This window comes from Polyodon spathula, chromosome 6, assembly GCF_017654505.1.
Source record: "Polyodon spathula isolate WHYD16114869_AA chromosome 6, ASM1765450v1, whole genome shotgun sequence".
NCBI classification, from domain to species: Eukaryota; Metazoa; Chordata; class Actinopteri; order Acipenseriformes; family Polyodontidae; genus Polyodon; species Polyodon spathula.
In genome coordinates this window covers 38766401-38910579 of record NC_054539.1, presented here as the reverse complement: position 1 = coordinate 38910579, position 144179 = coordinate 38766401, and the positions used below count along the sequence as shown (strand labels likewise).

Sequence of the window (144179 nt, the reverse complement as noted above, 5' to 3'; positions counted from 1 at the left end):
TTTATCCCGGTGTACAGTTGCAGTTTGCGTATTGATTTTGTTTACTGTGATGAGGCTGCTTCGGAGAATGAAGTTTTGCACAGTTGTGTTATCACCAGCTATCTAATGGCTAGGGTGAAGGTCTCAGCCAATCAGAATCTAGTATTTCTGCTAATTGTTTATACGCATTTAACCCTTTGTAGTCCTATGTCGGACCAGATCCGGCATTACAATGTTTCTTTTCCGGTCCGACGTCGGACCCTCTCCGACCATCAGAAAGACGTCAAGCAAAAGTGTCTAGTAGTTTTTTCCCCAGGAAAAGCAGAAAAAAACATGATACCTTTATTTAAGTCTGTCAAAATGGGATTGCAAGCTTTAATCCTCCTGCTTTACTTACACATTTTATTTATGTATTTAAACGTACTTAGAAACAGTACATAATGACAAAATATGAAGCACCTGTATTTCTTTCAATACATTTTAAAGTACTTCCTTTACACACATACTGCTAACTATTCTCAATTCTTTTTTAAATAGCCTGCAAAATAAATAAATTGTTTTGTACTATATAACCTGTAAGTATGGAATAAAACAGTATGGGTATGATGTTCTTTATGCATATTCCTTTTTTGTCATTATTTCATTTATAATTTAAGAGAACACATTTCAAAACCCTTATCATCTTTGCCTGAGGTAGCCTGTTTTTCTGGTGGCATAATAGCCTGTAACGTGTACATTTTAATGAACGTATTGAAATTATATACTGATAATTGAGGGTGGAACAGAGGACAGTATAGGGAGGGCACCACACTGGAAAGAAAGTATGTTATTAAAGTGACCTTGCTTGTTGACTGCTGATGTTTTTTAATTGCACCGGGTGCTAAGTACGCAAGGGCATGTTTAAAGTTGTTCTTGCTTTCGTTTTTGTGCTTTTGCCACATTCGTACATCATATGGTACTGGATTTCCCTGCTATATATATATATATATATATATATATATATATATATATATATATATATATGTGATGGAGTGTTCATTCCGGAGCAGAACTGGTCAGCTGTGAGGCCGTGGCTGTAAAGAATGCACACTCCATCTGGGTAAAGGTTGTGGTGATGGTTTCAAAGAAAACTAAGATAATAAAATGTGAAGACAACATAAACCACTGGGTAGTAAACTGTGAAATAATGTAATGTGTTTAAAAGTAAAATTATAGTTAATAAATTACACACAGATGTATGTATTAGGTTAAATCACAGACTTAGATTTATGTTATGTTTTTTTGAAAATAAGGTATTATGTTAGAAAGGATATGTGAAGGCTTAAGACCCTGGGGAGCATACTTATGTCAGGAGTGATAATCAGTTGGTCTTAATTGTTTAATTAGCTAGTTGTCTAGCAGTTAAAGCTGGTAAAGTTGAGATGGTAGAGGGAGGGGAGAACAAAGAGAAGAGACCAGACACTGAGGTAACAGAGGACTTTAAAACTGAATGGGAAGTTTGTTTCAGGGTAAGCAGAATTAGCCTGCCCCTGTTTAGTTTGGTGGGAAAAATAAGTGTTTAGTTTAGGACCCAAGAAAGGGTTAGGTTTTGTTTGTTTATTTGATTTTGTTTTTCTAAAATAAATCCAACCCACGGAGGGTAACGCAATACTGTTGTCATTGTTTGTTATTTAAACACATCTGGTAGTGTGTGGAGACTATACAATACAGTCATAGAGTGCAACCAGAAGCAAGAATTCGTCACAATATATATAATTTTATTTTTTGTAGTGAAAGTACACACTACGACTGTCAGTTAAGCCTCAAAATAGCAATTGATTAATTGGGCACACAAAATATAATCATTCTAGTAAATATCGGTGATTGTACCATATATTTGCAGTGCATTCCTCTTCTCATGGCGTTATCATTTTAATATCATTGCAGTTCAGTAAAAGCTTGTGCACAACAACTGAATGCGTTAGGTAATTATGCCTGGGTAGCTTCAAGAGAAAAATAAAAACAAAACACAACATTCGCAACAAGCCTAGCAAGTTTAACATACTACAAGAGTGTTACTAAAATATGAATTCCAAACGAAAAACTTTGTATTGGATACCTGCTAATAGCTGATCCTTACCAAAATTGCGTTTAACATCACTGACCATTTATTTATTTATTTTTAACGTTATTGAAAATTGTTAAGCATTCATTATATAACAGTTCATTTTTAAACTCCAAAGCAATGCAAGCTATATACAGTAAGTTTTTTTCAATGTGCACAATTTATTTACAGGCTGTTTGCCAGGAATACAAACCTGCCATCCTGTTCTGGATACAAGGTGGTGTTTTTTTTTTTTTGCACATTGAATACACAGAGGGGAGTACTTACAAAGAATTTTCAAAACTGATTTGCTGGGAGGATGGGACCAGCAAATCAGATGCTAGTTAACACAAGCAGGAAAACAGGAGCATGCCCACTGTTTGTCTGGTAGAAATATTGTACTAGCAAGGTAGGACGTTCGTAGCAGCAGCCCTAGTACACATCGATGATTTAACCATCTGTTCTGTTTCCAGCCACATTGATTATCAAAAATTAAAAAAATGTTAACGATACGATTATCATGAATATTCGTAATCACAATATATTGTACTATTGAAAAATCGTTTCATCCCTACTAACAAGCACAAACAAAAAACAAAGCATTCACAAATATAATTGCAGTTTTTACTGGGGTCTCTCGCGGTCCTTCTAGTCTCTTAAACAAAAATTAAGTGAAGGAATAGACTGTGATTCTCCATCCCCTTTTATGCTGTCACGCATGACCCCTTGGTAAACGTGTGCAGCTGTCTACAATCTGCAGCTGCTACGTTGTATCCCTTCTAGGTCAATACATTCTTGCAACAGAATCTTGTTTTCTTTCAGACTGACTGACTTCCCGACCCAGGGAAAGAACTGTCAGGCCAGCCCATCCGAATAACTCTATTTTCGCTGCTTAGCACCCTCACAGGTCGGGAGGGAGATTTACAACCAAGATTCATTGTATTTCTTTCACAGTCCATCATAATTATCTTTTTTTAAAAAGCTTGGTATTGCAACATTATTGATTACACTGCACATACATGGTGGATCAATCATACCACTGTCAGTAACATTCCATTGTCAACCAGCTTCTATTTTAAATGAACACACTATTGCTGTATATAAACACATTATTAATCAATCTGAATTTCTGATGATGTTGAAATTATATTAGAAACGCCTTTCACTTTTTGTGTGACATTTAGACTTTACTGCAATACTTAGCAATTTGCAAATCTGAGAACATGTCTACTACAGATTTGCTGAACTAGTCACAACATGTAAAGGATACATAAGTAACATTGTTGATCTTGGTTTTTCTTTTGGCAATGAAAGATTTAATTGATAAAATTATTAATTGAGTGCTGGTTTTCTGAACCTGGTTTTTTGTGATCTCTTGAAATTTGCATCTATATATATATATATATATATATATATATATATATATATATATATATATATATATATATATATATATATATATATATATATATATATATATATATATATATATATATGTATATATATATATATATATATATATATATATATATATATATATATATATATATATATATATATTTTATCGGGAGGTGAAGCCATTGTAGATTATTAAGTATGTGAGCTTGACTAGCACACTGAATGCATGCCTGCTAAAGGACTACCCTGGGTCCTAAACCTTATGATGTAGAAAAATGAAAGGTTTATTACTGTTAAACAAGGGGTGTAACAGTAGAGTTTTGAGCAAATAACAGGAGAAAATGTCCTGGAAGAAGTGTCCAAAAAATGGGAGAGTCCCAGCAAATAAGGGAGAGTTGATAGTTCTGCATTCATTGTGGTATAGACTTGAGTTCTGCATGTGCCTAAAACTGCTATTGTCTGTGGTCCCCAAACACCCGTAACCCCTGTCTTTAACCAAACACATCTTGCACATTTGGACTGTTAAGCACTTCTCCTCACAATCTCAAAAACTGCTTCTTTGATTACTTCATTCTGCATTTCCATTTATATAGTTTATGTTTTATGTGTGTTGCTGTTTGTAAAACCATACATTGTTAATTCTCCTTGATCTAAGTACTATCTAATTGATTTGGCTCAAATACACAGTGGGACTGTCTGGCCTTGTCTTATTCTGGTTTCAATATTATCTATCCAATAGGTATCAATTCATCTCAATTGGGGAGGAGAAATAAGCATTGACTGTGGTGTCCACAGGGCGCTATTCTAGTTCCCTTGCTACAGTATTTTCAATATATATATATGCTACCATTGGGTGACATTATCCAAAGACATGTAGTGAACTGCTATGCGGATGATACCCAGCTGTACCTGTCTTTAAAGTCGGGAAATACTTCTGCTGGGGTGTTACTTGCTGTTTGCTCGATGTCTCAGAATTTTTTAATGTTGAATTCATAACTGAGGTTATGCTTGTGGGCAATTGGAATCAACTAAATAATGTGGAACTGCATGAGTTTTACCCTAGCTCTCTCATCAAAACTTAATTTTGAAATGAAAAATTTGAGGATCATCTTTGATCCTGATCTATCATTTGAGACTATACTGAAGTATCCTTTTATCATTTGAGAAATATAGCCAAACTTAGAGTAATTATTTCCTCATCTGACACTGACAGAATAAAGCATTATTTCATCAAGAATTGATTGCTGTAATGTACTCCCCTCTGGTATCCCACAACGTGTGATGTCCCACCTACAGCTTGTTCAGAATTCCTCTGCTAGAATTTTGACTAAAACTAGGAAAGATTAACATATTACCCTAGTTCTAACTTCCTTACAGTGGCTCCCTGTACAACATAGAATTGATTTAAAGATTTTACTGTTAACCTATAAATTCTTGAATGGATTAGCACCTATTTGCAGGAGCTACTGACTGCGTATCTTTCAGATAGCACACTTAGATCACAGGAAGTGGGCTGCTGGTTATTCCTGGGGTCAATAAAATTCATACGGGAGGTAGGGCTTTTTCTTTGCCTTTGTTTATCAACGAAACTGGGACAGTTACAATATTTAAGTCGAGACTGAAAATATACTTTTATAAAATGGCATTTTTATCTTAGTGGGTTTTAATTAAGCTTGCTACATTTCAATTTTTTATTTTTTTTTGCCAAATTGATGACTGATAGTGGCATTTATTTTTTAAAGAACTTACCATTTTTTCAATCTTTATTTTTCAATTAAAGTAGAGAATGGGTGAAATTGACCTCTAGGCTTTAAAAAAAAAAACAGACTGTTTATGCCATTGCAAAACCCCTTTATTTTTCAACATACAACCAAACCATGGTCAACAGCACTCTAATAGAACAACATTCAAATTGAAATGACGTTTGATGGACTCAGATACTATGTTTCCATGACACCTCCCTCAGCTAGGCCATGCATTAAATAATGAGGGAAACCAGCACCAGGTTCTTGTTTTTCCTGCATTTTCACTAAGCAAGCTTCCATTTTTTGTTATGCACAGTGCTTTGTGATACTTCAGTATGAAAAGTGCTATATAAATGTAATAAATAAATAAAAAGCATAATTTCTCTCTAAGCTTGAAAATATAGCATTCTGATACATCTTCCACAAAGACAATCAAACATCTTGTTGTTTCAAAATGACTAAAACTGGTTAAATAAATGTTTTAAAGCTCTCTGGCACTTTCTAAATGATAATTAGTGCCATCAATTAATATAAGGTGACAGTTAGGTTAGTGAGCTGAAGTTTAACCAAGGATAATTCTCACAATGGGGTGAGAATTAGCCTAGGCTCAAATTCACAGGGGTGAAAGTTATCTGGGCGTTAGCATTAGGCTGTGCCCAGCCTTTGCTCCCACACTTTTTGGAAAACCCCCACCCCCCCACTGTAGCAGGGTTTGGCAAGTGGATTGTACATTATTAGATAAATTGAACAGTTGCCTACTTGGTATTACATGACTTTATGTAATCCCTTTGGTCTTTATTAGAAAAGACACCAAACGATGAGCCTTACCTTTGTCCGATTACATTTCTGATTTACATATGTTGTTGGAACAAAGCACATCCATGCAGCACGCTGATGTCAACATTTTTTATTAGGTGGATAACGTTTACAGACTAACTTCACTATAATGAACCCTTGTTATAACAAACCCCCCCTTTTTAACTTTTAATGAGAATTAGCCCTATTAGATGATCACTTTTACAAAATCTACCTGGATAAAACGATCTCAGTAGTGACTGACACTGAACTTTCTCCAGTGTGAATGTAGGCTAATTCGAAGATAAGGTTGATTCATAGATAACCTATAGTAGTTCAAATCACGTGTGATGTACACAACAATTGCCATCTTCACACAAACTGTAACCAAAAAATATGCAGGATATGTTTTTTCAAGCCACGTAATTACTGTATTCAACATGTAAATGTAATTTTTTTTTTAAATTTCTTTACTGTTTTCTTTTAAATATAGTTGTCTTGAAAGAACTACTGTATAAAGATGTATTAGATATTATAGGTAAAGATTACCCGTCTCTACCTAAAGATCCCAGGTCTCTCCACTACACTACCTACATATATATATATATATATATATATATATATATATATATATATATATATATATATATATATATATATATATATATATATAATAAGAAATGTATGAATATTAAATTTTCCCAAATCATTCTTGAAATAAATTGAATTTCACAGGGGGTTGGGGGTGTACAGCGACCCCAGAAACCTGAAAACACAATAAGATTGGTTCACTGAGCCCACGACAGTCTCTGCGGCGCAGCAGTCGTGTTGGAGGAATAGATTCTTGCGCTGAAGGACCTAGAGAAGGAGTGGCAGAAGAGGGAGCTGGAGATGGAGCCCAGTCTTAGTTAAAGCAAGAGCTGGAGCTGCTAAAGAATAGTGTGTGTGGCTGGGGGTCCCCTCTGACTCGCACGGTAAGAACACCTCCTCAGTGGAGGCCCGGATGGTGGCGGCCATAGAGGTTGGGGAAGTGACCCCCGGCTCCTCGCATGGGACAAACAATAGATCACATGCCCAGGCATGACATATACTGTATAAGGGGATGAAAAAACATACAAGACAAACAAAGGGGGTTACACATTTATAATGATTTTACAGGACCGAATAGGTGGGGATACTTTATTTATATTAATTCTTTAAACATATACGTGCCGCACGGTGGAGAGGAAAAACCCCTCCCCCTTCTTTGGGAGGAGGCGGACGACAACCTCTGGTGGACAGGGCAGATCAGGTAGCCCCCACTCTGGGCATGTTAACAATTTTTTGGTGAGTTGTAGCTATATTGGAAACAAAAGTGTGAATGCAGGATTGTACTGCTGAGGAGGACCAACACCTTAGGCTCTTGATAAGCTGCTGGTTAATATTGGCTTTTGCTGCTGAGGTGGCTGCTCCAATTCTGAAGGAGTGAGTGGTGTAAAACTGAGGAGAGAGGTCTGCTTTCGAGATGAGTGTGGCGAGGTGTGTTGAAAACCAATGTCTTGTAACTACTGCATGGGATGAGTTGATGAATAGAGGATCTGTCCTGAGGGAAGGCTTCTTGCTGTGGATGTATGTGGACATAGAGGTGTAGAGGCATAGTTGAGAATGAATCTTTGAGTGTTGAATGAATTGACCCTGACGGAGCTGATCTGTCTTAGATATGCGGAGCATGATTAGGAAATGGGAATCTGGAACTAAGGATATGTCGCTAGAAAGGATTCCTAGAGAATGAAAGCTGGAAAGAGATGGGACTGTACATTTGAGCATCTGAGGAAAGGGGTTAAAGCAGCTTTTTCGCAAGATGGGCATGAGAGAAAGAGAAATGGGAAGTCAGGATGTGGAAGTAGGAGTGGAACTCTTGGATATGCCGCGGAGTGGTAGGAGGACAGCTGGGAATGTAGAGGGCTTAAATGAAGAAGTTAAATGACACTGAAATTTATTGAGATTTATTGTTGCTAAAGAATGTGATGGATTTTCATGACCATTGGTGGCCCCAAATTTAGGGTATAGTTCCAGGAGAGCTGTAGCTTTAACCCTTAGCTATCCATTTATTCAGCGCTTGTCAGGCATGTGTGTCAGATCCAATTTATTTTCACATGCGCTGTTTATTTTACACATGCTGTTTAAAATATTTTTTTTCAGATTAAAACAGGTTTAAAAGGTACTGAATCAAAAAAGGACACTCAGTACTGTATCTCCAGCCAAGCCCCACCCCTTGTTCGCTGTATTTTTCACATAACTCTTTATAGACGTATATACTGATAAATCCTCTCCTGATCACTCGTTTTATCACCAAACTCCTCAATAATATGATCCAGGTCATTACTTTATTACTGTAACATCTCAAAAACCTCTGCAATTGTCTATGATATTCTTTGATTGCTGGATGTCTGTGTTATCTCTGTGGTGCAGGGGCTATGTGTATTGTTCAGCTCCAACCCTTTTTTCGGCTTCTCTCGGCTCCTATTGGTCTCACTTGGCCATTGAAAGGTTTTCTCTGCTTTTTCCAGAGAAAAAAATGACTAGAGACCTGTGCTTGATGTCTTTTTGATGATGTTGGACAGGGTCCGACATTGGACTGGAAAGGGAAAATCGCAAAGGGTTAAATCTTATCATAGTTAAAAATGCACCTAAGCCTTTCATCCATTCAATGGGGCATGCAAGTTATTCATATTCATCTCTTACTGGGTCCTCACTACAAGGATTAATAATAGCTCTCACACTTTTTACTACCATTCTTTTCCTGATCATACACACACCTGCATCTCTATCAGGGATCAATTACTTCAGGATTCCTCCTTCTATCAAGGGAGCAACTTTTATTACAAAAACTCAGTCCATAGGCTCACCACCTTTCCTGTGGGTTGAAATATAAGCATCATCACAACAACTTCTACATAACTTCATCTTTTTACTTAACTCCAAAAAATTTCTAGGATCACGCATACCACAGCACGCACAAGTTTCCACATTATAGGGTTGAAAAGACATATGTCCAATCAGTCCTTTGTCAACCCATAACATCAGCTTGCTTGAAGTCCAGTCTTTTTCTTCATCAGTTCCACCCAGCTCTGTGGTCTTCATCATTTCTTATTTGGCCTTTCTATGGTTAATGATTTGAAGAGTGCCGTGTTCTTCAATGCCTACAAGAACCCTTTCCTCTCCTGTTAACCCCCTAACTACACAAAAGTAAATCAATTTGAACTTTGGTTGTGCAGGGTACAGGTCTGTAATTTTAAAAATATTCTTATATTATTTTCCTTTATCATTTTAATTTATTATAGTATATATTTATTTATTATATATATATTTATATATACTATATAGATATAGATCATATATATATATCTATAATATATATATATCATCATTATATATATATATATATATATATAATTACTGCATGGCTTTAAATATATAAATTTATATAGAGTTAATATATATTTGTAATAAATCCTTTCACCCTAAATTGTAATCTCCTGTCGGAGATTATACGAATGAGTTGCTAAAGCCTGTGATCTCCCTTTCTCTTTATTGGCTGCCGCCCCTCTGGGTGGACTTAGTGAACGCTCCCTCTCTGCATCGACTGACTTGCTTCTTCACTGATTTAACTTATTTTTCTTCCTTTCTTTGGATCAATTGGTCCCATTAAAAAAGTTAACATCTCTTTTAAAAGCTCCCTTTCTTTTATTTGCGAAGTCCCGCATAAAAGATTAATTCTCAAACTGAACACAGTTGGGATTCAAGGAAACACATGTACATGGATTAGGGAGTGGTTAACATGTAGAAAACAGAAAGTACTGATTAGAGGAGAAACCTCAGAATGGAGAATGGACCTAAAGCTCAGGTATTAGGTCCTCTGCTATTCCTAATGATTTAGATTCTAGTATAGTAAGCAAACTTATTAACTTTGCAGACAACGCAAAAATAGGAGGAGTGTCAAACAGTTTTGCAGCAGCAAAGGTCACTCGAAATGATCTAGACAAGATTCAGAACTGGGCAGACACATGGAAAATGACATTTAAAAGAGAAAAATGTAAGGTACTATACGCAGGAAATAAAAAATGTGCATGTGAGGCGAGAGTGTATTAAATGGAATGTTCAGACAGTACTTTATGGGTACAGAAATAAAATAATTTATTTTTATTATCTATACACAACAAAATAATTAAATAACAAAAGAAAACAAAATGGTGTGAGGGAAGGAGTGCAGGGGTGAAATCCAAAACTGATCGTGATAACTCATCTTTAATCGTCTTCGTGGTAAACCATACATAAACAAAAAAAGACAAAAGAAATGTTAGTGTTTTTTTTTTTTTAAATCCCGCTGCACCAAACTAGTCTCTCCCTCCACCCGTTACTCCTCCTATTTTACTTTCGGACCAACCCTGAACACAGTAGTACGTTCCCTTTAGTATGTAATGTCCCGCCTCTGTAGTCAGTGGAACACCAATCCCCAACTGACAAGTGTCCTTATCCTTCACTTGACTCCAGTGGCTGGAATTTACATACTCGTACTTCCACCCCTCACCAAGGTGCCGCCCCTCAAAAGATGACTTTTGCCATGGTCACGAGATCTTGGTAAGGGAAGTCCCGAGTTGGTTTGATGCCATCTACTGTCGGGAGGCTGAATCACAGACCGAAATCCCTTTGACTCATCACAGTGCATTATAAATATCATATGGGAGATACTGAAATTGAAGAAGGAATCTATGAAAAAGACCTAGGAGTTTTTGTTGACTCAGAAATGTCTTCATCTAGACAATGGGGAAGCTATAAAAAAGCCCAACAAAATGCTCAGCTATATTCTGAAAAGTGTTGAATTTAAATCAAGGGAAGTAATGTTAAAACTGTACAATGCATTAGTAAGACCTCATCTTGAATATTGTGTTCAGTTCTGGTCACCTCGCTACAAAAAGGATATTGCTGCTCTAGAAAGACTGCAAAGAAGAGCGACCAGAATTATTCTGGGTTTAAAAGGCATGTCATATGCAGACAGACTAAAAGAGTTGAATCTATTCAGTCTTGAACAAAGAAGACTATACGATGTTCTAATTCAAGCATTCAAAATTCTGAAAGGTATTGACAGTCAACCTAAGAGACTTTTTCAACATGAAAAAAGAAACAAGGACCAGGGTTCACAAATGTAGATTAGATAAAGGGGCATCCAAAACAGAAACTAGGAGGCCCTTTTTTGCACAGAGAGTTGTGAAGGTCTGGAACTAGCTCCCTGTAATGATGTTGAAGCTGACACCCTGGGATCTTTCAAGAAGATGCTTGATGAGATTTTGGGATCAATAAGCTACTAGCAAGCAAACAAGCAAGATGGGCTGAATGGCCTCCTCTTGTTGTAAACTTTCTTATGTTATGTTGAAAATATATGGTAAGGTTATAAAGATATTATTGACATATTTAACATGTATATATATATATATATATATATATATATATATATATATATATATATATATATATATATATATATATATATATTCTAGGGCATATGGGCTGTTAGGTACACTCACAAGGTACAACATCAAGGTCATCACATTACCATTTTGATATTTTACCTAATTTAATTACTAAATTGTCTACCTATCCAGCACTTTTCACAAACACTGAGGCACTGTTACTAAAAATAAATAAGGATGGCCTGCCACTGTTCAAAAGAACAAATGTATAATTGTGGCCTATTCTAGGGATGCTCAATCAACCATTCGTGAAAGAACCATTTCCAATTGGGTTATTTTGTGGTTCAAGTAAACCAGGCTATGCTTCAGAGTTTCTATGAGATTTTGTATAAGAAATTGAATGTATTGAGATTGAAGGAATTACCGACAATGGGAAACATTATGAGGTCAAAATTTCATCTGTGATTTGTGACACAACTGCTCGTCCATATGACAAGAAAGTCAAATCTGGTTATCATAGCTGTGATAAATGTATACAGGAGGGTGTGTGGAATGGCAAGATGACATTCCCTGAGACTAATGCTCCACTAAGGAGATGTTGCCTTTGCAGAAATGAGAGACAAGGAATATCATCTTGGAACCTCACCACTGAGTGACCTTAACACAGGCATGGTCTCACAGTTTCCTTTAGATTACATGCATCTTGTGTGCCTTGGTGTTACTATAAGGCTAACACTGTTGTGGATTAAGGGACCTTTGCAGTGCAGATTAGATGGCACTGGTAATAATCAGCTATCGGTAGCATTACTCGATTTACGGGCTCGTATGCCAAAAGTATTCAGTCGAAAGCCTAGGTCACTTAATGAAGTAAAAATGGTGAATTCCATCAATTTTTATTGTACACTGAACTAGTAGTTTTGTGGTGAAGACTGTCTGATGTGTTTTACAATAATTTCTTACCTTTTTTGTTGGAATATTTCTGCTTGCAAACCCATCGTTCTCTCATGATTGTACAGACTATGCCCATGACATAATGGCACTCTTTGTCAAGAACATGGGTAACGCTTTAGTTTAGGGATTATAAGTGGTTATAAACAATAGCAAAAAAGAAAAAAAAAAACATGGCAAAAGTGTATAACTGTATTGCAAAAACAAAGAAACGCCATACAATTGGTGAGACAGACATACTGTATAAAGACAGATGGACAGGTGTAGAAAGACAAACAGATCTGAAAAGACATCTGTTATAAGCGATTCTAAACAATAGCAAAAAAAAACCAATGACAACAGTGTATAATAGTCTTATTTCTAATCATATTTTATAATTGTAAATAGCATAATTAATAACATGTTTAAAGATTGTTTAAAATCACTTATATTGGATCCCTAAACTAAAGTGTTACCAACATATGATGGTATACAATGTTTATGGCCTTGTACATTTGGTTGCAGCAGTGAACCAATTTCGTCCACTAACTTTTCCTTTTGTAAGTTTTCTCGGAAAGCTTAAAATGTTGATTAGAAACCGGAATTACCATTACAGCAAATTTTACGTTGATTATCCAAAATTGGCTCCATTTGTATGAAAAAAGAAGAAACTAAAATAGGAGTTGAGAAAACAAGATAACAAAGGACCACTTCCATTTGATTTTCCTTTGTCTGAGCAGTATGAAGAAGTTGTGTGCAAGGATTTCACAATCTGTTTATCTACAGGTGACAACTGCATTAAAATACAATAAAGCATTGTTTTTCTACAGAACATTATATACCATGAAGCAAAGACTTACATTATAAAAAATTTAATACCGTTGAATAATGAATTTCCTATGCTCTCAGCTCAGTGGCTCTTGAAATCTACAGTGTTTCAAATCTTAGGCTGCATTCACACTGGGTCTGTTTCAAATGGACTCGGTCTGGTTCGTTTCACTTGAAACAATATATCAATGTGCTTGCTGTTCACACTTCTCTGAAAGCAAAGGGACCGAGTTTGTTTGGATGTGAGCTGAAGTTTGTTTTTTTGGTCTTTTTCCATTTTTTTTTCAGGACTGAATTAGTTTGTGTTCACAATGTGTTTACAAGAGCACTGGGTTCATTTATATGGCCTGTTACAATATCCTGCACAGTAGCTTGCAAGATAACAGCTATTGAAGTATTGTTCCAATACTTTTTAAGTATTAAAAACTTTTTAATAGCTTACACATCGCTGTGGAAGAAAAGCAGGGGGGTGGGGAGAGCACTTCGATAATGTAATTAATATGTGTTGAATGACATGCGGTAGGAAAATAGTGCAGTATTCAGTTATGCAACACTGCACTCTTCTACTACCGTAGGCATTCATTTGAGAAAAGACTGAATATATTGGACTATTTTTGTGAGTTTTGCACAGTTGTTTGGATTTTTTTTATTTTTTTTTATTTAGTTGTCTCCAGTTTTTTTACCATGGTTTTCTCCTCAATTTATTGTGCCCAATTATTATCTGCTCACCGCTTGCAACCCCCCTGGCCGACTCGGGAAACAGAGGCTGGAGCACGTGTGCTCCGAAACGTGCTCCTGCCAAGCTGTCATTTTTTGCACTGCGAATCCACAGCAAGGCCACCAGACCTATAATGCTGAAGGACAACACAGATCTGGAGGCTCCACTGCAGAACCAAAAGGCGCCCTATTGGCCACAACAGTCGCTGATGCATGTTGAGCTGTGGATTCCCCTGCCGATCTGATCCCTTGCTCTCCTGGACGGTGCTCGGCCAATTGTGTGCCACCCCTTAGGAACTTCCGGTCACGGTCAGATGTGACATAGCCTGGACTTGAACCTGCGATCCCCAGGCTATGGGGCGCATCCTGCACTCCACTTGGAGTGCTTTTACTGGATGTTCCACTCGGGAGCAACCCTCCCCCCACTCTCTGGATTTTGGTGTCTGACCTAATTTATATCAGAGCTTTAGTTTCATGCACTGTCCATGTAATTAGGGTTACTAGATTTGCATGGTCCTACTACTTACCACAAAGTACCCCAAAGTAGCACCAAGTTCCCTCAAAGTTACTCCAAAGTACCACATACTACCACAAACAATCTTTAAATAGCATAAACAACAATGCATTTATATAATTTGAGCCAATGTACTTTATTGTGTTTCAGTGCAGTTCTTCACAAGTAACAGATCTTCTTGCACATATTTCTTCTCTCTTCTCGCCCTAACTTTTCTGCCTTGTATGACAGGAACCCAGTGCAAACCAGCCTTCTTGATGTGTCGGGACCGTTGGTGTGATCTATGTGTAAATGTCTTATCATTGATTCTACACCTTTTTTCCTGTATAAATAAAAATATATCAATAAATATACTATTACTATAAGTAATACAGATAATGCAACTTTAAATTCAGCAAAATATCCTTCGGATGAGACGGAAAACCGAGGTCCTGTTGTAAGTAACTACAACAGCATTTGTTGATGCATTGTTCACCCCCTAATATCCAGTTTCAGCGTAACCATATTAAGGAACATATCACATCACTATGTCCCGTTTATATACAGTCAACCCTGACCCCTTGGTTAACCAATTTCTACTTATTTTCAGAAAGGTTCTAAAAAAAGTGGCGGAACTTGGCTACAAAAAAAAGTGAAGGAAAGCTGTTCCGGTGCGTTCAGTCAAGACTCGTGCACTTTACAAAATCAGATGAAAGCTTTCAATACAATCAGGATAATACGTAGTCACTATTTACAAAATCTTGTTCATCTCGTTACTTGTTAAAAACTGTAACTTTACTGCTATACTACTTGCAAATGTTGTGAAATGGAAGGACAAACTTTGTGGCGTGAAAGCTAGGTCGTCTACATTGGAAGCACATCTTGGGTTCAAACAGGGATCGGCACCACCATGTTGCATGACAGACACTTGACAAAATTACCGGATGGGGGGCAATTAATCTGTATGTAAAGTGTATAGCTAACCTAATGCCATCAGAACACAATCAGATTTAAAGCACATTTTCCCCTATAAATAAAGGAGCTAAGCACACAAACATCAATGGAGATCAGCACACCTGTATTAGCTAGCTAATAACAACCACAATAATAATAATAATAATAATAATAATAATAATAATAATAATAATAATAATAATAATAATAATAATAAAAATTCAATTCACTAGCGTTTTCTAATGTACCTAGCCGTCACAGCTACATCGAAGTCCTTTGTGCTCGCTGTTGCAGTTGCAGTACATAGACAGACATCAACCCTACAGTTCAAGGTGATTCCTTGTGGTTGTTTTGATTGTGTTCTTGTGGCTGAACCCTCATTTGCAGTAACATGTGTCAGGGCTCAGCGTCAGTAAAAGAAGTGACAGCCTTGCAAGTTCACTGTATTCATCCTCACTTGACTTAAACAAAAGACATCACAATTTGGTAACATCACTGCCACAGCAGTCTGAGTTGAAAAGTGTCTTGACAGCCTCATCCTTGTAGTACAATGTATATTGCATGAGTCAATGTGCTTTGTAAATCTTGCAGCAAGTTTTTGAATTTCTGAGACTGGTGACTTTTGGTTGCAGGGCTCCAAGCAAAGCATACATTTCACCAGCTCTTTTTCAGGAAACCTGACCTTGAATGCCTGTTCCAGTTTCTTTGTATATTCAATGAACGCTGCTTTTGCCTGAGCAAGCTCCATTTCTGGCAAGTAGTGCTGCTCCTCCCACTCCACTCCCTCAGCATCTGTGACCTTGGCACTGGGGACAGACAGGTCGCTTGGAGATACCAAAGATTCCAGCGTAGTTTCCTCATTTGAAGGCTGTTTAATTGGCTTCAAAATGACCTTTCAGTACTTCTCCAGAGAGCAGTATGCGTTGTACAGATCAGAGTTCTCTTTCTACATGTGCCAAATTCATTGATGCGAGAAGTGGCAAAACCCAATTCAAGAAACTGAGATACAGAATGAAGTCAGGAGATTGTAGCTTCTCATGGATATTCTGGCAACTTGTTCTGTAATTTGGCAAACCATTCCCAAATTCCTCTCTCTCAAAGTACTGCACTAGAGAACCCTGCAGCAGCTCAAACCTCTCAATACAGGCAGCCAAACTTAACCAGCAAATTTTTTTGTAGTTAACCAGGTTTGAGTATTCCTCATCATTCAGCTCACAGATCTGTATAAACTGCTTTTTTTTCTTGCAGCCCTACTGAAATTTCTTCCATAAAGTCAGGTATGACTAATTCAGCGTCTTTAGCCATTAAGGCTTGTCGAAGGGTCATACAGTGCTGGACGAATAAATTGCCATAGTGATCTTTCTGTCGCCTTGAAACAATTTCAGGTTGGACTAGCATTAGAGGTGCCCCGTCTGATGTAAGTCCCACAATTTTCTCTACAGGGTACAAGGTCATTTTCCAAGCAACCAGTGATGGCTGGACTCAGAGTTTGGAATGAATTTCACCTGTGTCAACATTAATAAAACAAGATTAATTATTATTTGACTCTTGGCCAGGCTCTCGTCACACATTAAGTTTACAAACGGAGCATCCACTGCTGCTTTAACTGTTTCACTGTAAAAGTAGCCACCTAAATCCTCTGTGTTTCTTGCCACAGTTTTTGCACTGCAGTGCAGTCTTTGAAAAGGAGTAGAGTTTGGGTCGAGCTGGGTTGAACAATGTTTTTTTTTCTTCAAATCTAATGCCATATTTTTTCATTGGTAAGAAGAAAAAAGTGCACAATGTAAATGTAGCTAACGCTTTGTCTGATTCGATAAGTTCCGTAGGACCATATATATATATATATATATATATATATATATATATATATATATATATATATATATATATATATATATATATATATATATGGCAGGATTTGAACCCTAACTAGTCATACTTTCACTCCAACTACCTAACCTCTATGCTACACAGATTCACATCTTAACCTTTCAACAGACTAGGCTACTATTATCATTTGCCCTATCCAAACAGCATTACATTGCCTCAATATTGGTTGAACAATTTTGCTATTCCTGTAATGTGTTTTTGTTATTATCAGTAACGTGTTAGAACAGCTAATTGCTTCTGCATTTCACATTGTTTATCAATGACAGGCAGGCTCCTAGAACGAACAGGAGACGACCCGGTAGTAGTCGTCCACATCGGTACAAACAACATTGGAAGAGACAGACCAAAATCCCTGCAAAATAAATTCAGAGAGCTAGGAAGGAAATTAAAAGAGAAAACCAAAACTGTGGTATTTTCTGGTATACTACCCGCACCTTGCAAAGGACCATATGGACAGCTGGAAATAATTAATCAAAACGCATGGCTGAAGACGTGGTGCACACGGGAAGGCTTCACCTATCTTGATCATTGGACCACATTCTACAACGAGGACTATCTGTATAGACGGGATGGACTGCATTTAAATAACAAGGGAACTAGTCTACTCGGAGAAAAGATCCTCGAGCAGGTTCGGAAGCATTTAAACTAGAAAGGAAGGGGGGAGAAATCAACAAAAAAACAGAAGGGAGACCGCATCAAAACAAGAACAACAACTCAGGTAAGACAACCATTAAATGTATTTATCTAAATGCTAGAAGTATCAGAAACAAAATTCTAGAACTTGAAGCTACTGCACTAACAGGTAACTATGATGTGATAGGTGTTACAGAAACATGGTTATCTGAGAGTGATGGGGACGAATATAATATTTGTGGGTATACAATGTATAGAAAAGACAGGCAGGACAGAAGAGGAGGAGGGGTAGCGCTATACATAAGAAACAGTCTTGAAGCCCAGGTGTTAAACCTGGACAAAGAAAATAAAACCGAATCAATATGGGTCAGAATAACAGACAAAAATTCAAAAGGCATAATAATAGGAGCATGCTATAGACCGCCAGATTCAGACGGTGAGCACAATAATCTGTTATACAATGACATTAGAAATGTGTGTAGCAAAGGAGAAGCCATACTAATGGGGGATTTCAACTTCCCCCAAATAAAATGGGAAAACCCGGTGGGTAGCGCGAAGGATGAAATAGAAATGGTGGAAATGACAAATGACTGCTTCCTAACACAATTTGTGAAGGCACCCACTAGAGGGGAGGCATGCCTTGATTTAGTCTTTTCAAATAACGAAGATAGAATAACTAAAACAGAGGTCAGAGAACCACTGGCAAACTCAGACCACAACATGGTCTCATTTGAAGTGTTTTTTAAATCCCCAAAAGTAAAGACTAAAGTTAAGGTTTACAATTTTAGAAAAGCAAACTATGAAGGCATGAAACAGAGACTAACAGAAGTAGATTGGAGTAAAATAGAGAAAACACCCACAGAAGAAGGATGGTTGATCTTCAAAAATGTAGTACTAGAGGCGCAAAACAATTACATCCCTAAAGTAGACAAATCTAAATGTAAAACTAAATTGCCAAAATGGTTTAATAGATCAATTAAAAAAAATATTCAGCGAAAAAAGGCACTTTACAGAGCATTAAAAAAGGACCAAAAAGAAAGTACGCAGAAAGAGTACACGGAACTGCAAACGCAAGTCAAAAAGGAAGTTAGAAAGGCCAAGAGAGAAATAGAAATGAACATTGCTAAGGGAGCTAAAACCAATTCCAAAATGTTTTTCCAATATTACAACAGCAAGAGAACATTCAAAGAGGAGATTAAATGTTTAAGAGATACAAATGGCAAAATCGTAGAGGAAGAAAAAAAAATAGCAAATATGTTAAATGATTACTTTTCACAAGTTTTTACAAAGGAAGATACTGACAACATGCCCCACATGTCATCCAGTTCCTATCCAGTTTTAAATAACTTTAGCATAACTGAGGCAGAAGTGTTAAAGGGACTAGGAGCTCTTAAAATAAACAAATCCCCTGGGCCGGATGAGATCCTCCCAGTAGTACTCAAAGAAATGAAAGAAGTAATTTACAAACCGCTAACCAAGATCATGCAGCAGTCTCTTGACACAGGGGTGGTACCGACAGACTGGAAAATTGCAAACGTAATACCGATCCACAAAAAGGGAAACAAAACTGAACCAGGTAACTACAGACCAGTAAGCCTGACTTCTATTATATGCAAACTTATGGAAACTATAATAAGATCCAAAATGGAAAATTACCTATATGGTAACAGGGTACTGGGAGACAGTCAACATGGTTTTAGAAAAGGGAGATCGTGTCTAACTAACTTGCTTGATTTTTTTGAGGATGCAACATCGATAATGGATAATTGCAAAGCATATGACATGGTTTATTTAGATTTCCAGAAAGCTTTTGACAAAGTCCCGCACAAAAGATTAATTCTCAAACTGAACGCAGTTGGGATTCAAGGAAACACATGTACATGGATTAGGGAGTGGTTAACATGTAGAAAACAGAAAGTACTGATTAGAGGAAAAACCTCAGAATGAAGTGTGGTAACCAGCGGTGTACCACAGGGATCAGTATTAGGTCCTCTGCTATTCCTAATCTACATTAATGATTTAGATTCTGGTATAGTAAGCAAACTTGTTAAATTTGCAGACGACACAAAAGTAGGAGGAGTGGCAAACACTGTTGCAGCAGCAAAGGTCATTCAAAATGATCTAGACAAGATTCAGAACTGGGCAGACACATGGCAAATGACATTTAATAGAGAAAAGTGTAAGGTACTGCACGCAGGAAATAAAAATGTACATTATAAATATCATATGGGAGATATTGAAATTGGAGAAGGAATCTATGAAAAAGACCTAGGAGTTTTTGTTGACTCAGAAATGTCTTCATCTAGGCAATGTGGGGAAGCTATAAAAAAGGCTAACAAGATGCTCGGATACATTGTGAAAAGTGTTGAATTTAAATCAAGGGAAGTAATGTTAAAACTGTACAATGCACTTGTAAGACCTCATCTTGAATATTGTGTGCAGTTCTGGTCACCTCGCTATAAAAAAGATATTGCTGCTCTAGAAAGAGTGCAAAGAAGAGCGACCAGAATTATTCCGGGCTTAAAAGGCATGTCATATGCAGACAGGCTAAAAGAACATAAGAACATAAGAACATAAGAAAGTTTACAAACGAGAGGAGGCCATTCGGCCCATCTTGCTCGTTTGGTTGTTAGTAGCTTATTGATCCCAAAATCTCATCAAGCAGCTTCTTTTGCCCACATTGTGAAAACATTGTTGAAAAAAAAATGTTAATTTGTTTTTAGCACTTAAAATGGTCCAACTTAGCCTTACCAAAACTTAAATTTCCCCCCGAAAATGTAGGTACTTTGGGGTTTGTTACCTTGGGGCAACATTGAACCACTATAGAACAAATGACAGTAACACAGTTACTGTAAAAAGTAACACAGTTTTTTTTTTTGAAAATTTAACTTTTAAACTTCATGCATGACTGTGGAAGGGGTGTGGGTAATTCACTGACTAGGAGACATACAGGTGTACTTGAAAACACCACACAGGTGCCCAGTTTTATTTGCAAACAGTTATTTTTATATATAGCTTTTTCCGGCAGAGGGCACAGTTGACCGTGGGCTGCCTATCAACGATGATAGACAGCACCACGGAAATACCACAGCTGGTACGTGAACAGCAAGTGCACTCGCAGGTGCTCAAAGAAATAATAATGAAAACAGAAGGCGAAAAGAACAATGGAAAATAAAACAGTAATAAAACTACAAATAAAAGGTGCTGCACTCGGCAGCGTTATCCCGGTCGTCGCTACCCGCACGACCCGGATCACCGTCCTACTCTGTAGGCTAACTAGCCTGTTCTGTCACAATACGCCGGGGTCTGCCCAAGGGTTCCTCGCTCTCTCTGTCTCGCTATGAAACTCTTTGTTTCGTCTGATTCCCGGTCCTGGATCGGTGCTTCCGCACTCTCGTTGGTTCTAAGTGGGCAGACCTGAGGAAACAACGGAGCATTAATTTATAGGGCTAACAATCTCCCAAGATGCCCCTCTCAGCCATTCAGAGAGGGGGAAAGTCTACACACCCACTTTCCCACCTCCCCATGTCTCTGCCATGACTCACAGGCGGTTGTTGGACGACTGCCGCCCTCTTCCTGCAGCCCGTGAACACGCCAGCAGAGTCAGCACAGATCTCTCCCTGTTACAATGACATTTTCTACTTGGAACAAAATGATCATTTTGACTCAGATTTTAAAACAATCAATCATAATGCAACACAAACAAAAACTACACTTGTCCAGTGATCCTGCTCAAATGTGTTCTATCCAACTCACTGCTTGTGAAAGTTCTTCTCAGCAGTGAAACAGAGAAAAACACCACACTTCACACATTGTGCCTTGATGATTCCTTTGCAGTCTGGGTATTTACATCTACATATGGTTTCTACCCAAAAAGGCCAGCTGTCTGTGTTGTTCTGGCGATCAGGTGTCGGGGGCACTGGACCCACTCATCCTCTCTTCCTTTTCTCATCCATACTTGCCTCAACACAGTGGGATGGTCTTCCCTTCCGCTTTAGTTTGATTTTGCTCTGCTTGCAGAGACAGCTTTGCTACCTCAGTTTTAAACTCCAATGAACTGAGCTGCTCTTTCTTTTGGATGCCACAATCTCTGCATTCTCTCCGGTACAGGAGCCTGCACAACCATGAAATCCATCATGTGGAAGACAATGCGATGCTACCACTTCTTGGACCTTATCTTGGTTCTGTACAGTGCGATGAGTGAGTTCAGGAGGTCCACCCCACCCATGCTCTGGTTGTACAATTTGGCAATACTGGGGCATGTCACTTGAACAGCTTCCTTTCTCTTCTTGTCCCATCTCTCCACTGTAGAAGTTGGGTTGGCCGCTGCGTAGGTATTCAGGTAAACCAGATGACTGCCCTGAGGTACATACCATTGTGTTTTGTTTCTTTCTCTTCAAAGGTTCCCCTTCCTTTCTTCTTCATTTCCTTGTCATTCATGAAGGTGCATCCAGCCAGACGATTTTGTCTAACTGTCCCCATACTGTGGATCTTTTTTTTTTTTTTTTTTGTATAGCTACTTGCAGGTCAACACTACAGAAACAATTGCCAAGGAATATTTTGTAGGAGAGGTCGCCTGGGATGATTACAAAAATGATTACAAAAAGTTTAAACTGTAATCATTTAATACAAAGTTCCTCACTAGAGAACTGAGTGAATTTAAAAAGGGGACACTGCACAAGGCAAGACAAACACGACAGACTGTTTTAGTTTGTTAGCTTTGGTAAAGTTGGGTATTGTTTCAGCCAGCTGGGGGAATGGACAAAGCGGAGCAGGCTAACCTTTGATGTGTTCGCCAGCAGAGGGCGCACTTTGATGCTGAAAGGACAAGGAAAACCTGAATTAACACCAAGGACTGGGTGAATGTAATTGGAACCTAATACTTGCCTGTTGCTCATACCTGGACCTGCAGTAACAGTCTCTCAGGAGACTACAGACCAGGAATTACTTACTTTTAACCTGCAAAAGAGCAATACAACCATTACACCGCCAGTCCTAAAAGAATTATCAATAAGCTGATTACAACAATACTTACCTGTGGAAATCGAGCGATCATCTACTCTTGGGTACAGCCTTCAACCAGCTAGGATCCGTTGGAAAACCCAAACTGGACTTTGCCAAGTGTAGTAAAAATACTGGACTTTGTAGTATTGCTACCACAGTATTTCTGTTGCCATTTAAGTTTAAATTTTTACCAGCTTAGAGGTTAAGCCGGGCTTACACTGCACAATTTTTGCAATCGGGAGACACAGCGCCACTCACACTTACCAATTGAACTATGATTTCTCACTGTAGATCGGGGATTGCAAGCTACACACACTACATGAGATATCTCGTCGCGGACTGCGCCTATTTTCATTGCAGAATCGTAGACGTCATTCAGGAGAATCGTGGGCTAAGTGAGGAGGCGATCGCTGTTGTCTGTGCATTGTTCTGCACAGAAAAAAAGAAAATGTGGAGAAGATCCATTTGGACGCGCAATTGGCTTAATAGACGTGGCCTGTACAGGCTGATGATGCAACTCGAGTTGAAGAGCATCCAAAATAACAAAATCTAATCTGTTCAAAAAGTGCAACACTCGCTCATAGTACAAAATATTTAGATTAAAAGATTGGCATGGGAGATTGACCGTCAAGCGATCTTCATCAGAATACCAAATTCTGATGAATAATTTGAAGACTTGTAAACTAATAAATATTTTGTACTACGAGTGTTGCACTTTTGAACAGACTAGAATACAACTTTAATAGTAGGCTACTACAAGTTTGTTATAGGTTCAAATATGCAACAACATAATCTACATTACTCTATTTCTCACACACAGACGCAAACCATTCCTCCTCGTATTTTGAATAAATTAGCAATACAAGCATACAGTAGGGGTTTGAAAGGGATATCGAATACGAGTGACTGTAGAAATTGATTGCCAGGAGAGAGCACACTACCACAGACAATATCTGCTTCGGCGTTAACAAGTTATAACAATTATTTACTTACCAGGTACCTTGAATGAGTGATCATGATAGGATATGTCACTTACGTTGTAACGGAATGAAACAAAGAGCTTTAGCTGACTGCAAAAACCCCCCCCAAAAAACAGTGAGGGTCCTCAATTAACAAATTTAATACTGCACACACCAGTAAACTATATACAAGCGAATCACAAACAATTTAAGGAAAGCACATGAGTAGTAGAGAGAAAGGTAACAAAGAATTTTAAAGTCAGGGAATGAAATAGAGCTCTGGAACAGCTAATTGCTGATATGGTAAGAAAATCTATAAGTGCACAAATCCAAAATGCAAGAAAAACAAAGTCCAACAGGAAAAAAGAAAAAATGGAAAAAAAAAACAGAATGATCTCACCCGACTTTGTTTGTTTGTTGATGCTTATTCTATAGTTCAAGTGGCAGTAAAACAGCAACAAGTTGTCCAAGAGATGCTTCAAGGTAGTATAGCCATTATTTAAAGTCATTTTCTTGTAAATAAAATCCTGAAAGCAAACTGAAACCCATTCAGTACCTGCACACCACCCACACCTTGATACATAAAATGGAGGAAAACGGAACACAGCCTCGCTTCCTTTCCCCATCTACCTGTTTAACAAGGCCAAGGCTCATGGGAGTTCACCCTTCTTAAATGGGAATCTCTAACTAATAGATACAATGAATATGAAGCCCCCTGGCCAGGCATTTTAACCTAAAGGGAGTGTTTATTTAAACTCTTGTGTAGCTAGTGCCAAATAGTCAAAGAGGGGAGCAACCTTTCTTTTCAGACAAAATGGTAGATAAGTATGAGAGGGTCTACGATGCCCTGTTAACAGCTTCTGCGATCTCTTGACGCTCTTATGATGTCCCGACCAATTTATAACATCTCAGAAAACTTTAGTCCCCTAAAAAACAATTTGTGAAGTGTATGAGGGGCTACGGGCCAATTTCTTGACGAGTGCAGCCAGCAGCCAATAGGACAAGCTGAATAATGGAGAGACAAACAATACTGGACCAATCAACACTGACTGTCGCAGCAGGAGCGGGATATTTTATAATCGCACAGTTGCAATCTCACAAGAATGGATTAGAAGCTTGTATACAGTATAACGGTTATTGAAAACTTACCAAAAAAGAATATCTCAAATTTTCAGCAGCACCACATGCTAAAAGCAGCTTGTCACAAATGCCGCTAACTGGGGGTGCTGCTTTGTGGAGCAATACTACAAACACACGTACATTTGAAGGATACAATCATTTCTGTTAGAGCACAGATATAAATAATTATGCAAATATATCTCCAACCTAAAAACGGCCTCTATTTTGTATGTTACCACATTGCCACATTTGTAGTGCAACCTCAAGAAACGTTCTGCTATAACTAAACAATGCTATAACTGCTGGAATAGCCTTGGCAACTTCTTTGACCAAATAGGCAAAAAATATTACACAGTAGGAGGGGTTACACCATTTATTCAACATTTCAGATTATTACCATTTAACTGTTGTTTAGTTGTTTTATAAGCAAGGTTATAAAAAAAAAAATAGTGAAGCTGCAACTTAATAAAATGCAGCCCTTTGCAATAAATAAATAAATAAATAAATAATAAAGCCCTTTGGAAAGCACAGAAAGATATTCTTTTCACCCTTTACATTTTTGTTATCTTCATGCTTGGTCATCGGACAGCTGATTGCTTTAAGTCTAAACTTTTCTGTCTCTTAACAATAAGATGCAATTCATTGTACGCTAGTTACACTTGTACCCCAAATGTATTAAATTAGCATAGCTGGGAATTGGTGCTAGTGGTCTCCAGTATTATTGCTGCAGGATACAGACTGCACCAGGACTGAGCGATCACCTTGAGTTGAAGTACACTCTCTTAAACCTAATTTATAGAGCAAGATTTGTTTTCGAAGAACGAAAACATAAAAAAAAAAAAACTGTTGGTTCCATTAATTTGTTTCAAAAAGACAAATGCGGGGCTTATCATCATCTTGCTGCATGACTTGCATAACGCAGTTCCAGAAAGCTCCGGGTGGATTAACATCTACTGACAAATGTGTTGAACTTGCATGGGCTACCGGTATACTAGATCCTCAATAACAACAACAACAACAAAATATATAACCACATTCTACTGGCGAGAGTCTTGCACCGTCACTGCGGAATTTGGATTTATGTATTACTATTATTATTATTATTATTAGAATGCTATGTAGTGGGAAATGTGTCCAAGTAGGGTAGCATATTGTAGATTTACTACCAGTATTTAAAAAATTTACTGTACTAAACATTTTGATAGTATTATTTTTATATCATTAATCTAAAGTGCTGGTATTTTATCTAATTTGTAGACTACCAAAAGGATTAGAATTGCTGTAGCTACAGTTCTGCAGGAAAGCTGTGCAGTTTATTTTTGGGGGGTTTGTATTTGTTTAACGCTATGTCTGGATTTTTTGGTGGCCAGATATTTACAGTATAATCGTAAATCTCGAAAAACTACTCACTTCTATATCTTTTGTAGTCATTTTTGTATTACTTTAGTATAAATACATGTTAATTTGGATTCATATGTTGTTTTTTTCTGACTTTATGTGAACAAAAAGACACACATTTGCCCGTTTTCCCATTGGAAATAGTGATATTTTGAAATATCACTGTCCTGGTCACAAAAGCAAAGTTTGTGGGGAATAATAACCATTTTTTATATTTCTGAGGCATAAGCAATTAGGAAATAACACTTACTACCCAGGAACAAAAAATAAAATAAAAAATTGTTACATGGTGTTTTCAAATATTGCTGATGACATATAAAGCATTGAATGGCTTGGCACTAAGCTACATCTCCAATATGTTAAACCTGCGATCTGCTGAAGCTGGGCTCTTAAGAGTATCAAAAACTAGGTTCCCATATATGGGAGATAGGGCATTTCGCTGTTATGGAACCAAGTTATGGAATGCCCTTCGACAGACAATTAAGGATTAAAAAATGTTTTGGTATTTTTAAATCCTACTTAAAAATGCATCTTTTTAAATTGGCATATTGCTTTTATGAATTTGTATAGTATGTGTGATTATTTATGATTATGTTTTACTGTGTTTTTAGATTGTAAAACGCTTTGAGATGTGCTGCATGATTTACACAATATTATTATTATTATTATTATTATTATTATTATTATTATTATTATTATTATTATTATTATTATTATTATTATTATTATTATTAATCTCACGCAAGGCCAAATTGGAACTCAGACAGAAACTAAATATAACCTCTGTATTTGAATATTAATTAGGTTATTTTCATCTGGAAAGTGAATCTCTCTTCCTAAAAGAAAAATAGCTGGAAATCAAAATTACCTGAAAAGTATTCCAAAATAGCGTAAAAAAAAGGTGAGACTTTTATTTTTCTATGGAAACCCGGCCAATGTGCAGTAACAAAGGCATTACAAACCTGAATGAAGAAGCTGATTTAAAGTGATACAAGCAAATTTAAAATGTAAATCACTTGAATAAATACATGTAAGTGGGGAAAAATACTGTACAGGTAGACAACAGCCTCTACTTATCCCTGGATTATAATACACACAATATATTGTACTAAAATAAGCAATTTTAACCACTATTGGACAAGCAGTTCTCTAGACACAGGTATATGCAAAACTTTAATCAGCAGTACACCTACACACATATGTAAACATGTCTGCCCCGGGGGGGGGGGGGTAATATAATTTTTATTACAGTATACTGGAAATGCTATAATAAGAGGAAGTTTAATCGAGATCTGGAATATTCCTAGATGTTTATTTGCAACTGTATGTATGACAATCACTTCTTGTGAAATCCGAGGAAAAGCTTTTTTATTTATTTTCCCAATTGTTCTATATGAAATTAAGTCTCTTGGTATTAGAGTATGGCTGGCTGAATACAAATGGAAACACTATTACTAACACCTTCTTGCATTCAACCCTTTGCTAGGACAACTTTCGCTTTCTGTTGTACTCTGGGGAAAATAACAAACAAACCTCTCAGAAATGTGTTACCTGGCACCCACACTAACTAGTGCTGTAGGGTTCTTTTATTTTACATTGTGTTTTCTGTGATATCAACAAAAAAAGGTTGGTAAAATAAATGAAGAAATACAATATAATGAGTTAAATGTAGTTAATGTTTAACTGAAACAGCATGTTTTTGTACACTTTGACATGAAGACACACCCCTATTGTATGTAGCCACACCTGCCATTAAGTACACATGGCGGAAGGATTTTATGAGAGCTTTGGCTTCTTTTCACCATTATCCCTGAGTACAAGCCTGTATCTCCCACCTCCTAAATGGAGAAGTCAGGACAGCACTGAGAACTTTAGACATGATTAAAAACCAACAGGAAACCACATGATAGTCAGGAGTTAAAGTTTATAAACTGCCTTACGTACATAGGTTAGATTTTATGCTACTTATCTGCTGGACTCAAGAAACCACTTCAGTTCCTCATATGAAATAGCATGTGACTTCTACACCTAAAAAGCTTTTTGTTCTGGAAAAAGTTCACTGCTGTCGCTATATACAACTGTGGCTCGAGCTGTTTCTACAACAATGTGTGAGAGACTGGACAAAATCAGAAAAATCATAACTGTAGAGCCTGTTATGTTTTTGTTCATGACAGGAACCTTCCTATTCACACCGGCTTATCAGCAGCTGCTAATAGCAAAGGTAAGAAAATATCTACTTTTGAACTTTGAAAAGAAAAGAAAATAGCAGGTAAATGTTTATACAATTATTTTCTTCAAGCACAGAGTTTTAGATTTCAGGATTAACACTATCTCTGTACTGCATTGATATTTGGAATGTGATACATATACTGTGTTGTTATTATTATTAATAATAATTTGAATTAAGCATTTACATCTATATAAACTACAGGAGTTGTGAAGCATCGTATTTACAGTTTTGCATGACCCGTGTAAGATACCAAGACCGTATGTGCCACCGGTAGTTTAATAAACAAAGATCTTTACTGATTTCACCTAAGAACAGCTGTACAAACCAACTGAGAAAATCAGCAGATCAAAATGAAGTCCATATTTCTAATCATTTTATTTTTTGAGGTGAAATAGTTAATTTCTCAGTGTCTTCAAAGACATCTAGTCGAAACATTTGCTACCAATATCAGTACAATTAGAATTGTTTTTGTTTTAGAATTTATTTTCTGTCTGCTGACAGTTCTGGACCATTTAATTTCACACAACATTCAGATTTATTTTTATTTATTTATTTATTTCCTGGACTTACCACATTTGTTTCTCACCAGTAAGTTGTGAGAAAAAAACAAACAAAGCAGATAAATAAATAGTTCATAACATTAGTTATCAGTGTTTTTTTTTATTTTAAATATGTTTTTTTTTATTTTAAATAAACTTTTTTTGAAATAAATACGAAAACATTATATATATATATATATTATATAATATATATATTTTATACTATATATATAGTTATATTATTATATATTATATATAATGGATAAAGGGCAGAATGAATGACTGCAAGGGCGTTTTATAAAACCTATCGTGGATATATACAAGTACATGTATCTGTAAATCATAGATATTAAACAAGTGGGGGGTAAAACTCTACATTATGTACAGGGTTTACATTATTATTATTATTATTATTATTATTATTAGCATTATGTATGTGACAGGATGGCTTTGTGGTGGTGTAGCCAGACCAGGAAGCTGACAGAGACAAACAGGTACTGCGAGTAAAAGCACTGCTGTGTGTATTTCAAACAAAAACAAACTCTCAAACAGAACACCCAAAACGGTAGGTTATGAATGTAACTCTGGTTCCCTGAAAGAGAAGATGACCACCAACTTTATTTTTGGGATATGCCTGCAACAGGTCCGGTATTCACTCCGCATTTTATATCAGATCTGCCGATAGGCCCCTCTGGGTAATGACATCCTCGGTCACGCCTTCCGAAGGAACAAATAGTCACATCGTGTAGCTCACTTCCTCTTTCATGAGGACGACCCATGCAACCTCGTAGGTTGGTGGTCATCATTTCTTTCAGGAAACGTTCCCTTTCAAATCGAATACGACCACCAACAATACTTTTGGGAAAAATATACCAAAGCCCTCGCGAGGGAGCGTGAGCAGAGACAACAGACAAGGGACAACTATGTGCAGGTGACAGGACTGTCTTCACTAGTGCAGGGCTTCCCAACATGTGTGAGACATGGTTAGCCCACAGTGCTTGTTGTGTTTGGGGTGTAGCTGGAAGGTATTGAGCCACGCCTGAAGTGGGTGCATATGGAGTAATCTCAGCTGGAGGGATGATGAGGCTGCAGCCATTTGGCAGTGTGCCCCGCCCATGTGTCTGTGTAGCACGAGTGATTTAAAATATATAGTTGTGTTTAGGCATGGGGATTGCACAATCACTTCACGTGCAGATAAAGTATGTAATAGTATGTGAGCATGGGATTACACAAATTAGTTCACGTGCTGGGATTCAAGTGAATAATTAGCAATTGAATCCTGGCACAACCGTATATGTAGATGCACGTTTCACTCACTCAGGGTTGTGTGTTCGATGAGTGGAGAACGGGTGTGGGAGAAAGTAATTATAAAAGTAAGAGAAAAAGTGCTACTCATCCGAGAGGACTCACACAGTACTTGTTTAGTGTTTGTCCACTGTTTGTTTTGTTTGTCTATTTATTTTGGCCTCAAGTGCCGTGTTTTGTTTTGTTTAACCTTTTATTTTATTTGCAATAAACCAGCGTAAGCAAGCGCCTTCACCATTTCACTCACAGTGCTGTGTGTGTTTCTTCCTGGTATGATGTCACCACTACAAGTCATCTGTAACAGGCCATCCGACCCAGCAGCTTATGGCACAATACCAGGGGTAAGGTCGATCCATGTTAAAACAGGAATAGACAATTCTGTACAGCGGCCACTCTGTCGTCTGACAGGTAGGCTTGCATTGCAAGGGAGTCCAGCCCGCATCCCAATTAAACCATACTTCGCACCAGAACTAGTTGGCTCTTGGCATTGTTAAGGGTGAGATCCAGCCTTGACAGATACTCCGTCATGATCGCCGTGTGGACCACTGCTCCTTCCTGCCACTGGGAACAGATCACCCAGTCGTCCAGGTAGTTCAACACCCTGATCCCTTGCAGCAGCAAGAAAGCTAGGATGGCATCCACACACTTTGAGAACATACAAGAGGCTAAAGATAGGCCAAATGGCAGCATAGAAAACTTGAATACACTTCCCTGAAAGGCAAAACGGAGTTACTTCCTGAGTGCGGGACAAATAGTGATGTGAAAATACCCGTCCTTTAAGTCCACGGTGGTAAACCAGTCACACAGACAGACTGCAAAATGTGACGGTGAGTGACCATTTAGAACCTCCTCTTCCTCAAGAACCCGTTGAGATGTGGGCGAAGGCCACTGTCCTTCTTTGGCACCAGAAAATACCTTGAATAGAACCCCTCCTGTTGGGAGGTGGGTTCTACAAGGCAGATGGCTCATTTGAGAAGAAGTGTAGCTACTTCTTGTTTGTAACCGTGATCCCTCGAAAGGGAGGAGGACCCACGTGGAACCGGTGTGTATGGTGGCGAGCATCCAAGTGTCAAAGGTGCAATTGTGTCAATATTGCAGCTGATGTTGTGTAAAAGGACCACCTGAGTCAACGTGCGTGCCACGGGTGGACACCAGCGTCTCATTCTCATTGTGATGGTGGTCCACTATGAAAGGTGCTATATAAAATAAAGATTGAGATTGATTGATTCTATCCCACACTGCCGCATGGGAAGAGAGAATCGAGGCCATCTGCCGAGATGCCTCATGCTCTCGGTGGAAGTGTTGCAGTTTCTACTCCACCGCTGGCCCGAAGGTATGGCCAGGAGATATCGACGCGTCTAGCAAGGCCAATTTGTCTGCATCAGGGACCCTCGCTTGGGACAGCCAAAGCTGCCTGCGAACTACCACCAGGTTCCGGCCCAGGGCCTGTCCTTGAAAGCCAGAAATCTGGAGTAGCGTGCCTGATACTAGGCACAGCTCCGAAGCAAGCATAGCTGTTTTCTTTAACTTTTGTTTTACTTTCTTTATCGTTCTCCCTCACGTTCTTTCTTCTTCAGAACAACTCCCCCCCCCCCCACCAAACACAGAAAAACAGGGATCCGTTTCAAAAAAGCGATTTGCGACAATTCGGTTATAACAGTTTATTTATTAAATACAATCGATACCAAAAGTTTTGATTTATTCAGTATAATAATAGCTTGCAGACTATTAGCTTGCAAATTGCCTTGCTTTAAACCGGTGACAATGTTGTGCAGCGATTTAAACTTTGAGTCAATTGAAATTTGTTGCCCGATCCTATAAATTCACATCGCAAAGCAGAACACATTGCCTGATGAGACAGAAAAATTGTGTCGTTATTGATCGCAACGGGCAGTGTGTCCCGGGCTTTAATTAAAATAAAAAAAAATGCACGCAGTGATGACATCTGCATCCTCACAACCTCATCGCAATCACAGGACTTTTGTGAATCGGGCCCCTGGGCATTACGTGGTGCTTTCTATTGAATGATCTGCAAGTCGAGAGCGCTACATAACAGTAGCGAGTCAAGGTCAAAGCTGCCTCGCTGGAGGTTCAAAATGTGCCAGCCTGCATCATCAGTGCAGTGGCTGCAAATTGATTTTTTTGAAATATGGATTTGTATGACCAACACATGTGTATAAGTAATATTTTTGTTTTCATTTTAGCTTTTTAAAACATTCTGTAAATTGTAAATAATAATAATAATAATAATAATAATAATAATAATAATAATAATAATAATAATAATAATAACAAACCATGGCTCAACATTCTGTATCAGATATTTACTTTTGTGCATTATAAGCAGTATTCAAATCAATCCATTTACTCCTAAATAAAACAATAGTCTAAAGCTTTGGCTAGATTTACCTTTAGTTGTGGAAACAAAATGACCTCTTTTATAAATTTTTATATATTAGGTGCAAATCTGCATTGAAATACACATATAAAAAGTGGTGCCTGTGCAAATCCTACTGATGTTCATGCTTTCAGAATAGTTAGAGGCTCATTAGAGAACTTGTGCAGTGGAGCAATGTACTATGAACACAGCAGGTTAGTGAGTTTGGAGCAGTAATAGAAAATAATCCACACAGAAAATGGTTTTGTAAGTGGTTCAGTAAACTCCCACATTTCTGTTTTTTTTTTTTGTTCATTGGGCTATGTTTTTTTGAAGGAACAGTACTGAAAACTAAAGCATTATTCAAACCATAGCTTTTTGTTTCTTGAGCAAAATCTGCCAATTAGAAATTCACTGTTAGCTACATGGGGAAGAATACAAGTATAGTTATCAACCAGCATAAGAAGTGTTATATCCAAGTAAGACTCAAATCCAGGTACTGCATACATTCTCAACAACAATTTCCCACCTCCATTGCAATTATGTGCACATATTGTACTGACAACGGGGGGGGTGGGGGGGCACATTGCTTTCTTATCCTGTATAATCATCTGTCAAGCCCTCTAAAACAACATTACAAAGCAATATTTATTTTCCCAAAACCTTTACAAAAATCTTGAGCTATTGTAATGTCACATATTAATGGTTACTCTTTAAAAAGGGCAGCACCAACTATTGTAGAAAGTGCTGTTTTAAATCTATAGATGGACATATTTATGGAAATCGAGCAAAAAATGAAGAATCCAAAAAATGTACAATGGTAGCCATAACCATCTATTCACCTGTCGCGATACTGTCGCTGTGTGATAACAAAAATTCAGCTGCACTTCATTAGTGGCAGAAGACGGCCTAACATGCATTAAACAAAACAACAGGAAGTGCTGTGGACTTCATGTATTTTGTCAGAGCGCAGCTAAATTGCACATGAGTTATGCTCTGATGTTTCTTGATTGTTCACATCCAGCAATAATCAAAAGCAAACAGTTTATATAATCTTAAAATGGCACAGATCTTGCTATCACTGCTTCCACACCTGTGCTGTCTCGGGAGCAACGTAGATGAACACATGCTGTCCTCTGAAGCATGTGCTGTCAGCAGACTGCTTATTTACACACTGCAAACTAACGATGCAACAACCTCAGAGCTACAGTGTCGGAGGACAACGCAGCCCTGGGCAGCTTACAGGCAAGACTGCAAGCACCCGGCCAGACAACAGGGGTTGCTGGTGCGCAATGAGCTGAGGACACCCTGGCCAACCTAGCCTTCCCTCCCCCCGGGTGGTGCTTGGCCAGTTGAGCGCCACCCCCTAGGAACTCCCGGTCATGGTCAGCAATGACGTAGCCTGGATTCAAACTTGCAATCTCCAGGCTATATGGCACATCCGCGCAGAGCGCTTTTACTGGATGTGCCACTCAGGAGCCCCCTGGGGTGTGGAAAATTGAAGTCACACTGTATACGTTATCCATAACTTGTGTCCTATCAAAATACAGTCGGTCAGTGAGTATACCAGTGTGACATCACACCTTGGTGTATTGAATGTAGGCTGCATGAGCTACATAGATGCCAGAATAGAGGGAATTTTAAAATGTGGTGAATCACTGTGGTAACCTGTACTATGTAATTGCATCTATTAGAAAACTGACTCTCTTTTTTTTATTATTTAAGTAAAATAATATTTATTTTTAACTGGGTTAATTTGTTAATTTGTTGGGGTATTCAAATTTTTTCTGTTTGTCATTAAAATTTTACGAGAGTTGTAGTAACTATCTTCTGTTAACATTTTCCAAAATGAACAGGTGGAAAACCCTGTTTTTTATACAGAAGAGATATATAGCCATACGCTGAGGAAGGTCAATGAGGACCAAAACTTGTTTGTGTATGTTTGTCTGTTTGAAATAAAATAAAAAAGTTTAATTTGAACAGCTCGGGATGCTCTGCCACATAAGATATCAAATTTTCTTCTGTAACAGAATCCTGCAGGAAGTCCCACAGTTTATGGGGTTAATTTCCGTGAGATTTCCTGCAGGATTCCTGTACTATATTTTTCACAGAATGTAAAAATCTAAAATATTATTATATATCAGGAATTATTACATCTGCAATACTAGCAAAAGTTAAAGTTCTCATGATATTGCAAAAAAGCTTATGAAAAATGTATATAGTGGGGGGAGGATAAATGAAAATATAGTCCCGAGGGGAAGTCAGGATTACACTTCCCAAAATGCACGGGCCCTGGAATTAGAGTTGGAATTAATTACACCTGAATCTAATGTAATGAGGGACACTTGCCTGGTATTAAAGTTTACATGAGCTGTCTGTCTGCCTTTGTGTAAGAGACCTGTTGGAAGCCAGTGTGTCTGAAAAAAGAAAAGGTATGTAATACTTACAGTGCCTATAGAAAGTCTAAACCCCCTTTCAAAATGTTCACCTTTTGTTGCCTTATAGTCTGGAATTAAAATGCTTTAAAATATATATTTTTGTCATTTATCTACACATCCTACCCCATTAATTAAAAATAAAAACTGAAATAGCTTGGTTGGATAAGTGACCACTCCCCTTGTAATAGCAATCATAAATTAGCTCAGGTGTAACCAATCACCTTCAAAATCACACACCAAGTGAAGTGGCCTCCGCCTGTGTTAAATTATAGTGATTCACATGATTTCAGGATGAATTCAGCAGTTCCTGTTCCATGAGCACCAAAGCACTTTCAAAAGAACTGCGGGAGAACTTCAATCCCGTTTGAAGTAAACACTCAGGAGATTCTGTAGCCATGTGGCAAAAAGTTTTGTGGTCTGATGAAACTAAAATGGAACTTTTTAGCCTAAATGCAAAGCGTTATGTTTGGCATAAACCCAACACAGTGCATCACCCAAAGAACACCATCCCTACTGTGAAGCATGGTGGTGGTAGCATCATGTTATGGGGATGTTTCTCATCGGCAAGGACTGGGGCACTTGTCAGGTTAGAAGGGAAAATGAATGGAGCAAAGTACAAAGAAGTCCTTGAGGAAAACCTGCTGCCCTCTGCAAGATTGCTGTAACTGGGACGGAAGTTCACCTTTCACCATGACAACGACCCAAAGCACACAGCCAAAGCTACACTGGAGTGGCTAAGGAACAAAAAGAAAAATGTCCTTGAGGGCCCAGTTAGAACCCTGACCTAAATCCGATCGAAAATTTGTGGAATGGCTTGAAGATTGCTGTCCACCACCACTCCCCAAGGAACTTGACAGAGCTTGAACAGTTTTGTAAAGACAAATGGTCAAATATTGCCAAATCTAGGTGTGCGAAGTTGGTAGAGACCTATCCCAACAGACTCACAGCTGTAATTGCTGCCAAATGTGCTTCCACCGAGTATTAACTCAGGGAGGTGGAGACCTATACATTATGATTATTATGATCTTTCAGTTTTGTGTTTTTAATATATAATTTTTTTGTCAATAAAAACTTTTTTCGCCTTAACAGTGTGGAGTGTGGTGTGTAGATAAGTGGGAAAAAATCCTCATTTAAATGAAACTCTGAGGCACTGACACAACAAAATGTGAAAAAAGTTCAAGGGGGTGTAGACTTTCTATAGGCACTGTATATATTTTGGTTTTGAAGGCAATTCTCACTCTTGCGAGATAAAGATGCTCTTTGCGTCCAGACAACCTATCGAGAACGATCTATTATCAAGACAGCTAAATTTGGATTCTAGCTTAAATGTAGAATGATGATTGCCTTGTAAAACCCACATCAATTTGTATAAATCACATACAACAAACAATTACTATAGTGTTCATTAACTCAAAGCATGAATTGAAAGCAATAACACTTTTAATACATGCTACCTGAAACAAAACATTAATTTTACTTTAAGGTTGGCTTATTCAACAGTTCATAAGAAGATTAAAACACTACGGGGTAGATTTTCAAGGGTGACTACATTTTAGTCAAACATTCAAAGTTACACATCTCCTTAGATGACTACATTTTGGTCAAGATGTTCAAAAACTAAATATGGAATTTGTTTTTCATTTAGTAATGACTCTCTTAATTAAGACGACTTTTTGTTATTAGATAAATATCTCTCCTTTTCATTTATGATAAAAAAAAAAGCATCAGACCTTGCATTAGAACACGATTGAATTTTTAAAGTACAGTATTTTTTCGCCCATGCAAAAGGGACAGAGAAAATACATTTGGGTTATAGTGCAACTTAAATTGAATGAAAACTTTCTGGTATGCTGTACCCCATAGCAATACATAAATACTGCTTGATAATTTACTTAAAACTGCTCAGACTTTACTTGAGGACTTTTTCGTGTTTATTGACTGCATTATGAACATGGTACTGTTCTGATTTTTCCACGTTTATTTTGTTATAGCAACTTTAATTAAATTTTGGGTAAACTCCAAAAACTAATGTGATGAAGTGTTGAGAAAACACAGAAGATGCAAAATTGGGGAAGATTATTAACGTAAATTAACGTATAATCCCGTATGACAAGAATTCTACAGTTTTACTATAGAAATCTTATAGTAAAATGTAGTTAATTGGGACATACTATAGAGAAATACTATAGAATTCTACAGTAAATATTATTCAACACCACTTGACAAAGTAGTACAAACAGAAATACTATATAAATACTATAGGCTATTATAGGAAGACTATAGGGCACTATAGAAATCCTATATGATCTTATAGTAATACTATAGATTATGTAAGGGAGGAACTATACACACACAAACCTAATTCTTTTTCAGCAATCAATACATGATTCAGACTTGATATTTCTTTAAGATTAAGATAAATAATGTTCACAAACATTACAACCATTACAACACATCTGTCTTCCTCTTGTCAACTCTCATCGCTTTCCACTCTCAGTTTTCCACTGTGTTCTTGCATGTGACAGCAGCAGGCACATTTTTGTAGACGTGCTCTACACGCCATTGGAGCAGGTCTAAATTTAGACGCCTAAATGACTGTTTAGACAGAGTCTAAATGTTTGAAAATCACATGTAAATATGGTAATGAACTACAACCCGACTAGGCATCGATAAATGGGGCAGGGTGTCTAAGGACATGAACATGGGAATTTAGACGCTTTAGAAAATCGCTCTGACACTAGACCCCCAACCAAATGTCTAAAAAGCTGAGTTACACCCATCTAAACCCCTTAGACACCTTTGGAAATCTAGCCCTACGTGTTAATACTTAACAGGCTATTGGCTATCCTGCTGGCAGAGAAGTCCAAGTTATTCCACTGAAACAGCAATTCCTCCACCAATATGCACACTCTTCGTCCGGTTATGTCTGAGATATTCCGCCTCAAACTCTGGCACTGCTAGCTCTATAGATTGAGTATATTTCAATCTCTGTCAACTTCAAATATTCATCCAACTCTTTCTCCAGTGATCAGTCAGGGCTAAGTTAGAGATTTGGTTACAAGTACTTTTAAAATTTTAAACTTCTTACGCTGCAGACTCCCACACCAAGGCAAACACCAGATTAGTTATTTCGTATCAGAGTTTCTGAAAACGATATCTCTGTTCAAGCCAGTGTTGGCTGGGTCTTCGGATTGTTAAAGTTCAGAGACTCGTTTATGTGTCAACAGCCTTGGATTTCATGTCAGGAGCCCTGTTTAAAAATTGTGCTTATCTTTTTGTAACTCCTCTCTTCACCCCTGTGATTGGATAGTTTGTTTATTTTGGGCTGTGCCCGAGTCCATGTGGGGTGTTTCCCATTGGTTGCTCTCGTTCCGAGATGGCCCATTGTTCTCAATTGGTCTGCTGTTTCGCCGTGGCAGCTGGATTTATGAGGTGTCTTGTTCTCTCTCAGTAGTGTCAAGGCATTCAAAACCATCTGGTTTTACCTTTTAAAAGACACTGCCAGCGCCACAGGATTTATTCAGCGCTGGTGAAGATAAACCACTTGTCCAGTATTTAGTTTATTACTCTTTTTAAAAGCATTCTTTGTCAGGGGGAGAGATTATGACCAAGTTGACACAGAGAATGGCTTAGGACTCACTTCCCTGTATATTCTGTTTCTGCTAATTTCATACACAGAATGATAAAATGATACAACCTGATGCTACAGCACTGAAGGGCAGCAGCCTCGGGAGAAAAATAAAATAAAAGTAGATAAAAAAATTAAAACTGAAAAGAACGAAGTTGAACAATTTTTTTTGTTAAATATGCAAAAAGTATGTTAATGTAACATTATTCCACAGGCTTCTTTTGACTCTGTGAAGCACAATGATTTAATTATATAGGGAGATGCAAAACTTTTGGCCACAGCTGTGCTGCTAATTCACCTTGTTCTAATATTTCACCACTAATGTTAATTTTATAGTTTATTACAGATGATGTATCTACTGTTTGGAACAGCATACAAACATACAACCTTGTGGCCAGTGTTGAATGCACTACATATACATCTTGTACAACAAAATATGATTGTACCACATTAACAGTAATTATTTAAACAAGTCTAAAAGTGAAAGGAAAACATGAAATAATGAGAAATTGTACATAGAAATTGTGTCAAGAAAGCACAACTTTTATTGATTAATGATCATATTTTCAGTATTTAAAAAATCTCTGGACACATTTATTTCAATATTCTTACCTAAAATGACCTCTGTTTTCTCTGGATTAAGGACTGGTTTAGCAACTAATCCTTATTTGCATTTCCAGTCCTTTCAGAAAGGTCATGCGTGGCTTGTTTCCTGTCCAAATACAGCCACAGGTCTTTGACTGTTGCTGAGCAAGAATCGCTTCCTCTCCCACATGCTTGTGTTATTATAACAACTCCAGACATAGCCTGGTCAATCTAAATAGAAACAGTTCCACATTTCTCACAATTAGGCTTTAATTTAGCTAAAAGAATATTCTGCAGTACCTTATTCAGAAATGCTGTCAAAGTTATTGTGCACACTAAGGGTGGGCATACAAAGTTTAGATTTCAGGAGTTGGCTATTACTGAAAAACTGCATGAATCTTGCTAAGTGATCTAAATGTGTCATAACATAAAATGAGTGCTTTTAATCTTGACGTTTTCATTGATTGATTAATCACACCTGTTTGCTAGTGATATGAAATTGTGTTGAAAGTAATACAAAGTATTAACAAAATACTATTGTAGCTAGGCAATTGGTGGGGGAAAAAAAAAACTCTTCCAGACAGATGTTTGTGGAACACTGTTTACCGCAAATGTTTCATAATGCCAGCTATTGTATAATACACATATTTACAGTATAATCGTAAATCTCGAAAAACTACTCACTTCTAAATCTTTTGTAGTTGTTTTTGTATTACTTTAGTATAAATACATAAATTTGGATTCATATGTTGTTTTTTTCCGACTTTATGTGAACGAAAAGGCACACATTTGCCCGTTTTCCCATTGGAAATAGTGATAATAGTGAAATATCACTGTCCTGGTCACAAAAGCAAAGTTTGTGGGGAATAATAGCCATTTTCTATACTTTTGAGGCATAAGCAATTAGGAAATAACACTTATTACTCAGGAACAAAAACAAACAAAAAAATTGTTACATGGTGTAATTAATAAACGTGAGGAAGACAAAGATTAGTTTAAATGACTTTAAAATACAAAGAACTCTACCTGGGATTGTTATTAAAGAAGAGAACAACTAATAATTAAAGACTACATTAATGGACTGAATTGACCTACTGGGAATGGACAGTTTTACTGGAAGAAATTAGGTTTTATTAAAAAAAAAAAAAAAAAAAAAAGCCAAAAACGTGACACTGCTCTGCAAGACGTTACAGATTGTCAACACTGCATCAACTCTGCAAAAGAAATGGGGTATTCCCAATTAAACTAAAGAATAGAAAGATTTACAGATACTTCGGGAATTAAGTAAATGTTTATTTGCAGAAATGTTGATAGGGGTGTGTGTGTGACAAGTATGAGAGGTGCGTGCTGATGTTGCGTGGTGAGGGAAGTGCTCAGTGCGTTGTGGACTGGGTCCATGGCTGCAGCCCCTTGCTTTCACTCCTCCTCTGCAACAACAAACAAACACATAATACAGAAAACAATAAACACAGCTCCGGCCGTCAGTTTCACTTTTCAGCACAGGGCAGCGTACTGACGTAGCTGCTTCCCCTTTGTACCCATACACCCCTCCCTGCAAACAACCCGTCGCCATGGTTACTCCAATAGAGGGCAGTCCCACAGCTGCTTGCAATGGAGTCATTCCGCGTACTTCCAAATATGCACCCCACCTTCCAGTTTCCACCTACCATGAAGGTGGTCCATCTATGAGGCAGTCTTTACACGGCGCCCTTTTTTGTTGGGAGGGAGATTTACAATATCGATTCTTTCTCTATCACAGGGTGTAATGTAAAAGTGGGTGTGTTATATTTTATTTTCTTACAAAAGGGGCCAGTTTTAACATTTATGAGGTTTGCATGCAGGGCAATTTACACGTGAAATTACGATGCACATGCACGTTTGGGAGAATTACTAGTGTAAATCAGGTTTTGCCAAAGAGAGGGATAGGGTAAATAACACAGGAAAATCCACACCAAGTTTTGCATGGAAACCCACATCTCACGTGTTAATTGTGAATGAGCTTGTTTACCCTTAAGTGACATCACTATATAATGTGGATTGTAAGTCGGCAGAAAGTAAGTGGCTAATGGGCGGATTTATGATTAGCAGTGGTGTAGTTCACTTTAATGATAATATGGGTGGCTTTTTTATTAATGTTTTTTGCTGTGTCTGGCCTATCATGTTGTATATCTATGGTGGGTTTATAGTTCTGTATAAAACCACTTACCATGAACTGCGTTATGCCCTTGTTTTTTTTTTTTTGAACAAATGTGTTTTATTTATTTAAAGAGAAAAGAACAACATGGGACAATACATAACACAACATAATATAAAAACACAAACACAAACCACGCCCCCCCCCCCCCCCCCCCCCCCCCCCCCCCCCTTTCCTCTATGGATTTCATTCCAATGGAGCTTATAATAATGACCTGACAATGGTCGCAGCTGCACTCCATGCCTCCACAGTCCCCCCTCCCGGCACCATGAATTCGGGCAGTAGACAGTTCCATATGGATAATGTCAAGGAAAGTGAGGAGCCAATGTTGCCAAGGGAGGGAGTGGGGTGGCTCCCAGTGGAGTGCCAGTAATCAAATCCTCTTCTGCTGCCGTGAGAGATCGAGAGTACAGTCATCATTCAGGAGAAGGGCCCGAGGAGAACATGGAATATTCGTGTTAAGAAGAGTGGATAAGGATGAGGAAACTCGGGCCCAAAAGTGAGCCATATCTGGACACTCCCAAAACATATGTAAAAAAGTACCCATAGCACCCTGGTGGCAGAGCATGCACAAGGGGCTGGGGGTAAGTCGCATTTGAAAACGTCTGCAAGGAGTTAAATATACCCTGTGAAAAAAATTGAAATGAATCATTTGATGATTAGGGTTCCTGGAAGCCAGATTTATGTTGTCAGAGTGTTCCAGAAAATCTCGTCATCTCCAAAATTCAGATCTCTATTCCATACAGTAAAAAGTGCTAGAGGTTTATAAGAGGTCTTTAAAAGAAAGATGTAAATGGCTGAAGCCAACCCTTTTGTTTTGCCTTGTTTATCTAATAATTTGTGAAGTGGGTGTATAGGCAGCTGTGCTCCCCAGGGAACACCATAGGCACGCATTGCAGAACAGAGACGTAAATAGGAAAAGAAAGAAGATCCTGGCAAGTTATATTGAAATTGCAAATCATGGAACGCATAATTATGTATACCATTATTACTCCACTGTGAAAAAGAGAAAGGAGAATTGCCTGTGAGGAGTTTGTATTTATGGAAGATAGGTGAATGGGAATGCCATTTAGTTTGGGAACTTGTAAGCTTACCTACCAGATGCCACATAGCAATTAAATAAGAAATTATAGGGCCAAAGTGCAATTTACACTGTCTGAGGGGGACATTGGCGTAGATTAAATCTTGGAGTCTATAAGGGGAGATTATGTCTTCCTCAAGAGGACGCCAAGATACAGGAGTATCAGGAGCAAGCCAAACAGAGATTGGGCGTAGAATAAATGAGTAGAAATAAAATTTAAAATTTGGGAGAGTCAAACACCCCATGGATTTTTTGCTCTGCAAAGTGAAAAATTTGATGCGTGGTTGTTTCTGTTTCCATATAAATCTGGAGATTCTTGTATGCAGTCTATCCCAATACCCTGATGGGGGAGGTAAAGGAATCGTTGAGCTATAAAAATGAATGCGAGTAAGAACGTTCCTTTTTTATGATGGAAATTACGAGCCTGAAGAGAATTAGGAAAGTGCATCCACCTGTTCAAATCTGTGTTCACCTGCTTAAAGACTTTATTAAAGTTATTTCCTGTGGTAAATGTAAAGAAGGATAAATCTCAACATCCAGATATTTGAAGTGTTTAACCAGTGGCACTATCGAGGGTATGTTGGTTCTTGTCATTGCAGAATTTAAGGGTAGCAATGCAGATTTAGACCAGTTAACTTTGTATCCCGACATTGCACTGAAATCATCGTAAATAGTCAGCAGATGAGGTAGGGATTGGGAAACATTGTCTACGTATAATAATATATCATCTGCATACAGCGATATGTGATGTTGGGTATTATTGACAGAAATATTGGTAGAGTCAGTCGATTGACGAACTGCCTGAGCTAGAGGTTCAAGAGATAGGGCAAACAACAAGGGCGAGAGTGGACAACCCTGACGAGTGTCCCTAGAGATAACAAATTGGGGAGAACACGATTGGCCTGTCAAGACCATTGCAGAGGGATTGGCATATAAAAGCTTAACCATATCAATAAACCTGGAACCCAAACCCATATAGTCCAGAACTAAACACAAATAAATCCCATTCGGGTCTTTCAAATGCCTTCTCAGCGTCTAATGAGAGAACTGCACATACGGAAGCAATGTCAGCAGCAGCATGTATAATATATAGGAGACGGCAGATGTTATCAGACGCAAGGCGAGTTTTAATAACGTTATGCCCTTGTTATTGTATTAAATACGTTTGAGAATGTTTGAGAATACCCTTGCTGTAAAAACTACACAAAGTTAAACACGTTAATAAATATAGTTGGTAAACTGGATGTCATTAGCTAGCTTGATAGCCCACAACAGCGCAACAACATCCAACAAGTTGCTGATGCCCTCTCAGAACTGACCAAATAAAATTCCAAATGAATGTATTTATTGTGTTTTATTTGTTTGCATCATTAATATTTAACACAACAGTAAATCTAACACAACTTAAAAGAAAGGAGAGAATCTCTGACAGCACAAGCCTCCTTACATCGCTGCTGTCCAATTGAAACTGGTGTCTGAGGTAACCTTCACAGTTGCCGTCCGGAAATAATAATCGGGACTGGGCTTGTAACGGGTAACACTGGTAACCTTCCCCATCTGTCTCACAGGCAGCCACTGATTCCTGAACACCACATTTTGTTATTGACAAGAATTTGTGCAGGATACAGCAGGCAGTGGCAATTCTGGGGACAAACTAATGCTGCACTTCAGTCCGTTTCATCACTATCTGCCACCTCCCTTACAAGTGCCCACTACCTGTATTTGCTCAGGCATGGTGTTGACTGCTTCCTCAGCAGAGTGAAAAGCCCGGTTTACTCGAGTAAAATAAATTGAGCAAATGGAAACCAAAAAAAGCATTTTACACAAGACATTTTTCTAGAGCAAATGTCTCCAGCTAAAAAAAAAAAACATGCATGGAAACTCTACCATTGCTGACAGCAACTAATAACGAAACAGAAAAGAAAATGTGTTTGTTACATGAGTCTTATTAAAGATTATATATATATATATATATATATATATATATATATATATATATATATATATATATATATATATATACACACACAACAGACTGATCAAGAATGAAGTATCCTATTAAGTAGAATTCACTGAATGTATATTAATTTATTTCATATTTACTCAACAGTTATTCTCTTGCATATTGAACGTACTGACCTGAGAATATAACAGTTCTAACAGTTAATGTATTGCTTTCACATGTAATTGACCATTCTTGCTTATAGCCATTAATGAATGCTGTTTTGATAGTAGTCTTTTTTCCCACTTTTGTACCGTCTTATTTACAAACATTTGATAACATTTATAAAAGATATACCAATGTTGTGTGATTTATTGTGCAATTGTTTCCTCACGATCTTGAGTTTGTTAGTGAGAAATTTGTGACCAAGATTGCTAACTGAATTAAATCATTGACTGTTTATCTAAACACCAATACTCCCTACAGTCATGTGTAGCACTATACAGCTTTGAAAAAACAAAAAAAGTCCTATGAATCTGTAAATCAAATTTAAGTCCAGTTCCTATAGATTTTTCACCATGTCAGTCAGAGGCTAATGAAATACTTGAATTAAGTCAAAGGCGTCCTGAAACAAATCTCTGGAGTATTCAGTATAAAACATGGAGCCAGATATACAAAAGTACATTATAAAAAAGCTTGGATAAATTAAGTGCTGTGATTGGCTTAACAAGATCACATGACCATGCAGTAAGACTTGTTCTGGCACACAGCTATGACATCATAGACCAACTTACTTACCTGATATATTAATATTACATCACCTTAATAGTAACAATTATTTTAATTAACAATTAAGTGTTTCTGTAGGTAAAAAATAAGCTAGTTTACATGTGTGATTATTTCACATGACTCCACAATACACGTGAAACTTGTCAGGGAAAGCTTATGAAAATGTCCCCAAAAACGGTCTCAGTATTTTACCAAGAAAGACTCCATTTTTTGTGAGATTCTAGGAAAAGCTTGTGAAATCTATGCCCACTTACACATGTAAACATGAGTTTCTTGTCCTTTCCTAAAGCTGCTATCAAAGTCACATGGGAATATGTACGTTACCACAGTCGAAACATTGCAGCAGGGAATTTAATGTTTTTGTTTGCAGTATTTCCTTTATCAGATGGATGTTGCAATAACCCCTTTTTTCTCAGTCTTCCCTATAACTTTGCATAACGCTGATCATACACGGATCTAAATGTGTTTATAAAGTATCATACAGATTGTATTTACCAAGTTTTTGTTTCAAACTATTACTAAAAATGTTTGGTAAACTACATCCCGGGCTTGTGAATTCAGGTGGTTACAGCTACTGTACAGTACTTCAGAATACACCAGGGACGTTGTAAGTGGGGGTGCAGCCGCACCCCCACATGCTGAGGTAGGGTGCACCGGCAACTTTTCTCGTTACCTTTATTTTATGTTTTCGGTAAGAACTCAGAAGAGACATTCAATAGTTAAGGTATATTAAAGTAAGCTAATGTAGCAATCTCGGGCTCATCACACACAGGCGGAGGGCAGGTGCAAACCCGAGACCTCTCACACTAAAGCATAACACCAATACCGCTGTACAAAAGAGCCGGCTTATGCCTTCGTATGTGATCACCTCAGCTACCAGCCCTGCTGCTGCCTTTCCCCGTGCACGCTACTCTTACATCTGTTTTAATAGATTTATAACTGTGTGTCACAAAGACGGCCGAGTGAGTGACGTCAGAACCAGGAAGGAATAAAATACACAAAGACAGAACAGATGAATGTGAAATGATGAGACGCTTGCTTGCGCCGGTTTATCGTAAATAAAAAGGTTTAAACAAACACGAAAAACACAGGACATAGCACATTCGCCAAAATAAAAAAACAAACAAAAACGGACTAACACTTTACAAATGGTGAGCAGATCGACAAACAAACACGGCGAGTTAAATAAACAAGTATTGTGCTGGTCCCACCAGCACGCAATAGCAATTGAAATTATAACTCTCCTGCTCTCTCACCCTTTCTCCACTCACCGAACACCCAATCCCGACTTAGTAAAATGTGCATCTATATATACTGTTGTGCTGGGATTCAATTACCAATTGATTATTCACTTGAATCCCAGCACGTGAATTAATTAAGTGCAACCTCGTGCTCACATATTAACTACTTTATATGCACGTGAAGTGATGTACAATCCCGTGCCTAAATACAACTATACATTTTTTAAACACACGTGAAACACAGACCCGTTTATATCCCGTGTACCAATGACTATACACCAACATTTAACACACCACACGCAACATATAACAGAAAAATACACACATGGGCGGGCAGTCTGTTACAGTGTGTTTCTCGCCAGGCATGACAAACTGACATTTTCATTTTTAGCTTTCATTAGAAAATAGTTTTTCCATGGCCATTGTTGACTGTTACATTTTGAGTTGAATATTGTGTAACTGACCGCAATGTAATGGGGGCGTTCCAAAATGTAAAAAAGAAATGCAAGACGTTGATAAAGGAGGGAGGGGGTGAAACTACTAAAAGATAAAACAATTCAAATGAAAACAAAATCGAAACAAGTCGATTTACAACGATATTGACTTCAATCTTTCTTTCAATCTAAAGAATTACTCACAGATACAAGGAACACGACTAGCTTGACTACTAATATGTTTACTGCTCTCAATCCCTGGATTGCAATTTAAATAGCGCTCCTTTTAAAGCAAACACGGAAGATAGACTAATTAATACTTCAAGTCGTTTCTTTGTTAATTCTACGTGTTGCTATTTCTTAAGTATTTTATGAAATCAGCCGTGTGTAATGTAGTGACTACATCTTCCTCATAGTGAGAGGAAAGCCACCAGTTTTCATTAAGGAATGTAGAGCGACAAAATATCTGAGCTTGATTTAATCTAGCCCATGGTTAAATGATGCTAACTACAGCTTTAAAAGGCAGATAGAGAGAACATAAATAAATATAAATCTACCAATCCTATATTAATAAGTAACAGTTGCTACCAAATGCCAAGCAGTCGTGCACTGCCTTTAAAATTGTAACTTTTGTTTCTCAATGGGTCTACACAACAAATGTACAAAAGGAGAAACTTTCCCGATTAGCGGGTGTTTGGAACATGTTTTCAAGTCTGATCTGTGTAAGTTGGAGACCAGCACAATTTATAATGTGTGAATAGACCTATTAAACTTGTCAGATTTAAGGAAAGCATTTTAGTGCTGAAGATTAATATATTTTATTTGTATTTATTTTAAAAAGACATCTAAGGACAGTACTTCTGATTTCCAATGTAGTTAATACGTTGTCTTATTGTCTTATAGACTTTGTGCCGCTGTTTCTTATGAAACTCACTTGGTCTGTGCATATTTTGATGGTGAAAAGCACACAAAATGACGATTTTGTATATATTTAAATATTGCCCGAAGGTGCCTCCCCCTTTCATTTTCAGCAATACACTTGCAAATAGCTTTCCAAACAACTGTCAAAACATCTTTATTGTAAAGTACTACTAAGTACTATGCTTAAATGTGTATAACTATACTCCAATGCAATTTCTCCTAGTTACTTATGTCTGAGCAAAACCCGTGTCCATCCTCCACTTAGGTCCTTTGGAACAATGAAGATGCTTGGGTGTTAACATCCATAAGGGAAGAGGATATGATGAGGCAGCTTAATACAATGCACAACACAAACATTGTTTAACCCATTCTCAAAATAAAATGTGTGGAATTTTGGCGACTTATTTCTTGGGAATCAACAGGACTGTTGTGTTTTGAATGCCACAAGTTTAAAATAAATGTTGTATTCTGTATGGCTGTAAGAATATGTAGCCAGTGCTTCTGGTGACTGGTTTTCCTGCGGATATAAATAAGGGTTCCCACGCTTGCAGCAGCACCTTGGCTATGAAAGTAAGTTCTGTTATGGATAAAATAAAGTTGCATCACTAATTAAAAAAAACATATCTCTGGACTGTTGTTTTTAGTCAAATATCATTATCAAGATATAACAAATACGATTGAATATTCCAATTGTTTATTAAGCAGAAGCAAGCACAGCGCAAATGAGGATGCTTTATTTGATATAAAGAAATACAAAACAAACAAAAATGTGATACAAAATAAAAATACACCGTTGTGTTACAAAAATAAAGATAGCCGTGCATCTTAATAGCAGGACCCTCTTCATATCGCTGTTGTGCAATTCTTGTTGGAGGCTGAGGTAGCTGTTCCTTTGCTTACCTGAGCAACTCCTTAACAGCACACACACAGATGATATGTGAAAAGCGGTGTGGGCGACAACATTAAAACATAGTATTAAAAAAGCAGACACTATCCATCAGCAAATCAGATCTTTATAACCATTTACGTCAAACATTATAGCATGTAGATTCTTTCCCGTGAAGCTTTTCTCTGCTCATGTAAACAGTATTTTGGGGACTTTCATGGTTAACAGAATGAGAATCTAAGTGGGCCTTCAGCTTGGCTAATTTAAATCTGAGCCCCCCTCCCCCTCTCACTCATTTGCATAGCGTTTGGGGAAAAGTAGGCATTCCAAAGGGAAATGAGAGGCTTTCCATGTAAACACAAAAAGGCACCATATCCACGTTTATTTCATGAGAAACAGATGTCTCGAGAAAAGCAAACACTCATGTAATGTGGCCTAATGTCAACATACAACTGAAACAGCATTTAAATTACCCAACAATCTGTTTTTACCATCTCTATCACTATAAATTAAAGAAAAAATTGGCAAATAAACTGTGTATTTAGTCAGAGAAAAGAACTAAGTAAACTCTGAGGTAAGCAGTAGCTATAAAACTTTTCAAAAGCCATCTGAGAAAATACCACATAAGTCTCTCAGCATGTTATATATACAATTAAACTAACTAATGTCTGATAAACCTCACTAGTGAGTATGCAATGTTTAAATTAGATACAACAGATACATCTCACCACTACCCTCCAATTTCAGAAACATATTTAAAACAAAATTAAAATCTCTCCTGCTCTCTTCTAGGCACAACTGTTGGGATTTTAAACAAGGTCGGGTTCGGCATAGGATACTATTGTGCTCGTCGACACGGAAGTCGTTAATGGGAAATTATGCCAGTTACTGGCCATCGATGTGAAAACAGCCTACGAAATTAACGGTCAACTTCTCTTGAAGACCACAAAACCTGGATAGGCTAATTTCCTACACAAAAAATATAATAAAATAAACCACTTGGAAGCTCCTCCCTGGATGTCAAGTGCCAGTGCAGTGTTTGGCTGTTCAGTGAATCCTCTCTCAGATGTGGGAAATCAGTTACTTTAAACGGGAATTTTCAGTGTAATGTTTATTGCAAATAAAGTACAAAATATATTTATTCAGGGACTATTTTCTTTTCTCTGTGGAAGGATACATAATACATTTTTATTTTTTTTCTTAAAAAAGCTAGTTTGTGTAATTATTTTCAAGAAAAAATGTAGCCATTTTATAAGCGAAATAACCCACTCCAGGTTAAGACAATATTTATCGCACTTCCTGGGCCTCGTGCCTCACAACGCACCCAGGGCATGCGGTAAGAATTGTCACACACCCTGAGTGAGTTATTTCTTACTTATGAAACTGCGTGGTTTGAGGGACATTCTAGAAGGGGCAGATTAATCTCTGCTGGACCTCCAGTTGCCGCCTCATTATAGAATCTTAACACCGCACTACAATTCTATAAATATATTTTAACAAACAATTAAATTAGGCATTCACTTTATCTCTACCTCTAATGATGTCCTGTATACCTGTTTAACATGTCTGCACTACTTACCATCATTTCATGGTTTTCCAAAAAGTTTAGAAATAAAACAGAATTGAAATTGTTAATCACCTTCAGTCAGGCTCAATTAAAACACAGCAACCCTGGGAAAATTGACACAAAGATTGAAAGTAAATGGTAACATTTCTGTTCTTTGTCGCAACCAGAGTTTCTCTAGCACAGCATTAGCAACGAAACAAACAGTATGATGATGTCATCCTGTTTAAAATAACTTCTTTCTTAGCTGCATTGAGGCATATTCACACATTGAAAAAATAAAACAAAACAGTCAAATAACATTATAAAACTATATTTTTTATTTCAAACGTTGCATAAAAGCATTAAGACAACTCCAGTACTGAAATGCGAGATAATGAGCTGTTGAAAATAAATTGCAAACATTTTGACTGTTTTAATTTTTTGAAAAAAATAAAAGTATAAAGCCTAGTATACCCAAGAGAACATGTTTCTTCTATTTTTTTTTTTTCAGGAAATATTTACTAGCAACTATTTTTTATATTTAAAAAATATATTTTAACTAAATATAACTTATAGTCTGTCTGCATTTATATCAATAAAATTATATATTTTAGCAGCTGTCCTAAATTACCATCTAGCATGTTGTGATCAATTAATCTTGCCTAAATGACCAAGACTAATGGATACATTTTCAAATCCATTTCAAATCATCACTCGAAGAAGAAACAGGCTCCCTTGCGCTATATGCTGTGCTTTTATGCACTAATACAAAATGTTTCCCATGCTTACTGGAAATCATTAAATAGCTAGAGGTGAGGCTCCTGTTTTCTCCATCAAGCCATTTTTTCTTGCAGTTACATTCTCATTATGAGGCGGAACACATATTGCAGAGCAGTCTCATATTGATGGATCCACACTACAGGGTTATAATGAGGGAACACTGAACTAATTTCAGCAGGCTTCAAATCTTATCTCACAACTGGCACAAGGCAAGTCCACAACAACAGTTCCAGGATTTTAAGGTAATTTTATTTACAGTAATTCGTTACAGTTTTGAAAGTTAGAACGCTATGCTAATTGTTTAATTTCCTCTTAGCAATCCGCTGAGTATGTAACCAACACCACAGTAGGGAATGGAATCATTTGAACTGTAGGCGGTGCAATGTGGGATGTTTTCTGTTTCCCTTGTTGCAAAGCAATGGTTGGACTTTTTTCTTCTTCTTAGACTAACCTGTATTTTAGAAACATGTTAAATAAATAAATAAATTGAAAAAAAAAACTTGAATTTTAAGATTGAAGAATGTTCTAAACTATACAGTTAGTTCTCATTTGTCGTTGCACCACTAGTTTAGGAACTTTCAGACTCTTATTTGCTTTAGATGTGAAAATGAACTAAAATAAATTAGGAATAAATATTAATTGATTAATTAATAAATACTGTAAAGACTGTTATTTAATCTACTGGTGCTGTTCCATTGTGCTACCCAGTCAAGTCCATCTGTCATCCCGGTCAGTGATGTGTTATTTATGTAGTTTTCCTGCATCCAGATATAAAATTAGGATGTTACTCTAATTGATCACTTTACAAATACATCAATCTGCAGCATGCTTTGTTTCATAAGGGGCAAACAATTGGCATGCAATCCACTTTTAGGATACAGGAGGTTTTATTGGCGTATCAAGTAAAGGCACTCTGCGTGGAGTGTGGGATGCGCCCTATAGCCTGGAGATCACTGGTTCGAGTCCAGGTTATGCCAATGCCGATTGTGGCCAGGAGTTCCCAGGGGAAGGGCTGGGGAGGACTCAGGTCGACAGGGTAATCCATGGTTCACCATGCATCAGCAACTCTTGTGCACGATAGGGCGCCTGCGAGTCTGCTGGAGAAGCCATTAAGATCTGTAATGTTCTCTAGTACTATGGGTCTGGTGGCTTCGCTGTAGACCTGCAGCGCAAAAACAGACAGCTTGGCAGGACACGTTTTGGAGGACACGTGTGCCTACCACCATTTCCCGAGTCGGCGTGAGAGTTGCAGCAGTGAACTGGGATATAATAATTGGGCATTCCAAATTAGGGAGAAAACTGGGGTAAAAATCATTGCAGACAACTAAATAAAAAAATAAATAAAAAAAATAGAAAAAAAAGTCTGTATGGTTGGTAAAAATATATATAAATATAAAATTTTAGTTTTCAAAAATAACTCCAACCAGTAGTTCTTTAAAAATACACCAATGTGTTTGGCCCCTGCAGCACCCCTGTATATTTGCAAAGTAGTCGTACTGTATATACTTAGCATATATGTAGTCCCCTCCAATTTGGGGGACTTGTAAATTGTTCTGTTTTGAAAATGTTTAATAACTGCATTTAGTTTTTACATTGTTGCCTGACTACAAAAAGGTCCTACACTGTAATGCAGCCTGTTACAGAAAGAACTACAATTCCCCTTGTGTCACTTACTATTGGATTTCCCAGGACTAGGAATACAGATATGCATCTGTTAGTCACAGATATCTTAAAAAAAGGTAGGGGTGTGCATCAGAAAACCAGTCAGTATCTGGTGTGACCACCATTTGCCTCATGCAGTGCGACACATCTCCTTCGCATAGAGTTGATCAGGCTGTTGATTGTGGCCTGTGGAATGCTGTCCCACTCCTCTTCAATGGCTGTGTGAAGTTGCTGGATATTGGTGGGAACTGGAACACACTGTCGTACACGTTGATCCAGAGCATCCCAAACATGCTCAATGGATGACATGTCTGGTGAGTATGCAGGCCATGGAAGAACTGGGACATTTTCAGCTTCCAGGAATTGTGTACAGATCCTTGTGACATGGGGCCGTGCATTATCATGCTGAAACATGAGGTGATGGCGGCGGATGAATGGCACGACAATGGGCCTCAGGATCTCGTCACAGTATAACTGTGTATTCAAATTGCCATCGATAAAATGCAATTGTGTTCATTGTCCGTAGCTTATGCCTGCCCATACCATAATCCCACCGCCACCATGGGGCACTCTGTTCACAACGTTGACATCAGCATAACACTTGCCCACAAGACACCATACACTCTGTCTGCCATCTGTCTGGTACAGTTGAAATCGGGATTCATCCATGAAGAGCACACTTCTCCAGCGTGCCAGTGGCCATCTAATGTGAGCATTTGTCCACTGAAGTTAGTTACGATGCCGAACTGCAGTCAGGTCAAGACCCTGGTAAGGACGACGAGCACGCAGATGAGCTTCCCTGAGACGGTTTCTGACAGTTTGTGCAGAAATTCTTCGGTTTTGCAAACCCACAGTTTCATCAGCTGTCTGAATGGCTGGTCTCAGACTATCCTGCAGGTGAAGAATCCAGATGTGGAGGTCGTGGGCTGGCCTGGTTACACGTGGTCTGCGGTTGTGAGGCCGGTTGGACGTACTGGTAGAGAAATGAACATTCAATTATCTGGCAACATTCAATTATCTGGTGGACATTCTTGCAGTCAGCATGCCAATTGCACGATCCTTCAAAACTTGAGACATCTGTGGCATTGTGTTGTGTGACAAAAATGGGCATTTTAGAGTGGCCTTTTATTGTCCCCAGCACAAGGTGCACCTCTGTAATGATCATACTGTTTAATCAGCTTCTTGATATGCCACACCTGTCAGGTGGATGGATTATCTTGGCAAAGGAGAAATGTCCACTAAAAGGGATGTAAACAAATTTGTGCACAAAATTTGAGAGAAATAAGCTTTTTGTGCGTATGGAAAATTTCTTGGATCTTTTAGTTCAGCTCATGAAACATGGGACCAACACTTTCCATGTTGCGTTTATATTTTGGTTCAGTGTATATTACTGTGTTATTATACGTTGAAACAAATTTCTATGTGTTCAATTCGAGTGTGCTATCAACAAATTATAATTAAATATAGTGTTTATTTTTTTAATTTGAATTATTCGAGTGAGATCATTGCCCTGTGTGTGCATTGTATGTAGCCACCTAGTGGTAGTGCAGGTGACATGTAGCATATGTACTAAAATATATTTAACTTCATTCAAAGTATGCTTAGTTTATATTTATGACTCAATCCTGAATTATCATTATTATTGCACTGCTGGGTTTCAGAAAATTAGTTTTCCTTGAAAGCATTTCTGGGCATCCTGGTAGGTGTTCACAGTCTTTCCAGGTGGAGGCATCGCGCTATTATGAACCATTGAAGATCAAACCAAATAGGAGAAATAACTTGGTGGACCACAACACCTGCTACCACTAATTCAGGAAATGTCTTTTGGTATCCCCGGTATATTCAGTGTTTGTGCTGAAGATAGGTACATATTCAATTGGATAGCTCAGGTGAGGGTTACATATATAAAAACCTCAGCTAAGATGTTGAGTGGTATTCTGGTAAAGTCACTGCATCTCAAGATATTCGTCCTGGTTAAATATTGTATTCAATTCGAGAGCTATATTTATATCAGTGTAATCAGTCAAAACTGCTATATAGAGAACACAAAGCAAATCTGCTTAACTTACCTAATTTATTATCATTGATAAAAGTCTACGAAATCAATGATAAATTATGGAAAATCACCTTTGAAAAGAGCCACAACTTCAATGACGGGGCAAGTAGCATTCAAAATGGCCCTTCCTTTCAGGAGTCTCATATATTATAGTTGACAATCTTTTAAATAGCATGGTGAGGTGTACAATCCCACACAAATATTAACTGTGTTTTATGTATGATTGTGTCTGTGTATGATAGGACCCCGTTGTAAATGAGGCCTCAGCCTCAATGGGATAATTTCCTCTATCAATACATAAATTTAAAAAAATCGGAACTAGCTAGCTTTTGATTTTATGACTCACCAGCACTCCAGCTGATAGGGTTACCGAATGAGTCACTGGGAACCCCATGTGATTTTCAAGAGTAAGTGCAGTAGGTTCAGATTTTAATTCATATATTCTTTTACTGTCCCTTTCACTTTTTATGATCATTACATCATTCAGAGTGGTTCTTGTTATAATTCTTCAAATATTTTTTGTTTCTACTTTTGGATGTAGTCTTTGTCAGGGTACTTTTATCTGGTTTCAGGAGCTTGCATAGATGCATGTAATGCCTGCATAAATACATATCATGTAGACTTGATATTTAGTGCCAGTGCTGACTCTTACTCTTATTATAAAGACACTTGAGCTGATCTTTATGTTAAATATGCGTATGTCAGGTAGCTGGAACTGAGCTTATCACAATAACACAAACTTATAAAAAACACATCAATTGAACAATTGCAATACAACACTCAGGCCCATATTTATAAAAGGATTGTGCATGCTTTACGAATGTAAAATGGGCGCTGAGGGTTCTGAATTTTTGGGTGGGATTTATAAAACACATGCAATGGGAAAAACGCACAATTAATATGTGATTTGGGGGGGCAATGTCTCTGTGCGCTTTAGCTCTTGATGCATATGTAATTCTGGGGCATTTCCGAACGAAACCGCTAAGATTGGGAGGGGATTTTGCAAATGAGGTCTATTAAATATTCAGTCTAATTTATTAAAGCTGCCAGTAATTGCGGGCCTCGTATTTGTGTGATTATTTTAAGAACTCTGAAAAGCAGGTGTTAACTTGCCGCAGTCAGACAATAAACTGTATAAAAGGCAAGGCGATGTGGGAGGCTTGTCTGCAGTAAGGAGACATCGTTTTCAAGGAAAAAGAAACATTTAATAACATTTTGCAAAGAGATAATTTTTAAATCCTTCCTGCTTTCGTCGGGCCAGCCATATACTCCTCACTGAGGCTTCCCTCGTTGTTGGGTTGAGACGTAAACGGGCTGCGGGGGCCTTCACCTTTGATGTAGGTCGCTCAATCTATATACTGTGTGCTCTCCCCCATCTGTCCTGTAATATTTAACAGTTTTTGATATTTTTAAAACTGTTTTTATTACTGTGTGTGTAAGTCAATCGTCCGCCATGGCTTCGGCCCTGCCCCTCTGTTGTACGCTACGTACAGCTCAGGTGTGTGACCACGTGGTCAGGGTAGGCATTGTGTACAGTTATTCAGGTCTTTTTTAATACCGCGGTGCGTAAGACTCTGCCCGTGCTACTTCGGTACCTCAGTGCGCATGGTGTTCATTGACTGACATGGTGTTCATCACCCGCTGTGGCTTCGGCCCACACTGTGCACGGTGTGCGCAGTGCGCACTGTCTTTATTGTTGCACGGTACTCCGGGTACAAGGTGCACGTAGTACTGGGTGCTCTTAAACTCGGTGACACATGACTCTCGGTGCCCATGGTGCTCGGTGCATGCAGCGCACATGGTGTTTACAGCGCACAGTGGTTTTCAACCCGGCGCTATGACGGGCAGGGCTGGCTTCCATGCCTGCGAGGCCTGTGGGACCAATATTTAACAGGAGGACAGGCGCAGCATGTGTATGCGGTGCCTAGGCCCCGATTATGCCGGCTCAGCCCTAAAAGGCGCCTATGACATCTGCGGGGCTTTTCAGACCCGCGTGCTCGCGAGCCACCTGGAGAGAGTCGCACAAGGTCATTCTTTGTCCCCCGCAGCAGGCCCCTCCCACTCACGCCTCCTGATGCCGTCACAGAGTCCCTCCAGGAAATCCCCTGTGCTTAGGCATCTGTTTCAACCCGCAGCCGCTCCCCATCGCCTTCGGCTAGATGGGTGAAAAACTCTCGGCAGGGGCGGAATATCAGTCGGATCATGGAGCTTTTGAAGAGGCAGGCCCCACCGGCTTCGGCCGTGGACCCCCGTGTGGCGTCCCCACAACCCCCTGAGCCAGTCACAGTCTCTGTGCCACCCCCTGACCCCTTCGGGGGAGTACAGGGCGAGCGGATCGACCGGGCTCTCTGCTCAGACGAGGACACGTGTTCTATCGCGGCCCTGTGGGAGGAATTCACTTTCCCTCCATATATGGAGGTTGAGGCGGAGCCTGAATTCCACAGTGATATGGCCTCTAGTTCCAAGGCTGCCTCAGTTACTAGCGCATCGTCACTGGCAGTGTCTGTGCCTGTGCTTATGGGGCGTGCAGCAGCGTACCTGCAGGTCCCCTGGACAGCACAGACAGACCCACGCCATTCCGTCTTTCGACCGCATGACTTGGCTCCCCGAGCTCAACCCTTCTCAGTGTTCCCTGATTTCATGGAAGAGGTGCGTTCCTCTTGGAACCACCCTGCTACAGCGCTGGCACAATTGAGACATGGTTCTCCTCTGGCCTCGCTGGAAGGGGCAAAGAAGCTGAGCCTGGCCAGGTTGCACCCTGAGGACCCCACCATTGCATCCTTGATTAAGGCTCCGCTGGTGGGAGGTATGCCCAAGGACCCTATGTGCCCAAACCGGCAGTGCAGGATTATGGAGACGCACGTCCACAGAGCCCAAAGTATCTGCCTAGCGAACACGTCCAGGATGTTCACTGCATACCTGAGCTACCAGAGCTGGTGGCCACGGAACTGCAACTTCTGTCGCAGATATTATTCCAGATCTCCAGCCTGCAGGGTGAGACCCTGGGCCGGAGCCTGGCGGGTCTAGTGGTCGCGCACAGACAGCTGTGGCTGTCGCAGGCACGGGTGCTTGATGCTGATAAGGCCACACTGTTGGACGCACCCATATCACCAGGCCACACCTTTGGCCCAGCAGTGGAGGAGATCCTACAGCAAAGCCTTAGGGAACGTGAGGCGTTGAGGTAGGTAGCCACATTGCTCCCTTGCCCCTGCTCCGGCGAGGGTCAGGTCGAGCCGTTCCCACAGCCCTGCCAGGTGACCTTAGGCACCGCCTACAGGCCTCATCTCAGGCGAGAGGCAGGACCCTCCCTCAGCATGGTTGGCGTGGCCGTAGCCAGCCCATGCAGCATCAACCAAGAAGGCGGTTCCAGGGTTTCCGCCCTAGACAACCGCCACCGCTAGCCATGCCCCAGGCTCTGTCGCCCCAACAGGGCCCTTGAAGGCTGGCAGCCTCAGACCCAATTCACGGCACAACAGCTGCACTACTGGCATGCTTGCACTTCCGACGTGTGGGTGCTCGCAACTGTACAATATGGTTACGTGCTTAAGTTTCGTTTGGGACCCCCTCCTTTTTGCGGCATCATGACTACATTCATGACGGACCTGCTTCAGGCCTTGGTGCTCCAGACCAAAGTGGCAGCCTTGCTGGGCAAGCACACCGTTCATCTCGTAGATCATATCTCTCACTGAGATACTTTCTGGTACCAAAGCAGGACGGTGGCTTTTGCCCCATCCTGGACTAAAACAGAAGAGTTTCCACATGCTGACTCATCATCACATACTCCAGTCTGTCCGGCCGGGCAACTATTTCACCACAGTGGACTTATAGGACGTGTATTTTCACATTCCTGTTCGTACACAGCACAGGAAATATCTCTGCTTCACCTTTCAGGGCAGCGTGTATGACTTTTCCGTACCGCCATTCGGCCTCTCCCTAGTGCGTGTACTATCCTGTTCGTAGACGCTATCCTCGCCCCCTTGCTGCAAGTAGTCAGAATGATGAATTACCTCAACGACTGGTTGATCTGTTCCCAGTCACGGGAGGGAGCGGTGGTCCACACAGGCTAATGACGGAGCATCTAGTGAGGATTCCCTCTCACCTGCGTCAAGGTGTTCGAATGGGGGCGGTTTACACCCACAGGGTAGTGACGACGGACGAAAGCAGAGGAGTCAGCGGACCATGGTTGGGCCGCCGTACATCCCTGCATATCAACATGTTGGAGCTGCAAGTGGTGTTCCTTGCTCTCCAGCACTTCCTACCTGTGGTGCGGAACAGACATGTGCTGATACACACAGACAATACATCAGGGGTGGCATATGTCAACCACCAGGGTGGCCTTCCGTCCCCTGGGTTGCATCGGCTAGCCTTCAGGCTGCTGATTTGGGCTCAACAGAACCTCTTGTCCCTTCGGGCGATGCATGTTCCAGGCATGGAGAATCGGGCAGCAGACCTCCTCTCAAGAGAGGGCCCACAGCCATCGGAGTGGCGGCTCCACCCTCAGTTGGTGGAACACATTTGGGAAAGTTTCGGGAAGGCGCAGGCCAATCTCTTCGCTTCAGAAGAGACGACACACTACCCCCTATGGTACTCCCTCCACCACTGCGGCGGTCCACTCGGCGGAGACGCTCTAGCCCGCGTATGGCCCAAAGCACTCCTTTTCGTGGGGATCTTCTCAGTCAGACAAGAGGCACGGTTTGGCACCCGGAGCCGGGCAGGCTCCAGCTATGGATCTGGCCCCTGAAAGGGACCGCTGGTCAGCTTTAGGTCTGTCGGATGCTGTCGTGGGTACGCTGCACAAATGGTCATGATCCATTCTTCTGTCCCATGCCTGCCATCTTGCAGTTTCTGCAAGATCTGGTTGAGGCTGGTAGATCACCTTCCACACTGAAGGTTTACCTAGTGGCTACTTCTGCTTGCCATGCCTCCGTTGACTCAATGTCCCGTTTGAGCCTGTATACTCCATTAAGTTGAAGCACCTGTCCATTAAGACAGCCTTCCTCTTGGCTATCACCTCCACAAAGCGGGTTAGTGAGCTGCAGGCGCTGTCTATGCATAGCTCCTTTATACGTATTTGAGATGATGGTAGCAGAGTGTCACTGCGTGCAAACACTGTTTTTCTCCCCCAGGTGGTTACAGCCTTCCACGGAAATCAGTCCGTGGAACTAGAGTCCTTTCATCCTCCACCATTTGCGATGGAAGAGGATCAGAAGTTGAACCTTCTCTGCCCAGTTCAAACAATGAGATGTTATGTAGGTAGGACAAGAGTGCTGCGTCAGTCTGACCAGCTCTTCATCTGATGGAACACGGACCCTGGGACAACCCCTCTCCAAGCAGCGGCTGTCACATTGGATTACGGACACAGTCTTGACTGTGTATGATAGTTCTGGCTTACCCCCACCTGGGCGGATAGCCGCACATTCCACGAGAGGTGTGGCTACATCATGGGCCATCTTCTGAGGTGCCTTCAAAAATGCCTGAAATTTGTGATGCAGCTAGCTGGGCTATCCTGCATATCTTTGCCAGGTTCTATCGCCTGAATGTGGTAGATCCCTCATTGCCCTTTGCGGGCACTAGGGTCCACGAGGTTGCACGCTCACGCCACTGATCTTGGTCAGGCAGGACTTAGTGTCCCTCATATGCTGCCATTCTCTCTTCCCTCACAATGGCTCTGCTACACGTTTCCCATAACTATGTTTGGTGGCCATCTTAGAATTGAAAAGGAACGTTAGTTTACCTACCGTAAACCTGGTTCCCTAAAAGCGAAGATGGCCACCAACAGCGAGGTCGCTTCGGTCGACTTCACGGTTTCGTCGCGAAAGAGAATGATTCTCCCCTGCCTGTATGCTGTACAATGATGGAAGGATTATCCACCTGTTTGACTGCCATGGGTGTAAGTAAATAAAACTTATTGTTTCTGAAGTTTGAAAAGTCTATATGCCTGGAATTATTCTATATGAAATAAGAAGTTGAACTAATATGAGAAGCATAGTAACTGGATGATGCATCGTAAAGTAGAAGCAACCTACTACAAACTCTGAAGTGATACATTTGTTTATTAAGAAGCCACCACACATTCCATATTTTATTAATTTGTCCTGGTGATGTATTTCGAGTTTGTAACACATCTTCATGTGTTACAAGTACTGCTTGTACTAAAATCTCCAATTCCATATTGGTAAATTTCAGTTTTCGCTTCTGAGCATCCTCATCACCATGGCTAGTACTAGGCTGAGGTCTTTGTGAGCCATTAATTTTCTTTTGGAATGTGTAGCCAACACATGCAGGGTTGACCCAAACCCGCTATTTATTGTGAGAGGTGTGTAATTCTCCCCAGCTAAATGCAGTGAGTGGTATTTAAATTGCTTGATTGCGGAGTCGTCTGCTTTATCTAATTAGTCTTATAAAATAGGTCGTTATTTTGACGAAGAGTGCGGTCGTACTGAATACGCGCATTATGTAGCTTTTTGCGGTCAGTTGTCCTCCATTATAAATTTGGGTCTCAGGGTTATTGTAAACATCACCGTTGAAATAACTTACAATTTTACAATTCAGTTTAAACCTTTTCCAGTTTTCCAAACCCTAAATTGTTTAGCAGGATTTAGCTGCAAGAGTCTACAGTGAGTCAGATAAATGTATTAAAAAGATAAGGAATGGGTTAATTAAAGTACAGTTTTGAATCACAGAATGGGTTGCATTATACATCTATGGAGGTTGAAATCAAGTTTCAGAAAATAATGATATGCCTTTGTGTTCCTTCTAGCTTTTTTGATTACTCCAAGGGCTACATTTCACTCACAAATAAAACATTTTGGTAGTTAAAAATGTAAAATAACTTTTCAGCTGTTTTCTCCTCTCTTGCTGGATTACTTAAAAGACTATGTGTTAATTAACATTACCATATTTTTGCTCATGAATTTAAACAACCCCCACCCCACTTGACCCCTTTCACTCCTTGTACAAATGCCTCCCAGTGGGCAGACACTCTCAAAATCAAACCAGAAGCTCTAATTAGTTAATACAAAATAACAAGGTTCGGATTTAAATAAAACAAACAATATGCATGAGCAGCACAAATAATCTGCTTTGGTGGGGGGGGAAACTTGGGAGGGAGGAAGGAAGGAAACATCTTTTTTTTTAAGATTCTAGACTTCATTATGGTTATAACACAGTAGGGTCGTGGCTCCCATTTGCTTCATAAAGCCATTACAGTAGTCCTTTTATACTCGTTATACTGTATACTGTATAAGGCGGAACACAAATAGCACAGTCTTGTAACTATGGCTTCCCACTATAGCATTATAAAGGGTAAGCACTGTATTATTACATAATCATATAGTAACAGCATAATTAATTTAAACAAACTCATTTAATGTATTTTGAATTTTTATTTCATGTCAGTTCAACAATTAATTTCCAAAAGTGTCCCATGTAAGCAGTGTGGGTTTGTTATATAGGGTATGGCTTACCTAGCACCTAGCACACACAGGGCCTCATTTACAAAAGGGCATTAAACATTATGGTGCATCATAATTGCAATTAGTGTGCACGTTCATGATTTCAGTATTTACTGTTGCAATTTTATTTATTATTGTACAAATAGTGGGCATGTTATGGTGCACACTGATTTATTAGTGCGTATGGAGACCAGGCTTTAACCACTGATAGGTGCACTGTTTAAATCTGTTTTTCTGGTCTGAAAACTAGTCATGTGCAGTTCAATTCTATTTACTGACTTGATTCGTTTGATTCATTCAGTTAATGAATCAATTCAACAGATTTGTTTGTTTGATTCACTAACATAAAATAAATATATTTCATATACATCAGCATATGAAATTAAGTAGTAATAGTTGATTTCTTACATTCCTATTTATACAGGATTATACAGAGATGATTGCATATATAATAATAATATGTGTTATTTATTCTGCCAGTTGCAATTAAGTATGTAAAGATCTGTGCCTGTCGCAGTAGCAAGTGAGACTTCTACGGTTCTGATACATTTCTAACTACCATGTATTCATATCTTCTGTGTCATTAAAACTGTTAACTACTCGTGTGTGTATAATACAACTGCATGCCCTGCTAAAGGTCATGGGGAATTATATTAAATTTCTCACATAGAGGACAGGTTTACAGGACGTGAAAACAGGCTTCTACCAGGTTGCTGGCTTCCCCAATGTGATAGATGCTATTGACTGTACTCACATAGCACTGTCACCCTGATCCATTGACAGTGCCGTAAAGGAAGAGAATTGAGGTTATGTGTCAGTAAGAAAAACAAGCCATTACACAAAATGACTTTTATTGTATATGTATTAAATGACAAAAGAAAAATGTATTTATTTATTTATTTTTTACATCAGACCAGGAGTACATGTTAAAATTATAAGGAAAGCAGTGCAGTTTCACTTTACATTGCCTTTGGCTGTCCCCTGCTGAGTGCTCTGTCTGTTGATCGCTCATTTTTGGTCAATGTAAGCCACCTCCATCTTGTACAATAAGTTACTGACCAAAAGATACACCTGGACTGCTGGGGCTTTTTATATGAAGGTGGTCTAGTGTAGTCTAGGACATTATCATGCACATTTAATTATTGTAAATTTAGTGGGCTCTGGCATGAAAATGAACAAATATTGTTCATATAAATTAATGCGTTCTCTGTTAGTAAATGGGGTGGTACACATGTTAGGCTTGCTACTTTACATGCGCGCTAACTCTAAATTTAGTACCCTTTAGGAATTTAGGCCCCTAGAATGCTAGACTTTGGTACTGCTGCAGAACATGTTATTCCCACCCTCCTGAGCCAATGATTTGTCAAGATCCAAACTGAACCCGCCTCTGGGATCCGTACCAAATAGCTATTGGTTAGAAAGCTGAGTAGTAAACTTTAAGTCTTCCATTCATTGTAACTGCAATGCTATAATAATACAGGTGACTTAGTGAATCATAGCACAGTAAGAAAACAAACAAACAAAATGCTACTCAACAGCTTTGAAATTGTGCGTTGTTGAATTTGCGGTCTCATGGCTGTCAATCTCAGCCTTTCGTTTTCTGTGTTTTTCTGGTGATAAATGTCGTTCTATTATTGACTTTCGAGTGTGGTCCAAAGATAAATTGAAAGTAGTGCAAAATAAATGATACCCATTGGTGTACAGATAACCAGGTGGATATTGTTGCGGGCGTTCGCTAAATTAAATGCTTTTTGATGGCGATGTCTTTTACTCCATATTTATGTCTCTCGATTTTAGTTTGAACATTTAAATTTATTACATTACCATTTATACTCACCCTAATTAGCTTTTATTTTTCTAATTAGTCAAAGCATATTGTGTTGATTTCTTAGTTGTGAATTCAATTACTATAACTGGAGTAGCTGCAGGGACATTTAGAAGAAAAACAGGTAGAATAAAACTCAGGACCTTATGTACGATGTCTGAACATGTTTCCATGCAAAAAAAAAAATCAATTGTACAGTTTTTTAGAGTGAGAACACAATTTACCCACCCCTTAAAGTCATACAATGTTTTAGACGCACACTTCCTATAGCATCTGGAATGTGCATGGCATGTGTGTGCTGCATCACATAAATAATGACTGTGGAGAGAGTTATAAGAAAAACACACACCACTAACGTGTAAAGGTAGTAAAAGTAAGGTATAGTTTATTGTAATAATAGAATACAAACAGAGTAGCTAGCACTGATCTCAGTAGGATGCACACCTGAGCTCAGGACACTGGGTTGAGTCACCCTTTATACATAAAAGAGTTTCACCCCTCAAGCACAAGGCATGCACAACATTTGAAATACAAACGTATGTTATTATTAAGTCAATAATATGCAGATAAGAAGCAGATAATATACCGCGAGAATAGAAGACAGGATGGCATGACTCCAGTTGTTTTCGTCCTTGCATGATATGTTTTCACCGGTGTTATGGGTTCCTGTGAGATTCTGTGCAGTTCTTTCTCTGCTTATCCCATGCCCCTGACAGTAAGCTCAGAATAGACATTGTCAAAACTGCACTCACCCCTGACACACAAGAATAAGAAAAGGCAGAAATGGATACCTATAGAATAATCTTAGAGTGACGACTTTCTAAGCTGCATACGTCTGGCTGCATGCTGTAAAGTTGAGTATTTGTGTCCTCATCATTGAACACAATGATTTAATGTTTTTACCCTTCTTTTATTTAGCAAAGGTTTAAGAAAATCATTTTCTAGACTAGGCTGGCATCTCTATTAATTTTACTTCAGAAGGTTGCTTGTACATATTTTATTTAAATCTGGGAATTCTTTATAGTCTTTATAGTTTTGTTGTAGGTTTTTGTTTTTAATAATTCCATTTATTATAAAACAGTCCTTCTGAGAGTTGTTAGAGTTCCTATGTTAATAGCTCACTAGTTTGTCTTATTTTGTGGCTTAACCCAGAGCTATTCGCTCAAGACAATAATTTTTCAGTTTAATACTAACACTTCATTAAATATCAAACTCAGCATGCAAATACGACAAAGGCTCTTTATGCGCATAATTACCAATTCTGGAGACAACCGAGTCTGCAGTCATCATTCCTCTGGTCTAGCAAAAGACATCTACAAGCATTTTAATATCCAACCTTTATTTCCATCATTCTTCAACAATTCCATCTTTTGTAACTTTTCTCCCTTACAGCTTTGGTACCCTCTTCGTCCTTCTAAGAATTCTACACAGAACTTAGGGAAATGAACATACAAAACAGATTTTTTTTTTTTTTTTAAACACACACTTTATTCTTCTAACACCTAGTTTTTCATAATAGAAGCTCAGAGTGGTTATGGATGATACCGGTTTCAAATTTTAACAGACTTGGTTAAAAAAAAAATTAAAAAGTGTTTTAAACATTGAGTATTGTAAGCTGTTAAATAAAAGCCTTCTGATCATGTTATAAGGGATGGAGAGAATATGTTGTAATATTATCATCTTTCTTTTTGCAGGTTTGTAATGAGCTATATCATGGTGAAAATATCTGCGGACATCTTGAAAACCACACCAAAGAAAACCAGGCAATTCAGAGCAAAACCTCCTACATATTGCTGGTATATGTAGCTGTCCTGAGCCTTGTATCAATACCACCAGCCATCCTCTTTGGCTCATGGTCAGATCAGGCTGGCCGCAAGTTGGGGATGATTCTGCCCAGTGTCTGTTCTGCAGTCAGTGGTGGATTTCTAATTGCTGCAGCTGAAGTAGAACAGATACATGTTTACTGGACTATTTTCACTGCCCTGCTAGTAGGGATCTCTGGAGGCCATGTTACAGTATTCCTGAGTGTTTTTAGTTACTTGGCTGATGTTACCAATGCTGAAAACCGAACTCTACGGATGGCTATTTTAGAGTCAATGGTTTTCATTGGAGGAACTGTTGGTTTTCTCCTGAGTGGCACTTTGATCCAGTATTTTAGTTTCACTCCTGTGTTTGGGACCTTCTGTTTATGCCATGTGCTGTCAGTGCTTTATGTGCTGCTTTGGCTTTGGAATCCAGATTCTTCCCAAAGGGTAGGAATCCTTAATGTAGTAACAAGCCATAGAAGCGATGATGAACCTAAACTCTCAATATTTATGTATGCAAAGCTGTCAATCAAGTCTGTTTTGAAGAAAAGGGCTGGCAAAAATAGACTAAAGCTTCAACTTCTCATCCTCTGTACATTCTTGATGAATATTTGCAATACTGGTGAGTCACCATTTAATGATGTCTTATCAAATCTTCAAGGTAATGCAATGTTTCTGTACTAAGGGGTAATGTAGCACAATGTTTACACAAGAGCAGTTACATAAGAACATAAGGCTCATTCCTTGTTTGCACACCATTCACCACTATTAGGTGGATCTAATTTAATCGGACAGAGTAGTTTTTAAAATCTTCCCAGTGTTTTAGATCCCACTATATCAACTGGTAGGCTATGCCATGTATTTATAACTCCATGTATAAAAAACTGTTTCCTAGCATCCGTTCTAAATGTACTTTTACTCAGATTGCATTTATGCCATTTACAGAGGTTTCAATCAAAGACAGAATGGTGCCAGAAAGGTAAAATATTTGATTAGTACAATAATTGCATTAACCAATACACACTGGTAATGCATGGGAGTCATTCAAGACACTGATGAAGGCATTTGATGAAACTTCATAAACAGTTTTACTTCAATATGTATTATTTATGTATGGGTGAAAGATGTGCCATAATACTATATCAGTGCTACTATATAATGTGAAACACACAATACTTCAAAATCAGTTCTGCTAAGGGTTCAGTATGTTTTTTTAGGGCAACAGTAACTCACTTCACTGTCTTTCAGTTGTCATTATAACACCCCTTCAAGTCCCAATACATAATTCCGTAGTAGGTCTAACAAAATAATTTCATAAATCTTCCCTGTGGTTCACTTCAATTTGTTATATAGTGCAGCAGCATAGCAAAACAATTGTGCATTTAATGAAAAAACACCAAATTTGGTTCATATGTAGACCAATATATTAGGAAAAGAATTAGATATGGAGGCACTTGAAATTAAACCTGTGTGCACATGCGCAGCGATTTAAAAATGTTTGCATATTTTAACTTACACATTTGTACGTGAAAAAGACATTGCATTATTATTATTATTATTATTATTATTATGAAAAACTACATAAAAAAATGATTCTTTGTATAAAGATGATTCTAAGAATGTCATTTTTATTCACCCAAGTTACACTAATGGTACAAACATCTTGATATATTTATGTACTGAACCCTTATAATCACTTAATCAGCAACATTGCTTGACACCACACTGAGCTTTAAAGGAGTGTCAGTTGCTGTTCCTAGAACATTCTCCTTCACATAAGCAGAGAGCTGTGCATTGGAGGGCAGCCTTCTTGCACTTGCATAGTGTGCAGCATCCTTTCTTGCAGCCACACGAGACCTGCTCATAGCAGGTTTTGGAGACTTCAAGGAGTGTTGTCCAGTGCGGCTCATACAGTCCATCCTCATTCTTGGTCCATCCCCAGCTATTCAGAGAAGGAAGCACAGGCCATGGGAGCAGAACCCCAGACCTGACCACTCTGGTAGGCTACCCTCTTGTCGTGCTGCTCCAGAGCAGCTAGCATTGGTGGAATTCATTCCAAAGAGTTATTGTTTGAAAATAGCTTCTTTCTGGCTTTGTCCACATTGGTGCAGGTGCTTGTTCTGTCATATATTATGATGATGAACCTCTCAATGACTTGCATGTAGCTTTCTTCAGGGATACCAGTGGGTGTGCATGCCAGTTCCAGCAGCGCATCAGTGAGCTCTGGCAATGAATTCCAGGTGGCCCAGGCTGTTTTCTTGTCATGGCCAGCAAAGACTGACACTGTGTCGACACCCCGTCAGTGCATGGAACATCAGAAGAGCATATGACTTCTCTGGTCCCAGTCAGGCAGCTAGCTCATGGGCTAACAAGTAATAGAAACTCTTCCCTTTTCCAAAGGCTAGCCATAGTTCATCGTCAGCTGGTAGTGTCTGTGCTCCCATAACAACCAAACATCACAAACACCACAACATCAGTGTCAAACGTGCATACAAGTATGTTGTGATGGCCATGCTGTGTGGCATATACTAGTTGCAGTAGCATGCGGGTGTCTGCTTCTTCATGCCTGCATGAAGCGAGTGAGTCTAGATCCTGTTGTGGTGGTGTAGAGCACCTGCTCCCCATCGGTGACTACCAGTTCCTTCTCTTCATGGAATGACTGAATGAGTACCATGGAGAGGAAGCTGAAAGTTTACTCTTGTTGCAGTCAATGTGCAGGAAGTTGTGTCAGTATCCTGGTATGGCAGCAGACGCATCCACACGTCTGCACACTCCCTGTCTGCATTTTGCCCTGGCTGTGCCTTTCAAACAGTTAGCTACGTAGCTGTCCCACACCAAGTCTAGGCGTGATGCATTTCTTATTTGAGCTGAGCTGTATGGGATGAACACTTGCTGCGCATGCTCATCAAATGTCTTGGCAGTACCGGGCTTCAGCATCCGAATGTTGGCAGCATCATCAAGGACTACATTGGTTGCACTAGGTGCCTCAGACAGGGTCTCCGAAAGTTCTTCCAGGCATATTAGCAGGTAACTCTTGTTCCCCAAGCAGAGTCTTCCTGCCTCAGAGAGTGCTGGGGGACATTCCTGATTCTCGTGTCGGAAGAATTCATCCAGGTTTCCATCTTGCGTCTGACACCCAATGTGCAACCTCGAGAAGAGCTGCAGATCACTTCACGGAGGTCAGCTGTTGCTTGACTTTGTTCACAGCTTTTGGTGTGGAGTCGATTAGCTTACTTGTTTCTATGAGGCATTGAACTGGTCTCGACCAATCTTCTGCACATTTCAAACCGTCTCCACTGCAGCAGGGTCTGCAATTTCCTTGGTATCAAGGACAAGTAAGTCCTCGCTCTCCTCTTCAAAGGGGTTTCCAAGCTCTTCAATCACAGCCATGAGTGAGTGAACATCTTTGTCGAAAGATGTCTGTACACTCACTGTTTGGTCATGGAGACGCGTGTCTTATTGTTTGTCCTGATGCTCCTGTGCATCCTTGAATTCTTTAAACACTCTGGCAACCTCTGGCCCAGAAACCATCCACCGACAAAGTGTGCTGGAGTTGTCTGTGAGACCAACCACCCCTCCATCATCCTTGATGCAGGCTTTGTTCTGCTCATGTGCTTGATCAATGGGGTTGGCTGAAAACACACGCTTAGTCTTCTGCGCTGTGAAGTGGCCAAGACTGAATTCCTTGGCAATGACTGGCTGTTTCTGGCACAACTCAGCCATATCTCTCAGATGCACAGGGATCCACCAAGCATAGTTGGTGTGGTCCAGTGCAAAGAACCAAGGGACGAGTTCTGTCAGGGCATCCAGGTACATGGCAAAATTGGCCTCTTGCCGGGAATGCACATACACCAGAATGCACAGTTCCGGTGCCATCTCAGTTGCCCAGTACTGGAAATGGGGGCACTTCTTTTCTCTTTCATCACACCAAGCATCAAAACCTAGAGATGCCTGTCCATCTTCTGAGTTAGATTGTAGTGATCATGGGCACAGTGCTGTAGGATGTGTAAGGTGGCACCTGTGAGCTAGTGTGCTCATCTTGTATGTGCGATGTGGGTTGCTCGGAGAACGGATTCTGCTGTTCCGGCCATGGCAGTATATGCTTGTACAAGTGCTTGTACCCAGCCCCTTCCTTGTAGCCAGTCATCTGTACTCTTCAAAACCGCCATCTCAATGTGCAGCCCCCCCTAACATTTTCACAAATTGATCTTCTCCATACTTGTCAGACCACCTCCATTGGATTTGCAATAGCAAATAGTGGCTGATCAAATGTCGAGACTGGTGTCTGTCCTGTGTTCAGATGCTTAACAGCATTCTTGACAACATCCATTGAGTGCCTGATCATTGCCACTGTTATGGGCACTGTCCTGGAACAGGGGAAGCAGGGCAGTTCGTGTAATGGTTTGATATCCTGATTGCTGATAACTTGCATGGTATGCAGCCCAAGATGTGTTCTCACTGCTCTTCTCAGTTGTATCCTCAAGAACATGTCTTGCGTTCTCTAGCCACCCGTACTCCTCCTCTGTGTGCTTCTTAAAGCAATCCCTGCCCAGGCATGTCACATGTGCTGCTGGAACTGGTGACCCTTTGATAAAGGATGCTACCGGAGGTACATCAGTGTAGAAGTGTGGTAAATGGCCAACTGCCTTCGCACCTGCATCACTGCCAAGGACAACAATGCCACTATCCATTCCCTCATCTGCAAAAGTGGTATGCTGCAGCAGGGAGATGCGAGTCCCATGGAAAGATTCCTTTGCTGTACTGGCGCTGGAGTTATGGTCAATATTGTCCACAGCAGCCGTTGTGAATACATTGCCACGAATAATGGGTGGACAAACCACCTGACCCATCTGAAAGAATGTTTCCAATGTCACTGCATTTAAGCTATCTTTAAATGAAAGTTTGGTAGACTATGCTAGCTCAATTATCTCTATGTGGCAGAGCAGAGCTCTGCCCTTCATAGATTGGCAGGGATGGGGTTAAATTCCCCTACCTGCCTGGCTTTATTGTGTTCAGGTGGCTGGGGTTGATTGGAGTAATTAACGATCAATCAGCACCCAGCCACCTGACATAAAAGGTTCAGCTTCCCATTAGGGAGAGGAGGGAGTTGAGGAAGCAAGCTGACAGTTGTGCTTGTTGTTTTTTGGTTTGCTGTTTTGTGTTTTTGAATTGTTCTGATCCAGTGAAGGCATCGTCTAGCCTGTAAGTCTTATTTTGTGTCTTTCTATTTGTGCTTAAATACCTTTGTTTTGGCCCTTGTACCCTTTTATTTTATGCTTATTTATAATAAAAGTATTATTTTTTTGAACTGCAGTCTGTCTCTGGGCCTATATCCAGTCACCAGCCTGTCACACTGGTGTCAGCAGTGGGATATATCACCTCCAGGAGGCTCAGAGCAGTATTGCAGGGTTTTTTTGGTTTTTTCTGGGGAACTTTCAGCACAATTGTTTAAAATAAATAAATAAATAAATAATGGGAAAGAAAAGCAGGCAGCGGCAAAGGCAGACAGAGATGCAGCAGCTGAAGAAATGTAAGCTGCTGCAACAGCCACCACTGGAGGACCCGGCTAGCCTCTTCCCCTGGTGTTCCTGGTGTTCCTGGTACGGGAAGGAGGACCACTGCTGGAGGTCCTGCACAGAAGTGCCACCGGCAGACTGGTGTGACCATTGTGAGAAGGATGGCCACAACTGGGCAGGATGCCCCTACAATCAGGCCCAGGAAGAGGAGCAGTTTTCACACCGGGAATCAGAGGTTGCCCTCATGGTCCTTAATTACCTGGCGGTAGACATGAGAGAGGCCCCAGTCATTCAAACAGAGAGGGTGGAGCTGCCATCCCGAGAGCCAGAGAGCGATGAGCCGCCGTCCTGAGAGCCAGAGAGGGAGGAACCGCCGTCCCGAGAGCCAGAGAGGGAGGAGCCGCCATCCCAAGAGCCAGAGAGGGAGGAGCTGCCACTCCCAGAGCCCAGAGGGGGGGAGCCGCTGCTCCCAGAGCCCAGAGGGGAGGATCTGCCGCTCCCAGAGCCCAGAGGGGATGAGCCACCACTCCCAGAGCCCGGAGGGGAGAAGCCATCATTTTCAGAGCCTGGAGGGGAGGAGCTATAGACCAGGGAGCCAGAAAGGGAGAAGGCTGACGCTCCACAGCAGCCTCTACAAGTGCTGCTGAGAGAAGCCCAGCGGATGCACATGCGATCGTTACTGCAGGTACGAGCCCTGCCTCAAAGGCCACTAGAATGGCCACAGCCCCCACCGCTGGTGGTGGAGGGGCTGCAGGCATTGCCGCTGGAGGAGCTGGAACTGCCGCTACCGGAGTGGCCACAGTCCTCATCTGCTTATCCCAAGGGTCCGCTGGTCCCACCTGCTGTTCCAGAGGGAGGCGAGCCGCCATTCCCGCCTCTGCCACCAGAGGGAGCCGGGCCGCCATTCCCGCCTCCACCGCTGGAGGGTCCAGTGCCACTGGAGGGTCCGACACCACTGAAAGGTCCAACGCTGCTAGGGGGACCCACACTGTCCAAGGAGGCCATGCCCACACTGTCCAGGGGTGCTGCCTGCCCACCAGTGTTGCATCTGCTGGAGGGTCTAGGTCTGCTGACAGCATCGCTTTACTTCTTTGGAGATCTGGGGCCCGCTCAACCAAAGAAGGCTTGGGGGCTCCGACATCAACCCTGCCCACCACCGGCCACCGAAACAGTCCACCCAAGGGACATAATGGAACTCTTGGGGGGAGATCTTGGTTTTAAAAGGGGGGAGGGGAGTTGGTCTATTGCGGCCTGCGTACTTTGTACGTGGGGGGAGGTGTGTGGCAGAGCAGAGTTCTGTCCTTCATAGATTGGCAGGGATGGGGTTAAATTCCCCTACCTGCCTGGGCTTATTGTGTTCCGGTGGCTGGGGTTGATTGGGGTAATTAATGATCAATCAGCACCCAGCCACCTGACATAAAAGCTTCCCATTAGGGAGAGAAGGGAGTTGAGGAAGCAAGCTGACGGTTGTGCTTGCTGTTTTTTTGGTTTGCTGTTTTGTGTTTTTGATTTTTTCTGATCCAGTGAAGGCATCGTCCAGCCTGGAAACGTTTATTTTTTTAAGTATTGTTTTGTGTCTTTCTATTTGTGCTTAAATACCTTTGTTTTGGCCCTTGTGCCCTTTTATTTTGTGCTTATTTATAATAAAAGTATTATTTTTTTGAACTACAATCTGTCTCTGGGTCTCTATCCACTCACCAGCCTGTCACACTCTAATATCTTTAAATTAATTTTAGATACCTTAAAAACTGCTCAGGATATTTGTCAATGAGCTTTTGGCATGATGCTTTAATGATTTTTGACCATTCTTTAACACAAAATTGTTCCAGTTCATTCAAATTCTGAGGGCTTCTCTTGTGCACAGCTGTCTTCAACTCATACCAAAGATTCTCAATCGGATTCAGATCAGGACTTTGACTAGGCCATTCCAGAACCTTGATTTTATTCTTCTTTAATCATTCTGAAGTAGATTTTGATGTGTGCTTTAGATCACTGTTGTGTTGGAACACCCAGTTGCGCTTTAAACCAAATTTTGTAGCAGAAGGTTTCAGATGATTGGCCAATATCTTTTGGTATTCTATGGAGTCCATTTTACCATGCATTGGAACTAAATGTCCTGTGCCCCATAGAAGGCTATTACCACCTCCATGCTTGACTGTAGGTATGGTGTTTTTTTCTTTGTACCCCTCACCAGTCTTTCTCCAAATGTAACGACTATCAGCATGACCAAATAACAAGATTTTTGTTTCACCACTCCACAAACCTTTTGACCAGAACTCATATCCATCATTCAGATTTGCAAACTTTAAGCAAGTGCACTTGTGATGTTTTGCTAAGAGTATCTTTTTCCTTGCAATATTTGACCTGTGGTTGAAAAAAAAAATCCAGTCTCACTTGCAACCAATTCACTTTGAATATCTTTAGCAGTCAATCCTGGATTGTTATTAACTTTCCTTACAATTCTACTGTTCTTGGTGAAACCTTCTTTCTTCCAGACCGAGGGAGTGTTGTGACATGACCATGAGCATTGTACTTCTTGATAATAGAAACAAAACTTCTTGTATCCTTTTCCAGCTTTATGACAATAAATTATTTTCTGCCTAAGGTCAGATAGCTTTTTACTTTTTTACCATATTGACTTATTGGTAATGACAGCAATCACCCTATGCCTAACCATTATATACTCTCTAAGATTGTTCACCTACAATCCAGCATTTTCTAAACTTTTCTAGAATTAGGTTCTGCATTATCACATTGAAATTTCTAGCACCTTGTAGACTATACTATCACAGCATCATCCCTGCAGTTATAGGGGCAATTGATGGTACTCTTATTCCCATAACAACCCTGTGGATAGATGAGCCTCTCTACATCTGCAGAAAAGGCTACTCACCAATAAATGTGCACGTTATCTGCAACCATGAGGGTATCATCACGGACATTGTGGCAAAGTGGCCGGGTGGTACCCACGATGCCTTCATGTGGTCCAATTCCGCGATATCCCAGGCAGCACAGAATAGGCAATTTGGCAATGGCTGGTTAGTGGGGGATAGTGGATACCTATTATGGCTGTATCTCCTCACCCCTATTCTGCATCTCACTAATGCTGCTGAGGAAAGATTCAGCAACGCACATTGCCTCACTAGATGCATCATTGAAGTTAGTTGCTGTTTCTTCCCATTTTTTCATTTTAATTTGATTTGTTATTGTTGTTTTCAGCTTGCTTAACAACATGTCTTTGTTGGCCTCCATTTCAATGACAAGTGTTTCCACCTCAAAAATATTGAATATATGTTTTCTTTTTTTGGTGTCCATCTCCGTCCTTAAATGTAACGTATTGTTTTTCGCTTATTCTTTGTTTCGTTTATTAGGGTAATTTATAGGCATTGTTCAATTCTTACATTAATGGGGTGAGAATAAATCAATTGACTGTAGTTGTCACAAACACACATTTATAAGATGAGCAAATTAAATTTCAATCTACTGGATTACTGCAAAAGATTTGACACAAAAATTGAGATGGTCAAGAAATTCATGATCGAACAATTCAATTATCCCTTAACAAGATGAATGTCCATGGGTGAAAGCCAAGATGCAAACCTTTGTTAAAAACAATGCACAAAAGAAAACAATCAGTTTTCCACTGGATACTTGAAGAAGCCCAATGATTTCTTCAACTAAATTCTATGGTCAGACAAATTCAAAAGCAACAATATGTTTGGAGGAAAAGAGGAAAAGAATTTAAAGAAAAGTTCATTAAGTCCAGTGGGAGGAGGTTGTGTGACGGTATGGGCTTGTTTTTCTTCCTCAGGTACTGACGACCTTTGTATTGTAGAAGGACCAATGAATGCTGCAAAATATAAATACATTTTGCACTGTCATTTGTTACCCAGTGCTGTAATTTGTTACTCCAGCCTGATAATGACCCAAAGCATTCTGCAAAGCCTACAAAATGAATTTCTGGAAAAAAGGAAGATTACAGTTATGGATTAGCCATCTCATTCCCCACACTTGAATCCCTTTGAGATTTTGTGTATTGACTTGAAGGCTACTGCTGCAAAAAGCAAACCAAAGTCGATTGCAGAACTCAAAGCTATGTGTGTTGAAGAATGGGAAAATATATCTCCGGAAGATATATATATATATATATATGTGTGTGTGTGTGTGTGTGTGTGTGTGTGTGTGTGTGTGTGTGTGTGTGTGTGTGTGTGTGTGTGTGTGTGTATATATGTTTGTTATTAGAGGTGCAAGCCAATATAAGGCAATTTATATCATTTATGTATGCTGTTGGCAAAGGCTTATAGCTTGATTGTAGACCTTGTAGAGACGTCTTGATTGCACACTCATCACATAACTTTTACATGACTACTACAAATTACTTTGCATCATCTTTCTTAATTAAATGATTACTCAATTAGTAGACTCAATTACACAAGCTTAAAAAAAGTTGTATACATAAATAGCAATGTATCTATTACAAAATACAATAAACTTCCAATACAAGAAATAGTCACTCTAAGCAAATTGAATTAAAAACATTGATTATAAAGCAAAGTATGCTTATCTAATCATATCAATGAAAAACACACAATCAAGACACTCCATTTATCTTTTTTTATAAACAACCAGGTCACTTCAATAAAGAAACTTCGATCGCCACTAAACCTCAAAGCATATTTTCCTGTCTAACAGCAATGAAGTCAGTTTGTCTGAAAACTTGATTTCTATAAAAAAAAGCACTACTTATATTGTTTTCACTGAAGAGACCTTGGCAACTATCAATTCACATATTAAACTTTCTTACAAATATGGGTAGATGTCTAAGGTTTCATTTCTTCAGTGGAAACAATATAATATAGAAATCAATGTAGAAATCAAGTTTTCAGACAAACTGACTTATCTGCTGTTAGACAGGAAAATATGCTTTGAGGTTTAGCGGCGATCGAAGTTTCTTTCTTGAAGTGACCTGGTTGTTTTAAAAAAAAGGTAAATGGAGTATTTTGATTTTGTATTTTGTTTTTCATTTATATGATTAGATAAGCATACTTTGCTTTTTAATTCAATTTGCATGAGTGACTATTTCTTGTATTGGAAGTTTATTGTATTTTGTAATAGATGCACTGGTATTTATGTATAAAACTTTCTTTAAGCTTGTGTAATTGAATCTACTAATTGAATAATAATGTAATTAATAGAGATGATGCATATAAATGTTTTTTTTTTTTCTAAATAGCAAACACTATCCACCTGACGAAGACATGCGTGTGTATATACACCCCCTTGAACTTTTTTCACATTTTGTTGTGTCAGTGCCTCAGAGTTTCATACATTTAAAAGAAAGTTTTTTTTCCACTTATCTACACACCATACTCCACACTGTTAAGGGGGAAAAAAGGTTTTATTGAGAAAATTATTAAATTCTTATTTATTAAATTCTATATTAAAAATACCAAACTGAAAGTGCTTAATTGGCTAAGTCTCCACTCCCCCCCTGAGTTAACACTTGGTGGAAGCACCTTTCGCAGTAATTATAGCTGTGAGTCTGTTGGGATAGGACTAACTTTACACACCTAGATTTAGCAATATTTGACCATTATCCTTTTCAAAACTGTTAAAGCTGTCAAGTTCCTTGGGGAGCATTACTGGACAGCAATCTTCAAGTCATGCCACAAATTTTTGATTGAATTTAGGTCGGGGCTCTGACTGGGCCACTCAAGGACATTTACCTTTTTCTAGAATATTTTTTTTACTTGGAAATTGTGGGGTAGGATGTGTCGATAAATGAAAAAAAACAAACAAACAAAAAAACTATTTTAATGCATTTTAATTCCAGGCTATAAAGCAACAAAAGGTGAAACTTTTAAAAGGGAGTGTAGACTTTCTATAGGCACTATGTGTGTGTGTGTGTGTGTGTGTGTGTGTATATATATATATATATATATATATATATATATATATATATATATATATATATATATATATATATATATATATATATTAAATGTATAATTTTATTTAGACTTTTGTTCCGAAATTAAATTAATGACATTATATTTTTATAGTTTAGTACAGTATGGTGGTATGATGTCTACTTTTTTGAGATTTTATAGTTACTGTTTAACTACAGGCAGTTCTTACTACTGAATTATCTATCAGTCAGATGGTTGTTACCACTACAACTACTTACACTATATGCTATGTATTAACATCCTATATTATCGGAATTTGCTATTACATGCTATTAAATCTTTTATGGGTCCCTGAGTGAATTACCTGGTAATGGCATGACCTTTTGGTGTCCAGAATTAAATATAAAGTCAGGATTCAGGGTGAGTTCAAACAGACACCTGCAGCTTGCTGACATCCACTGTTGAATTCCTGTGTGTAAAGAGGCAGCTGACTTGCCAGTAGGATCAGATGATGACCCCTCACCTTCAGTTCTCTACAGCTGCTGTAGGAAGTTGCTGCTGTGAAGGAATATAATTGGAAATTCTAAACTGGGGGAAAAAAACTTAATACTATTAAAAATGATCATTCTTTATTTCACATTTCTTACAACTAAAGGCTAATGTTGTTTATTCTTTTCTAGGGGAACAAACTGTCGTACTCCTGTTTCTGATGTATCCACCAAGGAATTTTACCAGTGTGCTATTCAGTGCATTCACCGCAACAAAAATGTTACTCTCGGTAAGTGTAAAATGTAAATCTAGAGAACTGCTTGTCACCCCTACATTTCACACACAATATGAGTGGATGGCATCATTTCAAATATTACCAATTGCAAGCTTTTCTATAGCTACAGTGATTCCTTCATCAGTCCAGCTGAGACATTTACCTAAAGTTGCCGAGTATCACAAGCAGGAGATTATGGAACTGGTAAAACAGCCTGGCTACTTGTCAGTGGTCACTGATGAGTCAACTGAAGCCCAAGATCAGTTTGGGTTACACATTGTATTTATTTTGCAAGACCTAAATGGTGAACATCTGAACATGCATCTAATTAAAACACTGTTTCACAAGCTATTGTAGTGCTTGAATAACTTTGATGCTGATTTTGATGATGTCACTATATTTATCTCTATAAATAATACTAATCTGTACACATAATTTATAAAACAGTTCCGTGCACATTCAACAAAATATGATACTTTATCAGTGACACTGCCGTGGATTTTCAAGAAAAGGCCTTAATTATAATACAGCAACATGTCAGCTGAAGTCTTAAAATAGTTGTTGGTTAAACCCATCAAAAGTCATTATTAAGTTGTTTAACTTTCAGAAAGTGTGCTTAAGGGTGAAGGGGTTTAAGATGCTCATGTTCTAAGCTATAAAACAATATTCACTTATGCATGTTAAGTAATGGTTAATACTGATAATGACAACTATTTCAACCTGAAAAACTGTTTTCTTTTACTTAAGTGTTAAAACTGATGCATTACCACTGGATAGACTTTTACAAAGTCCATCCTTTTATTGATTAATTACAAAACAAAACAAAGAACTCTCTACTGAGATTTAGGTTTGCTCTAAACTATTAATATCCTTATATGTTAATCATAAACTCCAAAATAGGTGTAATACCCTGACCTTACATACATACACCCATATGTTAATACATTATTCATTTATAATATCTCGCTCTCCTTGGCACTATTTGGCAACAACTAATTTGTTATTTTTCTCCATACACTGACGGCTATATCCGGCTCACAGACTACCCTGTAATGACTGTAGATTACTCAAACATTTTGTACATCCCTGTTTGGTACCTGTCTACAGCATGAAGCATAAAGATAAATAGTTAGGCTGCATTTTGTTGACTGGAACTGTATATTAAGAATTGGAATTGACAATTAACAGAAGGTTAAAATGTTCAATTTGTATTAAATAATTCCTATAAAATTTCGATTTTTTTGATGAGTAGTTGAAGGTGCATATTCTAATAGTATTTCAGGATTACAATTACAGGAAAATGTAATGTTAAATAAAGTGTGCTTTTTATAGGGTTTATGTTTGGTTGGACTATTCCCATTACTGCTTAGATTTGTGGGAGAGATGACCCTCGCTAAAGTGAGTGCAGTGATGAGGGCAGCCTCTTTCATTCTATTGGCCTTCTCAACAAACACATGGATGGTGTTCCTAGGTAAGCTAATTCATTTATTTTATTACTGGGTATTATTCGGTATCTTGAAGTATATATATATATATATATATATATATATATATATATATATATATATATATATATATATATAAACAGTTTACTATATTGTAAAAAGATTGAACCTAAAAAATACTGGAATTTAGATTAGATTATTAATTGTAGGTACTGAAATTGTAAGTCACAACATTGTGTGAATATATTACCATAAAACCAAAATGTAGAATGTTTTAAAAAAAAGTACTCAAGCTTAAGATAAACATATTTTAATCTCTTTAGTTTTTGCATCCACCTGTCTGATTTACCTCACCTTCACCTTCTTACCTGTGTGTGTGTGTGTGTCTATATATATATATATATATATATATATATCCCTGAATGCTTACAGAGCACATTCCACTGTCCAACTTCAATGTCACTTATGATCATTCAAATAGTTATTGTTTGTCCTTGGGATGGTGAATGACACCATGGATGGCATTAGCAGTTTCCAAAACAGAACAGGGCCGCTGTTTAAATCATAACAATAGAACCCTAGGATAGACACGGTACATGAATTTAATAACTTTAAAAAACATACTGTAAATCAAATGTATGACTATTACAATCAACTATTTTCTTGTTTCAGAATAATAGTCCAATTGGTTATGTATTCCACTTTAATATTACTAACTACATTTATATGTAAGACCATATTATATAGTCGGACTTGTAGTCACTTTCCATTTTCAGGATACAGATACAGAATATATGATGAAAAGTATTCAAATTTACTCCATAACCCTAAGAGAAATGTTTAGTACATGTGCAAATGATTGATTCGCTTAATGTAGTTAACAAGGACAAATGTTTAATGAGATTCAGAGGCTGAATGTTTGTTGAGCCCTAGGACTCTTCTGGGTCAGTCACATATTCAGACCATATTTGTTAAGAGGTATATTTCATCTAGTATCTTACATTAAATTATGCAGCTCTATAGGATTGTGTACCCACAGGTATAGTTATATTGTATTTGATTATCTCAGTGAGATTGTCTTGTCAAAATATACACTATAATAAATAATTAAAAACATGACTTTATTGGGCGTCTTTTTGCCCTTAGATTAATGATTCGTTCAGTGATTTATAAATAGTGGCCTATTCTGATTTGAAAAAAAAAGGACTGAAATAAAAACTTCTGTGTGCACACACTAGTATGTATGGTAGCCTGATGAGAAGATAGAAAAAAAAAATAGCATGTGTTATATTGAGATTCTGAAATCATTTATTTTGTGATTTCAACATATCGTATGACATTTCTATTTCTTTTTTTTTTTTCATTTTCCTGAATGAGAAGCCGTAAGTATGTTAGTGAAAACACAACAAATAACCCAATAACAGTTCTCAGGCTTCCAAAGTGAAAAGATATAATTTTTAGTGTTAGCACAATCTTGGACTCCAATTTTTAGCCTGTTCAGTTCTTAACTTTTGATTTGGTCTGTTGGTTTTGGCTACTGTACCATTTTATTTGACAAAGCGTTTTTCGTTTGTTCAGACTTGTATTTTCTGTTTATTGATTAAACAGCGCAACAGCGCAATTCACGTTTCACCTGGCAGTACTGAGTGCTTCTTCCGGGTCTGACGTCACCACAAACGCCATCGTGTTACAAGGCTAAATGGTTTTAAGTCACTGGTAAGGATGGCTTTGTGGTGATGTCAGACCAGGAAGAGACAGGACACAGTACTTTGAGTGAAGCACTGCTGTGCAGATTTATTTATAATAAACTAATTGTGAACTAACTGTGCATTACCAGTGCCCAAATAAAAATATACCTTTTAACTCACCCGTGCTACATAACCCAAACCAGGGTGCGATTTGATTGGGGTGGGATGGATTTCCAAGGCTCTGCTTTTTTTTTATCCCTGGCTCTGCACTTTCAGTTGTCATATATTTATTCCCTCCGATAAAAGATTTTGAATTAACAATGATTTCTTCTGGAAATTTTAAAAACAATTCAAATGATAAATGTATGCTGCATCATTTTTACACAAACTGACTTAGCAGTTCAGACCTTAAGATCGGTAGCACATTGTATTAACATGATTTAAAAACAAAAACAAAAAAAAGCAATGGAGTCTAGGATCATAAAGTTCGGCTGCATAAAGTGGATCAGGCTTGGATTCCACAGACCCGTCATTGTCATCCAACAGTAGTGCGTAAGTATGTTAGTGAAAACACAATAAATAACCCAATAACAGTTCTCAGGCTTCCAAAGTGAAAAGATATAATTTTTAGTGTTAGCACAATCTTGGACTCCAATTTTTAGCCTGTTCAGTTCTTAACTTTTGATTTGGACCATTTAGTGTTGTTGAAAAGTGATCTGAAAAGTTTTTTGCTGGTCAGGCTTTTAAATGAGACTAGGGGCAGTGCCATTGTCCTCATTACCAGCTGTTGTGATACTCAGGCAAAGTATAAAAATACTGTGATAAAATGCTTGAATTATAATACATAGTACACAGAAGGTAGAAACAGTAAATTATAATCTTATTGCTTAATGAAAAAAAAAACAGAAAGATAATTTTCATTCACCATAGAAAAAATAAGTAATTGGAACAGAATAAGATAGTTTTCATTGTACTTAAAAATAATACTGATGAAAAATATAAGCCTGCTATGAAATTCATTTTTTTCATGCCATTTGTCATTTTCAGTTGCTGTGGTGGGAGCGGCTTCAGGTTTCACTCAGGCAGTGGTTCGTTCTATGTCGTCAAGGATTGTTGAGCCCAACGAACAAGGTAATGAATCATAATAACAAAAGGATTCCCATCTCATTCCCAGCAAATGTGTTTGAATGAGATAAGAGGATTCATATCATGCTTCTTATAGCTGTTAGCATAGAGAAAGCCTTTTTTTTTCCACTGTCCTATTATGCATCTCAAAGTATCCTTGTGAATGTTAAGATTACTAAATAGTAAGCAGGACCAAAAATGCATTTTAATGGTGTTTTAGGAGTGTCCTTATCTTTATGTGCAATTTAGAATTATTTTGGCAATTTTGTGTTACAGTTTTTCTTTTAGAATATAACTTCCAATAGTCAGAAATATGAAGAACTGGTATGGATATGGCTGGGACAGTCCGAGTTTCAGAAAGGCTGTCCCGGTATCCCAAAGCAAAAATTGTAATTCAGATTTTCATCCCAGGCGCTGGTACTGCTGATGCAGGAATATTGTTTTTGATGCTCTGTACTGCATTGTGCGTACCACGTACTTCTACCAGCTTAAGTATATTTCAGTGGATTAACACCAGCTGACACAGGAGCAGATACATAGGCTAAACATAGAAAAAGCAGCTCAAATTGCAATGTCTAAATGCAAGTGAGTGTTTTTTTAAGTCCAAACAGCCTGTCACAGACGAAGCTTCAGCATGCACTGATAAAGTAGAGCAGGAGCAAGAAAGAGACAATTATAAAAATAAAAAAAAAATCGTTAAAACTAAAAAACAAAATGGCTACTAATACTGACAACAAAGACAGAACGAAAATAAACAGACGAACAGATTCAAGTAGCCTAGTATATCGCAAAAATTAAGTAGATGATTAAAAGAGGGCATATAAACTCCTACTCTACAGAGTTTAAACTAACTCTACAGTTTAAACAGTGGTTAGAAACACAAGATTTGTACAAGAGTTCTGAACTTTAATTGTAGGCAATGTGTTTTACTTGCAGCCACGTGTGCAGTGTACATTTTAAAATAATATATTTCTGTAAAGTGTGCAGTATATGTAAGGTACTGTATAATATCATAACTTGTTAATGCAGCATCAGGATATGTTTCATGTCAATTGTGTACAAAGTGGGCCACGGTAAAAAAAAAAAAAGTGAATACAGTAAAATTATTTAGTTTCAATTTAAAATAATTGTATTCTTTTTGCATTGTACAGTAATGTGTACAATGCAGTAGCATGAATTGTGTTACAGGTAGCCTAAAGGTAAGGCCCTTTGTTTTCTGTTTTTTTTTTTTCTTTAAATTTCTGTTTATTGCAACAACAAAGCAAAATAAAAAACAGGCGAAAATCGGTTCAGAAAATATACTCCACATTTTTCTGGGTAAATATCAGGGTTATTTTGGTAGTCGGAAGAACAGCAAAAAACAAAAACAAATTGAATAAAGCATTGAAAGTAAAAGCAGTTTAGTGCTGTGGTAATTTAATGTGGTAAAATTGCAACTGAACTCAAAACACTGTATGCCACCTCTAAATTTATGAAACCGTTATCTCTAATCCCCCAGTAAAAATCAAACTTTTCTGTTTAATGAACAGTTTACTGTTGGTGACTGTGACGGTTTATTTTGTGTAGTTTGGGTCAGAGTGTGATTTGTCAAATTTCTAGTGGGGGAATAAAATAGACTAACAACAAAACATCAACATACACAATTTAAACAGTTAAAAGAATCACTAATTTACTTATTTATTATACAGAAACAACTGCTAAAAAATCTTTAGGAATCACACATTTGCCAAATTTGCCATCATGCCAGATACATGCAGTTATTTTTTATGGATAAGGTCATACTTGTCAACATTTGGAAAATGTTCAGTGGGACGCTGATTATATATACTATATATATATTATCATATAATAGATTTATCCCCACAACTCAACATCACATGACCATCATGACAGTAAAAGTAGACATAATGAAGCATTGTTACCTTTGTATAAGTTAGTGATCAGCAGATGTGTCAGCCATACAAGAGCACAGCGTGTGGTTTTCACTAACTCTACTGTGCAGAATATATAATTTTTTTTTCTATGGGTAAATATTGGGACTTTCTTCCTATGCATCGGGACGTGGGACATTTGCTAGGAAATTGGGACTGTCCCGACCATATAGGGACAGTTGGCATGTATGTACGGTATCAAAAACAAAATCTACTTGCGTTACAGCAACTATAATAATGTGAAAACACACTTATGACAAGTACTTGCATTGTTGCACATAACCTCATTGATAAGCACAGTGTAGCAACAATAAATGGAACATAATACAACATACGTATTTTAACAGCTTAATCTGCAGGAGTTAAATGCTGTTAATCTTCCAGTCCAGTCTTTGGGGTCTGTTTTAAATACAGAAACTGAATGATGTTCACGTAGTTGATTTTCATTGTTTAATTTGCCTTGCTACGGTGTATACAGCACTACTGTTGGATGACAATGACGGGTCAGTGGAGTCCAAGCCTGATCCACTTTATGCAGCCGAACTTTATGATCCTAGACTCCATTACTTTTTTTTGTTTTTGTTTTTAAATCGTGTTAATACAATGTGCTACCGATCTTAAGGTCTGAACTGCTAAGTCAGTTTGTGTAAAAATGATGCAGCATACATTTATCATTTGAATTGTTTTTAAAATTTCCAGTAGAAATCATTGTTAATTCAAAATCTTTTATAGGAGGGAATAAATATATGACAACTGAAAGTGCAGAGCCAGGGATAAAAAAAAAGCAGAGCCTTGGAAATCCATCCCACCCCAATCAAATCGCACCCTGGTTTGGGTTATGTAGCACGGGTGAGTTAAAAGGTATATTTTTATTTGGGCACGGGTAATGCACAGTTAGTTCACAATTAGTTTATTATAAATAAATCTGCACAGCAGTGCTTCACTCAGAGTACTGTGTCCTGTCTCTTCCTGGTCTGACATCACCACAAAGCCATCCTTACCAGTGACTTAAAACCATTTAGCCTTGTAACACAATGGCGTTTGTGGTGACGTCAGACCCGGAAGAAGCACTCAGTACTGCCAGGTGAAACGTGAATTGCGCTATTGCGCTGTTTAATCAATAAACAGAAAATACAAGTCTGAACAAACGAAAAACACTTCGTCAAATAAAACGGTACAGTAGCCAAAACCAACAGACAGACAGACAAATGGTGGACGAATAAACAAGTATCATGCTGGCTATAAGCCAGCATGTAGCAATTGTTAATCTTTTACTTTTTACCTCCTCTCCACACCCATTCACAAACACACAACCCCGAGTGAGTGAAAACATGCTGCTTTTATGCAGCTGTACCGAGACTCGGTTGCTAATAGTCTCAATACAACTGCACATGAATTAATAAAGTGCAATTCCCCGTGCTCACATATTATTACATTTTACCTGCACGTGAAGTGCTGTACAATCCTCGTGCCTAAATACAAATATACATTTTAAACACTTGTGCGCATAACCCATATTATATCCCATGTACCAAGTATAATACACCAACATTAACACACTACACGCAACATACAACACAGAAATACACACAGGGGCGGGGCAACATTGCCACAAACCTGTAAACATTTTCATTAAATAATTGGGCCAAATTATTTTACACAACATACATCCATTACAATTATGTATTTAAATACATTTACCAGCCTTATGAAACCCTGCCAGATGCTTGATATAAAGGGTGTCAGTGTAAGCCCTGTATAGTGTAGGCTCACAGCAGATTTTTAAAGGGTCTTGTCCAAGGCCTGTTCTGCAGTCTTGGATGTAGCCGAATTTCAAAATATTTTCTCCACATCAGCTGCGTCAGACGAGACACTGAGGATGTGAGAAGCAGCACGGATCAAATTTAGATTTTTCAGAATAAGTGATGCCACTGTTGTCTGGAGAAGGCGTTCCCATCTACCCATGGAACTCTCTTTCCAGTTTATACCATTTTTCTTTTTGTACCCATTTTAGCATGAAACGTAGTTCACTAACATCAACTGTAATTGCTTTGAAAGCTGTTAACTATCCATGCTATCTGTAAAGCGTGAAATGTGTACGTGGTGGGCGTGAGATTAATTAACAGTATGTACAGATACACACATGCATGTGTGTGTGTGTATAGCTTCCCCTACACTGCCTTACTTTAACAGACAGCTTTGCATATACACACAGCCTAATTTTTTTATTAACATAAGCACACATATCACATGTAATGTATTGTATTTTCTTAATATAATCATCTATTTTAATGCTTTTGATTGGTCCACAATTCAGGTGAAAAAACAAATAATAGTTTTTGTAAAACCCGGGAATGTTTAAGTAAAAATCAGTACAAATCAAAAATGGAGGGCCCTACCTATAGGCTAAAGTAAAAAAGAAATTGCACTAGGTATTGCACTAGCTTTAATTTGACTAAGTACTGTATACTGTATAGGGTTACTGTATACAGTGGCTTGCGAAAGTATTGACCCCCCTTGGCATTTATCATATTTTGTTGCCTTACAACCTGGAATTAAAATGGATTTTTATTTGGATTACCAAAAGTGGTGCGTGCATATGTATTCACCCCCTTTGCTATTAAGCCTCTAAATAAGATCTGGTGCAACCAGTTACTTTCAGAAGTCACATAATTAGTTAAATAAAGTCCACCTGTGTTCAATCTAAGTGTCACATGATCTGTCACATGATCTCAGTATATATATATACACCTGTTCTGAAAGGCCCCAGAGTCTGCAACACCACTAAGCAAGGGGCACCACCAAGCAAGCGGCACCATGAAGACCAAGGAGCTCTCCAAACAGGTCAGGGACAAAGTTGTGGAGAAGTACAGATCAGGGTTGGGGTTATAAAAAAATATCAGAAACTTTGAACATCCACGGAGCACCATTAAAGCCATTATTAAAAAATGGAAAGAATATGGCACCACAACAAACCTGACAAGAGAGGGCCGCCCACCAAAACTCACGGACCAGGCAAGGAGGCCATTAATCAGAGAGGCAACAAAGAGACCAAAGATAACCCTGAAGGAGCTGCAAAGCTCCACAGCGGAGACTGGAGTATCTGTTCATAGGACCACTTTAAGCCGTACACTCCACAGAGCTGGGCTTTACGGAAGAGTGGCCAGAAAAAAGCCATTGCTTAAAGAAAAAAATAAGCAAACACGTTTGGTGTTCGCCAAAAGGCATGTGGGAGACTCCCCAAACATATGGAAGAAGGTACTCTGGTCAGGTGAGACTAAAATTGAGCTTTTTGGCCATCAAGGAAAACGCTATGTCTGGCGCAAACCGAACACCTCTCATCACCCCGAGAACACCATCCACAGTGAAGCATGGTGGTGGCAGTATCATGCTGTGGGAATGTTTTTCATCGGCGGGGACTGGGAAACTGGTCAGAATTGAAGGAATGATGGATGGCGCTAAATACAGGGAAATTCTTGAAGGAAACCTGTTTCAGTCTTCCAGAGATTTGAGACTGGGACAGAGGTTCACCTTCCAGCAGGACAATGACCCTAAGCATACTGCTAAAGCAACACTCGAGTGGTTTAAGGGGAAACATTTAAATGTCTTGGACTGGCCTAGTCAAAGCCCAGACCTCAATCCAATTGAGAATCTGTGGTATGACTTAAAGATTGCTGTACACCAGCGGAACCCATCCAACTTGAAGGAGCTGAAGCAGTTTTGCCTTTAAGAATGGGCAAAAATCCCAGTGGCTCTACAAAGTATTGACTTTGGGGGGGTGAATACTTATGCACGCTCAAGTTTTCTGTTTTTTTGTCTTATTTCTTGTTTGTTTCACAATAAAAAATATTTTGCATCTTCAAAGTGGTAGGCATGTTGTGTAAATCAAATGATACAGACCCCCAAAAAATCCATTTTAATTCCAGGTTGTAAGGCAACAAAATAGGAAAAATGCCAAGGGGGGTCAATACTTTCGCAAGCCACTGTAGATTTATATTTATATATAATGTAATGTGTAATGAAAACACATATATGTTATTTAACTGGACTGATTTATACATTTTAAATAAATTGAGACAACACATTGAACAACAAAATAGCAAGAAGGGCATTATATTAGAGCCCTGTGTTTTTAGTAAATACGAAATAGCACACAATAAAATATAATGCAACATATAGCACAAAATAAAGTTACATTATTATAAATGACTCATTTAGCAGATGCTTTTATCCAAAGCAAATTACAGAGGCTAGGGGATGAACTATGCATCATAACTGCTGCTGCAGAGTCACTTACAATAGGACCTCGGTTTTATGTCTCATACGGAGGACAGTTTATGAAAATATAAAACAAAATAAAAACAAAAATCATTATAAATTAACGATAAAATGACATTTTTAAATTGGGAGGTTTATAGAAAAAATACTTTAAATAGATACTTGCAATCATAGTTGTCAAGGCTCAGCTGTTACCATAGACATGGTCTGAAGGGAAACAGAAGCTCTGACTAGCACTTGTGCAGATGTACCATTTGGCATAAGTAATTTGGAAACATACAGTCGTTAAGTATTAGCTAATTATTCCTTTTTCTTTTGGGGACAATATGGCTTGTTTGCTTATATTTTGTATTAGTATGCAAAATTCTCTGTTTCTTCAAGTGAAACAGAGTAAATGCAGTTTTGGTTTTGAATGAATGAATGAATGAATGAATCTGCTTTGCTTTGTGTTTAAATACTAAGAAACCCTGCTTCAGTGCAATTCCTATATTTTTTGAATGGGTAAATTGCTATATATGCAATTATTATGACAGCTCCACAATAGTTGGGCAAAGTAAGATGGATGAATGGACGGATGAATGGGCATGACCTTGAAGGCATTGGTGATATCTGCTTTGGAGAGCCATGGCCCGTGGCCTGCTGATCTGATGAATTTGATGGCGTCTGAAAGAGTGACGTAGTGGATGGAAAATTGATCCAGGGGAATGAGAGTGTTGATGCTGCTGGTGGATTGACCTTGGGGGGATGAAAGGTCTATAATGAGTCTCTTTTTTTCAAGAGATTCTTTGAGTTGCAATGCCGATTGGGTTAATCCGGAAGACAGGGAATGGGGGGGGGGGGAGGCTGGCTATGAAGCCTTTCTCCAGTTCAAATTGACGCACAGCTCTTATCCTATGCACGTAGCAACTCGGTGCCCGCATTGGGCAGAGGAAATTCAATCTGTCATCCTCCATTGATGCAAATGGAGGTGGATGAAAAGACTGCAGTTCTATAGACTGGATAATGTGGAAGGCTGTAATCACCTTGGGGAGGAAAGCGGGGTTGATGCACAGCGACACCCTGCTGCCATCTTCCCATATATGCATGCAGGAGCTGTGCACAGACAGCGCCTGTATCTCACTAATAAACTAAAAGGTTGTATTCATAGACAGATACTTCATTAAGGGTTCAAACAGGGACTTTGTGAGAGCCTCTAGTACAATATTAAGTCTCCATTTGGAGAGAACATAATCTCTGTGCACCTTTAAGGAAACAGGTAGCCAAAAAATGTGCACCCGGAAACATAGAATCTACGGGGGTATGGCAAGCAGAGATAGCTGCTAAATACACCTTCAAGGCGGAAAGTGACCTTCCAGCATTGAGCAGTTCTTGCAGAAACTGCAAAATTACTGGCATAGGGCAAGTAATGGGGCTTGAAAATACTTCCACTTATAGGTGTGCAAAGACCTAGTGGAGTCCGCCCTAGTGCTCTGCATCGTACCCACAACTGCGCATGCGAAGCAGACCCAGCTGAAGGGCCGAGATAGTGTAGTTGCAGACATCAGACCCAGTAGTTTTTGGCACAATCTGAGGGTGACTTGCGATCCCTGTCGAAACAGGGAGAGGCACCCCTGAATAGCTGCAACTCTGTCGTCCGACAGGTATGCACGCCTCGTAGTGGAGTCCAGCCGTAGCCCCAGGTACGTAGTGCACTGCACTGGTGTAAACCGACTCTTTGCATCGTTTATGGTGAGACCCATCCTGACCAGATGCTCCATCACAATTGCCATGTGGGCCAGTGCTCCCTCTCGCGACTGGGAACAGATTAACCAGTCATCAAGATGCAGGGGAGCCAGGATAGCATCCATGCACTTTGAAAACATACGTGGAGCTAGGAAGAGGCCGAATGGCAGCGCAGCCAACTTGTACGCATTTCCTTGAAAGGAAAAGTGCAGATATTTTCTATGCTCTGGACGAATGAGAACATGAAAGTATGTGGACAGTAAGTCCACGGTGGTGAACCAGTCGCCCGGCTGGACAGACTGGAGGATGTGACGGTGCATCAGCATTCGGAACCTCATTTCTTTTAAGAACCCATTTAGGAGTCTCAGGTCTAAGATGGGGTGAAAGCCACCATTTTTCTTGGATACCAGAAAGTACCTTGAGCAGTACCCCTCTGTGGGAGATGGGGTCTACGAGACGAATGGCTTGCTTGCACAGTAAGCAAGGCAGTACCGAGGATTGTAGAGGGTCTGTCATGAAAGTGTTTGTGAAAAAGCCTCCTATAACGCTGGTTTGTGGACTGACCACAACCTGCGTTCTTTCTGCCTGCCGGTTGGGCTTGGTTACCTGCTGACATGCCCTGTCGGCAATGCCTTAGGTCACCCAATGGAGCTGTGGGGACTGGAACTGTTCTGGTGACAGTTCGAGTCTGGGGAGCTCGCCATTTGCTTGACCTACCACATGCAGAGGCACAGGGAGGAAACAATGTGGCCACATGATGAGACACCTCACGTTCCTGGTGGGATTTTTGCAATATCTCCTCCACAGGTGGCCCAAAAGTATGACCTGGGGATATGGGTGCGTTAAGCAGCGTGACCTTATCCGCATCAAGGACTCTGGCTTGTGTCAGCCACAGCTGCCCTTGGAGAATGGAGATCTGCAGCAGCGTGCTGGACAAGAGACGCAGCTCCGTGGCTACAGGCTCAGGGAGCAGGGCCTCGCGCAGTACACCATCCAAATACGCGGTCAGCACACTCGCTGTATGAGTCAATCAAGTTGCCTGTGCTTCTGCTGCATAGACTCGCTTTAAATGCGTCTCCTTCACCCTGTATTGAGGGTTCAGGCATGCGGGTCTCTAGCAAGACCACCCACCGGAGGGGCCTTAACCAGGGCCACGATGGTGGAGTCTACCGGGGGAAACCCCGCCAGGCCAAGCTTATCTGCGCCTTCCAAGGAAACGAACAGTGCGGCCTGTTTTCGCACACTAGGCCCCGAGGCTGGGCGGTCCCAGGAGGAGTGTACCTCCTCCATGAAATCTGGGAAGGCTGGAAACTTTTGAGGGCAAGGAGCAAGCGCCTGTGTCCGGAGAAAGGTCCACCGTGGTTCTGCCGCTGGCGTTCCCGGGGACCTGCAGAAAAGCTGCAGCACATCCCATGAGTGCAGAGACCAAGCTGGACAGCGGGATAGTACTGGCTTCTGAGGTACTCTCAGAGCTAGGCTGTTCCACAGCAAGGGTCTCACCCATTTGCATCTCAGAAGAGAAAGAAGCTCCATCTCCCGAGGCCGCTATGGACAGCGTATCCTCCTGCACCAGACAACCCTTCCCACCCTCCCTGCACTCCCCTGGGGGAGGGAGGGTATGGCAATTGGGGCTGCAGCAGGGCCTGGACAGGGGCTTGCGCTGGCATCTGTCTAGCCAAGAGCTCCAGGACCTGGGCCATCTGAGCCTTGAGGTCCATTGCCTGCTTAGAATGCTTCACCAGTCTCGCTTTCGGTGATGTGGAGCGACTGCAGGTAGCTTGCACATTGGGAATGTCTGACAGGGGGTTCTTGGACAGGTCGTCTGGTGCACCCAGAGCCGCTGATGGTCCAGCTGTGGAGGACACAGAGCTCACCCACCTGGCTCTCTCTAAACTGACTATTTCAGTCAGGGCTGAAAGGCATCGCAGACACTACATGTTCCGTCCCTCATGTGGCATCCCAAGCGCAGTGCGCACCAGGTACCGTACTCTGCGTGCACTGCGTACTGTGCCGCACCATGCATTACCGCACTAGAGTGGTAGAGGTATCAGCACAAGTGCACACGTGCACACCGAGCATCGCGCACACCGAGTACTGAGGGCACTAAGTGCACCGTGTATCGTGCAGCGCTGTTGTGCACTACTGCTGCGGGCACCTGTGCTCCGAGATAATATATATCATGGGCTATGCGTGCACCGCAGTACCGCAGCACCGGGGAGGCCAATACGCAATGTGCCTACCCTAACTGCGTGGTCAACACACACATCTGGTCAGTGCGTAGCGTGTACCGTGGGGGGATGCGGGGCCAATGCTGCGGTGGGCGAGTTTAAGCAGACAGTAAAACAAGGTAGAAACATAGTAAAGGGAGAGTGTGGGCAGTGTGGCCAGCATGGTCTACTCAACAGCAGGGATGCGGCAAGGCCTAGCCCCGAGGAGGACACGTGTACTCTCGGGAAGAAAAGACAATCATTCGAGGATGACTGCACAGGTAGTCGCTCACATACCACAGACAGATAAAAAGAGATCGGCCTACCACGCAAGCAGGGAGGCCACTGAAACACAGAAAGGCAAAAAGGACTCTGTCTTTTTAGGTCGTTGATTCCAGGAAAGTGGCAAGCCAGCTTTCAGCACAAATACAAGGGAAATACAATCGATTCGAATCGACTCAAGAAGCTCTTTAATATAAACACAGAGGTCTTACCGTACCACCTTGAGAGGGAAAAAGAGGAATATCTTCCTGTGAGCGACAGTTTTATTCCCTCGGTTGGCCGGACTGAGTGTGTCATCCCAAGAAGGAGCCTTTTGGCAACTGGTATAGAGAGCTCAGCAATACCTACCCTATGGGCAGGAATATTCCATACCTAATGCACAGTGCCTACAGGAAGTATTCACCCCCCTTTGACTTTTTCACAGTTTGTTGTGTTACAACCTGACATCTTGATACATTTATATGGGATTTTTTTTTTTTCCTTTGATTCACACAACCTATTCAACACTTTGAAGAGGCAAAATAATTTTTATTGTGAAAAAATTGTTAGACAAAATATTCACCCCCACTCTGAGTCAATACTTGGTAGAACCACCTTTGGCAGCAGTTACAGCTGTGAGTCTTTTGTGGTAAGTGTCTACTTTCTGTAGGCACTGTAGTGGTGATTGTATTTGAATTGAAAGGGAACTATATGTAGGCGATTCCCTTTCAATTCAATGACAACCATTACCGAATGGGAGAGCCTCTCTGACCGTCAATCACTGAGCATATATAAAAAAGCTGCCCTATCAGGGCCCTGCTGTGAGGGGGATGTCCCTCCCACCTCCTGTTGAAGAGGGATGTCCTCAAAGTAGCACATCACCATTTTCTATCTCACTTCACTGAAACAGGTCAGAGTGCGTGTGCTTTCTTGAAGCGAAATTGGCTGGTTTGATGGGTTTTGCTCGCAAATTTATAAAATTCCACGGTAAAATTGCTCTTTTGAGCATTACTAAGAGTGCTCTCATCTAATTCTCACATCAGTTTACTGACTAGAGCTGGTTTCGACCCCTGTTCTGAGATTGGCGGCGGCCATTACTTTTTTTATACTGCACGAAGCCCATGTAGTTGATATACCGTGTGAGGAGCTGCTTTGGTGCTGTAAGGAGACTCTGCAGGCTTGCAGCGTCGTCCTCTATGCCGAGTTAATTGGTTACAGCAACCAGAAAAAATAAATAAATAAAAAAAAAACAGCTCGGGCCTAGCGCCCCTCTCAAGCTTCTGGCTTTCCTAGCACGGCTGCGCTTGCCCTCGGCGACCATGCAGACCCTGGCATCAACCGCGTTTTTTCCCGCCGACTGTGAGGTTGAGAAAAACAGCGCCTACCCAGCCCCGATTGACTCAGCACCAGTGTAAACATCTTTGGCGCCACCTATAGCTCGACACCGACTGTTCGGCATCGACAGTGCTCTCCTTGGCACCGTTCCTGGCATCGATTGATTTGGCACCTGTGAACTTCTTTGAAGCCATCTACAGCCCGGCACTGAACGGTACCACTCGAGGGGATGCTCACCAGGGGACAGGTGGTCACTGCGCAGGCACCGCTCCCCTTCCCCACGCAAGCACAGATGATCCCCGTCACAGTCACCTGGAAGGCACCCAAGCTTGGCCGAGCGGCGCTTTGCGGAGCTAGCAGAGGCTGTAAGGGCTCAGCAGACCATGCTGGAGAACCTACTAAAATCACCGGGCAGCCCCAGCCCCCACAGTCTCGTTCCCAATTCCCTCTGCCTAGATCCCCTAGCCCAGGCGAGCTGTCCTTCACGGCCTCCAGATCGAACATCTCGTACCCAGCCACCTCCATCGGGCAGGCCACGGATGGGGAGCTCCTTACTGCCCTTGCCACATGTATCGCAGAGGGAAGAGTTCCGGGCACTATTGCAGCGTACAGCTGCAGCCACGGACGTTCCTGGCCAGCAGAACAAGAGGGAAAGGGGAACCACTTCAACCAGCAGAAAGAGCACCCACAGCACGCCCTCCTTTTATGCCAGGACTTCCTGGAATTGGTGAGCTCCTCCTGGAGCAACCCAGCATCTGCACCCTCAGCCTCCAGAACATCAGAGTAACTGCTTCATGCTGCAGGAGCCCAAGAAGCAGACCTAGGCACATTCCCCACTATCAGGGACATGGTCACAGTATTGGTGCAAGGTTCCAACTTCACCAAGGGGGATAAAGACCCAACCTGTCCGTCCAAGCCTTGCAGGACAACAGATGCGATGCTCGAAAGGCTTACGCATTGGCAGCACTGTCAGTCCGAGCAGCAAATGCTATGGCCATACTGGTGCTCTACCAGAACCAGTTGGAAAAAGGAAGGAAAGAGCTACAGAAGCAGGCATCAGGGAGGTCGCTGGCAGCGATGGTGGCCGCCCGAATGCATTTGTGGCTGACACAAGCCAAGGTCGTGGAGACCGAGAAGGTGGTGCTACTGGACGCCCCCATTACACCGGGGCAGACTTTTGGAGCAACCATTGATGTAAGCCTTGAGAGGTCCCACAAGGCCACGGAGGTCGCCTCCAAGTTTTTGCGCCTTCCAGCTTACCGTCAGCACCCAAGGTGGCATTTACAGCCTGCTGGGGTAAAAGGGTCTGAACATTGCCCTCCACCCCAGAGTAGGCAAACAGGCAGAGGCAGAACCAGTGGCAGGGGACCACCGCAGGCCAGGGGTAACCGGTTCTCCGGCTGGAGACTGAGGCCAGAGCCTAATAAAGCCCAAGGGAGACCGCCCCTGAGGGACCCCAGCTGCCACTAAACACCCCCACAACCGGACTGACCAATGGCAACGACCCATGGCAAGGCTGCACCTAGGACTCCTGGGTGCAATCAACAATGAAACACTGATACACTCTACAAGTCCACCACCCTTCAAGGGTGTGCTCCTCACCACCGTCGAACCAGTGAGGGCAATACTCCTTCAACAGGAGATCACCAATCTTCAAAGGAAGAACGCTGTATGCTTGGTAAGTCCAAGAGATGCCCTCAGCGGCTTTTACTCTAGGTAATTCCTGGTGCCCAAAAGGGACGGCGGTTTCAGCCCAATTATGGACCTCAGGGTCATCAACTTGTTCCTCAAACAAGTTCACCATGTTCTCAGCACAGTGTATTATCCAGTCCGTCCAACCAGGTGACTGGTTCACATCGATCGACCTGCAAAACGCCTACTTTAACGTCCCAATCTGTCCCGCGCACAGAAAATATCTGTGCTTCGCCTTTCAAGGCAACATGTACGAATTCTGCGTGCTGCTTTTTGGCCTCTTGATAGTGCCCTGCACTTTACCCCACTTCAAAGTGCATGGATGCAGCACTGGCTCCACTCAGGCTGCGAGGTATTCAGATCCTAAACTATCTGGACGATTGGCTAGTTTGCGTGCATTCAGAAGCACGCGCAGAGGTGCACACAAAAGAGGTCATAGATCATGTGACGAAGTTAAGGCTCTCAATACATCAACAGAAGAGCAACTTCATACCGTCTCAGTCCACAGTGTTCCTGGGGATCAAACTGAACTCTGTGAGCATGCTTGCCTCACTGTCGGAAGACAGGATTCGGTCGTTGGAGGCCATACTATCCCTATTCAGAGAGGACGCTCTCCTACAGGTGAAAGTATATCAAAGGTTGTTGGGGCTGATAGCAGCTGTCTCAAGAATCCTTCCACTAGGGCTGCTGAGAATATGCCTGCTTCAAGCCTGTGTAAATATGCTCAAGGTGCACCTGGTCCGAGATCAGTACTGGCTGGTGCGAGTGTCCAGACAATGATGGAAGACACTGTAGTGGTGGCTCCGTCCTGGCAATCTGCGCCTCAGATCTCTCCTCGGATCCCCTCACAGAAGGGAAGTGGTCAATACAGACGCCTCCAGCCTGGGCTGGGCATGGGAGAGGAATAAGAGGTGAGTGGAAGGGACATCGGCAACAAGCGCACATAAATGCTATATTCTTGTTTATTCTATATTCCTGTTTATTCTAGTATAACAGTAGAAATTATTATAGAATCTTTGTAAGTCTGAGTTAAAAGGGAGCTGAATGGGGGGTCATGCTGACCAGTAACACCTGTGAAATTAATTAAGTTTTCCCTTATCTGAGAGCTGCTGACACGGAAGCCTGTGTTAACCTTGCAAGAAAAGCAGAAGCGAGCATTTCATTTAATTAAATTATAAAAGTGTTCAAAGTGAAAGTTCTTATCAGAAAAGTAGTAAATTTAATTGAGAAGAAGTTTGTAAGCCAAAAACATGGAGCCTCTTTGGTATTGCATAGAAAAAGTAACCTTTGGACAGGATTACATTTGAAACTAAAAAATAAGTGTTTCACCTATTTAAGTTGTATTGTAACAGAAAATATATAAAGGAAGAAAATAGGCATTTAATTTAATTGGCTTGGAAATGTGTTCACAGTCAAGTTTCTTATTTAGAAAAAGAGGTAAGCTTGATTTGGAAGCAGACTTTAACTACTTCAACACCACCAAGTTTTTAATTCTATTTTATGATCGGTTTCTCGGTCTATCCCTCCAACACAAGGGAAGCAGAGACCACAAAAAAACGGTCTGCTACAAAAATTAAAACAAAAGAAGGGACGCAAGAAAAATTTGCAGAGGTTGAGAAGGCAACCGCGGGTTCTATTGTTTTGAACATTTCAAGAAATGGTACAGAGCAAGCCAATATTGGCACACATTTTTATGTTGTTTGATTTTTATTTGATAATTTCTGTTTACAGATTGTTATTAGCAGTGCTTTTGTTTTCATTGTTCACTACATTGAACATGGGTATGCAGTACACATATGATGTGTTTTATTCATCATATGTTAACATTTTATAGTAATTATGCGTTTGAAAACATTATTGTTATTTTCAAAATCTGGTACCTGTGAAGGGGTTTCATTTTTACATCTGGAGTTGAAGTGGTTAAGCTAAACAGAGGTATTCTAATCTAATTGAAACAGAATATGTGTAAAGGTTAAACTGTAACAGAAAACACAAGTATTATAACAGCTGTGACCAGATTTAATAAGTTAGACACATGCATGAGGCTAGGAGCTCTTATCAGTAGATTTACTGCGGGGTCCCCCTCGGCTCTGCTTGCCTGAGTAAAGCAGTATTAGACATTCAAAGTTGGTTTGCTGGTCAGGGTGTCTACCATTCAAGGCCCTTGGCTCTGTATAAACTGTTATATTTTACTAATGAAGCACTGCATGAGCGAGGCAATATTGGACATTAGCAGATAAGGAAAAATACATTTTAGCATCCAAAAGTGGAATTTGCTGTTCAAGCGGTCACGGATCCAAAGTCTCTCTAGAATGTATCATTTTTGTATTAACTAACGAGAAGTACCTCACGGTACTAGGAAATCGAGAAAATGATCTTACTCTCATTACCTCATTATATTATAAAATTAATGAGAACTTGGCAGTAAAAGTTGGATTGCAAGCCTTTTCTCTTATCAGTGGAGTATAGAGTAGGGCAATTGCTTAGGTCCGGCCAATGCATGACTTAAAGCTGTTTTGGTCATTCTCTGGAGTTCTCTGAAAAAGCTGGTTGCAGTTTGATTGTATTCAGAAGCCTCTGTCTTCAAAGACAGCAGTGGGTGCTTTAGCATTTTGCATGTCTGGGCTAAGGGTGAAACATGTGATAATACTCCAATACAATTATGGTTAATGCTGTTATACATGTAAAGGTACTGGATCGCCCAAATTGCCTATAGCTGGGATCTGACGTCGTCTATTACCACTTGATCCATTTTAAAGCATTTAATAAAACAAAGTACTAATACTGTTCTGATTCGTTAAAAAGTTTTGTTATGCTCAGAACAAAATAAAGTATGTGGAAACTGACAGTGGATTATGTAGCACAGGTGGTATAAAATGTATATATGTATTTAAGCACAAGGATTGTACAATCACTTCACATGCCGATTAAAAAGGTATGCTGGTATGTGAGCATGGGATGTGTGTGTGTGTGTGGAATAATGAGTGACAGGGAGGAAGTGAGAATCCTCCCTGCAAAAACACGTTGGAATGTAGCTGGAGTCATGAACTGAATAAGTGATTAAATGGTTAATTAAGGCTCCAGCCACAGGTGTATAAATAGGGTAATCATGGGTGATACGAGGTTATTGTGTTCAGAGGTGGAACGAGGGTGAAGTAGAACTAAGACAAACAATTGCTACGCGTGCTGGTTTTAAACCAGTGTGATACTTGTTATATTTAGTATTTGTTCCATAACTGTTGTTTGTCTGTTTTGGCTAAGTGAAGTGAAGTGCTTTGTTTTGTTAAATCTTTATATTTAGAATTAAGCTTACAAAAAAGAAAGCTTGTTTTTATATATGGAAGTTTACCATGGTAAATCTACACGGTAATTCTCCAGTTTACCATGTTTATACTCGTCTGTACCCTAACCATGATTCCCTACACTTTCAGTACTTTAATTTAAAACTATCGCAAAATACTTTATGTCTAAAGTTTATGTATATTTTGGTCGTGTAAAGGAAAAAAGTACAGTACATACAGTAGGCTACGCAAGTAAATACTTTTCATTGTGTTTCAGTCAGGGATTAATTTGTGCCAGGGCTCTTCAGCTATGAAATTTGTCAGAAAATGTTGCTTTTAAATGCGTTTTCTTACAATTCTCAACACAGTTTTATCCATTCTGCAAGTTCTTGTGTGCTCTAAACAGAGACAGCACTGCCAGGGACATTTAATTACTTTACCATTTACATGTCACAAAGATGTCACTAGCTGCAAAAGAAAGACTGCAACTGTATGGTCATTTTTTATACACAAATAAGCTTACTTGATTTGAAAAATATCTTGAACGATATAAGCAAATTCCTACACTACTTGGTTTGATTGAATCAGTAGTACACAAAAAGCTTCGATATGAAAGCTGAACATTAATTTCAATAAACAGCAAGCTTTTATTAAAAAATAAAAAAATATTGTAGCCTACTTCACTAAAGTGAAAACTGTCTTCTCTTATTTTTAAATACCACTGCTTCCGATTATACTACTGCTTAATAACAGGAACAGCATTTTGAGCTTAAACGCGTTGATGCCTGCCTGTACCCTACCCCCACGCTGGAACATTACCCTAACTTCCCATATTCAAAAAAAATTAATAGAATTTAATTAATAGAGAATAAAAACAAACCCAAGCTAACAACTATCTAGCCTAAACAGATTTTTTTTTTAAATTAAATTTTTTTGCAATCTCCACAAATTGCGGGATCTGTTGCATTCACAGCACTGATAATGTTAGATATAGTTAGATATTACTACAGTGCAGACCATGGATCATGGTGGATGGCACTGCCTCCTCTGCCTTACGTTTTTTTTTTTTTTTTTTGTCCTGCATTTGTCTTTAATTTATTTTTCTGCACATGCAACTACTTTGTGTATGACGTAGAATAGGTGATTATAAAATTTAACACTAGTACGTACAATAATCTTTCAAATAAACTTGTTATGATTTTGAATGTGCGCTTCTTAAGAACGGTATTATTGTCATTACTTGCGCTCCGGCACCTCTTTCTTTACAAATCAAGCACTGATTTCAGTTGTATATTATAATTAGATTCATACATTTGCATACAATTGAAAGGAACAGTCGTAACTAAACTATCGCAGCAGGGATGAAACTAAGTAACAGGAGTGAAAATGATTTTAATACATCACGGGTAGGTTTATGAAGTCACAAAAACCTACGAAAAGTCAAGATATGAAGGAAAGATCAATGATACATAGAGCCCATTGTCTTCAGCAAGAACAAGTGATTTGTAGAATGAGAAAAGATATTTTGTACCTGCATTACCCTCTTCGATTTAAATGAAGACCAAATTTAACACAGGTACAGGCTCGGCAGCCACATAATTCTTGAGCTACTGTCTGATTTAAAAGATGACCTGGAGCCTGTCACCCAGGGAAGCCATGCAATCTCTGCAGCGGTCAAACTATTATTCACTGTGCATTAACTTGCCTCTGGGTCCTTTTAGGGGACTATGGCAGCTGTTGCTGGCATTTCCCATTCTCCATTTTCTCATGCGTTGACAGTTGTGCTGAATGCATTGTTTAGGTGAACACTCAAATACCTATTTGAAAGGAAGACAAAATCCTGGTTGAAGGATGCAGGGCAGATCTGATTTTACTTGCAGAGAGCAAACCGTCTGGTTCCGTAGGAGGAGTGAGTAGATAGAGCGAGGGCAGCAACCATTTAATGCTGAGCGTGCATGAAGAGATTGTGAATGGATGAATTGTCGAATATCACATTGCTGAATTGTATAAATTATCTTTTGCGTGAAGAAGGAATGGCAGAATGAAGTCCTGATTGAAGGGAGCAGGGCAGATACAGTCTTGCTTGCAAAAGGTTGTGATGGCACACCAACTGAATGCGTTGAGGCTGAGAATTGAATAAACATGGATGAATGAATGTCTGAGAACTGAAGTAGGCGGGTGTGACGGAAAGATGAGTTCTGGTGATGAATCTTCCTCCCGACCTGTGAGGGCGCTAATGAACGGGAGGAGAAGTACCTGGAAGGACTGGCCTGACAGTTCATTTCCGGGTCAGGGAAGTGGGTCAGCCTGGAGGGAAGCGCGACTCTGTTGTAAGACCGTATTGATTTGAAAGGTAAACGAGAGGCAGCTGCAAGTAATAAGGCAGCTGCAACCGTTTATCTCGATATCATGCGGGATTACATATAGGGGCCAGGTTAACAACTGTGTGGGAGGGTAGTGGGTGGAGCTTTTGGGAAGGACCAGAAATGACAGCACACAGGAGCCGGAAATGGAGATTAGTCCTTAGAGCCCTGTATCATCAATGGTATCAGGGCAGGGTTTTATTTTACAAAAACAATAAAAAATAGAACAGTCCAGTATTGCAAAAAATAAACAAGAAAACCACCTGGAATACCAGCAATGGTAAACTCAGGTTTGAAATAAAAAGAGTAAACAAAAAAAATGTCACGGTTACAAAATAAACAACAACAAAGGAAGCACTGGGTTTCGTTGTGGTACTGCGGTGGGTTTCCTCTCACCGCTTCTTAGCTCCCTTTCACAGATTAATGGCCAGTCCTCGGTTCCTCACTCCAGTAATCCAACACAGTGTCCAAGGTTTTCAAGCTTCTGTGAATAACAGCAGTGAATGAAAGCAACACAACAAGCACAGCATGTGTTTTCAGTTCAGCCCACACAGCGCGAATGGCAAAACCATACTGCTTAAATACTGCCAAGTCCCACCCCTGCAATCAGCACGCTGCCCCACGTCAGCCAATCAACGAGAACAGCACAGCTGATTGCAATGATGGGACCCGACGGCCGCATGGTTCTACCTTGGGCCAAGATGGCTGCCTGACCCGGAACATGTATAGCACGGGGTGCTCTTTAAATCCCCATCGATCTCCTGGGACAAGACTGCCCTTTTAGACCGACATCTGAGGCATCTGTCTGGAGGATGAATTCCCTGTCGAAATCTGGTGACACTAGTGCAGGGGCTTGGCAAAGTATCCGCTTTATCATGTCAAATGCTTCCTGACACTCATCTGACCATTTTACAGTGTTTGGGGCGCTCTTCTTAGTTAGGTCAATCAAGGGGCTAACAATGGTGGAAAACTCGTGGATAAAACGGCGATAATAGCCTGCCAGCCCCAAAAGTGACCTCACTTGAACCTTTGGTTCGTGGAACCGGAGTGTCCACCAAGGCCTGGACCTTGGAAGCCACTGGTTTTACCCGACCATTACCCATGCTAAATCCAAGATATTGGGTCTCTTGTTTGCCAAACGTGCATTTACCTAGGTTGACTGTTAGCCCCACCTCCCTCAGAGACTGCAGGACAGCCGCCAATCTATCAAGGTGCTCCTTCCAGGTAGAGCTAAAAATAACCACGTCATCAATATACGCTGCAGCATACTGATGATGGGGACATAACACCTTGTCCACCAGTCTCTGGAAGGTAGCCGGGGCCCCATGCAACCCAAAGGGCATGGTCTTGAAATGAAACAAGCCATCCGGGGTAGCAAATGCGGTTTTCTCCTTGGAGCTGGGTGTTAATGGGATCTGCCAATATCCCTTCATCAGGTCCAGAGTGGACAAGAACCTCGCCTTACCCAGTCTGTCAAGGAGCACATCCACTCGGGGCATGGGGTACGCATCGAACTTGGAGATAGCATTCACCTTTCTAAAGTCCACACAGAAACGAGTGGAGCCATCCTTCTTAGGTACCACTACCACAGGACTACACCACTCGCTCTGGGAAGGTTGCACTACTCCCAGCTCGAGCATACTGGCCACTTCCCGGCGCATTACACCCCGCCGACTTTCCGGGATTCGGTAAGGCCTCTGACGCACTCGAACACCTGGCGGAGTAATAATGGCATGTTTAATAATGTCAGTTCTACCGGGCAACTCAGAAAAAACATCACTGAATTCCTCAATTAGTTGGCCCAGCTCCTGTTTCTGACAGAGAAGTAACTGTTTCCCCATTGAAATCTTAGTTGTTTGACCAAGTGGCCCCACCTCAGGACCAAAATCCTCCTCGGGGATATCATTAGCAATAAACAGGGCCTCTCTGTCTCTCCAAGGTTTTAACAAATTTACATGATAAATTTGAAGTGGTTTTCGATGGTCCGGCTGCCTGATTTCATAATTGACTCTCCCTATAGCTCGAACCACCTCATAAGGCCCTTAGACTTAGACTCAGCTGTGGGAAGAAGCAGCAGTACCTTATCCCCAGTTCGAAAAGTCCGAATTCGTGCTTTTTGATTGTACTGCTGCTGCTGCTGATGGTGGGCATTGTGCAGGTTCTCTTGAGCCAAACGACCGACTAATTCCAAGCGATCTCGTAGCAGTAGTACATATTTGACTACATTTTTAGACGTAGAGGCTTGGTCCTCCCACCCTTCTCGCACGAGATCGAGAATGCCTCGGGGTTGTCTCCCATACAGCAGCTCAAATGGGGAGAACCCAGTTGAGCTCTGTGGCACCTCTCTCACTGCGAACATCAGGAAGGGAAGGAGCTTTGCCCAATGTTTTTGTTCCTGGTTCACAAATCGCCTCAGCATCTGCTTCAGGGTCTGATTAAACCTTTCCACCAGGCCATCTGTCTGCGGATGGTATACAGAAGTCCTGATGGGATGGATTTTCAAAATTTTGTAAACTTCTTTGAGGGTATCGGACATGAAGTTAGTTCCTTGATCTGTCAGAATCTCTTTGGGCACCCCTACTCTAGCAATAATCTTAACTAGTTCTTTAGCAATGGCGACAGCACTAGTGGAGCGCAGTGGCACCGCCTCTGGATATCGAGTAGCATAATCCACCATTACTAAAATGTGCGTATATCCAGAGTCGGCGGGCTGCACTGGGCCCACTCTGTCCATTGCTATGCGATCGAAGGGAGTACAAACCAGGGGCAGTGGGACCAGCGGGGCCAGGCAAACCCGTCCCGTTGCTACACTCTGGCAATCGGGACACTCCGCTACATATTTCCTCACATCCATGTGGAGTCCCATCCAATAAAACCGGGCCAGTATTCGTTCCAAGGTCTTTTCCCGCCCCAGGTGGCCAGAAAAGGGAATATCATGTGCCAACCTCATGACCTCCCGGCGGAAAGACCCCGGAACCAATAACTGGGTTACAGGCTGTCCTGTGCCCGGGGCTTGGGATACCCTATACAGCAAATGCCACATCACGATGAAGTGAGGAAATGTGAGCGGCCCGCAGCCTTCAACTTCCTTCCCCTCGACAGACCGAACCTGCTATCCGGATGTGCACCAGAGTGGGGTCGTTACTTTGCTCCCACTCCAGGTCCACACCCCGGTCCCAGAATTGCGGTATGCCGAGCGGGGCCTCAGTAGCTTCTGCTCTAGGGATCTCAGTAACCCCGCTCCCGCTGGTCACACTGGACACCCACACCCTTCTGTGTTCGTTTGACAGGCAATGCAGATTTCCCCACCAATCCCCAGCCTTGTCTCATTAATGCCCCCTCAAGTTTCTCAGCCCTCCGCTCTCTTTTAGTTTTACGGGGCCGGAACCTGGAAGTAAATATGTCGGCCTGCAAGGGAAAGATCCGGCCAATTGGATCCCCCGTTGCGACCACCCCTTCTACAATGGGTGGCCGAGCCGCATTGACCTTAACTTCTGAATAGTAAGACCAATCTCGACCCAAAATCACTGGGTATGGCACCTTTTTAGCGACGGCCACGACTACATGGCACGTCCGACTTTCCACAGTCATTCTAACTTTAGTAGTAGGATATGCCTTGGTTTCTCCATGAAAACACGAGATGGTCACAGACCCCTGTGGCCGCCAAGGCGTACCCTCCAAGAGAGCAGACCGAATTATAGTGTGACTACACCCTGAGTCCACTAATGCGTGGGTACTCATATTACCAACATCTACATTAATAATGCAAGGCCCCTCCCGACCCCTTCCCCTGTACTCACCATCCCCTGCAGCCGGACATCGCAAGGCCACGTCACACTCCATCGCGACGGGACAGAATCTCGCGATGTGCCCCACCCCTTGGCACCGGAAGCAGGTAGGGGAAGACGGCGCTGTGGGAGACGACTGTTTGTCCCTTGGTCCACTAGGGGAGGTCCAAGGATTCTCTCTAGCCCAGCTGGGAGCTAACCTCTGTCTCCACTTTGGAGGAGAGGCGCTCAAAGGGACGGGGAAAACTGAAGGCCTCGTTGCAGTCTTTGGGTGCGCTGGCGAAGGCCGATGCCTCACTGGAGCTGGACTGGGGTCCACCCGAAGCAGTGCGTCCTCAAAGGCCTCCGCCAGCTCGACGGCCATGTCCATCGTCTCGGGACTGTGGCGAGCGACCCAGGCTCGAGTCTCTGGTTCCAACACCTCCAGGAACTGGTCGACCGCCACAGACTCCATGATTTGTTGGGTGGTCCGTTCAGTGGGACGCAGCCAGCGGGTCAGATGGTCCCAGAGTTGCTGGGCCATGATGCGAGGCCGGGTTCCCTCCAGCCGCTTGTAACTCCGGAAACGCCGGCAATGCGTCTCCGGGGTGATATTAAGGCGCCGGAGGATAGCTGTCTTCACCTGGGAGTAATCTTCCGCCGCCACGTTGCTCAGAGCCTGGTATGCTGCCTGCGCTTCACCAGTTAGACAGGGAGCTAGTTGGGCTGCCCAACATCCAGCTGGCCACCCTGACACTGTAGCCATCCGCTCAAATGTGGTCAGGAAGGCCTCCGGGTCATCTTCTGGGGTCATCTTTTGCAGACGGATTTTGGGCATTGGCAGCACTGGTCCAGCTGCTGCGACCGGGACCTGAGCTTGGGCTTGGGCCACTACCAGGTTCTGAATGGCCAGACACATGGCCGCCATCTTGTCAGCCATCGCAGTCATGTGGGCTGTACGCTCAGCATCCCTCTGAGCATCCCGTTCTTCCCGACGCCGCTCTATACCATCACGGTGTCTCTCCTGATCCTCCAGAACGGCTTGCAGGGTGTGCCGGTCCATGCTCATCCCACTTCTGACACCACCTGTGGGAGGGTAGTGGGTGGAGCTTTTGGGAAGGACCAGAAATGACAGCACATAGGAGCCGGAAATTGAGTTTAGTCCTTAGAGCCCTGTATCATCAATGGTATCAGGGCAGGGTTTTATTTTACAAAAACAATAAAAATAGAACAGTCCAGTATTGCAAAAAATAAACAAGAAAAACCACCTGGAATACCAGCAATGGTAAACTCAGGTTTGAAATAAAAAGAGTAAACAAAAATGTCACGGTTACAAAATAAATAACAACAAAGGAAGCACTGGGTTTCGTTGTGGTACTGCGGTGGGTTTCCTCTCACCGCTTCTTAGCTCCCTTTCACAGATTAATGGCCAGTCCTCGGTTCCTCACTCTAGTAATCCAACAGTGTCCAAGATTTTCAAGCTTCTGTGAATAACAGCAGTGAATGAAAGCAACAAAGCAAGCACAGCATGTGTTTTCAGTTCAGCCCAGGGAGCGCAAATGGCAAAACCATACTGCTTAAATACTGCCAAGTCCCACCCCTGCAATCAGCACGCTGCCCCACGTCAGCCAATCAACGAGAACAGCACAGCTGATTGCAATGATGGGACCCGACGGCCGCATGGTTCTACCTTGGGCCAAGATGGCTGCCTGACCCGGAACTTCCTGCATGGTCAGAGTTCAGCCTCCTGATCCAATCACGGTCAACCCTACACAGCGCTGCCGGTGGTCGGGAGGGCAAATTACGACAGGGACTCCTTCCAGTCCTGTCACACCTGATCTTCTCCTTCGTTTGGGTTAACGTTAGGAGAGAAGGACTGAGAGAGGAGCTCTCAGAGTATTGTGAAGAGTGTCGTACGTGTTGTGTGTTATTTTCTGTCTGTCTGTAATTGTCTGTCTTTGTCGCACCAATAGACAGTTAACACACATCTCCGGAGCTGTCGAAAGGAGAGCACTATCCGGAGCACCACTGCACTGAGCACCTGCACGTTTTCGATCACCCAGGACTGGTGACCGTACCGTTGTTTTTGTTCAGGACTGTGCCCTTGTTTTCATTATCCCCGTGCTTTACACATTGTTGTGTATTGCCGGGGATTTATTATTTTTGACGGTCGCCAGACCTGGAAAAGAGCAATAAACCACACTTATTCACTGAATCACTGTTGTCTGTTCATCACTCCTGCACCGCATCACCGCGACATCTGTTCCCCTTACCAACCACTTTGCCACAGCGGGGCAGAAGAATGGATAAGTGTAACTGCAGGGAGGCAGTTTCTAAAGGGAAGAGAGAATAATCTATGATCTGGAAGAACTTGAGTGAGTGAGTGGGTGAGTGAATGAGTAAGAAGTGGTTTAAGAAATAATGCAGATCCACAGCAAAAGCACAAAACAAATGTATAGCAGAGCATCAAAACAAAATCCTCCAAAACAAAAAAAATATATATTTAAAATAACAATATTCACCCTGTTCTGTTAGAACCTGGCTCATGACTGGAAGAAGGGAGACCCCTAGCGGCAGAAATCGTCAACTGCTCGACTTGCAACTGTGAGCTTGATTTGTGACAATGCCCTTGTAGCTTATGGCTGCAGTGCCCGACGGGCATGGTGAAAGCAAGGATAGTAATAGAAGGATAGGATAATCAATCCCATGGTTCACTTGTGCTATCCCAGGATTCCAAGTAGTTAAATAATTTAGTAAAATTGAATATGTTGCTACTAATTACAGAGCCTGAATGAGTCAGCGGGGCTGAGGCAGTAGGCTCGGGATTGTATTAACAAGTAACATAACAACACAACTCAGAGCACGGTGGAGCATAGGCGGACATTGTGAAGCCAACACAGGTATGGCAGAGTCCACCAGACAAGCACATATAAACAAACTAAGGCGAATCACTCCTATAAACGTTTCTCACAACCAAAGCACAGAAAAAAGTAAAAGCCTAAGCGAAAGCCTGGCAACGCAGAGGGAAACACAGACGGCAGAAATGAAAATGAAAAAGTGGGTCTGCAACGTTGCGTTGCCATATGCAAAAAGCAAGACAGAGAATGAGTGTTCAGCCTAGGGCTTAAATAGGGAGATTAATTGATAGATTGGCTGAATGAACTAGTGACGAGCCCCTGCTCCTGCCCCCGAACCACACTCTATGGTTACAATACAATAGCCTAGGCAGTCCCTTTGTTTACAACAAACACATTACCTTGCTGTGTCCTGTGTTTTATACAGAGAAAAGAGAGACACATGAATAAGTGTGTTTAGCTAGATCTAAAACTATTGTGTGACATATGGATGCATCTTCCTGTAAACTGATGAAATTTTATATTGTAGAGATGAATGTTAATTATCCCACAGTTATATGAGTTAGTCTACAATGGTCTGTATTTTGCTCATTCCACAGCAAATGTATGAAATGGGTAATTTTCTATCCGTGGCAGTATCAGTATCTTGAATGTGTGTTCATTCTTATTAGAATACATGGGTAGCTATATATGGGGCAACAGGGTTGCCAGGTACAATATGGTCTGCAAAATCTGCGTTGCAACCTGTAGAAGATTTATTTATGATTTATTTAGTCAGTTCAACTTATTTTTGGTATAGCTGTTCGATTGCTCTGGAGGAGGCCGGTTCCATATTGTAAGTTGAATTTCCTCTGCTTTGATTTGAGATGGACTGGTGTTTCAAGTGAAGGGACTTATGTCCTAATACCTCAAAGCATCTAAAAAAAACAACTGGCTTAAAAGGACAATGTATTCAACCAAATAGAAATCCAAAAAAGATGCCTTTCTAGCTATTTGCGATTTATATAAACCCTGGGGCTTATTACATATTGACAATAATTTATTAAAATATGTTTTTTCCACCGGCCGTAGACAGGAGTTCCCAATTGGGCGGCGCACAATTGGCCGAGTGCTTCCCGGGGAGGGGAGGGCTTAGGTTGGCCAGGGTGTCCTTGGCTCACCGCGTACCAGAGACCCCTGTAGTCTGGCCAGGCGCCTGCGGGCTTGCCTGTAAGCTGTCCAGAGCTGCATTGTCCTGTGGCGCTCTAGCTCTGAGGCGGCTGCACGGTGAGACTGCAGTGTGAAAAAAAGCGGTCGGCTGACAGCACATGCTTCGGAGGTCATTTTATAAATAAGCACATTGGATTTACGAGAATGGTAGGATAATTATGCAAATAAATGCTTAAGATGCATTTGATCTACTTGTTAGGTAATTAAAACATTTTATAAAATATCAACATTTTGTAAGGGATATAGTATTTTTCTACCTTTAGGAATACCTATAACAACTGACTGAAAAGATCAAATGAGGAGTACCTTAACCATTACTACTTCTGCACCTTCTGAGAATGTTTGCATAATGTTACCTTACTGTAAGTATGGTATTCCGAAATTAGTCTTAATTTAGTTCTGTAAGCTTATATGTTGGTCCTCTTGTTGCATTATATATTTATTAGCATTTTAAACTGCATACATTTTCTTTATTTTTCAGGTGCTATGTTTTCCTTTTCGGCATCAGTAGAAACTACATGCATACTCATTGGAGCAGGGATATTTAATAGCCTTTATCCTGCGACACTCACAACATTTCCTGGAATGGTCTTCCTTGTAATGGCTACCTTTATAATCATTACTCTCATACTCATACAGTAAGTATTTCACTAAGCTATAAGTTGTATTCGAATATATTTTAAATATTGCTACTGTTCTTTTTCAGTGTTGTTATAGTTAGTGGTATCATTGGAATCATTGCTGGGGTCACCAAATAGTAGTGGACTGCTCCACCGGATATTGACTTCTCAATATTTAAATATTGTCAGGATAAAAATTTGATGGAGAAAAGCTAGACTTTTAAAAATTGACAGAGAACCACGTATTTTGTGATATAAATTGTGATCTAAAATGGATAAATCCTATATATATTTTTCACATGGCAATGCAGTGGGTTTGCGAGGAATACTCTTTAAAATCCCAAGATGGATGTACATATTGACTGGTGTGAGCTATCATTTTTCTATTCAGGGCCACAAGGCCAGAGGTTGCAGAAGAGTAGATATTTACAGCTTTTTCATTACTGCTACCACAGATCATTTTCACATAACCCCTGCCTATCGAACAGAGCTCAAAAAAAGTCAGAATCAGTGTTTTATTCATGCTTATGTTCACAAGTCACAGAGAGATACAGGATACGTTACTATTTCCATACATGCTGCCTGTGGTTCTAAAACGCAGGTTTTCAAAGTGTAGTGCAACCATAACTGCCACCCATTGTATTATTTGTTTTCATTTATGATCTAAAAGATAATTGATTTCTTTTGGCTATGATTTCCAATGTCATTTCAAGCCGCTATAGGGTGGGGTTTCCATTGTAAACAAAGCATCGCTGTGGACTAGTAAGAGCAGCTGTGGATATAAATCATTTCGGAATGCCACCACAAAGTATATTGAATAAAAGCAGATGTACAGTTGCCACCACCTAGAGTGAGCGCATTTGTGTTAATGTGATTCACCCGCACTAAGTGATGGAGGGTATAAACACCCACACAATAACCTGACATTCACTCATTGGTCCAACAATCCCTATCTCTGATTGCTCGTGTCATGCCTGCACCCACCCTCCGTGATGCACTCACACACAGGCTGTCTTTCAGCTCTAGTCAACAGATCTGAACAAGAATAGCACAGATTACAAACACACATTATTTACAGAGTGATCCCATCCCCTTCCAGTCCATAATCAGGTCCATTCCCACATTGTCCCTGCTTTTTGAAGCTACGTTGCATTGTTTCCTGACTGACAGAGTTCCAAGCATGCTTTAGCAAGCACACAGCATCTAACACATTTTATTTTATTTTATTTACACTGAATTTTTATGCTTATGTGCATCGCTTTTATCTTACCAGTCATGCTTGCTTGTTGTTGCAGTCAATGCTCTTTTTTCAAACTGAAAATAAACCTGACACTGTGTACATGGATTAAATAGCCAAGGTACAATACAGAGGTAATCACTCAGTAACGAGGTGAAAACAGCTGATTGATCAATCTGTCAAGCTTTATTACTATAGTAAAGTGCTGCCTTTTGTATTGAAATATATGTGAATGGCAAAGTAACAAGATGAAACAGCTGATTTGTGGATTAGTAAGAGCGATTACTACAGTATAAAGTAGTGCGACTGTTATTTAAATCTATGTGAATGGAGATAACAAGATTCAAACAACTCAATTTGCCTGAAATATATGGTGTGCTTACCACAGTTTAAATGATGGCTTTGTTATTGAAGTCAATGGGAATGGCAAACGACAAGCGCTATTTGTCCAATATAAATGGCTGCCTGAAATAACCTTGTAAGGTATAAGTGGTGGTGACTATTTTAATTAAACCTTTTTTTCTCCTTTTTTAAGAGATTAGTGAAATTTCTGTTTATTCTTACTTTTGCTACGCATCTCTCATTGTTTACGACCCAGCAGCACAGTAAAAACATCCTACTTTTTGCATTGCTTGCAATTTCAGTGGCAGTCAAGTGGTTAAGAAATCTTATGGTATCTGAGCATTCCTAAATTGCACATAGTAGTAGCGCCTTGCTGGATGTTAAATTTAGTATTTTTACTTGGTGATATTGTAGGTTGGTTTGTCCATTTATAATCTATCAATAAGCCTCGGATGATAATAAGAACCTCAATGACAGCTAATCCTCCAAAATGATATGAGTTATTCTCAATTTGGTTGAAAAACTGATGAACAGTATTTGAAAAGTTTTAATTGAGATGTCATCTATTTATTGTGTTTATTGTTTAAAAAAAAGAAAAAAAAAAGCAACAATTATAGAAACAAATGATCGGTCCAGCATCATCTTCAAAAAAAAAAAATCTGCCTAGCACTGTTTGCAGTTTAGTCCTTTCAAAACATATCTTAAAATCCAAAAAAAATCCAGTACTGTACTCTGGCATGGAAATGGCTCATTAAGTCAAAATGGTTTCTTTTGAACTTTTTGTATTGTATTGTATTCATCTTCATCTTTTTAAAACACAGGACAAGGCTCATGAAGCACCTCTCACATGGTTTTTAAACTACCCGGTCAATTACCTTAATTCCCCTACTAACATTACAAAACACCACTAAACTACTAATTTGACCTTGATAGCTTGTTAAGAGCATGAGTGGGAAGCAGGCTGATTACAAACTTCAGTTTCACTCTCCTCCAGTGGTCACTTTCAGAGCGGACAGGTTTGGAAACAGCCTGCCATGAGCACTCCCTGCCGTAAAATCTGTGAGATGGTACAGAGTTATTTGTGGCCCAATATATCTACCCTCAATAACCTCAATGTTAAACCCCAATTTTTGTACTTTTATAACTGACTTTGTTCAATGGATTTCCACACAATATTGCATGTGTAGTCTCATGGGTTATATCTCTTGACGCAGGTCTGCTTGGATGTGCGGATTCTGAGATCCAGTAATCACTATATATATATATATATATATATATATATATATATAGTCCTATCTATACCGATATATATAGCTATATAATGAGATCAAAAAAAACAGTTTTGTTAAAACCAGACTTTCAAAGTTTTCTAAAAACAAAAGATACAAAAGGGACTGGCCCAGAATAGTGTCTTTTGCTGGTTTGATGACAAAATATGAATCCTTTACTGAGTTTTGAGGATTTAAAAATGTGGGTTCTAAGCATGCTCATACAGCTCTTCAGGTTAGATGTTTGAGCACAAAAAAAAAGAACTGGCCTCGTGAAAAAACATTCTTCGAAGTGAAGATCCAGTCTTTTTTTCATGAGAAAAAAATCTTTGTTCATGAGGCATCCATCTTGTTTTCCATTTAAAAAAAAAAAATAAATAAATAAATAAATAAAAATAATTTGTAACTGCTTAAAATCATACATCTTTAGTAAACCAAGACATGTCTCTGTATAATTGGGTCTTCATAAAACTGACTAACATTTTATTTCCATTTTTTGAGTCAGAAATGTGTTATTTTATCTTTTAAATCTCTTTTCGTTACTTTTCTCACAAATAAAGAATTCTACTCACGAATGGAGAATCTATTCTCATGAAAAAATAATTACTCCCAGAAAAGAAGAATTTGGACTTTGATTTGTTTTTGGGGTTTTTTTTGAGAGGGATCTTTTTTTTATTTTTTTTGAGGTTCTGTCGTTGGTCTTTGACATCTGCCATTGCCGGGTCCTTGGGGAAGGTGTACCCAATTAGAACAGCTCTCTCCTTTGCAGGAGACTGAGCGTTCTCCAGTCTCCTTTAATCACTTGTCTCTGACCCGCTGTATGTTAGGGAGTGAGGCACCAATCCTTTTGCTTCTCAGCTCCCCCTCTGCTAATATATAGCACTGATTTGTTTGGATTTCTTGAGAAAACAGAAAAAAAAACAACTGCGAACTGCTGCCAGGTAATCGTGGAAGGTGTACACGAGAAAGACAGCTCTCACCTGGTCTAAGCTGTCTCCCATCCCCTTTAATCTCTCATATCTCGACCCCAGAGTCTCTGAACCACCATCGTGGTTTGTTAGTGTACAGACTCTCCACATCAAAATAAACCAGAAATGCTTTCGATGGAAATGTATTTTGGGAAAGAAGCTTGATCACATCACGAGTATCTGATAAATAAGATGACAATAAGATGGAAAAATCTGTAACTTGTCTTAACGGTTCAAAGATTGCCTCCCTACCTGGGGGCCATAGAGGATTATTATGTATTTCTGGTAACATATAAATAGAGGTGTGTGGCAAAGTGATTTGCAGTGCACAGGTTTAGAGGTGATGCAGTCATATTCATAGGCAAAAATCATATTGACTGTGTGATCAAGTTACTTTCCATAGCCTTATCCAAAAAAACATATAACATGGTGTGGCAAAGTGGTGAATACATGCAGGTGAGTGCAGTGCAGAGTAGATTAATCACACAGACGAATGATTTTAGTGCTAGTGGTGCACTTGTGATATCTGGGTTTACGCTGGCCTGCGGCTGCAGCTCCGGATCATGTTTTAGTATTCTTTTCTTGAGAAGACAAGCAACACAAGACACACAGTGTTAGTATACAGACTGACAAAACACTCACAGCTTTCAGTTTCTCTTTATATGGGCTCCTTCTAGGTCGTTTGGTATAACCATATGCAAAGGAACAGATCACTGAAGCTACAACCGATCACTGAAGCTATGCCCCCCTATTTATACCCTCGCCCATGACCCCTAGCGCATCCACTCCTCCAATCCTCGGATGCCACGGCGTCTACTGTCCGGGTCAGTGAGCTTGGGTGCCGTAGCTCTGCCCCCTTCTTAAATAGCCGACATCCACCTACCCTACGGAATAAATTGTCTTGCTATTTGCTTAAGGTTACTCTGTTCCTTCTTTCTAGTGCCCTCACAGGTCGGGAAGGAGATCTAACACCATGGTCATTCAATCTCTGTCACACACAGACATACATGTGTCATGAAGACACAAAAGCATGAATCAGTTTCTCAGCATCAGACAAGGAGAGAAATGACCGAGTTTTAGGAATGTTTCGCAAAGGTAAAAGGAGACTTTGGTGACATTGTAAATATGTGACTTAAAAGATAAACCTGAGTCAAATAAGACCCTTAGACTTTTCACTTCCACAGTACCACAGGGAGCATAAAAGCCAGTACAGCTGAAGAAACTGGGACCTATGCCAGCACAGCATCTGAAGATAGTGCATGATACTGCAGGTTTTGGAGGCAGTGAGTGAAGTATATCTACTCCTGCTGAAGATAACACTGGTAGTGAGAACTTAAAATGGAGTATTGTTTAAAAAAAACATAAAATTAAAGTAAAGGAATCTATGAGTTCAGGTGTGACGGGTTAGGAGGGTAAGTTGGTTAGGAAGTCTGCATGGGACTCTCAGACACTCCCTGTGGATAGTAGCTCGGAGTCTTAACTTAGTGCTGCAGAAAAACCGTGATCTGGACCTGAGGTGCATAGTGATGCTGTGGGAACTCGAATTACAGGGACAGAGGCTGAGTCTCTCCCGAGCTCTGTATTCTCTAGTCTTTCAGAAGGGAGAGCTCGTGTTAGTACTGAAGTTGCCCTTGGGGATGAGGCAGCCATCATGGTAGTGGACTCAATGCCGGATAATGTAGTGGCTGCTGGGAAAGAGGATGTTGAAGAGGGATCGGTAATGTCGGGACATGTTGAGGAGGAAGAGTTGTCAGATTCATCCTCGATAATGATGGATGAGACTTTAACAAGCTCTCAAGGTAAGAGTAAAGTTTACAGTGTTGAGCAGATCATTTCTTTTTTGAATAAAATGAAAGGAGTTTGGGGTGTTGTACAGAAGGAATATTTTCCTAACAAACAATTGTTTATTTATTCCTGTAAAATAGCAATGAGGAAAGATACATTAAATGAACTTGATCAGAAACAAAGATATAGGTTAAAGAAACTGGTCTCCGAAAGGATAAAATGGAGTAATGAGGATAAGGAAAAAACAAAATAGTTTTCTTTTTTAAATGGCTGTACGGGGGTTTATAGTTTTTTCTTCTCTGTTTGTGTCTGATTTTTATTCAATTATTTATTATGGAGAAGTTTCAAGTAGCGATTGTTAACATGAACGGTGGCAGCAGTATTAATAAGAGAGCTCCGCTGTTTGATTTTCTGAATTTAAAAAGAGTGAGTGTTGTGTTTCTGCAAGAGACACACACTGATGATATGAATGAGAGTGAGCGGTGGAGCGAATGGAAAGGGGGTTTGGCTTTCAGCCATGGCTCAAATATAAGTGCAGGGGTAGCAGTTTTATTTGCACCAGGATTGAGTATTGATTTTTTATTTGTTAGTGAGGAGGTTAAAGAAGGCTTGTAAAAATTGAAGCATGTTACAGGGGTTTAGATATTACAGTGGCTTGCGAAAGTATTGACCCCCCTTGGCATTTTTCCTATTTTGTTGCCTTACAACCTGGAATTAAAACATATTTTTGGGGGGTGTGTATCATTTGATTTACACAACATGCCTACCACTTTGAAGATGCAAAATATTTTTTATTGTGAAACCAACAAGAAATAAGACAAAAACAGAAAACTTGACCATGCGTAAGTATTCACCCCCCCAAAGTCAATACTTTGTAGAACCACCTTTTGCAGCAATTACAGCTGCAAGTCTCTTGGCGTATGTATCTATAAGCTTGGCACATCTAGCCACTGGGATTTTTGCCCATTCTTCAAGGCAAAACTGCTCTAGCTCCTTCAAGTTGGATGGGTTCTGCTGGTGTACAGCAATCTTTAAGTCATACCATAGATTCTCAATTGGATTGAGGTCTGGGCTTTGACTAGGCCATTCCAAGACATTTAAATGTTTCCCCTTAAACCACTCGAGTGTTGCTTTAGCAGTATGCTTAGGGTCATTGTCCTGCTGGAAGGTAAACCTCTGTCCCAGTCTCAAATCTCTGGAAGACTGAAACAGGTTTCCCTCAAGAATTTCCCTATATTTAGCTCCATCTATCATTCCTTCAATTCTGACCAGTTTCCCAGTCCCTGCTGATGAAAAACATTCCCACAGCATGATGCTGCCACCACCATGCTTCACTGTGGGGATGGTGTTCTTGGGGTGATGAGAGGTGTTGGGTTTGCGCTAGACATAGCGTTTTCCTTGATGGCCAAAAAGCTCAATTTTAGTCTCATCTGACCAGAGTACCTTCTTCCATATGTTTGGGGAGTCTCCCACATGTCTTTTGGCGAACACCAAACATGTTTGCTTATTTCTTTCTTTAAGCAATGGCTTTTTTCTTGCCACTCTTCCGTAAAGCCCAGCTCTGTGGAGTGTACGGCTTAAAGTGGTCCTATGGACAGATACTCCAATCTGCGCTGTGGAGCTTTGCAGCTCCTTCAGGGTTATCTTTGGTCTCTTTGTTGCCTCTCTGATTAATGGCCTCCTTGCCTGGTCCGTGAGCTTTGGTGGGCGGCCCTCTCTTGCCAGGTTTGTTGTGGTGCCATATTCTTTCCATTTTTTAATAATGGCTTTAATGGTGCTCCGTGGAATGTTCAAAGTTTCGGATATTTTTTTATACCCCAACCCTGATCTGTACTTCTCCACAACTTTGTCCCTGACCTGTTTGGAGATCTCTTTAGTCTTCATAGTGCCGCTGGCTTGGTGGTGCCCCTTGCTTAATGGTGTTGCAGACTCTGGGGCCTTTCAGAACAGGTGTATATATACTCAAATCATGTGACAGATCATGTGACACTTAGATTGCACACAGGTGGACTTTATTTAACTAATTATGTGACTTCTGAAGGTAATTGGTTGCACCAGATCTTATTTAGAGGCTTAATAGCAAAGGGGGTGAATACATATGCACGCACCACTTTTCCGTTATTTATTTTTTAGAATTTTTTTAAACAAGTTATTTTTTTCATTTCACTTCACCAATTTGGACTATTTTGTGTATGTCCATTACATGAAATCCAAATAAAAATCCATTTTAATTCCAGGTTGTAAGGCAACAAAATAGGAAAAATGCCAAGGGGGGTCAATACTTTCGCAAGCCACTGTACATTGGAATGCTTATACACAGTCAGCAGTCATACTACGCATTCCAGAAAGGAACATTTTTGATAACATATTTTTGATCCAGCATGCTTTATCAGTAAGCGACTTTTTCAATGTAGATCTAGGGGTCATTTCCCTGGATCAAGAAAAAACTTTTAACAGGGTGGATCATACATATTTTTTTAAAACGCTAGAATCTTTTGGTTTTGGATCAAAGTTTATCTCTTTTTTAAGACTTGTATATAAGAATGTCTTTAGTATTTTAAAAATCAACAACAGTCTCAGCTGTCCTTTCCCTGTACAGAGGGGCATTCGGCAAGGCAGTCCACTGTCTGGGATGTTGTACGCCTTGTCTATTGAGCCCCTGCTCTGTCGGCTTAGGAGCAGGTTGGCTGGCCTGAAAGTCCCTCTAGTGGGGGTCAGACTCTCTGTAGTACCTTCCTGTATGGGGAATGGAGTGGGACTGGGCCCACCTTGCTTCCGCAATCACTGAGATGGGAGAGGACAGGATTCAAAGTGTTGGGAGTGCAATTGGGGGGAAAGCAGTAGAGAGAGCTTAACTGGGAAGGTCTGCTTGTTAAAATGAAGATGAATTTACAACACTGGAGATGGCTGCTCCATCAACTTTCTTATAGGGCAAGGGTGCTGATAATAAACAATCTGGTGGCCTCCGTGTTGTGGCATAAACTGGTGTGCCTAGACCCCTCTCAGGACTGTTGTCTGAGATACAAAAAGAACTTTTGAATTTCTTTTGGAATGGACACCACTGGCTCCACCCTGCTGTGTTATATTTACCACCAGGAGAAGGGGGACAGGGACTGGTTGATGTTCACAGTCGCGTGGCTGTGTTTCAGCTGCAGGTAGCACAGTGGCTGCTGTTCTTTCAGCTGTTGAGTTGGAGACACTCTGCTTTTTCTTTTCTTCGCAGTTTGGGAAGGCTGGGGTGGGACTGGCAGCTGTTCCTAGTAAATGTATCCAGAAAAGACATCTCTGGAATCTCAGAGTTCTATAAGAATTTACTAAACGTCTGGCAAATGGTTTGAGTGGAGAGGCAGGGGGAATACTTGACTGAAAACACAGTATTGAAGGAGCCACTGCTCTTTAACCCCTGTTTCCCTGTGGAAGGTTTCCAGTCAGGAGCTCTGTGCTCTCTCTTCATGTCTGGGGGAGTCACTAAACTAAAACACCTGCTGCTGGTGACCACAGGGCAGTAGAGGGAAGTGGAGAGCCTGGCCAGGCAGCTGGGGGTACACTCCCTCCAAGTCGTCAACAGGATTCTAAATGAACTCAAGGACTCTTTCTCCCCTCGAGAGAAGTTCTGGGTCAGGCTTTAGCTGAAAAGTGTGTGGTTGAACAGCTGGCCTGCCCTGGGTTTCTAATTTCCACGGCTCTACCTGAGGACTTGGATGGGAGCTGGTATAACACGGACATACTGCAGAACTGTTCTGCTCATTCTCAGCAACTATACCAGATCTGTGTGAAAGTGCGCCACATGGGTGTTTTGCGGGTTCTGCCTGAGAACAGGTGGCTGGCCCACATGGATTGTATAAGTTGCATCTGGCCAAGCACTCAGGGGACCTGCAGTGGCATGTTCAGCACTGTGCTATAGCCACAGGGCGTTATTTCCACCATGTGGACCCCTTAGTCAGTACAGCATGTGGATTCTGCGGGCAGGAAGAGACCTCTTTGCAGACTGTAATCGGCTTGATCCTTTGTTTACTTATATTTCACAATTATTGAATTCTTGTAATGTAGTTTTTACAAAGAAAATGTTTATTTTAAATTATTCCTATTGTCAGGAAAGAAGGTTTAAATGCTGTCTAATTAATTATATACTTGGGCAAGGTAAGCTTGCTATTTGGAGAACAAGAAAAAAAATTAAAAAATGATGGCTCAAGTGATGATTTCAGTTTAATGTTTAGATTCTTGCTGAAAGTTAGAATCAAAATCGATTTAGCATATTTTTCTTAGTTCATGACCTGTATAGTTTTGAGCAGCGTTGGTGTGTGGGTGAGGGGCTCTGTGCTGGGGGAGGAGGGGGAACTGCAGTTATTTACAGTATATAATGTATTTTTATAATATTATAAAACATTTGTTTTTTGTAATTTTTGTTTTTTTCAATTAAAGTTTATGCTGAGATGGCCTTTCATGATGATTTCCTATTGAAAAGATGTCTGGGTGTAATTTCCCCTGGGTTGGCCATCTTACTTCCGGTGACGTGAGGGCATAATCTGCCATCAAACTTTCCCTCACGTACCTTCCATTAATGACCAAGCTCCGTGTTTTACCACATACTCTCCCCCACTCCCCCAGCTCGAACTTGCCAGGTCGTGGTACAGTAGAAAAAAAACATGTGAACCCTAGAAAGTCTGTCCGCGTTTCTCATTTCTTTACCGACCCTATATCTGACCTTGTATTCATATTGATGGAAAGACAAAAACCGGCATATCACCTGTGAGTTTTTGTCTTTCATCCACGTTAAAGGGGCATGATCTGTAACCAAGGAGAATTGTCTTCCCAGCAAATAATATCTGAGGCTTTCCAGTGCCCATTTAATAGCCAGACATTCATTCTCTATGAAAGCATACTTTTTTCCCGGTCTTCTAATTTCCTGGATAAAAAGATTACCGGGTGTTCCACTCCATTTATTTCCTGGGAAAGAACCGCACCTAATCCCACTTCTGAAGCGTCAGATTGGACAATAAATTCCTTGTTAAAATCCGGCAGTGTTAACACCAGACTGCTACAAAAGGCCTCCTTTAACTGATTAAAGGCCTTTTCCTCCTCCCCCGTCCAATTAACCATAACTGGCCCTCTAACTCTGGTCATCTCTGTAAGCGGAAACGCCAGGGTAGTGTAATTGGGAACAAATCTCCAGTAGTAAACGGCTATCCCCAAGAACGCTCATACCTGTTTCTTGTTTTGGGGTCTAGACCACCTTTTAACACCCTCTACCTTAGCCTCTTGGGCTTTAGTAACCCACTCCCCACTATATACCCTAAGTACTTCACTTCCTCCATGCCTGTAGTGCACTTTTTGGGGTTGGCTGTCAGTCCAGCCTGGTACACCGCCTGTACTTTAATCAAATGGTTCTGCCATTCTGGACTCTGTACCACCACATCGTCTAAATATGCTGCAGCATACTTCTTATGTGGTCTGAGGACTCCGTCCATCAGCCGTTGCAATATTGCAGGAGGTCCATGCAGTTCAAACAGCATGACAGTGTATTGACAGAGCCAGGTACCAATTCAGGCAGTCAAACAAAAGCAGGTCAAAACATGGGTATTCACAATAAACTTCACTTGCAGGTCTCTCTCTCTCTCTCTCTCTCTCTCTCAACACAAAGCTCTCTACTCCTTTAAACTGACTTTGTGAGTCAGCCCTTTTTATGTTGAGATGGGCCTTTCATAATGACGTCATTTCCTGTTGAAAGGACGTCTGGGAGGTGTAGTTTCCCTTGGGTCGGCCATCTTACTTCTGGTAACGTGAGGGCATAATCTGCCATCAAACTCACGTACCTTCCATTAATGACCTTGCCACATGTTTTACCACAATATATACAGTATATACAGTGCCTATAAAAAGTCTACACCTCTTTCAAAATTTTCACCTTTTGTTGCCTTATAGCCTGGAATTAAAATGCATTAAAATAGTTTTTTTTTTAATTTATCGACACATCCTATCCTACAACTTCCAAGTAAAAAAAAAAAAAAAATCTAGAAATTTGTAGAAAATTAATTTTAAATAAAACCTGAAATAGCTTGGTTGGTCCACCTCCCTTGTAATAGCAATCGTAAATTAGCTCAGGTATAACCAATCTCCTTAAAAATTTCACACCAAGTGGCTTCCACCTGTGTTATATTGTAGTGATTTCAGGATAGAGTCAGTAGTTCCTGTAGGTTCCCTCTGCTGGGTAGTGCATTTCAAAGCAAAGACTAAACCATGAGCACCAAGGTGCTTTAAAAAAACTCAGGGAAAAACTTGTTGAAAGGCACACATCAGGAGATGGGTATAAAAAATATCAAAGCCTTGACTATCCCTTCGAGCACGGTCAAGACAATTATTAAGAAGTGGAAGGTGTATGGCACCACCAAGACCCTGCCTAGATCAGGCCATCCCTCCAAACTGGATCACTCAGCAAGAAGGAGACTGATCAGAGAGGCTACCAAGAGGCTGATGGCAACTTTGCAAGAGCTAGAGGCTTTTATGGTCAAGACTGGTCAAAGTGTGCATCTGATAACAATATCCCAAGAACTCCACAAATCTGGCCTGTATAGTAGGGTGAGAAGAAGGAAGCCATTACTAAAGAAATCCCACCTTGAAAATCCGTTGTTTGAAGTATGCCAAAAAACACTCAGGAGATTCTGTAGCCATGTGGCAAAAAGTTTGTGGTCTGATGAAACTAAAATGGAACTTTTTGGCCTAAATGCAAAGCGTTACGTATGGCGCAAACTCAACACAGCGCATCACCCAAAGAACACCATCCCTACTGTGAAGCATGATGGTGGCAGCATCATTTTATGGGGATGTTTCTCATCGTCAGGGACTGGGGCACTTGTCAGGATAGAAGGGAAAATGAATGGAGCAAAGTACAGGGAAGTTCCTGAGCAAAACCTGCTACCCTCTGCAAGAAAGCTGAAACTGGGATGGAAGTTCACCTTTCAGCATGACAACGACCCAAAGCACACAGCCAAAGCTACACCGGAGAAGCTAAGGAACAAAAAGGTATATGTCATTGAGTGGCCCAGTCAGAGCCCCGACCTAAATCCAATGGATAATTTGTGGAATGACTTGTCCCCAAAAGGAACTTGACAGAGCTTGAACAGTTATGTAAAGAATGGTCAAATATTGCCAAATCTAGAGTGCAAATTTGGTAGAGACCTATCCCAACAGACTCACAGCTGTAATTGCTGTCAAAGGTGTTTCAACCAAGTATTAACTCAGGGGGGTTAAGACTTGTCCAAATATGATCTTTCAGTTTTGTATTTTTAAGATAATTTTTTTCCCCTTAACAGCATGGAGTATGGTATGTAGATAAGTAGAAATAAATCCTCATTTAAATGCATGAAACTGACACTGGCACTGACACAACAAAATGTGAAAAAAGTTCAAGGGGGTGTAGACTTTCTATAGACACTGTATATATTGTACTACACTAGGTCAAATACAGTTTTTTGTTTCCATGTTTTTGTGTTTTACTGCTACTTCACTTTGTAAGTCATTTCCTTACTGCTACGTGTAGAAAGTGTATCAATCTACAGGGGAAGCAGATGGCTGGTAATTACAAGAAAGAAAGCAGTGAAGGGGTTGGGACATTTTTTTAAAGCTACAACCACTTGAAAGGAATGAATGTCACAAAACTGGGGTTGCATCCATTAACATCAAATAAAATCTGACTTGACTCAAATGATTAAATTCAGTTGTTTTTTTCACTTTTTTTGAGGTACAAGATTTCACACGAATTCGCCAATCACAAGACCTTAAAGTATAAAATAATAATTATCTTACCCATCTCTTAATGAGATGCATTGTCTGCTGATTTGTTTTCATGTTTTAAATTATTATTTATTCATCCAAGGTGACTTATAGGTGTTACAGGGGATAACAGAGTTACAATGCAATCATAATATGTAAATACAGTATAGTTTACAGTAAGTGCAATTAATACTACTACAATACAATATGAGCTAGGATGCAACAAGTTAGGATTACAAATTGTATCTACAATGACATATTAGTAGTGCATAATGGGGAGGTGAAGACCAAGAGATCTAGAAGTGTAGTCAAAGTGCTCATTAATATGAATCTAACAGTTTTAAGAGTTTTCCTTTAGATTGAATATTACATACATACAATCAAATATTCATATTTTCCATAAATATACATTCACAAAACAATAGGCTCAATCCATCTGCTTAACAACAGCAGTAATCAACTCACAATGAAAGGCTTTGGGATGTAAGGTACAAAGGGTTACCTGTCCCAGCCATCCACATCCTATTTAAATTAACTTAAAAATGTTATTAGAAATATTAGGACTTTCAAGCAATTAAAAAAAAATAATCATAATTAATCTTGATTATAAAAATGTATCTGTTAATCTTGGTTTTAATTGAATATTTAATTGATACAATTACTGTATCCTTCTCATTTAAGTTTTTATTATTATTATTATTATTATTATTATTATTATTATTATTATTATTATTATTATGGTTTTAAAAATCTTAGATATATTATTTCTAGATTCTGGATCCATTTGTTGGTCCCTCTTTATAGTTTTATATTCATTTACAATCCAGCATTTGTGTTAAATTGTTTGAAACACAATGGAGTCTGATTATTAATCACCTTATTTAAAATTATCGGTTTCCTTTCCAGTTTCCTTTACTCATAAACAAATGTTTTTTATTCCCGTTTATTATTAATAATAATAATAATAATAATAATAATAATAATAATAATAATAATAATAATAATAATAATAATAATAATAATATTAATAATTTTAAACGGCTTAAATTAAACAAAGCATTCACTGAGTAATTGTTATATCCTCCATAATTGTAAATAATATCAGTTAAAATAATGTGACTATTGAAATAAAACAAAGCTACAATGTTAACAGGTCTGCAGTCAGTAACTATCCACTTTCCAACAGCACTGGTTATATTATCGTACTGAGCTTGACTCCTGGGTTTGCAGCGATCCTGAATTTCTAAAAGAGTATTCTGTCAAAACTGCCGGGTTTCATTTTTGTTGTATTGCTGTTTGTAGCAGAAGAACTACTAGAAAGCGTCTTTTGAGAAGTGAAAGCATGCTTAGCAGCACGCAAGTGGTGCAGCAGACTAGATGCACTTCTGTGATACTGGAACTCACTTTGACAGTAGATACAAGTAATCCTCTTTCTATTCAATTAACCTCCTATTCACAAGTCCTTCAGTTTAAGTGCCTTGCTACATGATCTGGTTCCATGACTAATTTAATATTCAAACAATGACTACACTCATTCAACAGAGTTTTTAATGACTGTCCCTTTCTTTTAATAGGTGGATCAGTGAAATGCCTACCACTCATCCTCAGGTATTAATCATAGAGGACTGAATCGCTGATGATAACAGAAGTTCTCCAGTTCAATCAAAAAATCCCAAAGTTTGATTTAATAGGGATCACACTGTGTCTGATATTAACATTTTGTCACAATGTATAGTGCTAGTAGGAGCTGTTACAGCTTTAGAATTAGGGCCATGTGAAAAGGTGGTGGGTATTTAGTAACTAAAACACTTTGAAAGTGATTCGTGACAAGTGGTAAAATAACAACAGATGGTGATTAAAATGTTCACATGTTTATTTTCTTTTAGTTTTTTTGTATTGTGTACTTGGTAGTGAAACTGTTTTTTTTTTTTTTTTTTTTATAACAACATTATAAGACCTCAGATATAAAACATAACCAGCAATGACAAAATAATGGATTTGGAATAAGTATTGCATTGTTTCTGTAGCACAATTTAATATGATACCTTAGTACTCTAGTGGTAAAATACTGATTTACCAGTATGTATTGATATAGTGAGATATCACAGGTATGTAAAATGTGTAAAATGTTACACTGATATCACTCATAGCAGTGCAGTTCCCATTGTCTTCCCATTTCCCCTGATACATAACCATTTTTATTGTCATTGTAGTGCATTTCCATTGGATATTATTAGTCAAGGTTGCTGTGATTAAGTCACCAAATCAAGTAAAATTTAAAATATACACCCTTGACTTGTTGTAAAGTAATACAAAATTATAGAGTTTATAAATAAATTGGTTACTATAAAGAAAGCAAAGACATGGTCATATAAGCTCATGACACAGTTATCTTTTTTCTATATTAGTATACAGTATTTAAAGTATATTGTTCAACACTTTGTTTTAAATAATTACTTTTTTATTATTAAACAGTTGAAGCACACATACACCTAAAACCATTTAGCAGAACTAAATCTTGTGTCCTTGTTTTTTGTCACACTAGCACTTTCCCAGTCTGACTTTTAAGTTTAGGCCTGTGTGGAGATTTAATTCATGCCCATCTTGTCTTGTGAATCTCTTTTGAACACTAACATGGCTGCGCCGTCATAAATACAAATACACAAATCATACACAGGGGCTTTTATTCTAAAAATAAATAAATAAATATACTGACACAGCAGGGCTTTGCCCTGCCCCTTTTTATGTGCAGGGCTTTCCTACCGTCCTGCTACAAAAATAAATAAATATTGACGATGGTACTTATTTATTTAATTTGTTAAAAGCTATACATTTATTGTCATGTTGCCTCAAGATAATTAATCTACATAATCAATTTAACAACGGTATGTATAGGTGTGTTTTATTTTTGCATTATTATGGTATAAATGTTTGACGGCGAAAATCCTGTCGTGTTTTACTTAATCTCGTGCAGAATGTGGCTGTCTTCAGGTTGAATAATTGAGCACTGTATTTGTTTGGTGGTTTTGATTATTTAATGTTTTTTTTGGTTTTGGTAGATAAATAAATAAAAGCACAACAACGACTCATCCCGCAATAATGCTGTCTGCCTGTGTGTTACTTGCTGGCTCTGATGTCACCACAAGCCAACCTGTCACAATTTGACATATTTGTTAGGTTATCATATATGACATATTGTTAGGTTATATATATTGTCTCGTGTTTAATATATATTATCTATAGAATATATATATATTATATATTATAATATATATAGACTCTGAATACTCGATGATATCTAGACCACACACACATGTGTGTACGGATTTCCCTATCGTCCCACGTTTTTCTTCTTCAAACAAACACTTTTAGACACAGGATACCAGGAAATGCGGTTACGTTTCGCACACCATTACAGTATGTGTTTTTTTGTACATTTCAAAAACAAAAAACAAAATAAACAAAAGAAAACCTAACCCGATCTCGGGCCCTATCTAAACAAATGTTTCCCTAACTAATAAATAACAAGGCAGGCTAAGCCTGTTACCTCGTCACCAAAACCAAAGCTCAATCCAAATCGTAATCCAAAATACCTTTTCCAATAGTTCAATGCCCAGTTTCACCGTAATAATAATCTGCTCTCTTGCTCTCCAAATCTCCCAACCAACTCCTACTATCACCCACCCTGAAACACACACACTCACATCCTTTTAAACATAATTATTTGGATTATGGAATCAACCTGGAGTTGATTCCGACTCAAGTAATCGGGACTGGATCCTAATGCCCACCTTCTCCCCCGATGTATGGTCTCTACTTAATAAGACCTATTTACTTTAAACCAGATTTAATTACTTTTAGTCCCTCATTTATTTATCACAGCATTATCATTTAGTAGTTAATCAATTATCCCATATTTACTTTTAACCTCAAGCACATTATATTATTTAATTTCTTTGTTTCCCCTCCAGTTAGTTTATGTTCTCCTTTCACATTTTGCTCCTTTACTTAACCAATCCTTCACTATATATATATATATATATATATATATATATATATATATATATATATATATATATATATATATATAAAACACAGCTTGGAAAAATAACCACCTCTGATTGGTTAAAGAGCCTCACATGACCGTGCGTATATATAGCGTATACCATGGCTTGCAAGCTAATGAGCCCTTTCGCACCAAATAAATCACTATGCACCACTACATTCTAAATATCGTGACAAACTGCCATTTTATCATTCCGTTTTCATATTGATGGTTGTAGGCTATACATGATTTAATGGACTATACAAATGACAAAGTTATCTATAAGTTTAGGATAAAGAAACTGTTGATATCAGATACATTTAGTATACTCTTTTTATAAAGGGTTGTGACAGGCAACGGCTGAACTGTAGCCCAGAATGAGGAAGAACACACACAGATAAGTACTGCAGAAAAGAGATGCGATGCGCCGTTTATTTGAATACAAAAATAAAATAAAAGGTTGAACAAAAAACAATGATCACAGAGCGAAAATAAAGGTTTTAAATAAAACAAATCACGAACACAAAATAAACTGAACACAGGTCAGGCTGGTCAGATTGCTGTCACTGATCCTGTATCTTTTATATTCTTCTTCTATATTCCTCGCTCGCTCTCGTTCCTGCTCTGAACACACCCACCCGGAGTGCAGAGCAGTGGGTTTATATACAGGTGACCTTCTGCACAAGGTTTTTATTAGTGGATAGGGCCATCCACGCTGCAACCCACTACAAAAACAAAACAAACAATTTATATGAGCTCTGCCCTGCCCCCTTCTCCTGCAAATGGCTCCTAGCCCTGTTACAGGTTATTCAATTGTTTCATGAAATTAAAATACATAAGAATTGTTTGCTTGCCTATTTGTGAAATCTGTAATTACTTAAATGATTAAAGATAACGTGTTGTTTGATTTTTCAAGTGCAATTAATTTGTTAACATTAAAATTGTTGACTGATGTTTTAGATTTTAAACTGTTTTAGATGCAATGACTATTCAATCTTTATTGATTAAATTAACTATTTAATTGACACAAACACAAGATATTTAACTAATTGTTAACATAATTGGTATAAATGTAAAGTCAGCTTTCAATTCACAATTAATGTGAACCTGATGAAGACACGATAGCGTCAAAGCACGTTGTTTGTTTTTATAATTATGTTTTTTAAAATTATAAAATTAATAAAGATATTTTTTGAAGAAAATAAATGACAGGAGTTAATACCTTTGAAGTAAGATGACAAGAGTGCGACCATGAATGTCTTTTATGGAAACACTTTTGGTGAGCCACCTAAACTGAATGTTTGGCTGAAAAAGTTTTTAACTTTTGCATTGCCGTAGAGACTCTACTTTCATTACATAAGAACATAAGAACATAAGAAAGTTTACAAACGAGAGGAGGCCATTCGGCCCATCTTGCTCGTTTGGTTGTTAGTAGCTTATTGATCCCAAAATCTCATCAAGCAGCTTCTTGAAGGATCCCAGGGTGTCAGCTTCAACAACATTACTGGGGAGTTGATTCCAGACCCTCACAATTCTCTGTGTAAAAAAGTGTCTCCTATTTTCTGTTCTGAATGCCCCTTTTTCTAAACTCCATTTGTGACCCCTGGTCCTTGTTTCTTTTTTCAGGCTGAAAAAGTCCCTTGGGTCGACACTGTCAATACCTTTTAGAATTTTGAATGCTTGAATTAGGTCGCCACGTAGTCTTCTTTGTTCAAGACTGAACAGATTCAATTCTTTTAGCCTGTCTGCATATGACATGCCTTTTAAGCCCGGAATAATTCTGGTCGCTCTTCTTTGCACTCTTTCTAGAGCAGCAATATCTTTTTTATAGCGAGGTGACCAGAACTGAACACAATATTCAAGATGAGGTCTTACAAGTGCATTGTACAGTTTTAACATTACTTCCCTTGATTTAAATTCAACACTTTTCACAATGTATCCGAGCATCTTGTTAGCCTTTTTTATAGCTTCCCCACATTGCCTAGATGAAGACATTTCTGAGTCAACAAAAACTCCTAGGTCTTTTTCATAGATTCATAGATTACATATTATTACCTTACACTGATTAGCACCTCATCAATATCAAGCATTGTAGTGACTTCTCTTGTTTTATATATATATATATATATATATATATATATATATATATATATATATATATATATATATATATATATAGTGCCTCCAGAAAGTCTACACCCCCCTTTCAAATTTTATACCTTTTGTAACCTGGAATTAAAATGCATTAAAAATTGAAATTTTTTTTTTCATTTATCTACACATCTTACCCAACAACTTCCAAGTGAAAAAAAATATTCTAGAAATTTGTAGAAAATTAATTAAAAATAACATGTGAAATACCTTGGTTGGATAAGTGTCCACCCCCCTTGTAATAACAGTCCTAAATTAGCTCAGGTGTAACCAATCGCCTCCAAAATCGCACACCAAGTTAAGTGGCCTGCACCTGTGTTAAATTGTAGTGATTCACATGATTTCAGGATAAATTCAGCAGTTCCTGTTCCCCTCTGCTGGGTAGTGCATTTCAAAGCAAAGCCTCAACCATGAGCACCAAGGCGCTTTCAAAAGAACTCTGGGACAAAGTTGTTGAAAGGCACAGATCAGGGGATGAGTATAAAAAATAACAAAGGCCTTGAATATCCCTTGATGTATAGTCAAGATGATTATTAAGAAGTGGAAGGAGTATGGCACCACCAAGACCCTGCCTAGATCAGGCCATCCTGCATAACTGGATGACCGAGCAAGAAGCAGACTGATCAGAGAGGCTACCAAGAGGCCAATGGCAACTTTGTAAGAGCTATAAGCTTTTATGGCCAAGACTGGTCAAAGTGTGCATGTGACAACAATATCTTCACAAATCTGGCCTGTATAGTAGGGTGGTATGCAAAAAAACACTCAAGACATTTTGTAGCCATGTTGCAAAATGTTTTGTGGTCTGACGAAACAAAAATGGAACTTTTTGGCCTAAATGCAAAGCGTTGTTTGGCGCAAACCCAATACAGCGCTTCACCCAAAGAACAACATCCCTACTGTGAAACGTGGGGGTGGCAGCATCATGTTATGGGGATGTTTCTCATCGGCAGGGACTGGGGCACTTGTCAGGATAGAAGAAAAAATGAATGGAGCAAAGTACAGAGAAGTCCTTGAGGAAAACTTGCCGCCCTCTACAAGAAAGCTGAAATTGAGACTGTGAAAGTTCACCTTTCACCATGACAACGACCCAAAGCACTCAGCCAACACTAGACTGGAGTGGCTAAGGAATAAAAAAGGTAAATGTGCTTGAGTGGTCCAGTCAGAGCCCCGACCTAAATCCAATCGAAAATTTGTGGCATGACTTGAAGATTGATGTCCAGCAACGCTCCCCAAGGAATGTGCCTATTGAATGTCCACCTAGAATACATTTGCATTACATATTTCTAATTACAGATGCATTACCATATGCTAATAGGATTGTATTAAAGGAACAGAAGGAAGGCAGTGTGCTGGACAGAGGTGAGTGCATGTTTCCAGACTCGTCTGTTGGGCATGGAAATACTCTATAAATGTCATTAAGAACGTGTTATACATGTTATTATGGAAACAACAAAAGAGGCTTATTGCTTGTATGTTTTTGCCGCAAATTGACTATGGTGATGCAGTATATATTTGCATCACCATCAACTTAAGGTAAAGTGGACTCACTATATCATGCAGCATTGAGGTACAATACAAATACAAGATTTAATACTCATCATTGTATATTATACGATTTGGTAGGCTGGACTTCTTTGGCTTTACGCAGGTTGAAGCACTGGTATATTCTGGTATATAAGACTATTCAACGTAAATTATATGAATATACTTATTTAAATGAATACCTTATATCTTCTCATAGTAACCATAGCCTCAGATCTCATTCTTTTTTGCATTTTAAAATCCCTTATTTCTTCACAGTGAAGAATGGATTGTGATGCGCAAAAGGACATTTCGAATATGGCAACTTGGAACAATTTTGGCACAACTGCCATTTGCGATGCGCATACCCCTCTGTGTTGTGTGCAAACTTTTCAAATATCGGGCCCCTGGACTTTAACCACTGGACCACACTGCCTCCTTGAGCGAAACGTTTCTTGAGCAGCTGAAATGGCAGCACCGAACCTGAAGGAATGGCAGGAGTAATTGGGAGGGAATCCAGCACGTAGAAGCGCTGTACGTAGATGGTCGCAGAACCAAATCCTGGAAAAGACTATTCCATCTGGTGTGAGAAAGGGGTTGGATGTTCTAGCTGCCAGGCACATTGACAGATAGCTGGAAAGAGCAGAATAAGGACATATAGCATCATTTGTTTTAAATAAATACACTGAACAAAAATATAAACGCAACATGTAAAGTGTTGGTCCCATGTCCAGAAATTTTCCATACGCACAAAAAGCTTATTTCTCTCAAACTTTGTGCACAAATTTGTTTACATCCCTGTTAGTGAGCATTTCTCCTAAACCAAGATAATCCATTCAAGAAGCTGATTAAACAGCATGATCATTACACAGGTGCACCTTGTGCTGGGGACAATGAAAGGCCACTCTAAAATGTGCAGTTTTGTCGCACAACACATTGCCACAGATGTCTCAAGTTGTGAGGGAGCGTGCAATTGGAATGCTGACTGCAGGAATGTCCACCAGAGCTGTTGCCAGATAATTGCATGTTCATTTCTCTACCATAAGCCGCCTCCAATGTCGTTTTAGAGAATTTGACAGTACATCCAACCCGCCTCACAACCACAGACCATGTGTAACCACGCCAGCCCAAGACCTCCACATCTGGCTTCTTCACCTGCGGGATCGTCTGAGACCAGCCACTTGGACAGCTGATGAAACGGTGGGTTTGCACAACCAAAGAATTTCTGCTCAAACTGTCAGAAACTGCAAATGCTCACCTTCGATGGCCACTGGCATGCTGGAAAAGTGTACTCTTCACGGATGAATCCCGGTTTCAACTGTACCGGGCAAATGGCAGACAGTGTGTATGACATTGTGCGGGTGAGCGGTTTGCTGATGTCAACGTTGTGAACAGAGTGCCCCATGGTGGCGGTAGGGTTATTGTATGGACAGGCATAAGCTACGGACAATGAGCAAAATTGCATTTTATCAATGGCAATTTGAATACACAGAGATACCGTGACGAGATCCTGAGGCCCATTTTCAGCATGATAATGCACGGCCCCATGTCGCAAGGATCTGTACACAATTCCTGGAAGCTGAAAATATCCCAGTTCTTCCATGGCCTGCATACTCACCAGACATGTCATCCATTGAGCATGTTTGGGATGCTCTGGATCGACGTGTACAACAGCGTGTTCCAGTTCCCGCAAATATCCAGCAACTTCGCACAGCCATTGAAGAGGAGTGGGACAACATTCCACAGGCCACAATCAACAGCTTGATGAACTCTATGTGAAGGAGATGTGTCGCGCTGCATGAGGCAAATGGTGGTCCCACCAGATACTGACTGGTTTTCTGATCCACGCCCCTATCTTTTTTTTAAAAGTATCTGTGATGAACAGATGCATATCTGTATTCCCAGTCATGTGAAATCCATAGATTTTTGTTCAGTGTATATGAGTACCCCTTTCGTTTCATGTCTGTCTTGGAATGTTTTAAATGTAAGTAATAAATGACCTAATGAAGACGGAGGTCTCTGATGCAGAGGTCGGAAGAGGAGTCGAAAGCCTGGGTCTGGAAAGTGACTTTGCCGCACCAAAGGAATCTGCAGTAAGCTGAGATGAACATTGCTTTCAGACAGGTGTCTTTGTACGGGTTGAAGCAGCCACTGCAGAGAATGTTGAAGAGTGATTGGAGCACTCTGGTATTTGGCGAAACTGAGTTAGTCATTAGTTTGAAAACTGAAATGATGGAATCTGGGGGATGCCAGTTGTATAAGAAAGGATGAGCTCTTTAAAAGTTGGGTATGGTGTTGGTAGATGGTCCCCTTCTGGAAACAGTGTGTGGAATTCCTGGAATTTAAAACGAGATAAAGAATCAACTATTGTGTTTCTTGAGCCTGTGTTTTTTTTTGTTTTTAAAGTTTTGTATGTACATATACCTGTTTACACACTAATTTCTTTTGATATGTTTCTTTTATTACAATAGTTCTTCATTTTTTTGAAGTACTGCTTTATATTTGTTAGAAAATAAACCCTTTTATGTTTAATTATTCATTTAAACATGGCGTTCCGGCTGTGCAGATGTTTGACATGATATTCTTGAATAAAACTTTTGAGTTGTATGCAATAATTTGTCTTTCACTTTAATACTGATGTTGTTTAAAATGCTTGATAGTGTCAAATGCTCCTGACATTCTCCTGACCATTTAATCAAATTGGTAGTGCTCTTTTTAGTAAGGTCGACTAAGGGATTGACCACTGTGGCATACCTGGGGATGAATCTTCAGTAATAACCAGCCAACCCCAATAGAAACCTCACCTGAGACTTGCCGTTGCTGAGCTGATTTTAAATTGTCCTGTGCCAATCGACCAACCAAATCTAGGCAATCTCTGAGTAGGAGCCCATGCTTCACTACATTTTTGTACAAGCCCTTGTGCTCCTCCCACCTCTCTCTTACCAGATCGAGGATGCCGCGAGGCTGTCAGCCATACAAGTGGTCAAAGGGGGAGAACCCTGTCGAACTCTGTGGCACCTTTCTCACTGCAAAAAAGAGGTAGGGAAAAAGTGTTGCCCAGTGATTTTGCTCTTGAATCACAAAACTTCTCAGCATCTGCTTTAAAGTCTGATTGAAACGTTCCAATAAACCGTCTCTCTGTGGATGACATACAGAGGTTAGGATTTTGAGCATTTTCTATACTTGCTGTAATCTTTGAGACAAGAAGTGTGTTCCATGATCAGTCAATGTCTCTGGGGATCCCTACTCTGGCTATACTCTGCACTAGTTCTTTGGCTATCGCACATGCACTTGTAAACCTCAATGGAACTGCTTCCGGGTATTTGGTTGCATCAACTACCACCATTAATATATGCATATACCTGGAATGGCCTACATTGCATTCCAAGGGGATGGAAATAATTGGCAGTGTGACTAAAGAGGTGGGGCGAACGCGACCCGGCGCTGCTTGCTGACTGTCTGGGCATGCGACTACATATTTCAACATATCATTATAAAGTCCTATCCAATAAAATTGAGCCAATATGCATTCCCTAGTTTTACTGACTCCGAGGTGTCCTGAAAAAGGGATGTCATGCGCAAGCCTCATCACCTAGAGCTGATAAGACCGGGGAATCATTAATTGTGTTACATGCTGTCCTATGCCCATGGCAAGATTCACCCTATATAACAATTGTCCTTTTATAATGAAATGTGGACATACTAGCCTCCCAGCACCTTCAACATCCTTACCTTCAATAGACCGGACCTGCCCCCAAGTGTGCATCAGTGTGGAATCGTTTTACTGGTCCCATAGTAGGTCCGCGCTTTGGTCCCATATGTCTGATATATTGAGAGGGGCTGGAATAGTCTCTGCCCTGGATGGTGCAGTAACCTCGTCTGCTCGGTCACAGTGCATACCAACTCCCTTTGGTTGGCGTTTGCTACCATCAGAGCATTCTAACACCAGAACCCAGCCTAGTCTCATGATGCTTTCTCCCACTTTTCGATCTGTCTCTCTTCCTTTGTTTTTCTAGGACAAAAAGTGGGGAAAACATATCAGTTATAAAAGGGAAAATACCACCAAACGATTCCTCTTTCTCTTTCTCTGTTACGTTTACGTGTGTGACCGGGGCTGCCATTAATTTCACCAATTCCTTAGTTTGAATTAGTTAGAATTACTGGGTGTGTAGGCTTTCCACCACCCTTACTACCAGGTAGTGATGTTTGATCGGTCTTACCGATAAATATACTTTTAGCACAGGGTATGTCGACGTGTCCCCATGGATACAGGATATAGCCACCTGACCTTGTGGCTTCCATGACGCACTGCCCAAGAGAGCCGTTCGAATTAAGGTCTGCTCACACCCTGTGTCTACTAATGAGGCCGTATCCATGCCTGGGTTTTGGCGCCAACCACAATGGAAAACTGCTCGGTGATGATAGCCTTCCCATCTGTATCCTATTTTCTGGGCAGGGCTTAGCCAGTGCCCCATGTGACCTGGGGTGTGTCTCCGGTGATCTCTGGTACTCCCCAAATCGTACCCTGTGTGTTTCCCCTGTGATGTTCAGACGGCAGAGAATGGCTTGCTTCACCAGGTCATATTGGGTGAAGTGTTGTCCCGGTTGGTGCTAGCCTTAAGCGTCAGCTCCCGGTACGTGTTAGCCATCTAAAAAACAAACAAGCATATAATTAGACATGACAAAACAAACAAACAAACACAGTAAAATTTTAGTTCTCCTTTCAGCAGTTCGCTCTTAACCATTACAAAAGAACAGATTACCTAGCCACGTCCCCTTTTGTACCGTCAGTCACACCCCCTTGGTTAGCAAGTGCAACCTTTTCTCCTCCAATCCATGGTTGCCACATCGCTTCCCTTCTGGGGCAATGACTTGGTGTACCTTAGCTCCTCCCCCTTTCCAGATGGCCAACTTCCACCTTTCCCTGGAATGAACTGTCAGACCATCCAGTCCGGGGCACTCTGTTCCCTTTACACAGTATCCTCACAGGACAGGAGGGAGATTTATAACCTTCATTCTTTCTCTGTCAGACAGACACAAGACAGTTCACAATTAAACAGCTCTTTATTTGGGTGGGTTGCATGTCAAAAACATACAGCCATTTGTATCTCTCTGAGTAAAACTAGGGTTTCAGTCCCAAAATAATAAGACTCTAAGAATAATAACACACAACACAGACATGGTCACTTTTCCAAACATTGAGTGCTCTTTGTGCAGGTGTGGTTCAAGCCATCTAACAATGACAAATAACAACAGTTAGCACAACAAACAAAATACGAAACACACATGATACATTTAAACTTAGTCTCCTTTCCAGGTCCATGCAGTAACCATAACAAAGGAACAGATTACTTTGTCACATCCCCTGAAATACCCCTAGTCACACCCCCTTTCGATAGCTAGTGCAATCACGTAACTTGCAATCCATGACTGATACATCACTTACCGTAGTAAGGCGATGACTTCAGGTATTGTTACTCCGCCCCCTTCCTGGATGGCCGGCTTCAGACTGACCCTGGAATGAACTGCCAAACCATCCAGTAGGTCTAGATTATTGAATTTTATTGCTGTGTCAGATGAGAAATTAACAATGGTGCTCTATTATATAGCACTGACAAGAGGGTAATTTGTGCGAATGTTGCTTATTACATCTCATTTTGTTTTAGTATGCCACCAAATCAAATTGTTGAAGCATAATTGCAATACTGTGTCTCTCACTAGAAAGACAAAACATCATCATCATAACCCCTTTTCTTCACAAATGCTTAGATGTTATTGCCACAGGATAATAAACAAGCAATCAAGAATTTCATAGGACACAAATAGAACAAACACAGTCATGAGGTAACCTTTATGAATGTCAGTTCACAGTTTATTATTTTTCTAATGCCTTGGGGTTCTATTATGCACATAATTTCCAATCCAGGGCCATACTTAAAATCCAATTTGCTCAAGTAAAGTAAAATTACTTATTCACCTGTTTCTTTCATTGTATCATTTGTGTAATTTAGTATCATACACAAGTTTATCAGTTCTTCAAGTGGAATCTTCTATTTTGAATGAGGAAAATTGTTGAATGCACGCCCATTTTAGTGAGGTGCTGATCTGTTGCAGAAAAAAATGTAATAAAAACACCACATTATATTTCTAAAACATTTGCAGAGCTGGCTACATTCCGCATACATTTTATAATATATGTCAAGTTTTTTTTTTACAATTGCGTATACATATTACTGTAAACGTCCATTATCTGAATAGCTTACTTTTTTGTTATAAGTTTATCTTGCAACACTGTAGAGGTCGACTTATAACACATTTTTCTTAACTAGGTATGCCATTTCAAAGATCACTTTATGTTGCAATATTACTGTACCTAATACCTTTTATAAAGAACAATTATTATTGGTGTTTTATTTTACAATACAGTATGAACTGAGTCCAATATTACAGTTCTTACGCAATGGATAATGACACTTTCACACCTAGTGCACTTGCAAGTGATTTGAGTCATGGTTCAGTTACAAACTAATTATTTTCAGGTTTGCTTCAGTTTGTTTCAAACCAGGAAAATTCAAGCAAACTTGAGTTTATTTTAAAGTGAATTAAAATGAGTTTGTTTGGTTCACTTGCAGCTTCATCCAGACTAGAGTTCTATTAGTTTCACATTGCACTTTTCCAAACACACTCTGCTCTCTTGATGATTACGAATTATTTACGTGTTGTGCCCTTGTCCGTGTTCTTTTGGTTTATTTGGTGCTTACAACAAATCATTGCTGAAGAACTGGAATACCTTTGGTTTCAAATTGCAAAAAGTTGAAAAGGAGCAAAGTGACAAATGTCCCTTTACAAGCGAACTGAGACCACCATTTCAAGTAATCTCGGTTAACTTGGTTTGATGCACATCCTGGTACGATTATGTGGTTCTCTGAAGTTTCACATATCACTCCAAATGAACCGAACTGCTGTTCAATCCGCATCAATTGGTCAAACAAAGTAGGTGTGAAAGTACCTTAAATTTCAAATGCCTATTGACCTGTCATGTGGGTGATCTCAAAAACAAGATTTATCATAATGAGGTAATCCTTGCTTTTCTATGTTGTATGCCATCATGTTAAGTAATTCTTAATACAGTTATTTCATTGTTTGATATTGTAAGTCTGTGTTAAAGTGCTTTCATATAATCAGGAACTGATCTTCAGTTCTAGCTCCAAGACATCCAGCATGTAAACAGGCCAAAGAGTCTTTATAAATGTCATTGGCCTTTAGTGATCTGCCTCTTTGGAACACATTTGTTTTTGTTTTGCTGGCAATACACTGCTGTGTACTAGATGTTGCTGCATTTACTAATGTAACCACTTTGGCTGATCTAGCCTACATTACATACAGTCACAGACAAAAGTATTTGGGTAGTTTTAAAAAAATGAGAAAAATGAGAAAAACCAAAGTAATTTCTATTATTTCTAATTGTTCTATTGAAAGATAAAAATTAAAGTAGCGATTCAGCTTCATAATAAAACAGCACATTATTACATAACATGTATACAATGAAACATAACACACAAAAACCAATTTCATACTTTGACAAAAGCATTTGTGCATATTTCATATGAAACCCATTTGTTGCTAATTATTGACAATAATCAGAATTGAAAACAAGCACGTAATGATAATTATAGATTTAACATCAAGTGTTATTGGAAACTAGTGATTCAAAAAAGCAACAAAAATGCTTAAAACTAAAAAGTACAGTAACAATTTCAAATGGCAGTGATACAACTAAACAAAAAAGGAGAAACTACCAGAAAAATAGCAGAAACTTGGTTTATCAAAAAACACTGCGTGGGCTATTAGTGACAAACACAGAAGAACAGGAACTACTGCAACTAGCTACAGGTATGAAAGACCAAGAAAGATTTCTGCAAAATCTGGAAGAAGTATCGTTCGACCAGCCCAGCAAAATCCTTGGATTACTGCAAAAGATTTGACACAAACATTGATAGACAATGGTCAAGAAATTCACAAGCGAACAATTCAACAATACCTTAACAAGATGAATGTTCATGGGTAAGGCTACGATTTTGTCACAGAGGTCACAGCAATCCTGAATTTGAACAAGTCTGTGAAATCTTGGAAATGGATGTAAAAACACATTTGTTAGGCTTTTATTTCCTTTAAAAATGCAGTGTGACATGCACTGAAAATTTGTATTTTTAGCTGAGCAAGCATATAAATGATTGTATGTTACTGTAAACTCTCGGTTGTGATCTTCACATACATATACAGCGCTTGTAATTTTTTTTTCAACAAAAAAGTGGGCTTGCATCTTCAAAAAATATTAATTCTTACATTTTATTTATTGAATATTTTTTCATACAATGTAGTGTACCCAAGTAGTCTGTTGAAAATACTCACTTTCTCTAAAACTAAACATTGCTGAACAAAATACTTCAGACTTTTGTTGATCATCATTTTTTATGTCCTACAAATTGCAGATAAAGCGAGAGGTTTATCTGTTTCTGATCTTTTCTGATCTGTGTGATTTGACTTTTCAGATCTGCTTTTTGTTTGTTTTTATTTTTAAAGGGGCAGTGCTTTGTAGGCTACTCAGAAACAACCAATTTAAATGCCTTGTTCTTATTACTCAAGAAAAACTACATACCATTCAAAACATGGTAATAAAAACATTTATTTGACATGCTGATTTATATATATATATATATATATATATATATATATATATATATATATATATATATATATATTGTGTGCACATTGACGCCAGATGTGCACAGAGAAATAGAAACATAGTTTATTTCAGACACTGTCATTTCGCTACACGGCAGGACCTTCAGCTAAATGTTGTACTCTAAAGAAAAGTTTAAACTTGTCAGCAGTCAAAAGCAATAATCTTTATGTATGTGAAGGGGAGATCTATGCTGACTGTCTGGCGCATGAGTGGTTCTGCAGGAAGAGGGCAGCAGCCTTGTAAGATCCACCTGTCTGTCATGGCGATGACATGGAGAGGTGGCAAAGAGGGTGTGTGGGCTTCCCCTCCCTCTGAGTGGCTGAGAGGCGGGAAGGGGGATTGCTCAGCCCATAAGTGCTGCATTTGGTTATGCATTCAGGTGGCCGTAAGTGAGAATACACAGAGACGCTAGCCGAGAAGGCTGATGTAAACCAGGCAGGAATGCCAGTGGTTGGAGCAAAAGAATAAAATAGGCAAGCAAAGCTGTGGAAGACAGCCAACCTAGAGAAAGAAGACCATAGAAAATAAAGTATTACATCCCCGAGGGGACCTGTGTAGATATATGGGGAACTCTAGCCACCCCAGTGTATAGAGAATAGTCAATCGTAAGAAAGAGACCCGAACTGACCGGCATAGAGGCAGGGGAGGCACTGCATAAGCTCCACTTTTGTTTTGTAGTTTTATTACTGTGTTTTATTTTCCTTTTTTATTTAACCTTTTGTTTTCATTATTCTTTTGAGCACCTGTGAGTGCAAAAGCATTGGATTGTACCAGTATTGGCATTACTGTGGACCCCACTACAGTTGTCGGTATTCAGGCCACGGACAACAGCACCCTCTGTGGGCTACAGAGAAAAAAAAATAATAATAATAATAAAACTGGGCACCAGTGCGGTGTTGCAACAAAACCTTCTGCCTCCTGTGTGTGTCAGTGACTTGCCCATCACCCTTCCACAGTGTACTATTTAAAAGCCATTAAAAGCTAACATTATTTGGTGACCTTTCCATGACCTTTCAGTGAATTCTTTTTTCCCCACAGCTTGTACAAAATAGTACATAATGCCCAATCTAATGTGTACAGTACCTCCTAGGAAGCCCAGCACTTTGTTCTTGAGCTCCAGAAGTGGAATGGGACTGCTGACTTGTTCCAAACTTGTTCTACAATCCGTCGGTTCTTTACATGATGACTGGTCTGCCGTTTGTTTATACCTAATGAATACCTTGTCTGAGGGATAGGACTGCCCTGAGGGACAGATTTGCTGCCCTGGACAACTGGACTTGTATGGACGTTACTACTGGGCAATTGCTTGCTTTAATAATAAAGGTAAAGAGGTTTGAGTTTGCAATGTGTGACCACCACCAGAGTGGGGAGCAGACGAACATGATGTTCTTGTACAGTGGTTTGCGAAAGTATTGACCCCGCTTAGGATTTTTCCTATTTTGTTGCCTTACAACCTGGAATTAAAATTGATTTTTTGGGGGTTTGTATCATTTGATTTACACAACATGCCTACCACTTTGAAGATGCAAAATATTTTTTATTGTGAAACAAACAAGAAATAAGACAAAAAAACAGAAAACTTGAGCGTGCATAAGTATTCATCCCCCCAAAGTCAATATTTTGTAGAGCCACCTTTTGCAGCAATTACAGCTGCAAGTCTCTTGGCGTATGTATCTATAAGCTTGGCACATCTAGCCACTGGGATTTTTGCCCATTCTTCAAGGCAAAACTATTCCAGCTCCTTCAAGTTGGATGGGTTCCGCTGGTGTAAAGCAATCTTTAAGTCATACCACAGATTCTCAATTGGATTGAGGTCTGGGCTTTGACTAGGCCATTCCAAGACATTTAAATGTTTCCCCTTAAACCACTCGAGTGTTGCTTCAGCAGTATGCTTAGGCTCATTGTCCTGCTGGAAGGTGAACCTCCGTCCCAGTCTCAAATCTCTGGAAGACTGAAACAGGTTTCCCTCAAGAATTTCCACGTATTTAGCGCCATCCATCATTCCTTCAATTCTGACCAGTTTCCCAGTCCCTGCCGATGAAAAACATCCCCACAGCATGATGCTCTCGGGGTTCTCGGGGTGATGAGAGGTGTTGGGTTTGCGCCAGACATAGCGTTTTCCTTGATGGCCAAAAAGCTCAATTTTAGTCTCATCGGACCAGAGTACCTTCTTCCATATGTCTGGGGAGTCTCCCACGTGCCTTTTGGCGAACACCAAACGTGTTTGCTTATTTTTTTCTTTTAGCAATGGCTTTTTTCTTGCCACTCTTCCGTAAAGCCCAGCTCTGTGGAGTGTACGGCTTAAAGTGGTCCTATGGACAGATACTCCAATCTCCGCGGTGGAGCTTTGCAGCTCCTTCAGGGTTATCTTTGGTCTCTTTGTTGCCTCTTTGATTAATGCCCTCCTTGCCTGGTCCGTGAGTTTTGGTGGGCGGCCCTCTCTTGCCAGGTTTGTTGTGGTGCCATATTCTTTCCATTTTTTAATAATGGCTTTAATGGTGCTCCGTGGGATGTTCAAAGTTTCGGATATTTTTTTATAACCCAACCCTGATCTGTACTTCTCCACAACTTTGTCTGTGACCTGTTTGGAGAGCTCCTTGGTCTTCATGGTGCCGCTTGCTTGGTGGTGCCCCTTGCTTAGCGGTGTTGCAGACTCTGGGGCCTTTCAGAACAGGTGTATATATACTGAGATCGTGTGACAGATCATGTGACACTTAAATTGCACACAGGTGGACTTTATTTAACTAATTATGTGACTTCTGAAGGTAATTGGTTGCACCAGATCTTATTTAGAGGCTTAATAGCAAAGGGGGTGAATACATATGCACGCACCACTTTTCCGTTATTTATTTTTTAGAACTTTTTTAAACAAGTTATTTTTTTAATTTCACTTCACCAATTTGGACTATTTTGTGTATGTCCATTACATGAAATCCAAATAAAAATCTATTTTAATTCCAGGTTGTAAGGCAACAAAATAGGAAAAATGCCAAGGGGGTCAATACTTTCACAAGCCACTGTATATATATATGGGGTTAATTTTCGTATTGCATAATATGCAGCAGGTGTGATGGCAAACAGGAGCCCCTTACCCGCTGTCCTCTCTGGTGTTGTAGAGGTCTCGGCGGCCTGGGTTTTGTGTAAAAATGCGGCTTGAACATGTGGTGCCTCCAGGGGAATATAGGATCCCCCACCTTAACTCTCCAGCTGTATTTCTGAAGAGATGTTGTGCAGTAACACAGGCAATACTTCACTTCAATATTATAATGACCCCCAAAACCTTTTTTTTTTTCTCTAGTTAACTCAAAATATTATTTAACTATAGAGGGGAGTATTAAAGTAGTAAGACTATTAACAATTATACACAGCTTAACATATATACACAAACAAATTACACACTAAAAGTATACTATAACAACAATGATTGGGTTTATTATAGTAATATAGATTATATTGCTAAATAAATGCAGTTCAGTTTAAAGGGCAACAAACACTATAGAATAAAGAAAATTGTGCTATTCAATCCATATCCCTCCCACTGTTCAGTATTGTTTGTTGTATCTTTTACAGTCAATGTTCCTGTTGTGCAGAACTAGTTCTGTGTTTTATTTCGTTGGAGTACTCTTATTTTCCACGAAGTTTGTGAATGTCATTGACTTGCAGGCTGAATGTATTTTTCGTTATTTAACTGTCATTCTGTCTTTTGTGTTTTTAGCTGCCAATTATTCATTCCAATCAAACGTAATTTTCCTCATATACATTTCCCGGTAGATATTCTCCCTATTCACAGAGGAATATCCCACATTTCAAACTGACCTGAGATCTGTTTTTCTCTTTTGTGGCGAATGTGGGCCAACTGCATTGTCGGCTGTCTAGTTTGCCGTCAACGTGAGTGTCCCCTGTGTCAGGCGGCGTGCAACGTGAGCAGTCGTTTTATTCAAACTGGTGTTTTCTTTTTCATTTGTAGAAGCATCCTGCGATTGGATACTAGGTATTTACAGATTTATTTAACCTGTAATAGTTTTGACAGTGAAAGCATCGCTCCACCGTCTGTATGGGATGTTTCCGGTTATTTTCTCCCGACCAACTCCCAGACGTCGGTTTTCAGTCTCGGGTCGTCGTCTTCTTTCCCCTGCTCTGCTCAAAAATTGAGACGCACATCCTGCCCACGTGTCATCACAGGCAGAGGCACAGATTTCCTGCGGTCCTAAAGAGCTCAGGCACTCTACTGTAGCTATACAAATAACCTGCTTTGCTGAAGGGGATTACATAGTCTGGCTCGCAGCTCG

General features: G+C 40.0%; 1 protein-coding gene across 2 annotated transcripts; it reads left to right on the top strand.

Annotated features, from left to right (window-relative positions):
* Positions 1–28195: 28195 nt before the first annotated feature.
* zgc:174356 (uncharacterized protein LOC100137120 homolog) lies at positions 28196–126140 on the top strand. 2 transcript variants are annotated; one of them, XM_041252820.1, is made up of 7 exons: positions 28196–28593; positions 65980–66712; positions 78196–78293; positions 79611–79749; positions 82459–82542; positions 109919–110075; positions 125002–126140. In XM_041252820.1, exons 1-7 carry the CDS (start codon positions 28477–28479, stop codon positions 125054–125056), a joined length of 1383 nt encoding a protein of 460 aa, XP_041108754.1. In that variant the 5' UTR covers positions 28196–28476; the 3' UTR covers positions 125057–126140. The 2 variants fall into 2 exon arrangements, with proteins under 2 accessions (XP_041108754.1, XP_041108755.1); XM_041252821.1 differs by lacking the exon at positions 125002–126140 and having other exon boundaries at positions 109919–110079.
* Positions 126141–144179: the final 18039 nt, after the last annotated feature.

Coding starts and splice junctions, on each gene's coding strand:
- zgc:174356 (XM_041252820.1), top strand. CDS start 28,477: ATGTGTGAGAGACTGGACAAAATCAGAAAAATCATAACTGTAGAGCCT. Junction 78,294..79,610: donor CAACAAAAATGTTACTCTCG/GTAAGTGTAAAA, acceptor TGCTTTTTATAG/GGTTTATGTTTGGTTGGACT. Junction 110,076..125,001: donor ATTACTCTCATACTCATACA/GTAAGTATTTCA, acceptor TTCTTTTAATAG/GTGGATCAGTGAAATGCCTA.